We start from the raw sequence: 144,179 nt of genomic DNA, 5'->3' as shown, positions 1-144,179 counted from the left end.
ACGTTTCTGCAATGGAAGGCTGGCTATCGACTTTATTGGTAGGAGATTGCATACATGCTAAATGAAAATATATGCAGTTTGTCCTTTTATTTTTCACATATAATTATTTGAAGAAGTAGTACATGATTTTTTGCTAGCATGGGTGTGGGCGTAGCTGTACATAGTGTATGATTTTGGTAGTTTATCTCTTATTAAGATGGTTTTAATTCAGTTGATTAAAGTATAAGTAATGAGAATGATGGAACATTTTCCATTACCTTATTTATTGAGGTTTAAATTCTAGAAGAATGATATAAGAAATGGGGCTGTGATTGTGCTTTGGACAAAATATGGTAGAAATTAAATTTTATTTTTGGATTTGATTGTGTCTGAGTTTTTCTTATTAATGTTTCAGATTACATCCTAGGATCCATCATCACGACGAGAGAGAAAGATAAATATAATTCGAAACGTTGTTAACAAAAACTCATACACAATTGAATCTAGAAATAAAAATTGTATTAAAAATGAATTGTAGAACTCTGATAGTGATAATATGGTAGAATAGATAACTCAGAGTCTTTGACCCACAACCAAAAGGAATATTAATGTGCACTCATATATCAAATAGCAAAATTAACTAATGAATGATATACAATCTTCCATGAAAGAATGATTTTTTTGTCTGCAAAACAATGCCATGCAATATGATGTAATCGGTGTTTGAATTAGGCTATTATTGTGTTTCATAGAACAGGGTACCTATTTGAAGAACTACTCAAAGAAGTTTATCTAGAATGGCTGTGCTTAATATATGATTTTGATAGATTGTGTGTTATGAAAATATATTTTAATCAAAAGATTGTACTTTTACTTGGTTGACCATAATTGATGAGACATATGTTTCTAAATTATACTATTTACCAAAGTTCAAATTTCAAAGTTATAAGGAATTGTGGATGTGGACTTCCTAGCGCCTTAGAACAATAGGTAAACGGGAAGATCTCTCTTGCTAATGAAGGAGCCTTGCCCTCACAAACATCCTTTATGTTGTACAATAGCCAAATCTTCTCTTTCTTCTACCCATCTTCATAGCAGTAGGATGGAGAACAATCCAATTATGTCCCCCACCCTGTCCAATTCTGTCCTAGATGACTTTGGTGAAATCAATACCCCTCAGTCTTTAGTTCTCAACTAAATAGATATGATATTTGCACTCCTATATTAAACAGTGAAGTGAACTCCCAAATATAGAAACATCTTCCCTAACAGAAAGATTCTTATCTACAGAACAAAGACATGCAATATGGTGTAGTTTGTAGTTAGTGTTTGACTTAGACCATTATAATGTTTCATAGAAATGGGTATCTATTTCAGGAATAAAAACATATGCAATTTTTCATAAAATGGTGTACTAATTTATTAGTTTAGGCTCTTTGCAGGTTTAGTAATGCAATTTGGTGTACATGGTATTTTGTTTAAGCCATGTTTGAGTCACTGAAATTTGCTTTCTTTGCAGCTGAGGGACTTGGTATTAAGAAGGCGGTACCTCCATATTTGCAACCTCATCTCAGCCCCCAAGACTTGGTGACTGGTGTGAGCTTTGCATCTGCAGGGACTGGATACGACAACCTCACTGCATCTATTTTGGTAGCACACTACAAATTCTCTGAGTGTGCATTTAATAAAAAGGTTTAACCAATAGTCTATCATGCAAGACTGAGAATATTATGCTAATCAATGGTATTTAAATGTTGATCAGAATGTTATACCCATCTGGAAAGAAATGGAGTATTTCAAGGAGTACCAATTACTTTTGAGAAAAACGTTTGGAGAACAAAGAGCATCAAACGTTATAAACAAAGCCCTATATCTCATCAGTATAGGATCCAATGATTTTATAGAGAACTACTTACAATTACCCATCCGGGGGTTACAATTCAGTCTTCCAGAGTATGTGGACTTTCTCCTTGACATAGCAAACAGCTTCATCGAGGTATGCAAATTGGAATATCAGTTTCATGGTAATGAATAACATGTCATATAAGTCTTTGGATGAAAATTGTGCATTTTGTTTTGATGTTTTGGATCATATTTTTATGATTTTTCATTAAAAGAGCCATTTGAAATATCAAGCAAAAAAACTCAAAAAATTTACATACAATTTGCAAACAAATTATTACCATAAATCATTTAAATGCCATTAAAGACTTGTTTACTGATAAAGTTTGATTAGTCAGGAACTTTATCATCTTGGCGCTAGGAGGATAATGGTGTCTGGCCTTCCGCCCATAGGTTGCTTGCCTTTGTTAAGAACCATGAATGTATTTGGGCTTGGCCAATGTATGGAGGATTACAATGATATTTCTATTCAATATAATGCAAAACTCCAAACCACCATTGAAAATCTGAGCCATAAGCTTTCAGGGCTAGTAATTGTGTATGGTGATGTCTACAAGCTTATTTATGAAGCTATATACAATCCTACTAAATATGGTAAAAGGACTCTTCTTCTCTTCTTCTTGTTTTCCTCTTTTATGGCTCTTTTGTAATTGGGTATTACAATTTTGCACTTATTTCTGATGTATATTACTTATGTGGGCGTAAAGGATTTGAGGAAGTAGCCAGAGCTTGCTGTGGAACGGGAACAATCGAATTGGGATATCTGTGCAACGAATTGATACCGTCTTGCATGGATGCATCCACCTTTGTGTTTTGGGACTCCGTTCATCCAACTGAAACTTTATATAAGATTGTTGCAAATGATCTACTCAGTAACCTCATTCCAAGGCTCCTTTAGTTACACAATGGAATGCTTTTTCTTGGTTACTGGTGGAGGATATGTTAGTTGGGTAGACATGGGTGGTGCTTCCAACCAGTTTGAGCTGTAAATTGACATGATTGTTAGAGAATGATGAAAGGGAAATGATTTTTTTAATAGTTCTAGATTGTTAGCCATTTGTTTTTAGATGTATTTAGATGTACATATAATAAGTATATTGGACTATTGTGTATTTCATGTAAGAGACAGAATACTACAAATGTGATTGATATTTTACTCTACCCTTCAGCATTTGAACTTGTAACAAGCAAGACATACTGTTAAACCTTTTATTTCTTTTGAAGAAAATTAATAAAGATCCTTTAACTCAATTCATATAATTAATTTATTAGTACAGGTTATTTAGAGTAATTAAGTAGTAGAATATTATTTTTATAAATAAATAACAATTATTCTTATATTTTCTTAAAAATTGTGATTCCCTTGTATTAATATATATTAGATTTTTATCAATAACAAGTCAGTATCAAATTTATACTATATTATCAAAAGAGTGAACACATAAGTTTCTATATTATCAAAAGAATAAACAAAAATTTTTAGAGCGCTGAATAATTCTAGGCCAACTATCACATAGACTAAATACAACAAAATAGCTAAATTTTCTATTGACATAACATCCTAATTAACACCATTCCATGAAAATCAAAACCAACATAAATCTAATAGATATTTCTGAATGAGATTAGAAAAATAGCAAACCCCCAAAAAGCCTTTGATCCCACAATGTTCAATTACAATATAGAAGTATGCCAAGAGAAATAAGAAAAAAAAAAGGAAGAGACGTCAATGCTTGTTTGTATATTATATAGGATATGGTACATGTATATCAATAGATTAAATGACAATAATTTTTCATTTATTCATCTTATGAAAGCACCTTTCAATAAATTGAGCATATATCTACTAGTAGTTCTTTTACTATGGTCAATTTGAATCCATCAAAAGTGACCCAAAACTCTAATTAATTGGATTATTTCTAGTCGAACTCATCAAACTCTAAATACACTAGCATAACGAACATGTACCATGCCCGCCATATCTAAGTGTCATAAGGGAATTCTCAATTGAAAGCTTACTTCCTATTATAATAGTGGTAGTCAATGATCTACATTGTAATGTCCCCACTAATTAGGGTAAGATTACCTGCAAAACCAATGTTAGAATTTATAAATAATCGATTAATTTTTGTTATTCTACCATCTAACCTAACCCAACCTTAAAGACGTCTTCACATCAGGAATCGTAACCCTCTTGAGGATCCTTAGACCTCTAGTTACTTCTTCATTTTCTATAAAGCGCTCCCTTTAAGATCCTTCTTGGGAGAGGCATTATCTATCTAGGGGCCCTTGGCACATATGCATATGTTAACATCTACAAAATAGTTTGGCCTTATAACCATGTTAAGGTCACTATCTTCCTAATCAGACTCTCTTGATCTTAATCTAATAAGACCACTCTTTTCCCACAAGACTCTCTTGACCTTAAAAAATAACCAATTTTTCTTTATACAATATATATATATATATATATATATATATATATATATATATATATATATATATATATATATATATATATATATATATATATATATATATATATATATATATATATAGTATAAAAATAAAATTTATTGCCTTATTTATAAACATCATACATGAAATAGCCTTCCATAAAACTAAGTACATGGCTTTAGCACTGATACCTTCGAATTAACTTGATTTAGGGGTTTGATCTGATCGTAGGATCTTAATTGGTGACATGACAATTATTCTTGCCCAACTTTCTCGAAGTTTGTTTGGGGGGTTCCCTTCTTGAATATGGTGATGGTCTTGACTTGTTTGTGGGGTATGTTGACTTGGATGCTTCATTGGTGGAGTGGCATGGTTTGTACCTTCTAATCCTTGATTCCTTTTTGCCCCCTCTCGTCATCCTTATTATGCTTAAATATATGCTTGGGGTCCCACAAGTGACATGACTCATGGTACCTGTTGTTTATAAAGGCATTATGTATTCAATTTGTTTATGTTATTTAATTATTTATATTTTGTTTTTATTAGTTTATGAATTTATATATTATCATCATAATGTTGTTTAGTAAGATATGCCCTTCTTTTTTTTTAATTGAAAAAATACAAATTTATTAATAATTTTATAAGCTTTTATAATAATGGAATGACATTATGATTATAAGTAAGGTTAATGTTATGTAACAAATATTATAATCTCATCATACAAGTAAAAGCTTGTCTTCATTCTTGATTAATAAATGGCATGAATTGATTTGATGAATAATTATTTACAAAGATTTGGTAATGAGATCTTATGGTTTATTTAATACATAACTTAACCAAGGCTTATTTCAATCCTTTCGTCTCAAATTTGCTTGTCCTCAAGCGACTTAATCACTTGTTTATTTTTCCATGTAGCATCTATCTCGGGTAGGTTCTTCCACTTTATTAGGAATTCGATAATAGTCTTATTCCTCATTTTTTTCTCACGGGTGTCTAGAATAATTTCAGGTATTAGAGTGAGTTGACCTTCATCATCCAAGGGGGGTAATTCTTCACATGGAGTTACTCTTTGTCCTAAAACTTTTTTGAGGCAAGAAACATGGAATACATTATGTATATTACTATTTTGGGGAAGTTCAAGCTCATAGGCTACTTCACCAATCTTCCTTAATACTTTATATGGTCTATAGAATCGTGGCTTTAGTTTCTCGGTACTATTTTTCTTGATTGATGTTTGTTTGCATGGTTTAAATCATAAGAATACTAAATCTCCAACTATAAAGGCCCCTTCATTACGTTTCTTATCTGCATACATTTTTTATTAATTTTGTGCCTTATATAAGTTTTGTTTTAAGGTTTTGATGATGTCCATACTTTGTTTTGCAAAATCTTGTGCACTTGGTACTAAAATTTCTTGTGTTATTAGGTTCCCAAAAGATGTAGTTTCATATGCATAGAGTGCCTTAAATCAGCTCATTCATATTGATATATGGTGAGTAGTATTATAGCAAAATTCTCGTAAATGCAACCACTTAACCCAAGCATGTTGGTGTCTTATAACATAGTTCCTAAGATATCCTTCTAACCACTTATTGACAATCTATGTTTGTCCATTAGTTTGAGGATGATAACTTTTACTCGGCATCAGGGTTTTTCCTACTAGACAGAAGAGTTCTTACTTGCTTGTGCCCTCTATTCAAGATCTACCTCTATATGCTTGACTGCTAGAGTACTATGTAATTTGTTAGTTACCTCCATTAAGGTTCTTTTTAATCTCTTTACTTTTTTATTTTTCTCAATCAGTTTTGTTAGAGATGAGATCAAGTCAGTTTGATCATCGTCACTTGTTAGGCTAGCAAGGGAAAGCGAAGTAGATGAACTAGATGGTTTAGTTTCATCTTCCTTTTGCTTCTTCTCTACTACCTCTTTAATTTTTCTCTCTTATTTCTCTTTCTCTTCCTTCTATTTTCTTGCCTTCTCTTTCTTTTTTTCATCCTCTATTATTTTCTTCTATTCTTCCTCTACTTTCCTTTTCATTTCTTCTTCAAGCAATTTATTTTTAGCTTCTTCAATTTTTCTCTTTTCTACCTCTAATTGCCTATTTTCCTCTTTAATTAGTTTCAATTGATATTGAATAATCTTAGCTTGAGATTCAAGTTGTTCGAAACTCTCAAAAGGGTTAGTGTCATCAATGTTAATAGTAACATTGGTCTGGTCAATCTGCATAGTGTCACCACTTACTGACACTTCCAAATTTGTAGGTGCTAGTGAAGGTGTTGCCTTTGACTTTGTCATCATCTAATTGATAGTTGTAGTTGTTTCAATCCTTATTTTATCCTTCTCGCCCACCATAAATAGAAATGGTCCCACCTTGTTCCCGAAGTAGGTTGCTAGATTGTTCAACAATTTCTTAACTTCTTCCTCATCATCTGTCTTGCATATGGTCCTTATCATAGACTTCTGAAGTTCTATATCCTCTTCCCAAGCTAGTGCTTTCTTCTCTATAACTTTTTCATAGACTTTTTGATTTACTATGCCTTCAAATTCCTTAAGTTTCAGATTGTTAGTGATTATATAGAGATATCAATCTAATCTTTCTCAATATCATTATATAAATCATAGAATTTGTTCATCTGAACAAAGTTCCCTTCATTTGCAATGGCTGGGTTGATCTTTTCAATCTTTGGTTTCCAAGGTTGCCTTGTTTTACCTACTATCTATTTAGAAATAGTAACTTTCTCTGCCTATTTTTCTTCATGTTCTTCTTCTTCTTTGCTAGATTCAACAATTGTAAACAATGACTTTTGTCTTTTTCCTAGTCTAGTAGCCTGTTGCTTGACTCTTTTAGTCTTGGTAGTCACAACTTCCACTAATCTTTCTAATTTTCTCTTCGACTCACTTGGTTGTTCAACCAATACTATAGCATATGGAATGCTCTATTCTAAAGATGTTTCTGCAATAGACACTGATAATGATTGCACATACATTATACCTTGTTTCATTATTTGCCTAACTGCCTGTGACTCACTTTCTATCATATCGACCTTAGTTAGAGATTTCTTCATTACTGTCTCAATCTTCTCGTGAGATGCTTTCTCTAAGGATGCTTGATGAGTTGACTGGATAATTTCTTCATATGTCCTGAATCTGTAGTTAGCTTGGTCCTTCCCGGAGTTCAACAATAGATTAATATATCCAATTGCTACATCATCACTTAACTCATAACCTAAGGGATCAAGGAATGTTTCCCAAGGTTCTACTGCATGAATATGAGTTAAATATGTATCAACCATAACACATATATCATTTTTGAATATTTCTACAATTGCAGGTGAAATGTTGAATCTTTGTTTTATCCCATTCTGAAATATTTTCATGATCAATTTTTCGCTATCCAAGATTTTGTCTACTAGATGTCTTCTACATACATTTGTAATCTTTTCCATGGTACATCTCTCACTACTCATAATATATGTGATTGATAAGTATGGAAATCTCTTAAGTACATGAAAGAATATATGATTGATGAATGACTAAAATCTAAACACACCATTCTTGGTCCTCTTGATTTTCTCTAAGTTTTCAAGGAGTTGTACTCTCAGAATTTTACTTAGGTTAACTTGTTCCTTCTCAACACAAATCTTATAAGTTGCATAGATGAATCCTGCTAATAATTCATCAATCTTAGAACTTGCGCATATAGAATAGGCAATGATTTTTCTTAGAAATATTACATCATCTTGTTTAATGGTGTTGATCACCATGGTCTTACCACTATAAACTGCTTTAGTGTAGCTCTCAACCTTCTTCTTAACTAGTTTCTTTCCTATAGGTACATTGCCTTGTTTGCTAAGACTAGTTACCTCATGAATAAGGTCAGTTGAAATGTCAATTTCATTGTCTTCCATCTACAATTTTCCATTGTAAATTCTACTTAGTATGATCTGAGTCCATTCTTCGGTGTCCAATTCTCGGTAGAAGTGATATTTGAAAAGGTCTAGTTATTTCAAAGGTTCAAATCCAGGCTTTATTGACATATCATGGTTAAAGACAACTTCCATATCTTTGTTCATAAACTCACTCTCAATAGTTTCAAACTTGCTATTAAGATAACTTCCTACATCTTCCAAATACACTATGTTGTTCAGAGTAATAGAAAATGTTGAATTAGGGTTTCCTTCTATGGGTTTCACAAAAACAACCTTCAATTTTGGTCTCTCCTCATTCTCAACATTATGAACTACTGACATATCCATGATTCTATCAAATATAAACTTTATCAAAGAAATTATGTGGAGAAACGATAAAATGCCTCTTTATCGAAATAGGGTTTAGTTTGAAATCACTTTGTCAAGTCACTTTTGAGTGCTCTATGCTTCTGATGTGATCGCAATGAAGTGGTAATCAAGTTTGTACTCCATTTTATTCATTCAATTAGAACCTACATTAATTGTGTAATTTGCAAATATAAAAATTTGTCAATTACATTTTGAAATCAAGTATTTGCTTGAGATCTTTGTTTGATCTTCAAATGCTATCTGAAGTTTACCATGGCTTCCTTGCATCATGACAATGCTCGAAGAATCTTTACTCCATGAAATTATCTATAAAAACATAGTTTTCATCTTCTGTTATAGAATTAACTTTCTTTGTAATAATAGTAACTCTTAATTCATTCGTAACAAGTTTCAATAAGCTCCAAATTTCAAGTGAGCTTAGCTATTGTCTAAACTTATCTCGATACACCTTTTCCCAACTTTACTACCCATAGTTCAATCTATAAATGAAGTTTCAAATTTTGGTGTTGTGAACAAGCTTAATTCAACTTAGTTGAATCAAACTCGATTATTGACTTCGATCTTCATGTCTCATCCTCTTCTAACTTTTCTTTTGAGATGTCTAATCCTTTTATGAATCCCTCATTGAGTTCTTCTCAAAGTTCACTAACTACATGTCTTTGTTCCTCATTGTCTTTCTTAGTTTTGGAGTTCTTTTCATGATTCCTTTTGTCATTCCCAACATTTCTTCCATTGTTCCTTTTGTTTCCAAAGTTTCTTCCATTGTTCCTTCTATCTCTAAAGTTTTTGTCCATTCTGCAATACTTTGTTGTATGTCCAAATTTGTTGCATAACTGACATACTAGAGTTTTGCTTCTAGGATTTTGTTGATCAATAGGTGCATGACAATCCTGAGCTATGTGTCCAAAGTTGTTACACTTATAACACACAATCTGTCTTCTTTCTTCATAAGGTCTTCCTTCTCTTGATGTCCTTTCATTAGACCTTCTTCTATCTGCAGGGTTTCATATTTCCAAACATTCTAATTTCTAATATTCCTTCTATCATTATCATATTTAGGTTTCCTACAATCAATTTCTTTATGACCCATACCATGACAATTATGACAATAAAAATCCATGACATGATTAAATGACTTATTTGTACAATCTCTTTTCATATGACCTATTTCATTACATGAAAAACACTTACCTTTAAATTCATGCCTAGTTTCTTTAGGAGATTCCACTTGCTTAGGTTCTTCCAATTTCATAGTTTCCTTGTCTTCTCCAAATTCTTTAGGTTTATCAGAAGATTGATTGGATTCAATCTTATCATTAGATTTATCTTTCTCTTTTGGATCTGATCTATTTTTAGGTTTCTTTGTAGACATGTTAAATAGATAACCAAGACTAGTCTTATCATAGATAGGTCTTTGTATTGACATTGAATCATCAAGCTTTTCTCTTCTAGAATAAATCTTTTCAAGTTGTTACTTGCACTGAGTTAGTTAACCTTTCACAATAGTGTTATACTTATGAAGTTCTTCATGATCTTCTTTCAATGTTTCAAACTTAGATGTCTTCTTCACCAAACTCGCTCTAAGATCTATATTTTTAGTCTTCAAATCAGGTTCAACTTTTCTAGGATCATTCTTTAAAGTCAACTTTAGATTGGTAATCTTCAATTCATGTTTCAAGATCTTGTACTCTGTCTTCAGTTTTGAATGATCATCATTAGTAGTTTCAGATTCAGTAGATTTAGGCTTGGATTTGAGATGTTCAATATTGTCCTTCAATTGTCCAATATATACTTTGGAGTCTTCATATTTATCTTTCAGCTTATCTCTTTCATCATTAAGGAGATCAATTTGTTTAAGTGCTTCTTCAAGGTTCTTCATCAAGTTTTCCATATCCATAGGGATCTTACTCAAGTTGTTTAGCCTCTTCTGAGTAACTAGGCTCTAATACCAATTGTTAGGAATAAGAATTACTAAGAGAGGGGGTGAACCAGTAATTTACAATTTTTAGTCGCCAACTAGATATTATTTATTACTTTGAACCATACATAAGAAAGTAAACAAGTAAATATTGAACAGTAACAGTAACCATTCACAAAGATAACTCACAATGCCATATTTTGTTAACTAGGGAAACCATGGCCAAAGGAAAACCCCAGTGGGGATGATACCCACTAGATAATATACTGATATATATGTTCCTTGTTAGAGGATGGACCCTGTTAGGAGTCAATGAAAAAATTCAATATAGAGAGTCCTTGTTAGGAGACTTTGAATCCCTATTAGAAGATTCCAACCCTATTAGGAGTTGTAGTATAGTAGATGCAAGAAGAGCTCACTGCCCAAATAGGTAATTAGTCATTTAGTATATAGTGTTGTAAATTCTTTCTTGACTAATCTCTAACCTCAGCTAGACCTTGGATCATAAAATTAGGTTCTCAAAACTTTGCATATCATTTATCACAATACAATTGCTCACTACAACATACTTGAATTGCAAGATGTCCTTTGCATAAATACCATGCCTTTTCACAGATTGTTGCTAGGTCAGCTAAGACCATAATATACTTTTCCAACTTAGAGTAAACATCTAGGATGTTGGCCCTAATTGGTTAAGTAATTATTTTATAAACAAATAAAATAATTTCTTTACCTTAATTTTGTTGTTCTTTTCATTGGTAAAACATGAGTATCTCTTTTCCGTATAGATTGTACTGATGTCTGAGGTTACACAAACCATCATTAACATGTATAATATCTCTATCTAACTTCGTTAGTCACAATATGACATCAGTAACAAGTTACATACAAAACAATAACTGGTGTAAACTAATTTCATACTTAGACAATTTTCTAAGTACCAAAGGCTAAGTATCTGAGGTTTTCTATAAGCATGTACATCATGTGTTGCCATAAATGACAAAAATTACATATCTTCATTAGCCAATTATCAACATCTCTATCACTTATAATATTTTGAGGGAGACCATGGAGTCAAAAAATTATTTAAAGAATAATTTAGTTACTTGGTGTGCCTTGTATTATATTGAGATGGCAAAAAAAAGTGTATATTTTGTAATTCTATCTACGACCACAAATATGTTGTCTTTTCCTTGGACCTTTGGAAGTCCTATTATGAAATCCATTGATAGACTTTCCTATTTTTGGTTTGGGAAGGGTAACGGGTGTAGTAATCCTACAAGGTGTTGCAATTCCACCTTATTTCGTTGACAAGTTATGCATTCTTGTACATATTTTGGTACATCTTTTTTTAACTCTTTCCAAGAGTATTTCCCTCTAATATGTTTATATGTTTTATGGTATCCTTGATGACCTGTTGATGGGTTGTCATGAGACTCTTTTACTATTTTTCCTTTATTTTTTTAATCTGAAGTTAATTATATTCTTCCTTTGTAGAGGATTATATCATCTTAGACTTCGAAATCTTCAATATTTAATTTTTTGTCTAATATTTCTTGTGTTTGGAGATTCTTAGCATATTCTTCTTTAATGTCTACCTTCCAATCCTTGGAGATGCTTGTAATATTATTAATATGGGATCTCCTCAAGAGAGCATTTGGAACCTCATTATTGACTCCTTTAACATATTTTATATCAAAATCGTAAGCTTGGATTCGGCTAACCCACTTTTGTTGTCGATCATTGAGATGCTTTTCATTTAAGAAGAATTTTAAGTTGTTGTGATTGGTTTTAACAATTAATCTTCCAAAAACTAAGTACTGACAAAAAATTTCTAAGGCATGCATGATGGCTAACATCTCGTTATCATATATTGAGTAATGTTTTTATTCTTTAGTGAGCTTATAGCTTTCAAAGGCTATTGGATGTCTTTCTTGCATGAGTATTTCTTTGATTCCTTCTCCTAATGCATTACACATTAGTTCAAAAGGTTTATTGAAATCTGGAATAGCTAGAACAAGACATCTACACATAGTTTTTTTGAGTTCTTCAAAAGCTTGTTCGGATATATTATTCCATGAGAGCACTCCTTTCTTTGTTAAATCCGTGAGGGGAGATGCAATTTTAGAAAACCCTTTTACAAATCATCTATAGTAACTACATAAACCAATGGAACCCCTAAGCTGGGTTAGGGTTTTTGTTCTTGGCCACCCCTTGATAGCTTTGATTTTTTCCTCGTCTACACTTACTCCTCTTGCACTAATTTTTTGTCCCAAGTATACAATCACTTCTTATCCGAACTCACATTTTGAAATTTTGGCATATAATCACTCTATTTCCAAAATTTTCAAAACCTCCTTAATATGTAACAAATTTTATTCCCATGTCTTACTATAAATAAGTATATCATCAAAGAATATGAGTAGAAATTTCCTCAGTTTTTTTCGAAAGATGTGGTTCATACAAGATTGGAAGGTTCTTGGTGTATTGGTGAGGCCAAATGGAAGGACTAGAAATTCAAAATGGTCATAGTGGCACCTGAATGTAGCCTTCAAAATTTCTTCCTTCCTCATTCTTATATGGTGGTATCCTGACCTCAAGTCAATTATTGAGAAGTAGCATGCTTTGTGCAATTCATCCATTAATTCATCCATCCTTGGTATGTGATACCTGTTCTTTATGGTTTTCTTATTTAAGGCTTTGTAGTTGATGGTCTTCGCTTTCTTCTTTAGCAACGGGATTGGATCATTTTTTGGAAGAGGAAATGGAATGCATTGTGTTTGGAAAATCCACATGTCTGATACTTCTATGAGGAATGAACTAATCTACTATAGTAGAGGGATTGCTTTCAACATATTCTACTAGAGCCATAGAATTGTAGGGGCTCGCAATAAAAAGACAAGTTAGATATCGTACCCACTCGTGGTCCCTATATTGTAAAGGATATTCTAATGGGAATTTGAACTAACATTGAATCCAAGATGGCTCAATCATTTATCAAAGCGAAAAGTGAACCTTTCCTTGTTTCTGGTATACTAGTTTGTGGTATCATCTTTCTTTTTTACTAATACTACGGAAGAAGCAAAGGGGCTACTGCTAGGTTGGATATGGCCCATTTCCAATAATTTTTGAATTGTCAAGTTTCTATTTCTTCTTTGAATTTCCTAGGGTGTCGATATGGAGTTTTTATCACCAGTTTTGCCCCTTCTTCTTGTTCTATAGTGTTCAAACCCTCTTTTCGAGGTGAGCCCTCAAGGAATTTCATCAAAAACCCTTTTGTACCTTTTCAGTAGTGGTTTGATATCTATATGAATATTTTGTCCTTGTAGTTTAGATTTATCCATTATCATACATTGTGCAACCCATTCTCCTTGGTCATGGCTAAGTATTTTGTCCATTTTCTTACAAGAGACTATCTTTAGGGAAGAATCTGGTAACCCTTTGAGTGTAACTTCCTTCCCTTCATGTTTGAAGCATATTTTTGAATTAAGACTATCCTTTATGAATCGCCCTAAGGAGTTTATCCATGGCATTCCTAGGACAATATCATTTTGGATATTCATTACATAGAAATTCCTTTTCAAAGTGTGTCCTCCTAGGTTGATTTCCAACTGGGGTACTATAATAGTATAATGGTCTATTGAACCATTTTCAAATGCTACTTTGAATTCCTTAAATTCCTTATTTTTTAGCTTCCTTATTGTTACTAGATGTCTGCCAATGAAGTCATGTGTAGCTCCACTAAGGCAATTAATTTATGTCCCTTAAGTAAACCCTTTATTCGGGTAGTTCTATTCTCATTCTCTTGTGTGATAACAGCTATAAATCCATGTTCATGATCCTCTTTTTTTGCCCTTTTTCTAGGTAGATTTTCTTTAATTGATTCTTCTAAATTATTTATTTTCCCTATTTTGCATTGATGGTTGTGACTCCATAGTGACTTACATTTAAAGCATAGATTCTTTTAATACAATTCTTCTCTTTTTGAACAATGGTGTTCTATGCTTCATGGTTCTTTACATATGTAACAAGGTCTGCCTTGGTTCTCTCGAGGTCTTTCATTTTGGTGAGATGTTTTATACTAGATTATTTAGACATTTCTTTAGGTGTATTATTCTTGACTTTTTTATCTTTTCTAATGGCTTCTAAGTTCTAGGGTTCAAGAGGTTTTAATGAACTCTTAATAGGGTCCTTGAGTCCTTCCATAAACATGTGGGTGAGCCTTTTATGAGGAAGGTCAAGAATCAAGACAGATAATTCTAGGAATTTGTGTTAATATTCTCCATTGTTCCTAGTTGTTTTAGGTGGGTTAATTCTTGAAAGTACCATTCAAAGTCTTTATAATCAAATCAATTAATGAGTCTTTGTGTGCATTTATTACATGTAATTTTTTTGTGCCCTAGTGTTATGTGGCCATAATGCCACCAGTCATGAGTTGAACCTCTTAAATGGAGTATGGTGAACTTGATGGCATTTGTTTCTTTCATAGGGCTAAAAGATAAATATGTATCTAATTTATGAACTCGTGATTGAACAATTTTTCCCTCCAATCCATCAAAGCATGGTAGTAATATCCTTTTAATCTCTATTTTGTGGTCTTTATCGATAGTGATTTCCTTCTTCTTCCTAATAGTTTTCTTTCATAGTATTCTTTAAAAGGGATACTATTCTTAATTTGTGGATCCAATTTGATGTATATTTGTGCAATTTCCTCCAAACTGGATGGGTCTGGTTCCTCTTCTTCTGTCATTTGTTCCCTTGTTGGAAGGAATGATGGAAGTGTATCGCAAAAAGATGAGTCTTTTGTTGAGGGTACATTTTTTGATTGATTAGAATAGGTCTCTCTTCCTGAACTAGGATTAGTCTATTTATTATTGCCTAGTTTTTGTATAGCTTCAAGAATCATTTTATGTGTGTTTTTGAATCTCTAATTTGTTTGCTCCATGAAACTTCTTATTGTGTGTGCTAGTTATTTGGCCATTTTCTCGGTCTATTGGTTGTTCATATGTAACAATAATCATAGGATGGCAAGATTATGCTCTGATACCACTGTAATGTCCTTGCTAATTAGGCTAAGATTACCTACAAAATTGATGTTAGAATTTGTAAATAATAGATTAATTCTTGTTATTCTACCCTCTAACCTAACCCAATTTTAAAGATGTCTCCAAATCAGGAATCAGTAACCCTCCCAAAGATCCTTAGACCTCTGGTGACTTCTTTGTCTTCTATGAAGTGATCCCTTTGAGATCCTTTCTAGAAGAGGCATTCTCTATCTAGGGCCCTTGAAACATATGCATATGTTAACATCTACGAAATATTCTGGCCTTATGATTGTGTCAAGGTCACTCTCTTCCTAATGGTTCTCTCTTGATCTTAATCTAATAAGACCACTCTTTTCCCAGAAAACTCTCTTGACCTTAATAAATAACCAATTTTCCTTAAAACAACATATATATATATATATATATATATATATATATAGCTTAAAAATGAAATATCTCGCCTTATTTATAAACATCATACATGAAATAGCCTTTTATAAAACTAAGTGCATGGCTTTAGCATTGATACCTTGGAATTAACTTGATTTGCAGGCTCGATCTGACTATGGGATCTTAATTGGTGATGTGGCAACTATTCTTGCCTAAGTTTCTCAAAGTTTGTTTGGCAGTTTTCCCTTCTTGAATCTAGTGATGGGCTTGACTTGTTTGTGGGGCCTATTGACTTGGATGCTCAATTAGTGGAATGGCATGGTTTGTACCTTTTGATCCTTGATTCCTTTATGCCCCCTCTCATCATCCTTACTATGCTTAAATATATGATCAGGGTGCCATGAGTGACATGACTCATGGTGCCCGCCTATTTATAAAGGCATTACGTATTCAATTTTTTTATGCTATTTGATGATTTATACATTTTTTATTTTATTTTATTAATTTATATATTATCATCATAATGTTGTTTAGTAAATATGCCATGATTTATTAATAAATTTATAAGCTTTTATGATAATGGGATGACATTATGATTATAAGCAAGGTTAATGTTATGTAACAAATATTATAGTTTCATCATACAAGCAAAAGATCATCTTAATTCTTGATTAATAAATGGTATGAATTGATTTGATGAATAAATATTTACCAAGATTTGGTAATGAGATATTATGGTTTATTTAATACATAACTTAACCAAGGCTCATTTCATACTATCTATTACATTGAAATGATTTAATATAAAAAAATTGTTATAAATTAGTACTCAACATAAGTATGACATGATAATTAATAATTACTACAATTTATAGAAACTAGTTATCAATTAGTTGTTAGTTGTTGAGGTGTCTTAGGTTGTATAGGCATATGAAGTCATTGAATGTAATAATAAAGTGTTGTTGATGAATGACAAATTTTATAGGTTTTAGTTTTTAACTTTATTTTCCATTTTTCAATATGGTGCCACTGAAGGTTGTGTTTGCCTCTTTGATTAACTTTAATTTAACTTTTTCCCTCTTCATAATTGTGTTTACAATGACCAAATAATGTAAACCATGTTCACCAAGCATTGATATTTGTACCATTCTTGTATTGTGGATAAGAATTCTAGGAGGTTAACTTGGTTAATACAAAGGTTTTTATCTTTCAATTATGAGGTATTCAATTTTTCAAAAGTCTATTTATAAATTTATATATTTTTTTCTTTTGATGAATATTTATATCATGTAAAGGTGGAACTATGTTTATATGGCATGGTATTTATTATTGGTTCATTGCTTGAATTTTGAATGATAATATAACAAATTTCCAATAAAAATGTGATATTTATTTCTTTTTATATAATGTGAAAAAAATTTGTTTTTTTCTAAATTATTTAAAAGAAGCACAAAATTTACAAAATATGTCATGGAGAGAATTCATTAGAGAAGGGAAATGTCAAAGTGGACCAATGTTGATATTGCAACATCATATAATAAAATTTCTAAGTTGCACTAATAAGGGGGTGCTGAAAATTATTTTTCAATACAGGCAATTGACTAATAAAATTAAATATAGATGATTGAATAATAAAATTAATAATGTAATTAATTATCATATTATCTCTTTAATTAATAGAATTATTAGTTAGTTATCTTGTAGTTGCACATTATATAAATATTTAATGTTAACGATTTCTTAAAAATGAAGTTCTCTATATGACTGAAAAAATGTATAAATTTGAACATTTGATTTTCTCTTATTAAAAATAAAAAAATTTAAAATACAGGGCCAATGGCAATAGGTAATGGAGGGTCATTTCTCTACTGTCAGCTCAGATTTTTCAAAGTTTGAGGACTTTCTATAACCCCTCCTGATATTTCTTAACTTTTTGCATTTACCAAAAAATTTTAGGGGCCAAAGATTTTCTCCTCTAGCTCTTTCCTCAACATGCCCTTCTTGAGTTGGGATTGTAATATTTTTTTATATTAATACAAGTTTAGTTGTTAGGTCATTTGCACCATTATCTATATTATAATATGCAAAATGATATAATAAGAATCTTATAAATCTAAACCCCAACACATGAATCAAATTAGTGGTATCTTGTTCAAAGATATTGTTTAAGACCATGCACAAAGGCTTTTTAATTTATAAACCAATGCTCTTAGCATGTCATAATATATTCCTTTAGTTGTTTTATGCAAATATCTTTCTTCACAAGTCTCATCTAGAAATCATGGATATAGATTTTGTAATGCCCTGCTAGGGAACCCAAAAGAAATTAACCTGAAGTTTCACTAAGTTTGTCAAATATTTTTTATTTAATTTTTATAAAAATTAAATAACAATAGATAGAATATAGTGGAAGCAATAAAAAAAAGAGATAAAATATAGCATAAGCATTAATTGACATACATAAAACCATCAAAACAAATCACATCTCTTAGGGTTTCGTGACATTGAATCACATTTAAGTTTAATTAATCCTAAATCCAATATGTAACAAATCCACATCAAAGAATAACTACAAGAACAATTCCAATTAAATAATATACAACCACAGGATGCCACTTGGCATAATCAGAATGCACAATCATCCACTATACAAGTCATAGCACTAATAGATTTGGGAGTGTTTTGCAACGTCAATTTGCATTTGGCTTTTTTTTTTCCTTATAGCCCGACGACGTCGCAATTGCGACGTCGTCGGGCTATAAGGAAAAAAAAAAAAAAGGCGCATTGCTCATTATCTACTGCCGCCGAATCGAGCTCTGCTGCCGCCGAGAATTATCACTGCCTCTAAATCGCCAAATCGAGCACCCAAGGTATGGAAAAGTTTCTGCTGATTCTTTCTCCTCCTTTTTCCTTTTTATATGCTCTGGAAACAAACTCAGCAGGGACACTAGAGAGATATTATCATAATGGCCCGAATTCACTTTTCGCAAAGCCAAAATTCTTTCTTTAACATACTCGCTTACCTTGTCGCAGAGCTCCATGCCTATCATCAGGGTCGATGGGAAAAAGGGTGAAAGCTGCACCAGAAGCCCACCAAAGCTGCAGCCAATATTTGCAAACCGAATTTTCTTTTCTTGACCAGTTTAGGCAGAACATGCGTTCGTTGGTTTCAAATCCTTAGAGTTTGACACTTCGTGTTCTTCTTGAGCTTCGCCATTAGGGTTAGGCGCTGGAGATTTGTTGTCTTGGAGATTTTTTTCGGAGAAATATGAAGGGAAATGGTCGGCATAATCGAATTGAGCCGGACAGAGAGGTACAGGAAAGTGTGAATCACTGAGAGGATTTCTGTGAGCTCGCGCTCTATAAAAATGCTTCCTTGGATGCTTCACGGACGCGCAATGCTCTCTAGCATGCGACATTGCTCAAATTCGAGGGTTTTTCTTCACATTTCTTGATGAGATTGGAGAGAAGCTCTATGGTGAAGAATGGTTGTTGCAGAACCTCCTGGATGAATGGCTGCCGTAACACGCCTCCTGTTGTCTTGTCATATTTCTTCAAAATCTTTGCAACCCCTATGTAGTCATGGTCTCGCTCAACGGACAAATTTGACAAAACGGGGGCTTTGAATTTGAGAAAGGGGGAAAATTAAGGACATAGTCCATTATTAACCTTACATACCTATGATAAACACATTCGAAAACCTTTTGTCTTTTCAGGAACCCCATATACATCTGATAAACACATTCGAAAGCATTTCATCTCTTTTGGAACTATTGGAATACTTTCAACAACATTAGTGATACTAGATGATGCTCCAATAGGTCCAAGGCAGATGTTGCAATGACTAATACAAAATGATGGTGTTGCAATATTTAATGTAGAGAGTCCGTTTGAACTTGATACTGGTATTGTGTTTTCTATGGAACAAATGAGAAGCAATTATTAGAAAATAAATAAAATATAAACTGTTCAAATGCAGGAAAAAATTAAATGAAAATTTATTGCTTGTTAGATATACTTTCAGATGTAAAATGGAGGTTTTTTAGTGTGTTGATATTTAAAAAATCACATTGAGTATTATTGTCGGCATGTTATCATTGTCTGTTTATTATGATTAGTATTATTTTTCTATCTTCTTTGTGTCATCAATCAACAATATTTTTCTTTCATGTCATTTTAAGTTAGTATTTAATGCTGAAACAATACAATTATGTACAAGGTCTTGAAGGATTGGAGAACAATGGAGTCTATTCGAACAATGTGTGAGAAGGTATATTTGAATTATTATATATTAATGTATTTGATTTAGAGCTCTACTAGAATTGATGTTTTGTTTTTAGATTATAGGCTTGTAATTGAGCTATTAACAGTTTACAATACAGTTACAATTGGATTGAAAAAATGAATTACAAAACTGTCACATAAAATTAGATTTAAAATTTGATACATGCCCAAAAATCTTGAGGAAGATGTACCTTTAATTGTCAAAGCCAAAGGTTCTAGAGATCTTGATGAAATTTGACAATCATCATTTGATTTTAAATGATTTGAAGATTTTCCTTCAGAAAATGACTGGAACTGCTCCACATGCTCTAATATCTTACGAGCTGCCACTCCAGATTGTTGCGACACTAGAAGTTCATATGACAACAAAACCCCCTGCTTCTCTGTTTCCATTGGTTTCTTGATAACTACAATCAAAAGAAAGAAAGAAAACACTTCTGTTATAATCTATGATATCAAGTAATGTGTACATGGATTTATAGAAACTTATAGCAATATAAGCATATTCGGTACTTCTCAAAAGAACTATTTAACTATGTTACAAAGAAGACGTGCATACATGTTTCCTATAAGATTTCACTTTATGACCTCTCACCCATGTATTTAGCCTAAATGTATTAAATATAATAAATAAATAATTTATTTGATTGAATTGTTAAGTAGCTGATTGAAATGCACCGAAATTACCCAATGGGAAGTCAGAGCTTGTCCTTTGTCGGTTCATCCTCAACGGCATATAAGAGCGTCTCCCACTTTTTAACAGCTGAGATGCAAATTGTATCATGTCAACAACCAATATTTTATCTCAAATAGCCAGAATCAAAGGCAATCATGGAGGGGAAAATGTTGTGTTGCCCACCTGTCGTCCACCTGTAATTGGAAACTGTATGGGCGACCACTTAGATTCTGTAGTACTTACAAGCACAATAAAAATATTCATGGAATAAAGGACACTATAAATTTTTAGCAATTTTAGAAGTAAAATAGGTATTCATATGGAGGAGATATTTCTTACATATTTAGTATTCATTCTTTTATAAATATGAACAGTACATTTAGTGGTGATTGCATTTAGAAGATGTTTACAGAAAAGAACATTAGATCTTGCTAACCTCTTTAAAGTGAGAGCTACCATCATCTATATCCCTTCTTGCCCTCTTCCTCATGTGATCTTGCTCTGCATTTTGCATGTTATTTGCTTCCTCTTCAACCTCTTTAAAAGTGCGCTTCCTAGAGATATATGAGTTGAACCATTTCAGTGCATACTCTCTAAGAAGACAACTCTTTTCATTATCTCCTTTGCAACTGCCATTACCCTCTTTGAAATTCTTAACAGAGTTATTTCCTGATTTTGTTCTTTGTGCAATGTCATGCTACAGTAAATGTTTCTTCTTTGTTTGAAATCTAAATTTTATGTAGAATGAATGTATGTTTCCAAGTTTCCTCTTCTATTTCACAAAGATCATAGCTTTTCCACTGTGGGTCTGAACTTTTTAGTTGCAAATTGCTCGTCTAGATAAGCTTCGTCAGGAAAAAATAATCAAACAACAGATATCCGCTGTTAAATTTTGTGGTTTCTAATTTGAACTGCCTTTTCTAATCCAGGTGATATGGCCTTTAGGAATACAATTTTGCAGCATCTATCCAGCCAAAATTAAGCATTTTTACAGAAACAATTATTGGCGAATAATTGTATTATGATTTATTCGTGGTTTTCACAGTCTGTTCAATTTTCGTCCTGTAAAATAATCACTCGTCAGCGATTGGAAAAATTGGCTTTCAAAAAAGTCATTAAATAGAATGCCAATCGAATCTTAGTCTTGAAATAATGTAGCTTAGAAATAACGGCCGACATTTGAAGACTTAAACTTTTATTACTCTTAAATACAAAACCTTCATTTAAAATCTAAGTTTCCCTCTTTGTTTTCATCTCTCTTTTATTAATTTCGCCAATCAATTTTTTCAATCCTGAAGTTCATATATTTTCACTTTTATTTTTATTTTTATTTTTAGAGTTATTATTATTTTTAGTAATTTTATTATTCTAACTATTTATCAATAATAATAATATATATATTTTCTATTAAGACAGTTTAATAAATATCTACATCATGAGTTCAGAGTTTCGAAAAGAAAAAGAAAAAAAAAAGGACTTTTCACACCCCCTTGAATATATACAATTACAAAATTAGGGGGTGACGGTATCAGTTATTTTTAACTAGCTATACTTAGACTACAATCCATTTTCATTACAAATATTAGCAAATTTATAATCTGAAAATTCACTATTGAAATTGACCCCATCCATCCTTGACGTTGGACACCTCTGCGTGAGCCACTTGATCAGCTTCACTTTGTCTATTATCTTGATTGGGCATTGTATTCCAACCATCATGCTACACTAGTCCCTGCTCTTCATGATTATGGACTAAACCTCCACCAGATTGCTGATCAGCTCCCCAACCAGATTGAACAACATCAACCTGATCCTCCTCTTGATTATACATATTTTCCCAACCTGTTTGAGGAAGCTCAGTTTGAGGGACATCTTGCAACTGACATTCACTAATTTATTTGTTCAATTCGTCCATTTCTATTGGAGCCAAGAAGGATTGGAATCCTGAAACAGAGTTTGCAGCTTGAACTTGATCTTTCTTTATCATTAAGCACCCTTCACAGATTAGCCTCATAAAGTCTGATCTTTTGATTTGAAGAACCAATGATACTTGTGACATAATATTAAAATGGGTGAGTTTAAAATTAAACTCAGTAAGCTTACTCCTCTCGGCTTGAAAGATTTCTTTATTCCTATCCTTCCATAGAATCCATAACACCTCAATAGTTAGAACAAACCAAAAACTATTGAATTTAGAATCAAATCTATCCACATATCCAGCAAGGATCTCTGACTAGGAAAAACTATTAATACAGTTCTACTTACATGGAGACCCCAAAAAAATAGACCATATCTTACGTGCATATAAACATTCAAAAAATAGGTACTCAAAAGACTCATGAACATTACAAATATTACAACACATAGGAGCAAGACCAATTGATGAAAGGACTTTCCCAAGAGCTAACTTCTTAAATAAGAGCAACCACTTGAAACAAAGTTTTTTTTTGGCTCTGCTTTACTTTTCGACATGTATTCAAAGAAAAAAGACCAAATAGAAAAAGGCTTAATTTTCCCCCAACACTGAGACACCCTGGCTATGAGAGAGGAGTCATTTTTCATACAGAGATAAACATTTTTGGTAGTACTTTCTGACAACAGATTACCATTAATCCATTTAATCTTCTTTAAGGATCCATTAGCATCTAACAATTCTTTTGGCTTACAACTAAGCATTGCTTTCTTAATAAGGGTATATGTCTTTTTCTGCAAGTCAGGAATGTTAAATCTGTATTTGATATCCTCCCACTCCATTAGCTGCCCACCATCCATAATGTCCTGTATCAACGAGATCCCCTTTAAGTTCCAAGCCTTGGCTAAACAACTCTGTGTTAAAGCCAAAGGTTTACCATTATAGGAAAGCCCCCACCAAATAGATCTATCTTTGACCAGATAGTGTGGAGGACCTCCTACTGCTCCAATTTGCAATATCCTCCTCTTCACATGCATAAAACAGAAATGAAAATGTTATAATCTATCATAACAATGGTCTTTATGTAATGCGTATACTACCATAGTCCATACACAATTTTGAAAGACTACAATCAAAATCCAGACTCATATAATTGTGATCTCTCTAGCACTATGATGTCGTTTAATATGTCTTGCTAACACTTGTAAATTTTGTTCCTTTTGCCATGTCATATAATATGTCTTTCCTTGTAGCTTATATGTTTTGAAATTGTTGTTAGGCCTTGTAGCTTGTATGATTTGATTGCTGGAGAGCTTCTACAGCTAAGCAAGAAGGTCGTTGCACGAGTTATAAAGCCACACACTCATGTATGAAAATTGCATATTTTTTAATCTAATGTATATTTTAACTAGACTTTTAGCTTATATGTTTTGAAATTGTTGTTAGGCCTTGTAGCTTGTATGATTTGATTGCTGGAGAGTTTCTACAGCTAAGCAAGAAGATCATTGCACGAGTTATATAGCCGCACACTTGGGTATGAAAATTGCATATTTTTTAGTGGCTTAATGTTGTAAGGTCTCTTGAAATAAGACCTTCAGGCGGTTGGTCAAAGTTTTACAAATAATCTTATCCAGAAATTTTCCTAGAGCAATTGATTGAATGTTATAAAAGGTGATTGGATTAAATGTCTTAGGAATAAAGTCAAAGAAAGTATTTTTTAAAATATTAAAGTATTTAGCTAGGTCTAAGAAGATTTGTGTACTTTTGACAGTTTTGCTTAGTTTGTGAAAGTTGTAGACCGAAGTTTTCATAGCCCGATTTTTGCTTCTGCAAAGAACGATCATGTCAGATAATATAAGTGAAGAACAAAACAGGGAGACAATCGCTAGATTGTGGTCTAACTTGAAAAGAAAAGGTGATGGAAAATGTTATTGTCCTTGCAAAATTTGTAAGGGCTTAAATCGTAGAAGACTGCTAATCAAAACAGCTAAGAGACATTGCAGGGAGAATGGTCACATTGAAGGGGGGCATGACTATCATCCACTGGTAATTCGTTCATTATATCATTTTAACAATTTATATACATATGAAATCACTTGATGATGAGCTGATGATCATGGTTTATTTATGTTAATCAATTTTATATAGGTTGATCTCCCCAGGGAAGTACATGATATGAACCACAACAATTCGAAGAATATAGTTTTTGAAGTGGAGGAACATGGAGGTGCAAATATCCAAGGTGAAGACAATGATCCCATGGAAGATGACGATCATGAGCTAGAAAACACAATTGAAGATGATGGTATAAATACATTGATCCATGACACATTTAGTCCAAGTGTATCTGATGATGATGATGATGATAGCCTCAATGTACCTCTACTTGAGAAGGCATACGAGCCCCTATATAAAGACTCCCAAACAACTCTTCTCTCTGTTGTATTGTTGTTGTTGAACTTGAAGGTTATGAGTGGTTTATCCAACATAACTATGTCACGTATGTTAAGGTATGTCATATATGTCTTTATAGTTAACAAAGGGTGAATAATGTACCACTAATATTGTTTATATTAACAACTTATATTTTTTCCTGTAGATTGATAGGCGAGTTTCTGTTACCATCATCAAATATTCTACCTCGCTCATATCGAGAATTATCTACTATTATGAAAGATATTGGAATGGAGTATCAAGCAATACATGCTTGTCCCAATGATCATATTATATATTATAAAGAACATGAATTTGCAACACAATGCCCTGTATGTCATACGAGTAGATATCGAACAGATTGACTAACAAAAAAGGTGCCTCAAAAGGTTCTTCGTTACATCCCCATTATTCCACGGATGCGACAATTATTCAGGTGTAGTAGCTTTGCTCAATTTATGGATTATCATGCACACAATAGAAGTCGAGATGACATTATTCGAATCCCTGCGGATGGTTCGGCATTTATGCACATAGAGGAAAAGTGGCAACACTTCAAAGAAGAACCTCGTAATCTCAGGCTTTCATTGGCAGTGGATGGTGTCAATCCATTTGGAGAGATGAGATCTGTTTACTCGGTGTGGCCTATTTTTGTTATCAACAATAACATTCCTCTGTGGATGTCAATAAAGAGGGAGCACATTATGTTGGCAATGATTGTTCCAAGTATCTTATCATTTGATAGTTATTAATTTACATGTACTTACAAATCTTGCAGTAAAACGGTCACAATAATTATGTAATGTTACTGTTCATTCAAGTAGGTAAATATCAAGTTAAAGATATGAATGTATATATTGAGCCTCTTATCGACGATTTGGTGGAGTTATGGAACGGTGTCACTATGTATGACGTGTCTAGACCAATAGGACAAAGACAATTTCAATTCCATGCAATACTTGCATGGACAATGCATGATGCCCCAGGGCTAACACATTTTTGCGGTATGTTATAGTGAATTCAAGTTGCGCATGATAATTCATTAATGTATAAAAATCAACATATTTAATAATCCAATTATATCATTATCTTGTAGGTCTTCAAACAAAGGGAAAATTTGCATGTCCAATTTGTGGTCCAAAAATGAAATCTCGTCATTCAAAAAGTTTAAGAAAGCAGGTGTTTGATGAGTGTAGACACTTCCTCCATAGGAATCATAAGTATCAAAGTACGGAAAAACATCTTTTCAATGGGAAAGAAGAGACTACATCAAAGCCACGAAGAATGACACCTCGCCTATGGAAGTTGGAATATAATAGAATTAATCGTCGAGGTAATGTCATTCCACCTAATAGTTTATGTTTGTAATTTATATATTTCTATTGTGATTTTTGTTTACTAATTGTGTAATTGATGATCGTGAAGGTCGTCAAGGCAGTACTGACAACCTTCCAAAGGGACTAAAAAGCTATCTTAGACAATTTAGCAGGTTGCCCTACTACGAGCAGTTACAAATTGTGCATTTGTTTGATTCTATGCATATTGGAAAGAATATAATAGAGACAGTGTGGAAAATATTGGATGGAAGGCGTGACAAAGAAAAAATTGTCAAAATTTGTAATGACATTCATGAATCCAATCATGCATTGAAGAATTTCATTCACTCAAATAGCAACAGAGATCAGATTAATATAAGTGCCCTTCCTTGGTTATTAACGGAGCAACAAAGTGATGCCATAAAAGAAGTCATATGAAAAATTCGATTTCCCACAGGATTTGCTGCGAACATAAACAATCTCATATCAAAAAAAAGTGAATTTGGGCCAGGGCTCAAAACGCATGATTGGCATACTTTCATCAAGGTAAGTTATGTTCTTCTGTATTTACAATATATTCATAAACTACATGTATTGTTCGTTATGTTATGTTAGAAAACAATGAAATGATTGGTTTATAATTACTGCAGTACGTGCTTCCTCTATCTCTCCCAGAGCCCTTCAACAATAACATCAAACAAGTGATATACGATCTTGGAAAATACATGAGGTAAGCAGTAATATCTGTTTAATTTGTTGTATATATTTATTATATTCGTGATTTTTTTTTTCTTGCTATGTAATCTATTGTATATTATTTTGTAAAGTCTCGTATCTATATATTTTTTGTGACTTGAATCTCTTAATGTAGGTGGTTGTCATCTAAAGAAATCCATAAAGAAGATATAAACTATTGGAAGAGAAGAATTCCTCATTTACTGTGTGAAATGCAAAAGTGTCTACCTCCAACTTTTTTCAATGCACAGGAACACTACCTCATACACCTAGTTGAGGAGATTGAATTGTGTGGACCTGTACACAGTAGGTCAATGTGGATGGTTGAGAGGCACTTGAAATCTTTGAAGGCTTTGGTTCGACAAAGAGCACATCCTGAGGGTTCTATGGTAGAGGGATATATGGTATACCAGACTATGGTGTACATTACTGAATATCTTCCTAAGTTTGCATCAAATATCCGTGTAGATCGGATTTGGGATCTCGAGCCTTTTAAAAAATTAGAAGGGGAGTACTTGATTGGGAAAGGTACATTAAGGAAAGTGAAAGGTGCTCGAGAGTGGGATGCACTACATTTGTATATTGCAAACAATCTTTGATTGGATGACGGTATGGATTGAACGATGTCAACATTCTGGTCGGACATTAACATGGGAAGGTGTATCTTCATTGGTTAAAGAAGCTCATTGTAATGGAGATTCCAATGTTACGCAAAGGGAAATAGATTTAGCATGTGGTTTAAGATATTTCTAGGTACGTACAAATTTATTAATCACCCGTATGTTTATCAACTCATGATACAATAATTTTGACATGTTTCACATATTATTGCAGGTTAAACACCACAAGGCTATGTTCTGTAATGGTCAAAAATTTTGCGTCAAAGTGTTGGATGACACGAAGAAAACTTGTGATTCAGGAATAACTGCAGTCTTTCAAGTGACTAATATTTCATCTAGAAATGACTTACATCCTCGAGAGTCTGAAAATCGATACTATGGCATTTTGGATGATATACTAGACTGTGATTTTAGTTCCTTCAAATTAGTACTCTTCATTGTCAAATGGTATAGGCTACGACTTAATCCAAATGATCCTGATAGAACTGTTATTGAACATGATAATGGATTTACAATGGTTAATACAAGGTCATTTGAGCTAGTTGGGGATGAGCCCTATGTTCTTCCAAGCCAATGTGAGCAGGTATTTTACTCAGAGGTTCCACATAAACCAGGTTGGTCATTTGTTGTTAGACATGAACCGAGAGGAAGGCCAATAAAGTATAATGCGATGGAAGAAGAAGATATCAAAGAAGTAGAAGATGATGTAGATGTTGCTACTGATGATGATGATGAAGATGAAGATGATGTTGATGTTGATGATGATGATGTTGATGATGACGACGACAACGACGATGATGATGATGGTGAGGATGATGATGATGACGAGGAGGATGATGATGATGACGAGGAGGATGATGATGATGACAAGGAGGATGATGATGATGATGATGACGACGACGAGGATGATGATGATGAAATTTAGAGGTATGCTAATAGAAATAGAATAGAATATTGCTAATCTAAATTAACTATTAATATAAATTAATTATATAAAACTATTTAAAACACATATTGATGCGTGAATGTATTGAGCCTTATTTTCTTTCAGGTCAAAAGCATTTGTAAGTGTTTAGTTTAGAAAAGGGAATTCATTAAATATCTATAAAAGGGAGTTGTAACTAGAATAATATCTATAATGTGAGCCTGATTTAAGTGTTATATTGTGTACCTTTTAATGTTTTTAATTTTTATGTGATGCTTATGATGGATGTGATTATGATTATGATGTGATTATACTCATGATAATTGAATTACATTTGCAGGAAACTGAACCCCTTTCAGGAGCATCCTGCATAGTCTCATGGATCGACAGGTATAAGTCAATACTCCTTATAGACAGTCTTCATTTAATACACTTATCAATAGTAAGATTGATGTCTTCTAAGATCTCTCCCATTTGCAAGTAGCAACGAATAGGTATTTGTCAGAAGTGTCTTCCTCAAGTGAGGGAAATATAGGAATAGAAGAGGAAAGCGAGACATGCAGTTTATCTAGAACAGGGAGATTAACTAGAGCTCAAAGGACTAGAAGGAAATTCAATAAACGCATGAAATTTTTCCTTGCTCAAGGGGGATCATGTTCTTATGATGATGAGACGGAAGGTGACATCGACGTGCCCTTGAGGTACCAACATCTATAGAAACATTGGGTACCCAAGGAACTTCCTCCAATAAACACTGATTTTTGTGTTAACAAGAGGATATATCGCATAGCACCATCATCATTACATGGTTTGGGCCTATTTTCTATGGACGGCATAAAGGTGTCTTACAACAAAGTTTTTGAATTAATGGAGTATGTTGGACCATGTTATGATTACAAAAGTTGGATGCATATTGTTCAATATAAAAAAAGTATGCATAGGTATGCCCTCTCGGCAAATTATATACAGCAGCAAGACAATAATCAAAGTAAAAGTGTGGCTATATACATTGATGGAAGGCCAAAAGCAACAGGGAATATTGTGGATTTTATAAATAGTACACGACCCGAGTCAACTATAAAGCAACCCAATTGCATATTTGAGGCGCGCGAGGGAAATCGTGTATTCATCTGTGCGATAAAATCAATACGTGCAGGGGAAGAGCTTCTTATTGATTACAATTTGAACCGCATAGATACAAACGAGGCTACTATCATGGGGGTGGTACATACTATTAAACCAACTTCTAATCAATGATTCCAACATACCATTTAGTCAATAAATTTTTGGCTAACATTTTTATACTTGATCTTTGACACAGGGGCACAATATGGAGCAACCGCCTGGAGGGGATGCTAGCAATGTTCCCGGCTCATCTACACATGAGCAGGTAAAACTCATTGTAATTGTGCAAACTAGATAGAAGCAAAATGTTATTTTTTTAATGTTGTTTTCTTCATTGTTTTGGAGTAATTTTGATAATACTAATACTATTGTTGTCACAGAGGGCCTGTGGTTGGAGGGAGGGAAAGGAACCTGCACTCCCTCAGCAATCCACCCCTGAGGAGGACCCATTTTATATTGATTTAGCAGAGACCGATGACCCGATCGGTTCGATTAAAAAGTTGCTAAAGAAAATTGACAGAGAAATTATACGTTTGGCAACCATTAAGCCTACTACTCAGGAAATAAAAAATAGGGCATCTGAATTGTTGCACACCTCTGAAACTTTAAAAGTAAGTATTAATGAAATTTTTAATTATAACAAGAGTTCAATAATAGTTTTTATGTTATGCTCTTTTATACCATTAATTAAAATATGGATGTGTTGTCTTTACAGATTTTTTTGTGTGATTTTGAGCCCCATTCCCATGATGAGGGTGCTGCAGGTGGTTCAGGTAGATCGCATGTTCCATTCCCCACTTGTGTTTTCCATTGAATATAGATAGAAATTATCATAATCATTGACAATACATGCAATTAAGACTGAATTTATGCACGCGTTCTATATTTATGCATGCTCTAACAATTTTATTCTTTAGCTTCAGATCCTATGATGACACCGCCTCCATCCAGGACAACCACAAATCTCTTTCTGACTGCTGAGTCGACAACACGCAGTTTACAGGCATTGACTGTTGCACCATCTACTGGTAGACAAATCCCTCTTTTTATCTCTTTTGTCATGCACATGGTGTCAATGTATAATAAAGGAACAATTGATTTGCAATATCTTTCATTTTTACATTTAAAATATTCAAAATGTAGCAAATGAAATGATTTATCCCAAACAGAAACAAAATGAAATGACTTATCCCAAATAGAAACACAAATGAAATGGCATTCCCTAACAGAAACACAAATGAGAAGTTGTGCCTGGTTTGCAAATAGCAGAATGTAATCATAAAGGAGAAACTGATATGTTTGAAAGCTTAAAATAAAAAAAAGCTTTAGAACTTAGAAACAAAATAGTCAACAAAATGTTCTGTTGATATTAGGCATTAAATGCCAAGGTGAAAGGTAGGATGTATTACAGAATCTGCAGAACAGATTAGAGTTGAATTTGGGACCCATAATTTATTTTCTCTTTGAAGATTTAGCCTCTTTAATAGGTTAGCTAAAAAATCTGTCATGTGCGCAATCTCACAAGTATGCTGCAAAATAGCACAATCTCTAGCAGAAGGGTACAAAGATGAGGTAAAGTTAAACAATGGCAAGAGACAACACCTTTGCCGCAAAATATATGAAATGAAGTCCCTTTCAAAGTCACTAATGTTGTCCAACACTTGCTATTAAAATATATTAAAAAACAAAATGGTGAGTTTGATTACTTACAGCTAGAAATACAGAATTGAGCAATGCCACAAATGTGGGCACCAATCAACAGAGACAGAAACAAACAGTGAAATACCTTTACAAATTTGATTCCATTCTTTTCATTTGAGATTAGGGTAAGCATAATTGTTGTTTTTTTTATAATTTTCTTTAATTTATTTTTAATTTATAACGTGTCTAGATGTAATTTGAAATAATAGATTTAGTCATTTAATGATGAAGAACCAAAGGGATCAGAGCTTTAAACTATCTTTGTATCGCTATCCACTTTATCGGTATGTACAAGGATACTTTCAGCATTTTAGGATATGGGCAACCCTTAATGCCCAACGAGCAAGGAGATGGTTGAATTGATGTCTCTTTTGAATTGACTTGATTAGTTAGTTGATGTTGATTGTTGGAACAACTAATAATAAAAGAGAGTGATCCTTGCAGATGTAGATAAAGTAAAAAACCCATTTCTCTTTGCAATAAATATCTCAAAATTTCTCTTTGCAATAATTTATCTGAAACAGGTTAATTTATCTGAACTTATGAAACTTATGAAACTTTTTGCAATAGGAGTTGTAGCATCATTCCCTGGATGTTCCTATGTTCCTAGCACGGGAACGGTGAAGGATGTCATATTGATCGTCAGCGACAATGAAGGCATTCCATTAAAAGTAGCCAAAGTTCCAGGTACTTTAAAGTTATTATTCTATAGTGATATAATAGAAATTTAGTTTTTGATCACTCTTCATCGACTAATGATCCCATGATTGTTTTGTAGGGAATGATGTTTTTTGGAAAAAACTTGGTGATGAGTGTTTGCGAATATTCGGGCCCACCGTGCGTACCTGGTAGAACATCATATCCTAACTAAAACCCCAAACCACTATTTTGATTTCATATCATTGCTAGAATAGTTTTCTTTTTCATCCATTTCTTGAACTATATTAAAGGTAGCTTCACTTCAGTTATGAGTCTAACATGTTTTTTTTTTACTTAAAAGGTGGAATCAACAAGACAAAAAATTGAAGGATGATCTTCTAGAGAGCATGACCCAACTCTTTGGACCTCGTGCATTCGAGAGAAACAAGCTCCTTGAAAAAGATGGTTTATGTTTGAAGTATATTAGGGACCAGTACAGAAAAAATTTACGAGATAACCCTAGGTACGAGCGTCCGCCCTATGTTCCTGAGGCTGAGTGGCAGGCTCTGATTTTGGATGGAAAGTATAAAGCTGACAATAAAAATACAATTACACCAGTAGAGAGTACACCGCCAAGGTATGTGATACTGTTGAGAATGTAATTATGTACTAATTAACCTCTATATTTATATTATCTAACATATTTCAAACTTTTCATAGATTTCCTGACACATCAAAGGCAACAAAGGCAAGACTAGAAAAGCATGGGACACACAAGCTCGGCTCTGGTGGTTTTTTGAAACTTCAAGCACGAGTTGTAAGTATTCTTGATCCTCAACTTTTGCAACTTTTGTATTTCCTTTTGATATTTTAACTACCCTCCATTGGTTGATGAAACAATGAAAGTAAAATTCACCATACCACGCAAAAATGCAGGGCTCAAAGTTCAAGAGATGCCTCACAGAAGAGGATAAGAGAATTGGCTTCCAACAAGGCTATAGAGCCGTGGCTGAACGGCTACGATCTGAAATTAATGTGGAAGGTTTTAATAATGATGCATCTGAGCCACAGGTAAATAAGCTAAATGAAATTTATTTCAAATTGAATACTTTACCAATTAGTCTATTTGATGTTAAGCAAGCAATGATAACAATGCGTAGGATGTTGGAATGCAGCCTAACGATCCTTCTACACAATCTGTGAATGTTGAAGGTTCGCATGATGTGCATCCCAGTGGTAGAGGTATACATTTGCTATTAAATTTTTTATATGTAATTGCAATTGGTGTTTGGATTAATGTAACATTTTGTATAGCAGCTGTAGAGGATCGAGGCGTCGATGTTCATGAGCGTGTTGACGTTGAGTCCAGACAAAATGATGTGGTCAGATCAGGTAAAGAGCGCCACAGTTATGTTATTTAAAATAATTAAATACTTGTAACAATTATAATAAATTATTTTTAATTTAACTCTTTTATTTGTTATTGCAGAGGACCCCCCTTTGCAACAGCATATGAATTTGAGATCATCAAGAACAGAGAAAAGAATTGATGAGGGGGGAATTGATGATGACACTGATGCTCCTCTTAGAGCTTACATAGAAAAAAGAAATAGAAAGAAAAAAAAGAAATGATTGTCATCTACATAGCTTAATTGATAATGATTGAATTTCATGTCTCAATGAATTTAATTATGTGCTAATTGAATGTTCATGAATTATGTGTTAATGCAAAATATTGATGAATGTTGTGTGTTTATGAATCTAATGTGTTAATGAATTTTATCATGTGATATTGATTGAATGTTTGTTAGGTGATAAAGTGGTGACTCTGTGCTCCCTTATTGCCTCTGTTTGAGTAGTCTCTTTGTTTTTAAAATAATAGCATTGACATCTTCCTATGAGACCAAAGCCTCAACATCTTAAAAATATTGAAGAGAGTTTTTGTTGGAGCAAAAGAGGCTACATCTCCTCTTGAACTTGCAAGAGTCAATTGTGGCGATGAGTTTGGACTAGGTGGACTAGGTCCATACTATCTAGGACTTTTGGACCTTGTCTAGGATGTAGGCTCACTTTATCTATGTTGTTGAATCATGGAATAAGTGGCATTGGATGACAAGGCAAAGGAAACTAGGTGGGTTGACAACCTTAGTCACAGATCATGGTCCCAACAGACATCACAAAACCCAAGAGTCCAAGAACTACTAAAATGCCAAGCTTCTAGAATTAATCTGGGTGATTAGTAAGCTACATTTCATCTTACTCTCCCCTATTTCGTCAATTGGTTTCCTATATTTTCTCTAACAGTTTACTTGTAGACATGTATGTAAAACTTAGAAGCCTGCATATATGATTAAATTTGTGGGGAGCTATTTTTAATTCTTTCCTAAATCTCAAAATGAATTATTGTAAAATTTTGTTTTGAAAACAATTTGTATATCTCTCAACTCCTTTTATCAAAAATGTTAATCTTTTGTTTCTATATTCTCTTGTACTCTACAAGAGAATAGTAGAGAGCTTCCTTAGAAGCCTTGGGTAAAACAGTTGATGATGCTATCTTGGTGCCTATTGTTTTACAGGCACTACCATTCAGATACAAGGTGTTTGTGACAACATTGAATCTCAGGAAACATATTCCCAGTTTTGAGGAACTAGTAAATCTCCTCCAAAAGGAAGAGTCTATAAGCCAAGATTGTGGTGAGGATGAAGAAGCCTATGAAGCAATTCGGTGGACTTCCCAACATCATTTGCAGAATCAGCTACATATCTTGATGAAGATTGGAGAATAGTTAGAATCCTTTTTCAAAAAGATTGCTGAGTTGAGAGCTTCACAAGCTTTGTTTAAAACAATTAACGATGCTATCTTAAGACCTACTGTTTCATGGGCACTGCCATCCAGATACAAGGTGTTTGTATGTCCCCTTTTTGGTATATATGAGACACTACTGAAAATATACAATTCCTACTTAAATAATTGTTTTATTGATCCAATTTTAATTAACAAGTAGTAAATAATGCAAATGATTCAAATATACAAAGGCATACACAATTATGATCAGAATGAAATGTCTTCCTGGTAAGTCCAAATGCAAATGCTGAATTTCTATACAGTATAGAATGTAGCATACAAATAAGCGAAGGCTGTGCCAAATATAACAATGTAAAAATATGCTCAATAACCTGAAGGGCTGTCTCTGATCTCTCTATTTAATCCATGTTGCAAATACACATTGGTATGGTGTTCATGGACAGAGGTAGGCTGTCTCTGGTATATCTTTGAATGGCTTATGCACTGATTCTCTGGATTGTGAAGCTGTCTCTTATATGGAAAATATGGTTTATGCTTCTCTAATGGATGTTGTCTCTGATATATAGTTAAATAACTTGTACCAGTGTTTGTGGTAGTAACCTTCTATGCTCCTAAGTCGAGCACTTTTCGCAAGGGAATATATAAGTTATCAAACGCCAATTCTTCACTGCCTCTTGGAGAGCTGATTGACCTGTATATATATGTGCATTAAACTATGAAATTGTGCAGGTGGAAAGATGCCACCCTTCATAACAACTGCTAATTATATTGTTACCCAATAATCATTCATGATTATTCAGTGAACTAATCATGAGTGATTATTGCTAACAATTGCCAGCCGATTATGCTATTAATCATGAATCACTAATTGCCAGGTGGATAATACTATCAGCGTATGTTATTGTACTATGGTAAACTTATAAGGCCGATATATGAATCGAAAGTGATGGCCGATCATATTTTTCTTTAGTCTAATGATGTATGGTGATTCATTAGTCTTATGATCTATGGTTATTGTTGTATTAGATCTGATGATTTTCCTTTTTTCAGAGATATGTGCATACTTATATGATACTTAATGAAATGTGGATTGGAATGCAATAATGTGACAATGATAACATGATGTGGATGATGCATGATAATGATGCATTTACATCTAGATGGATGTGTCTATATATGGTGTGGGTGTCATGAATATATGTATGCATGTGATGGAACATCATAAATAGATGCATTTATGTGGATGACAATGTATGTATCATGAGTGGATGCATATCTATGGATGGCAATGCATATGAAGTTCGATGCATATCATGATGATTATCACATAATGGTTGCTACCAGTAATCAAGTCATTGGTCCATCATGCAGCTCACTAGCGTCGACGATATAGACAAGTGATTATCCGAAGTTCACTTGTACATAGCATCAAGGTTAAGTGTCTCCATGGTGGATGGGTGCCTTGTTGATCAATTCTAACTATTATGCGAAGATGCAGATAATGTACGAGACAAGGTATGCTTCTGATCAAAGAATACATTCTTACAATATAAAAAAATACATTGTACGAGACAAGATAATGTACGAGACAAGGTATATGATCAAAGAATACATTCTTACAATATAAAAAATTACTTGTTTATATTGTAAGAATGTATTCTTTGATCATATCATTTATCAACATTCAATTTTTTGGATTTGTGGTTAGATGAGTTCAATTTTTTAATGGCTTTGGTAGGCAGAAAGAGAACTTTTGGTTTAGATTTTTGTTTAAACATCTTAGTGTAATATGCTTGTTTAAAAATTTCTTATTTTTCATAAACAAAATGTCACAGTTTAGAAAGTGTATTTAATTATTTTATTTATGTTGCAATAAATTATGGATAGTAATTTAAAGGTCAAGTAATTTTTTTAAAATTATTAGTTTCGAGCCAATATTTTTTTTTTTGGTTTAACTTCCACATTCGTCGCAATTGCGACGGGGTTGCCGTCGCATGTACAGCAACCCCGTCGCAATTGCTAGGGATTCCGTCGCTATTGCGACGGCAACCCCAAACATTGCGACGGGGTTGCTATACATGCGACGGCAACCCCGTCGCAATTGGAGTCGCAATTGCGACGGCTGTGGAAGTTAAACCAAAAATATATGGTTGCATAGTGACGGATGGGCGTCGCAAATGCGACCAAAACCCTGTCGCAATGTCAACAGAAAGAAGAGGAACTGTGACGGGGTTGGTGTGACAATAAGGTGGTTGCAGAGCGACAGATTGGCGTCGCAAATGCGACGGCAAGGGTAGACGTCGTAAATTGTGACTAAATAACTACGACGTCTATGTCTGTCGCAGTCGCGACACATTTCTGTCGTAATTGTGACACATAGCTGTCGCAAATTGGTGTCGAATCTATTAGTGTAGGGTATGAAAGGATAAAATAATATACATTATCAATAATATACATCTCATAAGATCTTTGATATTCAAGTACAATACAACAGAGAATAATCATCCAACAGAAATAAAAGATCAAAAAGAAAGGTAATACAAAACAGCGAACTCCAGTAACAACATCAAACTGTCGAATCTCAATGGTAAAAGAAAAAAGCACTATAATCTGACCTTGTGAAACCTAAATGGACCACTCCGACCATACTAAGGAGATAAACTCAAGTCCCAAACAAATATCCAAAACACTAGTTAAAACCAACACCTAGGTTCAAGGAATCACCTGAAAGAAAACTATCTGAAAGGGTACCAAGACACAAGCATCAACTAGTCCCAGAGGCAACAAAGACACATAGGAAATCTACTATGCAAGTAGGCAAGTGTCATTGCATGATCCAACTCTAAGGTCACCTTGGCAGCCACTATGGACTTTGGACCCCCTAGTGTCTCTATGCAGCATCAATATCCTTTCGTATAGACAAGGCATACTAACAAGTCAACTCTAAGGTTTCCCTGACAGTCTTTTAGAACTTTGGACACCCTAGTGACTTTATTTGGCACCTTATCTCATTAATTTATTTTAACCCATTTTAATGAAATATTATCACCTATTAAAATAACCTACAATGGGTTACCTGGCAACCTCTTTAGGGCCTCGACCTCCATTGCAAGCCACTTCTGAACATGACATACAGATAACCTACCCTAAGCTTAGTAAAGCAGTAGGTCACATATGATCATAAACCACACATCAGTTGCTAAACAAGCAACTGGAAAGATATAGAAAACATTACGATCATAACCACATATTTCACCAATACGGTCATCCTAATAAGACTGATCCAAAGTCAAGTACACATAAACCAAACCATGACATAACATGACATCACCAAAAACAAATCACATAATCACCTCAAACCTATACAAGCAACTAGGAAGCAATCCAAAGATAACTGATCGAAGAGTCAAAGGTTATATCAAATAAATCATACTACTCACCTTAGTTCACATAAGAACACTAGCAAGCAATAACAACCAACAGATCAAACTCATCATAGAACACACATGACACATCACTATGGTCAAGTATAAAAGATTGTATACAAAACATCATCATGACATCACAGAGCAAACCCCCCAACCTCTAGTAAACATCATGAATGGTCAAAGTACTAAGTCAACCCTGAAAATCAAATATCAGTAAACCACACAATGCATACAACACATGCAATAGTAACTTTTCATAATTCATTAGGTTTTGGAAAACACACAAGTTAATTTTTTACGATAAGTTTCCAAGTTCTCATTTTTAGTTTCAAAACATAAAGATTCAATAACAACCAAGGTTTTAGTTTTCTTATCCAAGTGTTATTGTTTATAGAGTTTTCAATTTCAATCAAGGTTTATGTTTTTCATTTTCTCAAAGTATTGATAATGTTTTTTATTCCAAACAGAGTTTTAGTTTCCATTTCTCTAGATGTCAGATTTACTAAGGTTTCTAAGTTCACAAGAAACTCAAAAGATTCTACAATCTGTAAAAAGGTCATTTAAAAATAAACCCCATTATCAAATTCACTTTCCAATATGTTTTAATAAGTTCAATTTAAATATTATTAAAACTCACAACAATCAATTAATTTATTAATGATAGTAATTATTGATTTATTAATAATCTATATTAATCATTAATAAAGTAATTACTATATTATTAATAAAATACCAATTTTATAACATTTTTTTGAATAAAATAATAACCAGAAAACTCAAATAAGTGAAGACAATAAAAGAATCTTAGAATAAATAAATAAATAATAAGTAAAATAAGTAAAAAATACAACTCATGGGTATAGAAAAATTAACAAATACAAGAATAGAGGCACAAGATAATGCAACCAAAAAGATCACAATGAAAACAAAGGGGAGGTGTGATATATGAGAGAGGAAAGTATTTAGAAAATGAGGTCTCAACCTTGCACTTATTTTTAAGCTACTATTTACATTGTAACATTACATTTGAGCATATCAATTTAAAAATTTATATAATGTTATAGATTGGTTAAATAAGCATGTGATTGTAAGATCATGTCTATATTTGAAGATATTAAATTTTAATTTGAAAGTATCAAAGTCAATTTTGAAATCCTATGAGGCATTTTTGGACTAAAAGTGGGATATAATGAATTAGTTTCTAATAGAGCACTTCATCAGCGTTTAATGATGCCTAAAAGAATTTGTCAATCAAACACTTATATCATAATTTATGGTCTCCATAAGTTTGATATATTAAAATGGGAAATAAAAATACATTTTACAAACATAAATGAGTTGTGCAAGGGAGTTATATGTGTTGGTGTGAGCTTTGAAACACTATAGGACATCTTGAATGAGAGATGAGTGCCACATTTTGGGTAGTTTTAGCTCATGATTTCGTTTTATAGTTTGATGGTTTCATGTAGTGTATTTTAAATTTTAAAAAATTAACTCTTATACTTTCCCCCTAATTGTGCTTCCACATCCTACTTTTTAGCTTCACCTATTACACCTTACCTATTAATTTGCCTCCATCAAGCCCTTAAGTTAAAAAGGTTTATAATAATGTGTTTCTTATATGAAAATGTATCTTAAAACCTCAATTACACATTTCAAGTTATATTTTTTTAACTTAATATATGTATTTGCATTTGAAAAGCCTACCTTTATGCATTTGGGACTTAGAATTTACAAATAGAAAAGTGGTTTGCTGACATGTAATGTTGAATAAAAACCCCCACTTTGTTGCATTAAAAATTGTATCATGATAATATATTTATATGTATTTTAATAAAATAATATGTAAATAGACTTGAAATCCTTGCCTTTGAATTTAAAATATTAGAAAATATATTCAAAACTTGTGAGAATGATGTGAAATTTGGAAATGGGGTGCTAAACCCATTTTAAGTATAAATGACATTTTTATTTCATGCAATTATCAATGAAAATATCACTTTTAAAGGATTTTTAATAAAGACATATAGTTGAGACAAAGAAACCCATCTACAATATGTTTAAAACCTTATTAACTTCAACTAGCTATGTTTGAGGCCGAGGATAACTCAAAATGAGTGGAATTTCAAGGGTTATAATCCTAGGGAATAATCAAGATTAAAAACTAAACAAAAATAATAAGAAAAATGAAGAAAAACCTTAAAGGTTGTCCAAAATCAAGCACTCACAATCAGAGAAGAAAAAATTATTCTGACATGCAATAAGGTTATTACCTTGATAGAAACCATAAGAAATAATGCACTGATAATGTTATCAAAAGAGAAACTCAAGGATGACAAATTGTATTTATGATGCTTTACAAATACATCATGTTGGTTCCCAAAACTGTAGATTGGAATCCTACGAGCCTTGCCAACTCGATGCTAAAATATCCAATTAGTTAAAGGCCAATGTGATGGGACTAACTGATGCAATCCAAGTTCCTTGCACTTCCTGCTCTGCAAGGCCAAGGCAGGTGCACCCAATCCTGAATAGATGACTTAAGTCCAAGATGATTATAGTAGATCGATTTGAATTCAGATGAAAGTTTCCCAAATGGAAAGAATTATGGAAAACTTTAAACTTTACACAAAAATTGTGAAAATGTTGAAATTACATTAATTTCATAACTTTCAATGATAACTTTAGAATATAAATGCTTCAAACTTGTAGATTTTGGATTGAAAAAAAAATGATTAAATAAATATGAGAGTATTTGAAATAAATTAATGAATGAATTTTTTTTGATGATGTCCATGAAACCAGAGCAGTCTAAAGGACCGAAGAGAAACCTCTCTAGATAATTTATGAATTCCTTTTGATTTCTAATCTTTTGGTATGTATCTTAACCAAAAAACCAGTAGTCTTCTTTTTCTGAAATGAGGATTAGTTATGAATTGCTAAAAAAAAATGAGTATATTTATTTTCAAAGGAAATATGTGAAATAATTGCCTACATATAGATTATGAATCATGAGCAATATAAAAACCAGTGCCAAAAATTGAAAGGGCAATATAGTCATTATTACAAGTTTATAACGTACAACTTTATAACTTTGATGCATTTCAACTATAAGCAATATAAAGAACATGCCTTGAGCTATTTTCTTTTTAGGGAAAGAAGCTCATTTGCTAACTTTTGTACTATAGTATCCATCTCCATGATGAAAGAAAATGAATTAGAAGAAAGATACCTTTATTCAAACCAACTTGATTTGATTCTTATCTTCCCAACAAGAATAATATCATCTTCAATTTTCATTGTCAATTTTTGTGCAACTACAAAGTGGTTGGGGATGCTCAACTTAACATAAAACTAACTTCAAGAATTTGAGCATTGACAAACACTTTAAATTTGTAGTTGTAGGTTGATCAACAACTGAAATTCTTCATGTTAATTTGTTGAAATGAGAAACAAATCCATGCATAGGAACGTGAGAATTTTATTCAACTAAGTATGTTGGCCAAAAAATGCATGAGCATCTTCAGGAGGCTTGATTCTTTCTCCAAACTTGTCTGTGAGAGTAACCCAACATGTGATAGTTCACAATGGTAAATGGTAAAACCAATTCGTATCCATGCCTTGGAGAGTTTCCACAAACAACCTTATGAGTAACCCAACTTGTGATAGTACGCAATGGTAAATGGTAAAACCAATTCCCAGCCATGCCTTGGAGAGTTTCGACAAAAAACCTTACACATATGTCCTCATGTTCAACAACATGAACATCTCACGCAAAGTAAAAAGAAGCAACATGCTCATCTGGATGTTGTTGTTTTTCATTGAAGAACTTTGGGAAATTCTTTTGTGAGCCATTAGGAAGAACGTGTAGAGGTAGAACCAAAAAAAATACCAAGGACCATAGCACGCGGTGGTAAATGGTAAAACCAATTTGCAGCCATGCCTTGAAGAGTTCCCACAAGAAACCTTACACATATGTCCTCATGTTCAACAACGTGAACATCTCATGCAAAGTAAAAAGAAGCAACATGTTCATCTGGATGTTTTTGTCCGTCATTGAAGAACTTTGGGAAATTCTTTTGCAAGCCATTAGGAAGAACGTGTAGAGTTAGAACCAAATAAAATAAACCAAAAAAATTTCACCAAGGAGCTTGGGCAATTTACGTGTCCTTAGTAAATTCTTGTAAACTCAAAAGAAGTCAAAATTACAATGAAAAGGACACAAGTATACTTCAAAAGAAAGTGTGAGGCTTTCAATTACGTGTCACATCCTCTACAGAGTCACCAAAAATTATTGGCTAAATATTTTGTAAGTCATTGTGACTACAAATCACAAAATTGTGACTTAAGGTAATGTCTCATGAGATTCATCTCTCCTCTTAGCAATAGAGCATGCTCCCTTCTTTCTATAGGTGGCTTCAACATGAACTTATTTGAAATTACAAAAAAGTGGTTTTCTTAATTAATTCCTTTTTTTCATAAATGATATCATACAACTACAACTTTCCAAAAAAAAATGAAAAGTACCTTATTGATACAATTGTACCAATGACCTTGGAATTGATGTAAGAACAATACCAAGGGAAATGATTTACTATTTATATTTTGTGAAACAAATACAGGAACCCAAACTCTCATGTGCTTGTCTCGAATGAGGATTCAAGTAGAATAATCAATAAGGGGCACAGTCTCATATTGAATACTCTCAAATCTAATTAAAATACCTAGAATTGAAGCCCAAAGTCTTCAATTCTAAGTCATTATAGCCGTTAACAACTCTAAAAAATTGTCCTCCTATAGCACAAAGCCTTTAAAAGTTCAAATTGGTTTTGAATAAAATAGGCATCTCAAAGTCTACACAATTACATTCAAATCCATCTTAATAAAATTTCCAAAACTCATAATCAATATCAAAAAATGTTGTTACATAACACCTTGAATCAACACAAAGTTTGAAAGAAAGTTGTCCCTTTTATTGAAAGCACTTCAGGTTCATATCTAAGCTTGAAGTCTTTAAGTTCATATACAAATTGACAAAATTTTCCTATCTTTCCAAAAGATTACTATAGGAGAAGAGTGGAGAGAAAAGTTGAGAAAGAAGGGCATAACCCTTAACCACCTTGACTTATTGTCTAACTAATTAACTGCGACTTATTCAATGTTACAAGACTTAAAACACTTGCAAGATGATTATATAAAATAATTTTACACATGATATTATCACATGCAATTACATCTTATTTTTACATTACATGTAATATGTCAAATATAAATTACAAATACATGATAAAATTATTCTAAGTGCATGACAAGGCACCTATTCATTCTTTATGTGTTTTTATGTTGTTATAGGATGCTCTAAGTTTGAAGTATTTGAATTTGGTCAAAATATCTTAAATTGGAATATGAATATGCATCCCTAATTATTTTGTTGAGTGTTCGTTGACCATTTTTGTCTTGAAATCTTTCTATGCTTGTGATCATTTTTTCACCTCTATATAGGCTCCATTATGTGGTCATTCTTGTATGATGCCCCCCTTTCTTTTTTGCAAATCTGGAGTTATGTATACTAGATATGATTGGATTAATTTTAGGATGACAAACAAGGTGAGTGGATTTGACCCTACAAAAATGGTCATTTATCTAGTGGAAAAAAACAAAAATGGGCTTTTCAAAAGGGATTGCATATGTGAACAACAAGCTTTATGAATGGAAGAATGTTTGAAAGATGAGTGGTATGATGTCTACTTATAATAGAGGTTTAAATTTCTAGTATAAATGAATTGGAAAAAAATAACCATCATGAAGTTTAACTCATGTGGCAATGGTAGATTAAGTAAGGATAGGGAACATGCAATGCATAAAAGTGGGTTTTTAAGATGCATTTGCATGGTCTGACAATAGACTTGCCTCTCCTTGTATACTCCAATCATAGAATGGTGTTTTTAATCCCAATTGCATATGCAAGAAAGATGAGGTACTTGCATATGAAACTTAGAGAAATTAGACGAAAATTAGAAAAAGACAACACATAAACTAAAACATGTGTAATTCTGAAAATGAAATGAATGATTTGCAACCATCAACAAGACAAATAAATATACTGAAAATTTCCTAACATAAGCATAAGAAAAATTACCCCTCTTTACCAAAAACAAGATAAAAAGTCTACACAAATCCTTGAGAAAAGCATGAGCAAATCCAAGAGAATTTTGGATTTAGAAAAGATTGCAACAAGAGGATAATATAGACTTTGAATCTTCACTCAATCCTCTTGAAATGAATGCAATTTGGAGTCAAGATTCATTATTTGTCAAGTATTGAATGATAGAGGAATAAAATGCACAAGAATACAAACTATATGGACCAAATCAAATGCATGTGCAATGACAACAAAAATCCATGCCTAGGGCATCAAATAAAACTTGAAATGAATGAGGAACAAGTTGGAAGTGAAGTCTCTTACCCTAGAATACTGTCTTGATGCAAAACATTGGGAATGTTTGAAAAAATAGGTCTTAATGGGCCAATTTTTGCCAAAATGTGCCCTAGGATAGCTTGTTTTTTATGTTTTGCATCTGTAAAACAATGTGCGTATATACAAAAAATTATCATCTAGAAGTAGAGAGGTAAAACACATTAATGGATTAGCCAAAATCATGTTTTTTGATCTTTAAAACATATGCATTCACCTCCTAAATCATTGCCCAACATAAATGCTTATGTAAGATGCGTAATAATAGGTTTCTTAATGGCAAAAACATGAGCTTTTGGCATTGAAATCATTGCCCAGCTCCAAAAGACAAAAATACAAGCCTTAGACAAGAAATGATGAGCTTTTAGAACTCAAAAACATATGTAGATGACCTCCAAGTCTCAAACACATGTTATAATGCTTACTAACGGGCTTTCTAGAGTTGAAATCACATGTTTTTAATCTAAAATTGCCACCCATGTGCTTTGATAGGCAAAAAACATAATAAAGTGTTGTTGAGAGTTTAAAACATATGCTTTTGGACTCAAAATCGCCACCTATCTCTTTAAGTCATTGAAGACGATTTTTTCATATGCAAATGTATGTGATTTTAAATTGGAACTACCCACTATAAAGTCTTCAGGTTAAAAAGATCCATAATAATAGGTTTCTTATATGCAAACACATCTTAAAACCCCACTTGCAGATGTTAAGTTATATGTTTATACATATATTTTTAACTTGATATATGTATTTGCACTCAAAAAGCCCACCTTTGTGCATTTGGAACTTAGAAATTATTGAGAGTGGAGTTCTAAAAGTGATTTGCATTATGGCATGTAATGTTAAATAAAAAACCTCACTTTATTGCATTAATAAGTGTCTCATGATAATATATTTATATATAACTATAGTTTTAACTGAATTATATACATATGGGTTGGAAAACCCACCTTTGCATTTAAAACATTACAAACTATATTCACAACTTCTCAAAATTATGTAAAATTTGAAAATTGGTATATTAACCCACTTTATATATAAATGACATTTTTTCATGCAATTATCAATTAAAAGCCCACCTTTAAAATATTTTTAATAAAGATGTGCAATCAAACCTAAAAAGCTCACCTACAACATACTTAAAACCTTAATAACTTGAGCTAGACAACTCTCTTTGAGGCCTAAGGTAACTCAAAATGAACGATATTTCAAGGGCAAAAATAAAATTAAAGACTAAACTTGAAAATAAGAAAAGTGAAGAAAAGATTTGAAGGTTGCCAAAAATCAAACACTTGCAATCAAAGAAGAAAAAATCACCCTGAAAAGCAATAAGGTGGTTAACTTTATGAAAACCCTAAAAAAGAATGCATTGATAATGCTATCAAAAGAACAATTCAAGGATGACAATTTTCATTTATGACACCTTATCAATGCATCAAAAACATAGAGGATACAAGATGTAGATGTCATGTTGACCTACAGATTGGCTTATTGGGATATAGACTTCCACACCTACAATTGATCTAAACATACATTTGGATTGGAAGAATTTTGTATTTAATTTTCTTATATGTTTCATATGGTCATTTCCTTTTTTTCTTAATGGTACAATTTTGAGTACCCTCTCTATATGTAATCACATATTACAAATTGGGATTGGGGATTTTGGAGGCTAAAAGCCTTAATGAAACCTGGAAATTGGCTATAATTATGTTTGTGGGATCTTATGGATGAAAGGATTTCTCTTATATTGTAAAGTATTAATGCTCTTGGCATAAATGATGGATGGACTATATTGATCTTATCTTTGTAATTTATTTAATGGATATAATTCTATTGTTGGATGATTTTCTTTTGTTCTTTTCATTTGAGGATCAATATTAATTCTATATAATGACTTCAAAGACAATAAGCTGAAAATTTATTTTAGAGGTTGTAAATAGATAGACGAATAGATGAATAGATAAATAGGCAGGCGGTTAGGTAGGAAGACAGGTAGGTAGACAGCTAGTAGTGGACATTTTTTCATGCAATTATCAATTAAAAGTCCACCTTTAAAAGATTTTTAATAAAGATGTGCAATCAAACCTAAAAGGCTCACCTACAATATACTTAAAACCTTAATAACTTGAGGTAGACAACTCTTTTTGAGGCCTAAGATAGCTCAAAATGAACGAAATTTCAAGTGCAAAAACAAAATTAAAGACTAAACATGAAAAATAAGAAAAATGAAGAAAAGATTTGAAGGTTGTGAAAAACCAAACACTTGCAATCAGAGAAGATAAAATCATCCTAAAAAGAAATAAGGTGGTTAACTTGATGAAAACCCTTAAAAAGAATGCACCAATAATGTTATCAAAAGAACAATTCAATGATGACAAATTGCATTTATGACACCTTATCAATGCATCAAAAACATAGAAGATACAAGATGAATATGTCATATTGACCTACAGATGGCCTTATTGGGATATATACTTTTACACCTACAATTGATCTGAACATATATCTGGATTGGAAGAATTTTGTATTTAATTTTCTTATATGTTTCATATGGTCATTTCCTTTTATTCTAAATGGTACAAGTTTGAGTGCACTCTCTATATGTAATCACATATTACAAATTGGGATTGGGGATTTTGGAGGCCAAAAGCTTTAATGAAACCTAGAAATTGGCTATAATTATATTCACGAGGTCTTATGGATGAAAGGATTTCTCTTATATTGTAGAGTATTAATGCTCTTAGCACTTGGCATAAATGTTGGATGGAATATATTGATCTTATCTTTGTAATTTATTTAATGGATCTAACTCTATTGTTGGATGACTGTCTTTTGTTCTTTTCATTTGAGGATCAATATTAATTCTATATAATGACTTCAAAGACAATAAGCTGAAAATTTATTTAGAGGTTGTAGATAGACAAATAGATGAATAGATGAATAGATAGATAGATAGGCATGCGGTCAGGTAGGCGAGCGAGCAGGTAGACAACTAGTAGTGGACATTTTTTCATGCAATTATCAATTAAAAGTCCACCTTTAAAAGATTTTTAATAAAGTTGTGCAATCAAACCTAAAAAGCTCACCTACAACATACTTTAAAACCTTAATAACTTGAGCTAGACAACTCTTTTTGAGGCCTAAGATAGCTCAAAATGAAGAAAATTTCAAGGGCAAAGACAAAATTAAAGACTAGACATGAAAATAAGAAAAATGAAGAAAAGATTTGAAGGTTGACAAAAATCAAACACTTGCAATCAAAGAAGAAAAAATCATCCTGAAAAGCAATAAGGTGGTTAACTTGATGAAAACCCTAAAAAAGAATGCACTAATAATGCTATCAAAAGAACAATTCAAGGATGACAATTTTCATTTATGACACCTTATCAATGCATCAAAACATAGAGGATACAAGATGCAGATGTCATGTTGACCTATAAATTGGCTTATTGGGATATAGACTTTCACACCTACAATTGATTTGAACATATATTTGGATTGGAAGAATTTTGTATTTAATTTTCTTAAATGTTTCATATGGTCATTTCATTTTTTTCTTAATAGTACAAGTTTGAGTACCCTCTCTATATGTAATCACGTATTACAAATTGGGATTAGGGATTTTGGAGGCCAAAAGCCTTAATGAAACTTGGAAATTGGCTATAATTATGTTCATGGGGTCTTATGGATGTAAGGATTTCTCTTATATTGTAGAGTATTAATGCTCTTAGCACTTGGCATAAATGTTGGATGGACTATATTGATCTTATCTTGTAATTTATTTAATGGATCTAATTCTATTGTTGGATGATTGTCTTTTGTTCTTTTCATTTAAGGATCGATATTAATTCTATATAATGACTTCAAAGACAATAAGCTAAAAAATTATTTTAGAGGTTGTAGATAGATAGAAAGATAGACGAATAGATAGATAGATAGGCAGGTAGTTAGGTAGGCGGGCAGGCAGGAGACAGCTAGTAGTGGACATTTTTTCATGCAATTATCAATCAAAGCCCACCTTTAAAAGATTTTTAATAAAGATGTGCAATCAAACCTAAAAAGCTCACCTACAACATACTTAAAACCTTAATAACTTGAGCTAGACAACTCTTGTTGAGGCCTAAGATAGCTCAAAATGAACGAAATTTCAAGGGCAAAAACAAAATTAAAGACTAGCCATGAAAATAAGAAAAACGAAGAAAAGATTTGAAGGTTGCCAAAAATCAAACACTGGTAATCAAAGAAGAAAAAATCATCCTGAAAAGCAATAAGGTGGTTAACTTGACGAAAACCCTAAAAACGAATGCACTGATAATGCTATCAAAAGAACAACTTAAGGATGACAATTGCATTTATGACACCTTATCAATGCATAAAAAACATAGAGGATACAAGATGCAGATGTCATGTTGACCTACAGACGAGCTTATTGGGATATAGACTTTCAAACCTACAATTGATCTGAACATATATTTGGATTGGAAGAATTTTGTATTTAATTTTCTTATATGTTTCATATGGTCATTTCCTTTTTTTCTTAATGGTACAAGTTTGAGTACCCTCTCTATATGTAATCACATATTACAAATTGGGATTGGGGATTTTGGAGGCCAAAAGCCTTAATGAAACCTGAAAATTGGCTATAATCATGTTAATGGGGTCTTACGGATGAAAGGATTTCTCTTATATTGTAGAGTATTAATGCTCTTAGCACTTGGCATAAATGTTGGATGGGCTATATTGATCTTATCTTTGTAATTTATTTAATGGATCTAATTCTATTGTTGGATGATGTCTTTTGTTATTTTCATTTGAGGATAAATATTAATTCTATATAAAGACTTCAAAGACAATAAGCTGAAAATTTATTTTAGAGGTTGTAGATAGATAGACAGATAGATGAATAGATAGATAGGTAGGTAGGTGGTCAAGTAGGTGAGCAGGTAGGCAAACAACTAGTAGTGGACATCATTAATAAATCATTAATAACATTTTTCACAAAATAATGTGTACCCCTCACTAGGTTGGTATCTCAATATTTGGATTATTGGACTAGGAGATAGAAAATCCCCTCCTTTGTGACACTGTGTTGTTACAGATGGGAGTGGAAATAATGTATGTTTCTTCTTTAAAAATGTTTGATGAGGGAGAGCTTCATTTAAGGTGGAATGAATTTAAAAATTGAAATTACATATGCAAGGAAGTCCATATCTATGGTTGTATCCATATGTATATGTGGGCATATACAAGAGGCATTAAATGCAAGTATATCTGCAAATATATATGCATGTGCATGAGCACACGCACACATGAACATATGCATGTATTTAATTACTAACGTTGTGTAATGCAACAAATGATGGTGAAACAGGATGATGTGATTACTAATTTTATCAACATTAATTCCAATTCTTGATGATTCAAGTTTGTAATTGCTTTGGTTAGTAAGCATACACAATATTTAGAATTCACTTTGAATGGCTTACTAACAATGATTTTAGTTAAAGAGAGGCATGATGTAAGTAGGAATGTGGACAAGAGTCGAACGGATGATCTATTATGATGACTAGTAGGGATCTTCAACATGAGAACCAACACATCGAGAAGTTCATACCATAGCACCGATACAAGAACTATGCTTGGCCTCAAGAAGGCTTCTCTAAGGTAGACCTAGATTTTGAAACTCCACAAATCAATGTGGAAGATGTATCTTGTATCTTGTTACGTCCCATATTTTTTTTAAATTTAAAATGTTCTATATAGCTATTGGGATTTCATGTGAATTGTAAATGGCTGGTTAAACTGGTTATTTGCTATGATTTCACGTAAATTAGAAATGGTTGGTTAAATTAGTTATTTGTTATGATTTCATGTGAATTTGAAATGGTTAATATGGTTATTTGTTATGATTATTTTAATTGCATTTGAATGATTTTGAAGAGTGGTTTCACCATGTTATTCCTCCTTGCAAGTGTGCAACAAAAGAGGGATAGCATTGGCAAAGAGTTTATAGAGCACGAGCACAAACCTGCCACCGAGTTGTTAGGTATTCATCTAAACCACTTTGGCCAGGGAGAAGCAAACTATTACAAACTAAGTAGTACTAGGTATCCATCATGAGTTGACTAGGTCTTCTAATCTAAAAGATATATATAAGACAATAAGTGAAATAAAATTGCTATCTTTATTTTTAAACCTAGGTGTGTTTTGCACCATAGGATGTCGGATATGACATAGTATAAATAATATCCATTGTACTATATTGGTACGTATTACATTATATATGTATATATATGTATACGAATATTTTAATATAACTATATGTGTATAAATAACACATACCAATGCACTTAAATAATGTGAGTATTGTTTATAATAGTATGGGTGAAATTCAATTCCCATATCAATATAATTTAACTCAAAGTCTATCAACCTCTTATGATTCCTTTTAAATATATCATCCTTTACATTTATTCATAATTTGCCAAGATTGTAAACACATGTCATGCCAGCTTGTATTCTTCATGCACGTAAACCCTTTTGCTTGTTTGTTCCTGTGATAACCGAGCTTTCCTCTATATATTTTGCAATCACAGTTGCTCAAGGGTGTGCTCACACAGTTCATCAATTATCGTTGCCAAATTTGCAGTGGTTCGATCTGAAATACACATTTATAACTATTTCCCTGCTAGCTTATACAAGACAATAATATCCGCTTAGAGTATCATTAGAGTTTGTTGCTTGGGCAACAAAAGCAAGCGATTCATACTTTTAAGCCCTCTTACTAGGCCATTTTCCTAAATTGTTCATGTTATTTCCATGTTACCAGATAATAGGCTACAACTCATAATTTTCTCATGATGGTCTAGTAAGACCCTATATGTAAGTACGACTGAACTAGAGTAGGATTGTTATACAAATCATGCAAGTAGTTTGTGGGCGTATAACGAGTGTTTGGTTTACAATAATTTCTTTGCTAAAGCTTATGTATCACCTTGAGAAGAATATTTTGAACATGTTGTGTGCTTCCAACATACAGTGACATTGATTTCATAAGTCTTTAAGATCGGGAAAGCCTATCCTTGGTTGAAAAGTATCTTGTTACATGGAAATCGTAACTCTTCCTTTCCCTCTTTTTAGAAATTTCTTTAATACAAAAGATAATATTTTGCATCATTAATAAAATATAATGTAAGTTGGAAAGTTACACCAAAGATCATCAAGGAGAGCCAAGTATGGTTGAGATGAGTGGTGGTCTATATGAATTGTACAAGATGGTTAACTTGCAAAAAATAGGAAGAAATGTCAGAATTATGATAAATTATAAACTGGAAATAGTAATCTAGTCAATTCATGGTGGAAATTGGATATTGGTAATGTCTGTCAAGTCAAACAATGGGTGATCGTGCACATGGTGTCTTTTACAAATCTTTGGTCAAGGTAGGTTTAGTGGCGAATGATGCTACTATGATCACCAAAGTAACTAATAGTCAAATGGATAGTCTATTAGGAGGTTTTCACAGTCTAGCCAACTATGTAGTTGACAACTCTAAACACTAGGATGCTCAAGTGTCAAGACGAGATGGTGTACATGTGCCTCATCCTATCCATGGTTGGGAGGCTTATGGAGGTCATGCCTCTGACAATGTTTTACCTCTCCTCTGAATGCCAAGACTTACACAGAACAAATCGAATTCTACTTCACCTGACATTGTGTGATCGGAACCTTCCTAGTATTTCATCATTCTCCTTCCATTTGCATTGTATTTCAGTTTCAGCTCTGTATATCTTAATGCAGTTATTTTTCTGAATAAATGGAATGATGGTTAAAGTATCGCAGCTAGAATTTGTTTAATTATCATGTGTAATATATTTCAGCTGATCTAATTGATCAATTCTTCAAAGTTTATCAAAGATTGGTCAATCATCAGCTGGGAGTTAAGACTTTAACATGAGAATGAAATTAAATAGTTATTTTCGTCATTCATCTTTCATGAGGACGGGTAGCTAGTTTGTTTTGATTTGTTAAAGATTTTTTTTTTAAATTAAGGCTTTGAAAATTTTAACTATTAAACGTCTTGTAATGAAATAATAAATAGATATTGATAACTAGAAGCTGGACTGCACGCAGCAGGTATAAACTTGGTAATATTAAGTATTCTGATCTCTTAGAGGATCTAGGCAAGACTGGAGATTCTCTTCCCTCCATTCTTTACTAAGAGTACCCATAGTGAATGTAGGTGTAGCAATTAACATTTTTAATAATAGAAATTTTAAGTCCTCGGCCTATTATCGAGCCAAAAAGAATCATCTGATTCAAAAACCAAAATTGCCCCAAAACAATATTAATATGTGGAGGAAAAGGAATAACCATGCTTATTTGCTGAGAATAGAATATCTAGATATTGGGAGCTAAAACTACAGTTACAATTTTTCTTTATTATATTAAAAATATAAGTAATGCACACAGGTCATAAATTAAACCAGTTTCTCAAGTCCAAAGATCATAAAACCAGCACTCAAAATTAATAGACGCTTACCATCAGCCGTTAGGGGATAAGAAAAGTGCTGCGTGGATTCTATTAACACAACGATATTGAGATAATACCAAAGAAACAGAGCTTCTCGCCATGGCCAATACCTTTCTAATTCACATTTTAGAAGACAAGTTGAAATGCACATGAAAAATATGTGAGTTATCCATCAATACAACCTCTCCTCCTTCAATGTAGAAAAAAGCTTTATGGTGAAGTGCCTTGACAAATTCTACAGGACAATTAAATCCGCAGTTAGGAGACATAATTGCTTCTTCAGATAAGGTATTGAACTTTTACTGCCAAAATTTCCAAATTTCTAACACTTAGCAAATTCATGTGGATAAAATTACAAGATTTTGTTAAACATATGCCGTTGACTATTAAATAAACGTGATTCTATAGGTACAGTATTGAAATTGGCTCGCAGCTACCAAGAATCTCCAACTAGAGATACCTATGCAAGGAGGATTGGTTACAGCCTTTAGCCTGAAATATCATCATCCGTTCACAATCAATAAAGTGGTGTCTGTCTAGCTTAGCTCCATGTATTGGTTTCTTTCAACCAATACAAAAAGATTTGGCCAGGTAAGAAGAGAACTAAAAATGTATCTTCGTCAATGGACTAGTACCTAAATGATGGATGAATCATGAATGTAACCCAACCATAAGTCACTTACAAAAGTTCAAGAGGCGATTGAGGGACTGTTGTCACATCTTGGTAGATTCATTCACTTAAGATTAATTGAATGAATCCCATGAGCAATTTCTCTCTCTCTAGGGTCACCATCCTCCAAAGTAACCCCCCTCGGATCTTCTGTTACCAAGAGCGGAAGCACACCATTCGTACTCCAGTGGTGTGCAACATGATCTCTGGAAGTGGCTCCAAGCGTAATTGCAAATATTGCATCAAAACCTCCGGCACCAGGAACTCCAGCCAAAAGCACACCTTCCATTTTCATCGTACTGTCTAGCATACGGGTCTGTGATTCAGGTTCAATCTGTCATAGAAAGTTCAAACAAAACACGAACTTTAAGATGAATATATTTATAGATTATGCGGATGCAATATAACAAAAGCTACATTATCTTTCCCTTAATAAGAATTATATATAATGATGAATAACTATGCTTAAGAGTTTAGGAATCTTCAGTCTTTTATGAGTTCTATCTAATTTACAATGAGCTAAAACACATGATGCAGAAAAAAATGTACATTAGAAATCTCCAGTAAATGACATCCTACGACTTATGAGAAGGTAAGATAAGTTGTCCATACACGAGATCAAAAAGATAGTTAAAAGAGATTGCTTCAAAAGGTGACTTCTATCTTTGCGGTAAATGAAACAGAAAATGGAACTTACTGGAACTCCTGCAGCTTCTCCAATGTGCCTCAAAAGATTTCTAACCTCCAGCATAGCTTGCCGTGCTCCCAACAAAGCTTTGATAGTTGCATGATGACCAAAATCAGCCTTATGATGATCCATCCACTACATAGTACTCATTATTAGCATAGCTGAAAACTTTTGTACGTACATGTTTAATAGAATAACTACCCTTGTCAAACATGAACAATGGTTACAGGGAAAAAAGAAAACCAGAAAGAAAATAGCATGAATAATCAGATTGTACCAAGATAAATTTCTTTAAATTCACAGCTTCACAGCTATCTCCATTTCTTCCCTTTTTAGTATTATATTTTAAATCAGAAGGCAACGTAACAAATGTTATGATATCTCACTCAAAATCACTGTTATTGGAGCAAACTATATTGATTGTGATTTCAATAGGTCTGTCCGAGTGTATTGTAGTTAGCATTCACCATATTGAACTTTCTAACCGGTACAAGTATATTTAAAAATAATGCACAAGTATTTACACAGTATCCATCACCCGTCTAATAAATGAGTAGTAATATCTGCTATTTTTACTAAATTGAATTCTGACAGATCGGATTTTACATCTTCAAGTGGTTGTTAATGTTAACTTCATATGGTGAGAATTGTGATTAAAAATCATGCCCAACATATTTCAAAGGTAAAGGTATATCAATATATTAATGAATGTTGTGTAATAAGAGAGGATTAGCAGAGTAACGTTCTGTTTTGACAACTGACAAAGCTTTGGACAATCTCCATAAAAGATTTGATTGGCATAGAGCATGTCCCTGAAGGCTTGTTTGTGTCACAAAGAATATAAAGCTTGCAAGTCGCATACCCTCTACATTATATGTTTTTGGCACGAGAAGCATATAGTTAAGATGAGAGTAGTAGCTCACATGGTTAAAGATAATTGCAGACCACAGACAAGCACACTCAAAACCCATTCTAGGAAAAAAAAAAATCCTAAATAAAGCACAGGTTTTAAATATATAATCATGTACCCACTTCCAGTCATCTTTAGTTTTTATGAAACATCCCAAAATAATATGTAATATTTTAGCAGACATTTGCAGCACCAATTACTTTACCTCTATAGGACTTGGGATGAATAAGCTTCATCTTTTGGAGTATGAATCATGGATAGAAAACCCTGTCATGTAAAGGCAAACAGATAACATTTTTGACAGTTGTGTTGATATTTGGGCTGACAGCACAAGTTTATTTTTGGTTGAACATGAGTTATCTAGTTTGCTTTAGAGGATATTGTTGAAATGTTTATGGAGTATGGCTGTGCTCTGTGTTGATCCACAACTCATAATAATTCCCAGAGCATGTGTTGGAGGCCAACTGACAAGGTGTTATATAATTGAGCCGGCCTAATTTAGGTTGTCAAAGTGTTGCATATGATTTCTTAGATCCACAGAGTGCCGACAGAGTGATAACCACCTTGAATGGCTCACTATGTTCTGTGTGTCATGGATCAGTTATTTTAAGGCTGGCCTAAGTCATAATACAAGTTTCTTCTTTATGTCCTGTTGATGTCGATCTAGTTAGTGGTTTTTTAAGTACAGTGGAGGATATATAAAGAAGGATGATTCATTTTGACAAGTTAATGTGTGTGTGTGGAATAAGAGAGATCAGATCAATTAAGAATGAAATGTTCAAAGTCAGTTTGACAGGATAATTGAGCTACAAAGGGACTGCAACATCAGCATATGATACATGCTCCTTCTACAGAAGCTCATGCTTTTATTCTAATTGAAATCTTAATGTATCTGTTCTGAGATGATATCACTGTATCTTGTTCAACAAATCATCCCTGGGAGCAGTGAGCTTCCTTAGGTTGTAAGAATTAAAATTAATATTGCAGACTTTATTTCATATAGTGTAAGTTAACTCTCTTACGATAATAGATAAGCTTATATTATTAGTTAATGGTTATCTATTTGTAATTTATTGTAAGTAATAGAATGTTTCTAATATTAGTTAGTCTGTAGTTTTCTATTAGCTTTCTTTAGCTTCTTTTAGTTAGACTAAAATGTTTCTATTTTTTACGATCATTTCCTAAGAGAACAATGTTCAATTCTTTTGTATATATTGATCTCTCAGTCTCTGTTAATAACAAGCAAGTATTTTATTAATTACTTCGTAACATGTTTCTAATCTTAGTCTGTAGTTTTTTGTTAGCTTTCTTTAGCTTTCTTTTAGTTAGACTAGAATGTTTCTATTCTTTACGATCATTTCCTAAGAGAACATTATTCAATTCTTTTGTATATATTGATCTCTCGATCTCTGTTGAAAACAAGCAAGTATTTTATTAATTACTTAGTAATACGGTATTCGAGCGAATACTTTAATTTTTTTCAAAAAAATTATAATTTCTTTTGTAGTTATTTGCCTTAATTTTTTGAAATTGTTTTTGAGATTTTCTCTACAACTTGTCTAGGGTTTCCGTTTTTTTTGAGAAATTCATCTATTCAAACCTAAGTTTTGGCTAGGGTTTTTTGGAGACAAGGTCTGCAAAATCGCGTTTATTTCTAAGCTCAGAGTTGGAAAATTTTCTTTTGCAACTCATGATCTCTATCACTAGAAAACGCGACTTTTTTGTCTACAAATTGCATGTATATAACTCGTGTCTAAAGCAGCTCGCGACTGGAAATCATTGAATCTAACCAGGAAAAGGGTCATTTTACTTACCTTCACTACCCCTTTGTATTCAACCTCTGTAGAGGAGAGAGAAATTGCCTGTTGCTTCTTACTAGTAGTCAGTGAACCAATCTTGGCGGTGGGTGAAATGACAAGAGGCACCTAAATCAATGTACAAGGCAGAGGATTTCACATGATCTGCTGGTCTTTTAACCATGAAGGTGTAAAAGGTAGATTTTGTTTGCTCGGTGTGCTCTGCACTGTTTGCTTTGGACTGTGAACCAGATTCCTTAGATTGGGCAGCTAAGTGTTTCTGACATTCAACCATCATGTGACCAAACTTGTGGCAATAGCTGCATTGAATGTTCTTCTTCCGAGAGTCTTTTGAAGTTGGAGCAAATGACTTTTGCTGAGAAGACTATTGAGACTTGCCTTTATCCTTCTAAAAGGATTTAGCAGCAAAGGCTTTCTTTGTGGAGATGAAGTTGGGACTACTACCAAACTGTTGTTTCCACTGATCTTGTTGAAGCAAAAATGTGCAAAGATCTATGAACTTTTAATCAACACTAGAAGACCTAATGTTAAGAGTCTCGATAAAATGCTCGTAGGACTTGGGTAAACTCCAGAGAGTAATAACCACAATGTCCTCTTCCTCCATCTTGCGACAAATGGCAAGCAACTGGTCACGGATTTTCTGAATCCTATTCAAGTGAGCCTGAAGTGATATTCGCTCATCCATGATAATTGAAAACAGAGTGTTCTTCAAAAAGAAAGCTCTGCTATTGTCAAAAGTCTCATGAATATTCTTGAGATATGACAGCTAGATCGAATCTAAGAGAGCTGATTACCAGCTAGGGATAATTTGAGAAGCATCACCGCCTCCCAATTATTCAAATCTCATGCATCCTGATCACTATCAAGGGCAGTCGGATGCTATGTAACACCCAGAACAATCTTATTAGTATTCTGATATTCAAAAATTGCTATTATCTATTGCTTCCAAGTCCCATAATATTGGCCATTGAATTTGGAATCTCTTGAGAAAAATATTAGTCAGAGATGCCATAGCACATTTTTCAATGAAAAAGTGTAAAAATTTGAGAAAGCACATTCTTTGAGGCAAAAAAATAGAAGACGCAAAAAAGTTGAAGGGGTACCCAGAAGAGAGCTCAAAAAACCCAAAAATATTATGTTGTCGGTTTCTAGAGCCGCAGGCTTGAAAATTGAAGCAAAAAAATCGAGGCACCCAGAAAAATCTGAAAATAACCCATTTGAGCTCTTGAAAAACCCAGCAAAAATCTATAATTGAAAAAAAAATTGAGCCCAAAAATTAGAGTTTTTGAACAAAACCCTAGTTAGCAGCCATGGAGGGTCGGATTGGTAGGAAAAATGGCGATTTCAAAGAAAATAAGGCTGATTTTACACAAAGAGAAAGTTGCATGCAAAGACGACTATGGAGGTTAGAGGATGAACTCAAAACATGACACGATCTTCTAGTCACAGGTGTGTGAAAGTGGCAAAAACGACTGCGAAAGAAAACGTCACAAAAAACTCCAAATAGTCACGCAAGATGAATTGCACAAACTTGAGCAAGAAAAACAACCTTTTTTCCTTGGGTAGATTTAGTGATTTCCGATCACAAGCTACTTCAGACACGAGTTATATACACATGATTTGTAGACAAAAAAGTCACAATTTTCCAATGACAGAGATCACGAGTTGGAGAAGAATTTTTTCCAGTTCTGCACTTTAAAAAAAAATCAATTTTGCAACCCTTGTCTCCAAAAAACCCTAGCCGAAACTCAAGTTTGAACAAACGAATTTCTCAAAAAAAAGGGAAACCCTAGACAAGTTGTAGAGAAAATCTCAAAAATAATTTTGAGAAATTAAGGCAAATAACTTACGAACAAAATTAAATTTTCAAATAAAAATTATAATATTTGCTCTGATACCATATTACGAAGTAATTGGTAAAATACTTGCTTGTTATTAACAAAGACCGAGAGGTCAATATATACAAAAGAATTGATCGATGTTTCCTTAAGAAAAGATTGTAAAGAATAGAAACATTCTATTCTAGCTAAAAGAAAGCTAACAGAAAGCTACAGACTAACTAATATTAGAAACATTCTAATATTTACAATAGATTAGAAATAGATAACCATTAACTAATAATAGAAACTTATCTGTTATCGTAATACCCACAGAGAGTGAGTTGCTTGCCATGGGTCGCAAGGTGGAGGAAGAGGACATTGTGGTTATCACTCTCCGGAGATTACCCAAGTCCTACAAGCATTTTATTGAGACTCTCAACATCATGTCTTTTGATGTTTCTCTAAAGTTCACAGATCTTTGCACACTTCTCTTTTAGCAAGATCGGTGGAAACAAAAGTTCGATAGCAATTCCAGCTCCACCTCCACAGAGCAGGCCTTTTCTATTGAATTCTTTCAGAAGGATAAAAGCAAAACTCAGAAAAAGTCCTCTGCTCCAACTTCAAAAGGCTCCCTGAAGAACATTCAATGCAACAATTGCCACAAGTTTGGTCACATGAAGGTTGAATGTTGAAAACAGCTGCCCAATCTAAGCAATCAGGTTTGCAGCCCAAAGCAAATAGTGCAGAACACACTCAATAGATAGAATCTTCCTTTTACGCCTTCATAGTTAAAAGACCAGCTGATCATGTCAAGTCGTCTACCTGGTACATTGATTCAGGTGCCTCTCATCATTTCACCCACCGCCGACACTAGTTCACTAACTAACAGCCTTACTCTGTAATAACCCCAACTGGCTATATCCTTACCAAGCATCAATTACCTTTGTTAATCAACAGTCTAACATTTTGTCAAACATTTGGCAGTTTTTATTGTTATTGTTACAAATTTGATAATCTAAATTTTTGAAATCACACTAGAGAATGCAATTGGGCACTTACAATTTCAAATCAATTTAATACTAAGTTTGTATGAATGCCAACATTTATTCATAATTATGCCATACAAATTGTGCCCTTATATAATTTTTAAAAACAAAGGATTTGCTCCAGTTTTAATTCATTATCAACAATGTTTCAAACATGCTATAGCAGCAATAATATATTAAAATGCCAAGAACCTAGAAATATAGATTAGCGTTGCCTTTTAATTTGCAGTCCAATGTGAATCTACAACAGCCCCAATAATATATATTGCAGGCCTTCCAAGGATAAATGTAGTGCTCAAAATGTCAAACCACTGCCTTGAGGAATATCAACATCCCTTTACCATGCACAATGACTCTCCAAAATTAATCATAGGTCTTCCAACGTTTCCAGCAGCCAATGAATTCTCTTCCAAATCAAACAAATCCCTTAGCATTAAATGGCTTCTCAGATACAATGTAAGAAAGTAGAGAAGCTTCAACCAATGCAACATGTAACAATCACTATACTTCAACAATGATTCAAAATAACTCTTAAGACTAATTCACAATACCTCGGCTATGAATTACCAAGCAACTCAAAACAAAATCTCAAATTTGAATATACAATACTTCAGCTATACATCCAATGGAACAACTCAGAATTCAAACCCTTATACTTCAGCAAGGGCACAAAAAAATCAAAACTCAGAAAAAACCACAGGCATCAAAAGCAAATAAAACATCCAAGCATGCTTTTCTCAACAAATGGGCTTGTATTTATAACCTCTAGATGCCCTTTTTGTTGCCAAAATGTAACTTCACTCAAGAAGCTTCACCACACAACATTAATTAGAAGCTTCTATTAGATTCTTTCACTTGAATTAGCTAATTAATAAATGGCTCTTTCCAACGATAACTCAACTCTCAACTTAAGTGAAATTATAAAGTTAAATTATAACTTTATAATAAGCCATTTAATAAATTAATAATAATTTGGCCATTAAAAATATAATAACTCCCAAAATACTCATCATTTAAATATGTCGTTTGAAATAGGAGTTATACCTATTATTTGTCCATGTGACCAAATGCACTTTCCAAAAATAGGAAGGGTCCATCTCAATCAACATCCAACTTATCACAAATAGTAAGTACGGAAAACTAAGCCTAAACAAAGTTCAATCTGAGCCAAATGAAGACCAACCTGTAGCTCACTGAATTATGGCGAAGACAGAACCCTCCCAAGCCAAGCCACTGCCTCAAAAGACCCTCTATCCACAATAATTAGCCTACGAGGATCACAATAATAGGCTAATCCCTAAAGCTCCAATGCTGGCAAAAATGGGGACATTACATACTCAAATTCTGTTATTTTTTGTGGCGAAGAAGAGTACATCATTGTCAGCAAAGGCAACATTCAAATTCAGTCTACTGGGAGGAATCTCATTTTCCTCAAGGTGTACTACGTTCTAGGGATGGAACTAAATCTACTCTTAGTCAGTCAGTTGCTACAACATTCTCCACATTTGGATGTCACCTTCAATTCACATCAGTGTACCATCACTGATAGAGAGACTCGATCTATTGTTGCAAAGGGTCTTAAAGATCATGGTCTTTTCTGACTTACTGATTCTCGAGACTTAGCTATGGCTGCTTGATGGTCTTCTGTTAGCACACTTTGACATCAGTGGTATGGGCACTTAAATGTGCATTCTCTCTCTCAACTTGCTCAAGAAGAGCTTGTCCCCAGATTGCTAGAGATTCTCACACAGCAATATGGTGCTTGTGATGCATGCCAGACTGGGAAGCAACATTGCACACCTTTAACTAGTGGCAATTTATGGCGAGCTTCTCAAGTACTTTAGCTTGTTCATGCTGATATTTGTGGCCCTATGGTCACTCATGTTCTTGGGTCCAGGTATTTTCTATTGTTCATTAATGATTTCAATAGAAAAATGTTGGTATATTTTCTTAAAAAGAAATCATATGCATTTCTTGTATTTCAAAAATTTAAACCTTTAGTTGTAAAAGAGTCTGGGGAATCTATAATTACTCTTAGAGAGGAGGCGGGGGGCGAATTTTGTTCTAATGCATTCTCTAGCTTCTTGGATAAGCATGGCATGAAATGCCACTTAACCACACCCCACACACCATAACAGAACAGTGTAGTTGAATGTCGAAACAAAACAATCATCGAGATGGCTCGCTCCATGCTTAAACAAAGACATGTTCTGAAGAAGTTTTGGGCAGAAGTAGTTAACACTATAGTTTATCTTTTGAACGGATCACCCATAGTGGTGGTCAAAGGTAAGATTGTGGAAGAGGCCTGGTCAGGTCGCAAGCCCAGAATCAATCACCTGAAAGTTTTTGGCTCCCTTGCTTTTGTTTGGATCCCTAATGCGTCCCGCACCAAGTTGGATGCCAAGAGTCAGAAACTCATACTTGTTGGATACAATAGTCTTCACAAAGCCTACCGCTTGATTGACACTAAGACATATCGTCTCTTGTACACTCGTGATGTAGTCTTTGATGAGCAGCGGGGACCATTTATGCTTGTTTCTCCTATTTCTGATCTAGCAGACCAACCTATGAAAGCTCATGATTTGGGAGTCAGATTCTATTATGTCCACCTGATGGGAGGGCTCCAGTAGCTCCTGCAGCTCCAGTTATACCAGCGATCCCTATACAGACACCTCCAGCTTCTCCTACAAAATCACCCAAATTTATAGATGCTTCACTTCAGTTTGATCCAGATTCTTCAGATGGGGAACTTGATCATAGAGCATCTCCTAATACTAATGTTGGTCATTCTCCTCTCCGGCCTAAGTGGTAGGCTAAGACACTTGCTTATCTTCGTAATGATGGGCTCATTAATGGGAGAAATGCTCGGAAAAAGAGAAAACCTACAGAGTTTGTAAACTTTGCTCTTATAGCTAACATTTACGATGTGTTTGAACCTCAAACATATTTTGAGGCTAAAGGAATTCTAGAGTGGGATAGGTCATGACATCTGAACACTAGAGCTTATTGAAGAATAACACTTGGGTCCTTTCTAATCTTCCACCAGGGAAGAAACCCATTGGCTGCAAATGGGTTTACAAAATCAAATACAAATCTTATGGTACTTTGGATAAGTACAAAGCTCATTTAGTTTCAAAGGGTTTTTCTCAGCATCAAGGTATTGATTATGAGGAGACCATTTCCCCTACTTCAAAGATGAGCACAATCAAATTAGTCCTAGCCATGATAGCACTGTTTGACTAGAAGGTCCATCAAATGGACGTCAAGCGTACTTTTCTAAATGGTTATCCCCACGAAGAGTTGTACATAACGCAACATCCTGGTTTCATGTTTGCCGGTAAAGAACATCAAGTTCTCAGATTAGTGAAAGCTCTCTATGGCTTGAAGCAAGCCCCTCGAGCATTGTACATGAAAATTGATAAGTACCTCAGTGATCAAGGCTTCCAAAGGAGTTCTTTAGACTCAAATTTGTACATAAGACTATTGATAGCGACATCATCCTTCTGGTTATTTATGTGGATGATTTGATCATCACTGATAGTTCGGCATCTTTGATTCAAGGAATCAAATAAAATTTATGTCAGTCTTTTGCTATGACTGACCTTGGTATATTCAACTCTCAGTCCAAATATACCAGGGCTTTATTAGACAAATTCCATATGCAAGATTGCAAACTTGCATCTACACCTATCGAGAAAGTTCTCATGTTATCAGCCAAGTCTAATTCTACTCCCATTGATGATACTACATACAAGAAACTAGTAGGGAACCTCATCTACCTCTCTGCTACTAGGCTTGATATCAGCTTCGCAGTCAACTATATCTCACATTTTATAACAACTCAGGTTGATCATTGGCTGGCAGCAAAGCGTGTGCTTTGTTATGTGAAGGTCACTACAAATTTTGGACTTATTTACTTTCGAAGTTCTAATCCTAGACTCAGTGGGTTCACAGATTTAGATTGGGCAGACTTTGTTGACGATAAAGAGTCAACTTTTGTATACGTGTTCAATTTGGGATTTGGTACCGTCACATGGACCAATAAGAAACAGTAGGAAGTTTCTCTCTCCTCTACAAAGGCTGAATACAAAGGAACAGTCCAGGCATTTTGTGAAGTTGTTTAGCTTCGTCGGATGCTTGGGGATATGCAAATGTCACCAACAGGACCTACCACTTTGTTGATAACAAAGGTGTTATCAAATTAGCATAGAATCCAATCTTCCATGAATGAACCAAGTGCTGGTTGGAGACAGGACAATAGACTTGCAGTATGTCGTACCATGGATCAAACTACAAACATTCTCACCAAGCCTCTTGGTCCTGATAAGTTTGTTAAATTCAAAGGACAGCTCGATGTTGTGGATAGATTAAGCATTAAGGGAGGATATTACAATAATAGATAAGCTTCTATTATTAGTTCATGGTTGTATTTGTAATCTATTGTAAATATTAAAAAGTTTCTAATATTCGTTAGTTTGTAGTTTTATGTTAGCTTTCTTTAGCTTTCTTTTAGCTTAAATAGAATGATTATATTCTTTACGATCGTTTCCTAAGGAAATATGGTTCAATTCTTTTGTTTATATTGACCTCTTGATCTCTGTTAATAACAAGTATTTTACCAATTACTTCGTAATAAACTCTCACTGTGGTTTTTTTATAACTGGGTTTTCCATGTAAAACTCCTCATGTTCCTATGTTTATTATTGTGGTGCAGGCTTTTGTCTATTGTTCTTCATTCAGCTATACTTTAAAGCTTAATTTGGAAATGAAATAGTTAATGTTTTATTACATGCCAATTCACCCCCTATTCTCAACATTCCAGTGTGTTCAATGCACTGTCCCTATATGCAACGGCTAATTGCTTTGAACCACAATACAGAATGTTGTATGCAGACCAGATATTGCACAACTTGTTCATCTTGGAAATCGATTAGAACTTTAAGCCTGTGCCATGTTTGAGCTTGGGTGCATTGATAAGTCTTATATGTTACTCTGTTTTGAGCATTACTAGTGTCCGCAATCAAATAAACTCTATTAAGGTCTCAGACATATACCTTAAAACCAGATATTGCATGCAGACCAGATGTTGGACAGACAGATATTGCAGACCAGACATAAGCCTCAGTACAGAATGTTGTATGCAGACCAGATATTGCACATTTCATTCATCTTGGAAACGGATTAGAACCTTGAACCTGTGCCATGTCTAAGCTAGGGTGCATTGAGAAACTTTATATGTTCCTCTTTTTTAAAGCATTACTAGTGCTTGCACTTAAATCAAACTCTATTAAGGTCTCAGACATAAACCCCCTCGCCCCATGTGACACAACCAAAAAACATTACAAAATGTCTTTAGTGGTTCTTTCAAAGATTTAGATTTCTTATACAAATTTATTCATCCTATTTTATGACATATCTCCTTTTGGCCTTATAAAGTCTCAATAGTCACCATGATCTGAGTGAAACTTTGCACAAGATTTTGTGTATGATTTTGTTGCTAACAGTATGGTTGTGCACATTGGGTTTAGAAAGTCTTGAAGTTGGTTAAACCAATGAAGACATGTTGGAACGGTATGATGTGTTGGGAACAAAGTCTCAGCCATTACAGTTTTATCTAAAAATGATTTTTACTTCCTGAGAAGTTAAATGGTTCCAGACAAACTAATCAAGCCATCATAATATTAATGGGAAAATTCCATGACACATCTTGTTGATCTGCATATGCTATGAATTAGGAAGAAAATGATGTGTAAGTGGTTGGTATCTGGTTGATCATATTGTTAATTGCAGAGTTCAAATCCTGCAAATTTTTAATTTGTTTAATTGTGACTCTTTAACTTTTCATATGTTGGGAATGTTCCTTCAAGAGGAAAAAAGAAACTAAGCATATTTAGGAAAAGAACACATTCATCGTATTTATATAAATGTAGATCATAAGGCATGGTATGAAAACTTTATATGCACCTTTTCAGCTAAACTTTTGCTACAGTTCTCTATAACCATTTTATAATTCTCTGGCTGCTCTTCAGCTATATGCTTTAAGAAAAGTAGCTCTCTCTCCAAGGACATATTTGACTCTGCTAATTTTTTCCATATTACTTCAGAATTTTGTGGATCTCTCTTCCTCCATGATTGAACTGCACCTACCATAGATGGTGTGCAAGATCCACCATATCCTGGTTCCCCCAATAGCTGCATAAATAGTTACCACATTTACATTTAGAACTTAAAATGGAAAAGGAAAAGATACTGAATATCAATACCTATTCTTCTTTTTCAAATGTATTTCCTTTATGTTGGACAATTTCTACATCAATGTATTGTGATTGGAGGAATTTCTAGTCTCTACATGCAACAGCTTGCCTGAAAATACTTCCGAATATGTGGATAAAGGCTCAAAAAAACTCACCAAGGCCATAAATGGAGGTAAGGCGTACTCGACCCTCTCATTATCCCATGTGCATTTTAGTATCTCAGTAATAGCCTCCAAAAATGATTTACTTTGCCTGCTAACCTGCATTTGTCGAAACAAAAAAATAAACTGCTACAATTGCAAACAAAGTTTGGAATAGTTAGAGTTACACATAATATAGGTTTTAACTCCATGTATATTAAAAGGATTCAGAGGCAAGTTTTACACCATATTAAACTTTATACCTATCAATTAGTTATAAAACAAAAACAGTCCTCAACTAGAAACAGGAATAGCAGTGCCATTGAAGCAAAGATTGAAAGATGTACACAAGCAACAGTTTTAAACTTTTAGTTAGCATTAAAATAAAAATGAGTAAAACAGATATAAAGAGTTGAAACTATCATAAACTTCTTTACATTAAATTGCCTTGAATCTAGGCTGTCAAATTGGAGATGGGTACCGGCCCTACAGATACAGTGATATGAATATGCTGGGACAGCATGTCTTTTTTTGGGGGGAGTGCAGGTGGGCAGGGTGGAGGCAGTCATTGGGTACATTATAAGTACATCGGTACAAATCTCTCTCTCTCTCTCTCTCTCTCTCTCTCTCTCTATCTATCTATATATATATATATATTCATTTAAATTCTATTCTAGTGTTTAACAATATAGTATATTTTGATATTGCTGTCAGGATTCAACTGCGCAGTTTTTAAGTCAAACTTATTGACTAATGGGTCAATGAGTTTGACTCGAAAACTGCACAGTTAATCCTCATAGCAATATAACAATATACTACATTGTCAAATAAAAAAAGGGCAGTGTATGCTATACATATAGAACTTGAAATGCCAGTTAAAAAATGATGTTTCAGTATAACATACCAAATTGAAATAATTGAGCATAACAAAATTGCAACATGAACTAGAACCATTGAACATTCAACATAGTAACATAGTCATACCCAATAGTAACATTCAAAAATCAAAATTCAAATAGAAATTCAAGCACCTATCCCAGCAGTGAAGTGGTTGCAGAATGGCAGAGGTGGGGGTACTCGGATACTCCAAGTACCCAATGTGGGGATGTCCTAGGGACGGGTACTTTGAGGTTTTGGTGTGTGCGTGTGTGGGAGGGAGGGTGCAAGTCCCCAGGTTTCATTGAAAATTTCTAAAGAGTATGAGCATATGATCAACAAAAGTCAACAGGCTGTATTGACATTGATGATGTCTAGAGCCTATTTTAGGCACTATGTCAAACATGAGATTCAAAGGGGCTCATGGTGTTAAAATAGGGCAGATTTCATATAAGCATGTAACCAATCTTTTATCCTTACTGCAAAAACTGCAAAGTATGGTAGAATCTCGCTAGAGATTATATAGGGACTCCAGAGCTCACTAAAGACACATGAATGATCAATTATACCTGAATATTTGTTAACAAGTTGAGACTCGTTTATTTTTAAAAGAAATTCAAAAGGGATTTTTTAAGATCTAGGAGGCATTGATTTTAAATAACTTTTGGATTATGGGGAGCATCCATTTAGTGCAGAATATGTCACCAAACACAATGATCTGGGCAGAGTCAACCAAGACTCACAGCATAAAAGTGAAGGGGACTCCAAAAGCTGGCAGAACTACAGGAATCAGCTATCAGCAGCAAATCATAGGAACATTCCAACAAAAATGTTCATGGATCCAATGATTGATCAGTGCACAAAAATAATCCAAAGTTCCAAATACAAAAATGTGAGAGATGAGCCTCAAAATAAGTTAAAAACAGAAAAGGGATGAGCATCAACCCTTCAAGTGCAAAACCAGCTAATAACTTCAAAACCAAACAAGTTAACAAAATCTCGGAAACAAAATAAAAAATAATAACTCTTTTGATTTTATTGATGATTGAGAGAAAGGAATAGCAAAAGAAATGAAAGAAAACTCCGAAATTTCAAATCTGTTATCCTCAAACACAAAATTCAAAAAAATGACAAAGCCCCATAGATAAAAATTTCAATTTCTGATTCAAAATTCAAACATTTAAAAAATTGAGAATAGCCTACTTAGAAAATAAAAACAATATGAGATATTAACAATATCAGATTTCCACAATCTATTAGTAATGTTTTTAGTTTCTGGATTCGATTGTGTCAAGTTTTTAGCATCAACGTTTTGGATCACACTCTATGATCCATCATCAAGATAAGAGAGAAGGAAAGAAAAGAAAGAAAGATATGTAGACTCGCCTAATCTGAGAGGAATTAAAAGACGGGAAGAGAGAATAATCATGCAATACAAGGCAAAGAAGGGAAAAAGAAAGGAATAAAGAATCAACTAAAAAGAAACCACAGAAAGAACAATTATGCAATACAAGGCAAAGTAGGGAAAAAGAAAGGAATAAAAAATCAAGTAAAAAGAAACCACAATAAACAACCTAATGCCCACAATATACACAGAAAAATCAAGTGCCCAATAATAGGCAAATAAACACTAAATTCAATAAAAACCAACAAAATACCAGACCTAGAAACTATAACAAAGCAAAAATATATATGCATAAAAAAGAAAAGAGCAATAAATAAAGACAAATACAAAAAGGGACATACATCTATAAAAAGAGGAATAATGTAAAAGAGGAAATGTAAATAAATATAAGTAAATATAAATATAAAACCAAAGGTGGAAAAAATGAGAATCACTCCAAATCAACAATAATACAAACATAAACAGGAATAAAAACAAAAAAAGAATAAACAACCTATATAAATAAACAATAAAGTATATATATATATATATATATATATATATATATATATATACACACACTAAGAACAAAAAAACTAAGAAATATAGATGAAAAAATGCAAAAAGAATTATATATATTACTAATATCGAGTTCTTACAAATGCACAAAAAATACGAAATATAAAACACTAAGTACTAATAGATTAAAATAAACAAACCAAACACAAATAAATTACATAAAAGAAAAGAAAAAGAAAAGAAAAAAGGAGACAAAAAGACAAAAAATAAAGAACAAAGCCAACCATATATATATATATATATATATATTCACATACACACACACATATATATGGATTTGTGTGTGTGTATATATACACACACACACATATCATGGAGACTAAAAACAAGAAAAATGAGGTAAAAATAAACGAATGCACTACATGCAGAAAATAGATGCAAAAGAGAAAAAGAACACAAGAACTATATATACCACCAATATATATAGTTCAAAGACAATGGTAAAATAAAACAAATTTGAAACACAGACCGTGTCATAAATGTAAGAGAGATAAAGCTAAACAGATGAATACCACAAAGCCATCAAAACACAAACAAGTCAAACGGAAAAGAAAAAGGAAACGATAACGAGCACTAAGAAGGAAAAAATGCAAAAAGCAAGGAAGAGAAAGGAGGAGGGGAGGGGATGGGAGGGGAAAGAGGCAAGCCAATCCAATGGAGTGGCACTAGAAGAGAGGGGGTGGGGTGGGGAGCACACACAACTCACAGGAGGGGAAGAAAGAATCTCCAAAAGGAGGTTCAATGGGACACCAACACGGGAACACCAAAAGAGGAAAGAGGAATTACAGAGGGAGACCATCAAAAGACTACCAAGACAAACCAATAAGAAGGGGAGGGATCACAATGGGGAAGCCGGAAGGGAAGAAACAAAGGCCAAGGAAAAATGAGATATGTAGGAGAAACTCAATCTCTGCACGAAATTTGATCAAAAGGCAGAACTCCAAGTCTGCAAACAAGGCAGAGAGAACCCAAAAATTCTCCTTTTGAAGCATCAGAACCAAGGAAAACAGGTAAAAAGAAAAACTCCTGGAAATGGAATGGTTTCAACTGATCAACCTATGGGGATAGACCTCACACTTAGACAGGCATTGAATCAATTCAGACCCAAAACAGCCCAATGAAAGTGATTGAGGAACACTATAGATGTTGGAACTAGGAACTCTAATACACCCAAATCAATACCAGTATTATTGCAATACCAGTCTCATCTTCAATATTGTCCATTTCTTCCTATTTTTATTGTCCTATTGGGAAAGAAACCTTTAAATAGCATCTGATCTAAGGAATTGAAAATAACCATAGTTCTTTTATTAATCTTTTATATTATTGCTCACTGTCCAGTAAAAGTTCGATGTACTTCAACATCAGTTTTGAGTCCCTACATTTTCAACTACCATTCATATCATCTCTGTCTTTCTACTGACCATCCTAAATTCATTTCCTTGACAATTTTGATCCTATGTTCATGTCATAGTTAATTGTCATTCTAATAACAAAAACCCTGGTTAAGTGTATCCCCAGTATTATTACTTACTAGTTTGGCCAAGCTTCTTTGTCATGAAGCTTTTCAAACAATTGCAGTTCACATAAACAAAAGCAGCAAACAGTCTTGCAAAGGAAGCACATATATCCCATAACATCATGTATCCATTAGACAAAGAGAGTAGATATAAAAGGAAAACCTGAGCTGGAGAAAGAATATCCGGAGAAAATCTAACATAGCGCTGACTCCCATACACAGCAGCACTAACATCAAATCCACTGCCAATCTTTCCTTGGGCTACGCAGTGAGCTGTCTGAGACACAGCATGTACCAAATCAAAATCAGCATCTGTCATCTTCTCTGCATAGTTTCCACAAGATTTTGTAGGGAGATTAACAACCCCCAGGTAATGAAGGATGCCTGCAACCACAGCCGTTGTCATAGCAGCTGATGAACCTAGCCCAGTTTTTGCAAGTTCTGGTGAACATGCAACTTTAGATGAGGAATGTAAATTGTCTGTATCACTCATGTTGACATTTATTGATGAAAAGGCAGGAAGCGAAGATAGTGTCTCTGAAGATAAGGGTAACCCACGAGCATCAATCTGTAAAATACACCAGAGAATGATATTACCAACTGTACACATTCTTCATACAAAAAATAAGTGCACTGAAATACTAATTGCAAGGTTTTTTGTTTCATGGAAACAATCATCAATGGTAAAAAGTCAAAAGCATATAACATTTGCAATGCAGTTTAATTACAAATAACGTTGTTTTGGACAGATGAAGAAATGATCTCAATTTCATATCATAATGATAAAATGCCAACATGTTGGATCTCTTCGTATGTCATTGAGAACCGCATCTACATTGCAGAAAGAAGAGGCAGTGAAATTCTATTATACTATTTAAAGGAGTGCACATTGCAATCTGCAACCAATGTTATCCCATATCTTAGTCTAATTCCCCATCCCTTGCTCTTATGCCTGCAATATCAATGCTAATTGTGATATTCCACAGAAACCAGTTCATCATTACCAATCGCTCTCTACTACACACAAGTCTATTGCATGTCTCCAATGACGAATCTTTCTAGTGATTCCTCATGTCCACTTTGTGTCTATCAAATCATCCATACAAGGGTATTTAAAAGCATCCCACGAGCTAGAGTTCTGTCACCAGCATACAAGGTCCAACCCTAAAACAATAACTATCTTTTATATCTTGCTACATGTCCGCAGTCCTTCAATCTATGACGCGCATGCTAGTTGACTTCAAATATCAACCACCTATCCATCATGATCTATAATCCCCATCCCTTGTCTCTCTTTAACATTGCTTTGGTGATCTTCTTTCAGGATTCATGAATTCATAACTCTGACAACATTAGTAACTGCATATTACCAATGGCTACGCTGCATGAATTGATGCCAACCTTCCTCTAGTGTGTAATGACCCAAGGATAATTTTGACAGAGTTTCCAGTGCAATATCTGCTGTAGTTTCTCTTGTCATTTTGGTTTTGAGTTATTGTGATTGAATATTCATTAAAAATATATATTAAAATGCAAGTGCAATTCCGTTTGACAACAAAGATGAACAGCATATATCTTCACAATAAAATACTGTTATAAAGAACACTGAGCAGATATAAAGCTTCTAAATATAATGGAGGTTACAGATATGCTGTAACGATTCTCCCTTTTGCTCATCTGCATTGCATACCTCTTGATGTGGACTTGGCAGTGTGCCTGTGGTTGTGGCCTTTGATGATTCAGATATGGATCATCTTTGCGGAGCTTTCACCTTGACTGGAAACTTCATTCTTGCAATGTAAGACCTTGAGTGCTTATTTTGTGTTCTATATATATATTGTGACCATTTTGGGCCAGTAATGTGTTGGATTTCTTCTTGGATATCTGAATTATGTTGTTGCATTGGACTGTGCGCTTTCTTTCTTGTGCCTAGTAATGAGAACTCAATGATCCTACTTTCGATTATGATTATGGTTTACCGTATGGGGTAAATAGTTTAATGGATACAAACAATAGACAAGAACATGTAACACACCCGTACTCCTTTTATTATTTGCATCTATGCCGAAGAGATTACATAGTGCTTCCAATGATGATTACAACCATGATCCAAAGTCCGTTTCGGACAGTGTACATATACCATTCCGAAGGGGTGACTCAACCATCGCACCCATTCGGAAATAATTAATTCTACTCGTCGGCTATATAATAATTACCGACTACATGCTAATCTACCCGCTGGCTATTTTATAACTTTACCAACAACATCATCCCCCCAAAAGAGAAAAGTCGTCTCCGGATGACAATTACAAAATATCCACCCGTGCCGCTTTCTCTGCTTCCAACTCTTGGGTACGCTGAGCCAAGTGTCAGTGTACTACCTTCAACTAGATGATGAGCTCCTCCCGAGCTCTCTATACATCCACCAAGACAGCTTCACGTCCAACACCTACTCCAAGTGCCTCAAAGCGTATCACCCCTCTCGAAAGTCTTGCTCTATTGTTCTCTCCACCTCTAGTACACAGACACTCCATACCTGTAGCAGCTCCAGGTCTCATCAACTGGTCATACTTCCCACGACTGATAACTGAAGAGACTGGAGGTCTAGGGGACATCACCCCCAGGGGCGTCGAGGGGCAACGCCCCCGTAGGGTCCTGCTGCCAAGACCAAATCAGCACCCTCAAACTCACACAAAAGTCCATGGAACACACCATTTTTTGTGATTTTCTTATGATCCCACTCTTTTTGGCAACTGCTTATGTTTTACTACTTGTTTATGGTTTTCGCTTCCCTTAGGCATCATGCGTTATTCATTTTGAACATTTTTTATTTGTCATTTTTTTTTTTTGCTCCTTCCTCTATTTCTTTCTGTTGTACGGCTACATCTTCCTTTTCTCTTTGATCACTCAGAAAATGTCTGCAAAACCCAACCCAAAATCGACCTCTGCCTCATGCTTGTACGGCAGCAATGCAGATGCAGTGCTGTGTTTGAAGCAGTCCAAAATTGCTACTCCGTACCGTACCACCTGCCCATACCACGATAATGTCCTTCATCTCCTGTTCTATGTGACAGTACAATGTTTGAAGCAATATAAAATTGCATAAATCCTCTGTAATCGTGATCGTAGAACTTTTTTGATGCCCGCCCAATGTATTATGGTGTCTGTACAACACCTTCAAAATGTATTATGTTTGTCGTACGGTGATGGGGTGTCAAGAATGCATCGTACGAAATGTGCTTGAGTATGGCCAAGGCTCTCTCCTCTAATACCCGTACAGGCTTTGGTAACGCGATGAGTGTTCAAATCATGCAATCCCCTCCTAGGTGTACAGTGATGTGTTGTTTCCCTTCCTTCTAGCCATATGGGCTTCTTTTCCACCTCCACAACTGTCAGTCGTATGGTCCTTGCGCCTAGTTTCTCCTCTTCACTGTACACCGTACGGTCTTCAACATGCTATACGGTTTGCATTATGGTTCCCTTTCACCGTACACCGTACGGTCTCTTTACTCACCAGAAAAAACTCAACTTCTTACCGTCCTACGTCATACGGCCCACAGACTTAACTATTGTTTCTCTATTATAGCCGTACAATGGTTTCATCGATGCATCCAATGCTTGTAATTACCGTATGGTGTCCATCATATGATATAAAATTGTCGTATGGTGATTACATCCTCTACCTCTCCTTTATTTACTGTACGGTGTCTGCCAGATGATCTTACACTACCATACGGTGAAGGCATTGGTAGCTTATATGATGTCGTACAGTCACTGTACGGTGTTTTAATGACTTTTTTTTTTCAACTTTTTGTTTTTTTTCTCTTTACTACTACTCCTCATTATTCGTCAACGGGGGAACAGTTCGCACATGATATATTTTTAACTTGGAACTGTTCACTGTTTTTGGAATTTTTTGCCCGTCCAATGTCCATAGCTTTATTGCTCTGTTATCACCTACTTCTCGGATTTGGTATGACCCAACCCATTTGACTTTAAATTTTCCCAATTTGATTTCGTTCCGTCTGCCATACTTCAACACCAACTGTCCCGGTTGAAACTTGTTTAGCTTTAGGTGTTTATCATGCCATGCTTTGCGCCTGTTCTGTGTCACCTCCATGGCCCATTGTGCCTACAATCGTCGCTCATCAAGTTTATTTAAGTTACATGATCTTTCCCTCAGGTTTTCCATATTGCCCAGTTTTCTCTTGAAACTTGGTACCATGAATTCCGTCGGCTGCCACTCCTTGTTGTCAATAACTATATTCTTGATTTTAGAACCTTCACTCCGTACTGCTGAAACTTTTATTAAATCCTTCTTCTTTGTTTCCTGTGTAGACCGTATGATGTGTTTTCCTTGCTGTCGACACCTTTCTACTATATTCGTGGTTCAATGTAACAATTTCTTTCTACGCAGTCTATTTATTGTGTACCGTACGGTGGAATCTTTCCTTTTTCTGAGTTCATACTGTATGTTCTTCCCTTTAGCTTCAATCCTAACCGCCTTTCCTTCTTCCGCTTCTCTGTATTCCTTCGGACATTCATTTCCCTCTTCTTTCTCACCTTGGTCGACCTTAAATATTACAACTCGGAAAGAGCTTGTAATCCTCCATCTACTAATGGAAAAGGCCATTCACCAAATCCAAATCATCGTCCATCGATCCACCTTCCAACCGTAGGACTCCTTCCTCATTGGCTTCCAATCGCTGCTTTCCCTCATCCTCTTCTTTGGAATCAGATGATACCGCTTCTTTGCCCACCATTTGTGTGTGTAAATCAATAATGAATCATTGTCCCCTACTTTCCATTGATAGTGTACTCTGCTTCCAGTCATGCTTAACCCTTGCTTGTACAAGCCATCCCTAGCCCAAAATGGCGTCGTATCCTCTCCTCTTCAACAGGATGACGATGAAGTCGAGTAGGAACGGTTGTGTTCCAATAGTCACTGGTTGTGTCATCAGGACCCCGAGAGGTTTAATGCTATGTTGGTCTGCCGTTAATAATTGGAACGTAGGGGGCCACAACGTCGGCTGTCCCAACTTCTTCCAAGTATCTTCTGGTAGGACGTTTACTCTTGAACCTTCGTTCACAATTGTGTTTGAAAGGACTGTTCCTAATACCCATCTCAATGATCGTCGGATGTCATCCGAATGTGAGGGCTAACAGCATTGAGTTTGCTACACTTGCTCCGCTCTCCTTTTCCCTTCCATGTTCTCCTAGTATTTTAGCAGTCGGAGCGATGTTTGTAAGTGTCGATCGAAGTTGAGGCATTGTGAGGATCAGATCATTTAATTTGACTAGTATTTCAATTTGTAATATCTGCCTTATGATGTTTTGTTCTGCGCAGTTCCTCGTTGAGGTACTGGTAGTGTCCTTCAATTGTGATTTCTCTGCCTATGTTGTTTTCTCAATTTTCACCCGCGCTTCTTCCAATCTCTTCTTTTCTTCCGTTGGGTCGGGATACAATTTTGCTTGTTTACGAGCGATCGCCAAGACTTCTTCGTCCGTGCCGATGCTAATCAAATTCACTTCTTATTTCGGGCACTTGGCATCTTCATGATCTCCAGGACCGCACCATCTGCATAACAACTTTGGTGCGTTCTTTGATGTACAGTTCCGTGCAAAGTGGCCCCACAAATTGCATGATCGGCATTGAACCATCGAGTGGCCGTTCACATCATACTGAATTCGGCTACAGCCCCCATTATCATTGTTGGTATTGTTGTTTTGCCCTCTTCTATTATTTTTGTACCCACCCGAAGCAGCATCGTCATCACTAGTGTTTCCGCTCCCTCCCGACGTGGAGGTCTCCTGTGTCAGGAGCACTTGTTGATGCCCTCTTGTTTTCATATTGAAGGGGCATTCTTTTGTGGAATGTCCCATAATCTAACAGATATCACAGAATTGGTTTTTTAGACAGGACCCCTTCGTGTGACCTTCTATCTTGCATTCTGTGCACCATAGCTCGTTTCCCTTCATCTCTTTCTGCATATTCTTAAATTCTTTCATCATTCTGATCATATCCTTCTGGAGAGTGCGGACCTTCTTACTGTCCTTTTCGTCACCACTGCTATCTCCTTCCGAAAACAAGTCGTCTGAGTCAGATGAGTTACTTTTCTTCTTCTTTTTCGTTTTTTGTTCACTCTCTAAGTCCACCACCCGATTGTACGCTTCGGTGTATGATGATGGCGGCATAATCTTCATTTTCTTCCTTCACTCCAGGCGTAGTCCTTCAATAAACCATCACTTTTTCAAGCCACCTATCAGCTTAATTTCCATTTTATTTATTAATTCTTTTAGTTTTCTGGCATATACACAAACTGTTTCATTTTTCCCTTGCTTTGTGGTGTAGATTTCTGCTACGATCTCATTGTCATCTTGCAGCAATTGAAACTCGGTGATAAACTCCCTTTTAACTCCTACCCATGTAGTTAATTTTTGGAGATCGGCGTCAGCAAACCAATCAATTGCTACACCCCTCAGGGTTGCAGGGAATTGTCAGTTACACCATTCGCCGTCCAAATTGTTTCGCATGTCTTACAGTGTCTAATTGGATCGGTTGTTCCATCACTATTAAACTTTAACAATTTTTCCTTTGGTCTTGCCATTACTATTTGAGGTACTTGTTGTGTACCCGCATTGTTCTACACACCTGCGTTGTTCTGCACACCCACATTGTTCTGAACACCCGCGTTGTTCTGCACACCTGCGCTGTTCTGAACACTCGCGCTATATTGAACACCCACATTGTTTTGTACACCTACATTGTTCTATACACCCGCACTATTCTGAACACCCGCACTATTTTGGACAGTCGTCTTATTTCCCACAGTCGTGTTATTTAGTGAAAAAGGGTCTTTGTTATGCGAAGTTGTCTGTTCCAAAAGTGTATCGCGGACGAAGAGTTCACTCCACGCTCATGCTCCCTCTGTCATGCGAGTTAATTCCCTTCCGTCTAGATTCTCTTCCCTCGGCGTATACAGGTTAAGAAATTCCTCCCTTGTTTCTTCCACCAAATCCAACCACTGTCGAGTCTCTTCCAACAATTCCTCGATGCTTCGGTGTCTGTCGGCAATCTGTTGAAACCTTCGTCTACGATCAGCCTGTTGTGCCAAAATTTAATTCCCTTGCGCAGTGCGTATTTCATCTTTTTCCTTTAGCTTATTCTTATTTTTGTCAAGTTGATTCGGCATTACTCTTCATTCCTCTGCCTTTGTTCCATGTCCATGGGGCAACGGTGCCAAATGTTTACCGTATAGGGTAAATAGTTTAATGCATACAGACAATGGACAAGAACATGTAACACAGCAGTACTGCTTTTATTATTCGCATATATGCCAAAGAGATTACATAGTGCTTCCAACGATGATTACAATCATGATCCAAAGTCCATTTCGGACGGTGTACATATACCATTCCGAAGGGGTGACTCAACCATCGTGCCCATTCGGAAATGATTAATTCTACTCGTCGGCTACATAATAATTACCGACTACATGCTAATCTACCCATCGGCTATTTTATAACTTTACCGACAACAATTATGAGTTTATTGTGGTGTGATATTCCACCTATTTTGGATGGCAATGGCAACATTGGAAAAAAATGTTTGAAGTTAGAATGTTGTTATGTTTTGGAATATCAATGTTATTATGGAAATGTATTGTGAATCCGATTAGTTATTAAATGAAGTAAAGTTGTGTTATATGAAATTAAAATGCTACTCAATGTAGTAAAAGATATATGTTAGATTTAGTGGATTATTATGATGATAATGTTATCAAGTTGACCCTGCTCAGGGAATATTTATATCAATATGCTCTTTGTTGCGGTTGATATCATTATTTACTGCGATTAGTTGAATGAAATTATTTTATTGTGCTTTAATTGATAATTAGATGTGAATGGGATGATATCGTGTCATTTGAATATATGAGAATGCATACAATGTTTGAACTTGCTTCTAATGATTATGGATTTTTCAACTAATTACACGTATCTGCATGAGCAGGTACACTTGATGTGTGAATATTTTAGTGATTGTAGGTACATGTCATAAGCTCCACTTGGCCCCACAAGTCTGAGTGTGTCAGTATCCCTAATGCAGTTACATGAGATGGAACACTAACCGAAAATGTAACCTATGTAATGTCCCCTATTTTTAGCAGTTGGCAAGTAGTTGTGAGATTTTCACACCATCGCCCCAAAATTTTGGGTACCCCCTTTTTTTCGGTCGCCTTGGCAAATTGTTTGGAGTTGTCCAAAGTTTTCGATTTGAAAATTTTATACCTTGGACACTTTCTGGCCATGAGGGATTTGATGTGATTTGATTTTTTCACCCGGTGCGAAATTTGATTTTCCGGAACATGTAATTTTATCCGTAGGCCAAGCAAATTCAAAAACATCTTTTTCGATGGTTAGAACAATATTCGGCAAGATAAATTTGCAAAATTTTAGACTTAGATGAATTTTTGAAAATTTGAAATAATTGTATAAGCTTGAACATTTTCAAAATGAATTTGTTAGATTTAGTCATTTCGGAAAATTTTGATTTTTTCGGTGAAAAAAAGGAAATTTTTTATAGTGAAATTAAAATTGGAAAATCGATTTTAAATGCTAGAAAAGTGATTTATTTTGGTTAAAAAAATAAAATTGCATTGCAAAATTGAAAGTGGATTAAATTGCAAAATCTCACTAAATTGGGTGAAATAGTGCCTAGAAGATTTTTAAATATTGAAAGAGGTTGGTAAATTGGAATTGAAAATGAGTTTTAGCTTGCTAAATTCGATTTTGATGATATTTTAATTGCCAGTTAAATGAAAATTTGGCATCTCCTAGGCTTTCCTTGTTTTATTTTGTAATTTTTTATCACAACCGACAATTAAATGGGTTAATTTCACTGAGTTAAGTAATTTTAGCATGGCATTTAAATCTGGGCAATTAATAAAGAGCTAATTTAATTTTTGCTTTCCTCTAAGGCAAGTCGGCCAGCTTGGAGGAACAAGGAAATTTTGGTATAAGAGGAGTTCCCCCTCTCTCATTTCCTCATTCCATCTTCCTCCTCATGTGTTAAGCAATTTTTCTCTAAAAGGGCAACTTGCAAATTTGGGTGATTTTCTTGGGCAGATTTTCCCTTGCTTGACATTTTTTTTCTTCTTCCATTGTGGGCGAATTTCTGCCCTAGGTCATTTTGGAGCATATCTAAATTTTCTCTAACTTGGGTGATTTTTTGGAGGTCTGATTTTCTTGCTAAAGGCTGCGAATTTCTGCCCTAGACTTCGGCAATTTTCTTGGTAAAGGAGATACATGATCCAAGGTCTGATTTTTGGCAAATGTGGGCAATTTCAAGAAGGTCAAAATTCTGATTTTTGCTAGGGCATCATTATTTGCAAGAAGGCTTGAAATTTCCGAGATCTGATTCAAATTTGAAGAGGGCCCGATAATCGGTAAAGACAAAATTAAGGTAAAATTCTATTCATCTTAGAGGTGAAGATTGGTCTAAAGGCGGATTCCACTCCTTGTTCTTGCTCGGTTCATTTCCCTTATATTCTTCTTGCATTCACCATCCATCACTTCACCATTTCATTGATAGGTTGAAGTTTGGAGAGATAAGTGTAGATTTCATGATAGGGCACTTGGCAAGGCAGAAATAAGCTAGACCACCATAGGTTGAAGTTGGGAGATATAAGTGTAGTCCATTCTAAGGTAATGAAGAGGCAGAAATAAGTGGTAGTCCCACCGCTAAGTTGAAGGTTGGAGATTGATAAGCATAGAGATAGGACTTGGCGAGGCAGAAATAAGTTAGATTTCATCGATAGAAAGAAGGTTGGAGATCGATAAGTGTGGTCCATATCATTTAGAACGAAGGGGCAAAAATAAGTGTTTAGGATGGTAGATGTAAGTGCAAGCAAAAACCCAAAAGAAACAAACACCAAAAAAGACAATACATGATGCCTAAGACCACCTTCTCAAAAGTGAGGTGAATAAGTGATACTAATATTAGTACAATGAATATGATATAATTGAAAGACAGATTGAAGGAAGGATAATCCTCCATGGCAAAGAAGATCTACAAGAGCGGAATTGTACACATGGCAGCCTTCCCTCCTACCTTGCCTTGTCCGGAATTCATAATGGAGTGTGCATCCCAATTTGATATTGTTACCAAGTCCATCATTTTTGATGAAGGGATGAGAGTGTTGGCCAACATTGGCGGACAACTGGTCGAAGAAGCATTTAATATCCCCCAGTACAAAAGCATGACAGTGGTAATGATGGATCAGGCAGCCAAGTCATTTCAGGATAATCGAGAGGCTTTCTTCATTCACCTAAAGCAAAATTGGTTACACAAAGGCAAAAAGGGAATTACCAGATCATCGAGGCTCACCATGTCAAATTTCAAATCAAAGTATGGCGATCTCATTGTTCTTCTCATCTGGATCATGGGCTTAGCTCAAGGTATGCAATTTGAGAACTGGATGTATTATTTTATTGATAGAATTGAAAATGGAAAAGAAGATTTGATTGGGCTAGGATTATAAGCAATAATTTAGAATTGCAACTTAGGACCGTACAAAATCAAAAGCAATTCTATATAGGGTCCTATCTTTTCTATCTGATTGCAAGATTATATGAAAACCCTGGACTTAAGGCCTTAGGAGTAATTGGCAATAGGTCGAGGCAATGTTTGGTGCACGAGTGCTATCCACAGCTTCATTTGTACAACACCAAAGATTATAAGATGTTTTGTGACGCCTTTTCCATGAAAATGGTAAGGATATTGCAAGGGACACCTGCTAAGAGGCCCCCATTAGAAGCAAAAGAAAAAGTTAAGAAGTATGGGAGGTGGTTCATCCAATTTCCGCAATTCACATATATTAGAGTAGCAGGAAGCACAGTATGTCCCAAGAGACTTCCAAGGTACCCACTCAACAAGGTAGTTTTGATGGAATTGGTTAGACAACTTGAGCATTATGACAAAATGATGAAACTTAAGTTGCCCCAATCCTGTCACCTTTGCAGCTGCGGAGAAAGAGTTTGAATAGTATCATCTAGGATGGTATAGAGCAAGACAAGGATTCGAACATACATTTAAACATATTCCTACTATAGAAGATTCTTGGGCCAATGCCCAGGATGACTCTCATGTGAGAAAGCTAGCTTTCTCAAGGTTGTCAATGAGCATGATGAGGGCAATCAGATGGAGAGGTCTTGATATTCCCGATCAACTAGAAGATGATGAAAATGTGCTAAGAGAAGATTATGATACAGTGGATGGAATGGAGTTGAATCCAATGGATTAGGATGATCATCAAGATCCTTCCTTGAAGGCAGTTACAAGGACAGTTGATCTGCACACCAAGTCGTGGTACAATGGGAAGTTGAGGAAATTACAAAATCAGAGGGCACACCTTACTTATGAGAAGATGAAACCAAAGGAAGGTCCAGCAGAGTCAGTCAGACAGAAATGTAGGGGCAGTAGCCAGCAGCAAAGAATAGTTAAGAGCAAGAAGAGAGGTTTGGAGGTTGAGAAAAGTAAAGAACATCGGGAACCTCCAGCAAAGAAATCGAATGCAGCGCCATCAAGAGAGAGCATAATTGAGGCTAGAAGCCAAGAAGATAATACAAGTGGACAAGGGGCCGCGGTAGAGGTGAGCTCTGATTCAGAATCAAGTGGTTACAGTGACAGCACCGAGTACTCCTCTCGGAGAACCAACATGGAGAAGATGTGACAGTCAATAGTGAGGAAGAGGAAAAGCCAATTGATATTGAGGAAATAAGCCAGGTGCCCAAGGCCATTGGTGATGCTTTGCTAATCGAACCAAATCCAGATTTGGGGAGATGCATTGCACCACTGTGGTTAAGGAAAATGTTATGCCAAGAGGCAAGGTAGTGATTGTCTGAACAATTGAAGATATCCAAGGATTAGTAGAAAAGGGTGATAGCGAGAACCAAAAACAAATTGCAAAAACGGTGGCAAAGGTAATCAAGAGCGACATTGACGGTCGCCGAAAAATTCAGATTGCTATACCAACGATTAACAAGGCATTGGATGAGATTGTAGCTCAGGAGTATGAGATAGTTGAACATAACTTGGGAAGGATCACGGATGACATGGAATGTGAGGAGATCCAAGAAGGAATGGTTTTAATCAAAGAAAGGTTGAGGAAGGAAAACGAGAAGATTGTGAAGTTGGAGACCGAAAACAGGTATTGGAGAGATTGCCAGCCTATCCAACAATTGCATCAAGCAGCCCTTCCACAAGACAGCGGGAGCAACACAAAAGAGATATCAGCTCAACTGTGTGAAGTCAAAGATTGGATCCATGATACAATCCAAGATGGGCGAAATTTCTTGCCTTCCTTTGTCTCGACACTCAGGTCATTAGTGGCTATCAGAGACAAATTCAGAACATTTGAAGGGGAGTGGAAGGATTTCCTTCTAGTCAAAGACTTAGCCATTCCCAAGCTACAGGCATTCATTGGGCTACCAGAGAAATATTTGGAAAAAGCCAAGTTGATAGATGAAGGAGGATTGAGTGCGATGGAGTCTTGGTTTGTTGCCTTGACTATCAGATTGAGAATGCTTGAAGAAATACAGAATGAGATTGCACAGCACAGCCCAGGCGTTGATACTTCCATTTCAACCATGATGAGCGATGTTGAGGCTGCGCTTGATTTTGAAGATATCAAAGAGGAGAACGTCAATGAGATAGAATTTGGATCAAGATTGGATGAGTTGGGGAAGGTTGCCATCAAGAAGAACCATTTGGGCAACCTTGCCTCCCTCAATGCCTTAATCGGATACGCGAAAGAATATGAGAAGGATCATGAAAAAACACTATAAGCAATGAGCAACGTGATGAATTCAACTAAGCTCAAGATGAAGCATACACTTTGCCCTCCCATGAAGGAAGTCAACAACATGTTAGCCAAGTTTATCACTTTGGCTAAAAGGATGAAGGAAAAGGGTAGAACTATATTAGAAGATCATTTGATGTAAGGCCAAGTGGCAATTTCTCCTTCTTCTTGGGTAGGACAGGTATCTGATTTTGATTGGCTACCACTTTGGTGCCTTCTCATTGGTTGCCACTTTTTTTTGTTTTCATTGGTCCATTGATAAGGTGGCACTTTCTCATTGGTTGATGGGGTGGCAACCCTAATTAGGGTTTCTAGGATCCAATCTGGATCGTTGGTTTTGCCTCTTAATCTCTAGCGTTGGTTGCAATTTTGGTCTCTATATAAGGCCATTTGCTCTCACTTGTAAAGGGTTGAAGAAAATTGTTGCTAAGATAATACCTAACTGGCAGATTCGACGCCTACATTCCATCGTTTCCAGACACGAAATGTACTGGAAGCAGATGCGATTAAAATACCATCTAGATTCATACCTGATTCATATTTTCCTTCTCTGAATAGTTTTAATGGATTTCCCTGTGAATCCCGTCGAATCCAATTGCTATCAAAAATTTCCAAAACAAATCTAAGATATCTACACGAATTCGGGAAAGATTTTTCGATTTTGTGGTTTGTTGTGATTTTGGAAAGATTTTTCTATTTATTAACCTTTAAAAAAAACCTTCTATTTCATACACGGGATTTGCAAAAATAAATAGATGGCAATGCTTCCTATTGGACACCACGATTTGCAGATGTTTTTGGAGGAGGACAAACGACTGGCAGGAATTAGTTTGCAGAGGAAAAACGACGGACTGCAGTAGGAGGCAATAGGCGACAGGTGAGGCGAGGTACAGGCGAGGCACTGAAATGCAACCTGAAACTTCAAATCTTTCCTGAATCACACGCAGTTTCTGAAAAATTCCTCCTCTCTATTCGTGAATCGTAAAAATTGAAAATCGAACATTGGACTATAGTTTATTGTTTATCATATTTATTAAATTGAAATTTTCAATTATTCAATAGTTTCCAATATTAAATTTTTTATTAAATTTCCCTAGTTTCTTATAATGATTTGTTTATTAAATTTCACTACTTATTTTCTCTATATTTGATAATTCTTTCTTATATAGAATGAATATTGATTATTATTAATATTAATATTTTATTTTCATTTTGAAGTGTACAAATCTTTATTTTATATCTAGTAATTTTATGGTGTTAATTAATGTATTTTAATATTATGATGTCTTTATATAGTAAAAATTAAGTTAATAAAAAATTGTATTATTAAATTAATACAATATTATCAATTAATTTGTATTCACATATTAGAATTTAACAATGTTAAGTTTATAATATCTAGGAATATAGATTTTTTCTAATATTTAGTAAATTTTTGGTAAAATAAAAAATATATAATGAAACTAGTATATTGTACAATGTATTTTAATGTGTTAATTAAAAAATATAGATATAAAATAATTAGTAATAGAACTAGTAGTATTAAATAAATAATAATAAAGTAAATTTTCTATTAAAATGACTTATAAATTTATATTTATAATCATGTTAATTATTATTTTTTTATAGTTGATCAAATATTTGACCTTTATCATTTAATAATTATTAATTGCTTTTTGAATTTTTCGTTGACAGGATAATGGCAACTAATGTTAGCTCTCCCACCTTCAAGACTGATCCAAATTCACCTCTATGGAAATATGTCCAAATGATAGAACAAGTAAAAGGGGATGGAACATTTGTTTGGATATACAATTTTTGTAATGTGAGGTACAAAAGTTCATATAGTCATGTGAAAGCCCATCTTTGTGCAATTCCACAACAGGGAATCAGAGCATGTCCAGGAGAGAATGGTAATGGATTACCACCTCAACAAATAGCAGGATATATTAGAGAGCAAGAAGAAGCAAATGCAAGAGTTTCTCGTGGCACAAACCATCCTTTAAAGAAAGGGAAGAAATCAAGTACACATCCTCCATCTCACAGTGACTTTCCTGATGTTGTAGTAGAGAGTCACCCATTTTTGGGTAGAATTGAAGAACCTAATAATGTAAAGAGAAGCAAGGTGCCATTAGAGAGTGCATTTAAGAATGACGCTAGGGAGATTGCAAATCAAAGTGTTGCAAGATGTTTATATGCAAATGGTTTGTCATTTAACGTTGTACAATCACAATATTGGCAAGATATGTTGAGAAAAGTAAACGAGGCTCCAAAAGGGTACATTGGGCCAAGATATGAGAAGGTGCATAGCACCTTATTAGCAAATGAGGTAAAAAGCATTGATATTGCATTGGCTCCTATTAGGAATTCATGGAAACAAACAAGGGTGTCAATTATTTCTAATGGGTGGAAGGATGCCAAAAATCAGCCTCTAATCAATGTGATTGCGGTGTGCCCTAAAGGGGCAATGTTTCTTAAAGTTGTAGATTGCGAAAGGCAAGTGAAGGATGCACAATTTATTGCTAACATCCTTATACAATGCATTCAAGATGTGGGCCCTCAGAATGTTGTCCAAGTAATAACGAACAATGCAAAGAATTGTAAAGCTGTTGGCACGTTGATTGAGACACGATTTGAACACATATTTTGGACACCTTGTGCAGTGCAATCTCTCAATCTTATGCTACAAAAGTTGGGTAGGAAAATAAATTGGATCAAAGAAATCTATGCAGAAGCTGAAGAGATCCAAATGTTCATTACAAACCATCACATGTCACAAGCCATTTTTAGATCCATTTTCGCAGTTGGAGTTGCTAAAGGTAATTGAAATTCTTTAGTTCTTAACTTTTAAATTTAGTATTTCACAATAATAATTATGAATTTAGTTCTTAAAGTTGAGCACATCTTCATATTTTGAACTTTATTTTTTTGTCACTATGGAGGCAATCTAGTACTGAAAGGGCTACAAATGTAAAAGGAATGATCTTGGATGACACTTGGTGGGAACGAGTGGAATATCTTCTTAGTTTCATTGAGCCCATCATGAGTATGATCCGTTATACTAACATGGATCATCCATGTTTAGGAGAGGTATACGATGGAATTGACTCAATGCTTGAAAACATGAAACATGTCATCAATGAAAAGGAGCAAGATCCTGAAGAAACTTTCTTCAAAGAGGTGTAGACAATTTGTGTTGAGAGGTGGAATAAAATGACCACCCCTCTTCATCTTCTTGCATTTGCATTGACTCCCAAATTTTATAGTGATGAAATTCTTTCTATGCCTTCAAGGGTACCACCATATAGAGATGCAGAAGTTAGTGAGGGGTGCAAGAAAGCACTTACAAAACTCTTCCCCGATCATGAAATGGAGAATATAGTTACAAGTGAGTTTGCTGATTTTGTGGCTTCCAATGGTCAAAGTGCTTCTGCTCTTCGTGACAAGTATACAAAGGATCCTCATGCTTGGTGGTATCTTAATGGTCATACGTCACCACACCTCCAAACTCTTGCAATCAAACTTTTATCACAAGTAAGTTTTTTGTTTTCAATTTTCCATTTTTATTGCACTCAAGTTATATTGTTTACTATTTGTAAAAATAACAAAAATTATCAACTTTAAATTTGAATGATATTTTTTATGTCCCTCACTTTGTTAATATAGGTTGCTAGTTCCTCCTCATTTGAGTGAAATTGGAGTACATACTCCTTTATTCACTTAGTGAAACGCAATTGATTGGCTGCAAGTAAGGCAGAAGAACTAGTTTATGTGCATTCCAACTTGTGCCTTCTTACTCATAGTCAAAATGAGTATAAGGAAAGGGGGCATAAAGTTTTGGGATGTAGATCCAAAGCGAACTGATTTGGATTTTTCAGCTGCCACACAATCTTTACCGGATGTGCAGCCAGGCAGCCACCGTCCTAGTGCAAGTAGCAGTGGGGTTGCATGTGATTCTAATCTACTTACATCAACTAATGTCACTGATGATGTTGATGTTGATGATCTTATATGATGCCTATATCATCGATGCATAATTAGTAGCTACTAAGTGTGTTATTTTAATTCTGCATTTGAACCAATGAACAATGAATTGAATAATTTGTGTTATTTTAATGTTGCAATTGAACCAATGAATAGTGAATTGAATAATCTATCATAAATTAAAGTTTTGACAAATTGATAGCAAACCAATACTACTGTATTTTGGGTTTTTAATATTAATGGAAGTTCTGAGTTTGTTTAGCATGTATGATCTGTGATATTCTAAATTTAATCTTGTTTTTACTTTTAACTTTTAAGCCTGCAAATATTTATATAGTTATGATTTTTAATGTTCTTCTTTACGAACGTACCCAAACTCCTCCCAAAAAATGGTCGTACCAATGTATCGTATCAACGTTATCGTATCCATGCTCGTACCCGTACTGGCAACTTAGGATGATACCAAAATCGCTTCTCTTTATCATTGTTGTGACTTGCACGGTGATTAAGAACATTTGGTGTTATTGCATGGTTTCTACTTCCAATAGTTAGAGTTAGATTTCCTTTGAAGTTGTTAAAGTAGATTTCATTTCAAGAAGTTGTTAAGAGTAAGAGAAGATGGATAGTTGCATGGTGATATTAGTGGATGCTTGATAGGGATCTATAACTAGGCCACTAGCATCCTAACGGCTTGTTAGGAAGCCTTGCATGGTAAACTAGTCCTTTACCCTTGAATCATTGCATCTATGGAGGTATACCCGCTGGTTAGCTTACATCAAGTTCGATCCCCATCCATTTGCTATTCTTTCCATTCATAAGGGTAAGAGTAAAATAGCAAGTAGTTGAGTAATCGGAATTCATTCTAAGAAAGTTAGGAAGGTAAAAGTCATTAGAGCATCACTGCCCCATCGTCGCGACCCTCAACATTATCTGGCACCACACCCTCCATCATCACCACCATCAACGTTATCTAGCACTCATATATTTTACAAACCCATCATCATCATCCCAAAACCCAAGTCGTCCTTGAATGAACAACATAAGGCCACCTACATGATTACCACCAAATCACATCGATATAACTGAGTTAGTATCCACAGGTGTAAGGAGCACTGGAGTTTTTCTAATGTCTTCATGAGTATTAAATTTTCAACAGAGAAATTGAGTGTTTGATATCCCATAACAAGTGTTCAATTGCTATATGTTATGTAGTGGTACAAAACTGACATCAACAGTAGTCAATGAAGCCAAACCATCATTGTGATCCTCGTGATCTGACACGATGTTTAGAGGCCAATGATGGCGATTTCCATTGCTAGGAGGCACCTAGGTGCTATATTCAGTCAGTGATGATATTGGCACTTACAATGGTGTTGGGTGTCTAGTGGAGGTATTAATTCATTCATATGGAATATAATCCTATGACTTAAAAGCAATGCTTTTGATGCTTTTGAATGAAAGGTGTGTTGAAGAAGTTTTTGAAGTGAAAAGTGTCTCATGAAGCTCTTAGCTTGGGAATAATTTATTATTAATTCAAAGTTATTAAATGAAAGCTTCTAAATTAAAAAGTGTATTGATGAAGGCTCTTTAGTGAAAAGTGTATTAGAGAAGCTACTTGCTTTGGTGTCTTGAAGAAGACATCTTTTATTATAAAAGCAATGCTTTGTGAGAAAGCAATTCATTTTATGATGTTTATGTTTGATAAAATTGGGTGATGAGGGTTTGAGAATATTCTTCAAGCTAAGAAGAAATGTCTTTGATTTTGTAGGCACTTTGAGTTGGGTTTGCATACCAGTGAATTGTGTTTGAATGATGATGATGTATATCATTCAATTGCCTCATCTGCTGGGAGAAATCTGCACATTATCAAGGTCTGATTGGATGTCTTTTCTGCATGGGTTTTGATACAAATTACCTTTCAGGTTTGGGAATTGTACAGATTTCTAGGCAGCTATATTACTGATAATTCATACTGTGTTCAAAGCTAGCATTACATAATGCATCTTACATCTGAGAGTTGAAGATAGATCAAGGGTTTCGAAGGGAATTTGTGCAAGAGATTGACTTCATATTGCTGCTATCTGTTTAGTATATGGATGGCAAACAGGACTGGGTTATAATTCTGCAATTAATGGCCTTGTTTAATGATTGTATGACTGTCACGTTGGGTGGCATTTGGATTTGTTGAGGCAATGATGGAATTGCATCCTAGCTGCGTTGGGACTTGGAGGTTCTGTTTTCATTCCAAGAGCTGCATTTGAACTGGAGGTTCAAAATTTACTGATTTGTGGCACATGGTTCATGCTAGCAGCCGTGTCAACTTCTAACTGTTGAAGATTGTTTAGAATCTTTCAACACCAAGCTTGGAGCATTGTCAGGTTCCTTTCTAGAAATTATAAATAGATTTCGTATGTTGTCACCATAGATGTGTTTTGATTAGTTGTGGAGGACTAAGAATGCACTCCAAGTGTTTGATGTAATGTCATAACTAAGCTGCTCTTACTTAGTTAATTAGCAGTTAACTAGTTTGCATGCCAAGTGTTTGTAGAAATGTCTACTGGCTGTAGATGCAGATTTTACATGTAGAAATCATATGTATGCATTTGAATGGTAAAAAATAATTGCAATTGTACTTCAGTTCTTTTGCTTGGATGTCTAATAACCATTTGCAAGTGTCTAAACCAAATCTGAAACCACTATAAGCAAGCAAAAGAAACCTAAAAATAAATAGTAGCAATATAAAGGTTTCATGCAAAGTGTTTGACAAAATGTCAAACATCCACAATTGAAGCAATTTGGTATTTGTTACAGTTAGAATCAGCAGAGGTTCTTTACAACCTAGCCATAACTATCATTCCTAATTAGGAGGATTTCCTTAATTATTGGTGTTTACACCTCCAGTAACTATTTTGGTATGTCCAATATACATATTGCATATCTGTGAAAGACATGCAATGATTGTTTGTGCATAGTTAGTCACTTGTGAGTTATCGCTATTACATGCTTATATTAATGGTATTAGTGATTTTAAAGGTCAAATGTGCCCTGTATCTATTTGATTCAAAGTAAATTGCATGATTTTAGCTTGAGGTCATTTTGTGGTTTATTGGGTATTTGGATTTTAAATTGATTTTAGTATTATTTTATTTCACTGTAGAAGTGAATTATATTGTGGAAATAAAGTTCATTTTTCAACACTTGGCCTATTTCCTTCATTGTGCTCTTCAAAGCCATAGTAGTGATTTTGGATTGATGAGTTTGAGAGGCTTCTTGGGTGGATTTTTATGACAAAAGGCTCCTTGAATTTTCTTGTTTTGTGCTGTTCCATTTTCATGCCCTCATTTTTGGTATGTGGAATTAACTTTTCATTTGAAGTTCTAGCAAATTGAGAGGTAGGGAATTCAATTTCTCTTTCTTTCATCTATAATATTGTTTGAAACTTGTTGAGAATAATTTGTATAATCAAATATAACATACTTTATTTTGAAAACAAATTCATTTTTTTGTTTAAAATATCTCAATTTTAGACTTGAAAACCTGGTTTCATGTAACAAAATTCTGTACTTTATTTTGAAAACAAATTCATTTTTTAGTTTAAAATATCTCAATTTTAGACTTGAAAACCCGATTTCATGAAACGAAATGCTGCCCAGTTGTGTAGAATGAATGATTGGTAAATTTTATTTTGGAATTGTTTTATTGCAAATATTTCCTCAAATAGGTCTCTTTTTGTTTTTAATTCCAGGAATATTTTGTGTTTGAGGTCCATCAATGTTGGATGGCCTCTTGGAGTGATTTTTGCTTAAAATTGGAATGTGATGAAACGTGGATTTTGATTGTTTGCATTTGTGATTCTATTGTGGACCAATGATATCATATATGAGAATTTTGAAATGGAATCAAATCAGCTCCATCTCTAGGCATTATGGCCAATGGAGTACATAATTATGTGTAAAAATGACATTTTAATTGAGTAAATTCGATATAATTGAGATGTCTTGCATTTGGATTTGGCATAAGCCTAAGTCTAGGTAGTAGGGTGAGTTTAGGGCCCGGCCCAAAGTGTTGTGCAAGCAATCATGTTAAGGAATATCTCAATTGAGTGATAACCTAAGCTAGGATGGAATAGAACATTAAGCAGTTCACATGCATGCCTTGAGCTTTAGTACAAGGCTAAAGATAACTTATAAAGGCATTATCACACATGGAGAACTAGTACTTGTCCATAGATACATGCCCACTCTTGTCGCACTGCTTCTTGCATGACCGACATTCTCTTAAGTATGAGAAAATGGTCTTTCTATTAGTGTGTCCTCATGAGCACACAAGATGAAACTCCCTACATTTAGCACTCTAGTATCTAGGTCTTGGTTAATTGAGTTGCACCATGTAGATGTATTGCTGCTTGAGGATTTTGATTGCCTTGTAACATATGTTGTATGGCAATTATGATGTTGCTCTTGTTGGAGCCTCATTGTCGTTATAATTGCCAATCAAGGATGCATCCTCATTCTTAAACATTGCTTATTGATGCTAAGGCACCTTACATGCTTGATTATTTCTATGTGATGATAGTGATGCATTGTAGATGGTGTTCTTATCTTGATATTGCTTTATGTATGTTTCTTGATTGAGTAGTTTATGTTGAAGGTATGTTGCATGTTGAGTGTTGAGTGTTGCTTTGGTGTAAGCCTATAACTTCCCCTAGTATGCTTGTACAACAGTTTGGGTCATGTGACAATCTCCAAGAGCATGGCGGGGTGTACCTAAGGGTTCCAAATGGTCGAGTGGCATTAAACCACCATGAGGGACTTGTGGACTTGGATTCATGACTTGGTTTCAAGAGTAGATCTCTCATTCTCTTCTTACTTGCAATCCTTGTTCTTCATTTCATGCAACAATGTAACCAATGTAAATGATTCAAAAGCTTTGTATATTTGTAATCGTGTTGTTGGACACTCCATGAGGAGCTGATGGAATTGGATATTATTGATATGTATTTGTATTTGGTTTGATGTGCCAATGTTGGTATTGAGCTTGTCCTCCTTGTTAGCTATCTTTATAAGCACATGTATCTTGATTTCCGTCATAGGAACACTTGGTTTGGTGCTTAAAATGAGCATTATTTTTGTCTTGCAATGCCTTGAGGGTGTCGTATTCCCTCTTTTTATTGTCATGTGAGTTCAGTTTAGTTCAAGTGAATATAGGTAGGGTTTTCGAACAATAAGGATGTTAAATGTGCTAGGATTGAATTAGGGAAGTTTTGGGTGAATAGAACTTGTTTAGGATCCACTATAACTTGCCCATAGTTGTAGGAGACACCTAGTGACCTTGGGCACTCTTTGCACACTTTTCTCCCAAATGTTTTAGCTGATTTCTACCAATCCGAGTGTAAAATTTGTATTTTGACTTTTACATTGTGTTGAGGGTGTCCTAGAGGTCCTGTAGTGAAGTGAAGAATCTCACCACTCAAGACGTGTATGAATCAAGGATGACAATGAAGTCTATCAGTTTGGAGGATGTCATCACAAAAATCAGACACTTGTGTAGTGCACGTTCATTCAAGACACTTGTGTGGTGCACGTTCATCAAAGACACTTGTGTCGTGCACATCCGTGTGCAGTTTGCATCCATCTAGGACAGTTGTGCAATTCACATCCATCAAGGACATTTGCACAATTTGCATTCATCCATAACACTTGCGCGTTTTGCATTCATACACAACATGTGTGTCCATTTTTCGTATCATTGTCCACTGTGGGCACCCTAGTCTTGCAGTTCATTCTAGAGAGGATTTCAAGAGCTCAAAGCATCCATTTGACTCCATTCCAAATATGTTGTGAAGCTAGTTGAGTCATGAAACCCTTGGAGGATCCTTGAGAACCAAAATTTCAGGGAGGGCCTTGGGTGACTACAAGTACATCATGTACCATGTCTATTGTGTCAAAGACCTTTCCCCTTTCTTCGTTGAACTTTGTTGGCTTTTAGTCTTCTGTTTGTGCAATGTTGCTTGGCAACTGCTTGACCTAATAGTGAGATTTAAGTTTTGGAACTGCATACATTTTAATGTGTTTAAATTTAATGTTTCAAAAACTAAAAAGCATCCCATGCTTTTTATGTCCACTTAGCTCCCATCCATGAGGTTTCCTCGCTGAGGCATTACAACTACAAAGTACAAAGATACATTAATTTCTGACCTATAATATGATGTAAACTTTATATACATAGACCAAAGGAAGTCACATCCCAATCTTCTTTCTTCTCTTCAGCAGCATTCACATATTGCCCAATCCTCATATCAAACGTCATGTGTAAACACATATCCAGTAAGCACATGAGTTTGGGGATAATGAGTGTGCAGCCTTCTCTGTTTTAATGCAGCTTAATAGAAGGTATTTTTTTTAACTCAGGAAAATACCCATGTCCAGCAATAACCTCTATTGGCGTGCAAGAATAATGTCCAGAACTTCAGTATAGCTTCTCTGATATATTCACCGAGCATGCTAGCAATGGTCTTCATGCATGCATGGCATCCCACACGGGGTCGACTAACACAGGTAGAAGTCCCATGCACCAGCAATACAAAGATAGCACTGAGAAATTAATCATTTTATCAAAAGTACTCAGCACTGAGATCTCATGCTCCTATAAGATACTCAGATGTTTAGAACACCTTTCCTTATTTTCCCAGCAGTGATAAAATGGAAATCAATTCATTTATCTTATAGAAAGCCACACCCAACATTAAATAGTTTGCTTATTATCTCCTCCAGTCATGGTGTCTGAAAATGTGTCTCCAAGTGAAAAGATAAATCTTACAGAACTTAGACATTGGTATTGGAATAAGACTTCACCAATTCCTTTAACACTCAGTCATGATCAAGCAAGAGATCTTTGTGATCTCTCCTCCAACTAGCCAGGACAGATAGTTTCAGTGACACAGTCATTTGATTCTTGATGTTAGCAATTGCATAACAGAAGAATAGTCCAGAAAAAGCAGTATAATGTGATTACCCTTTCTGGTCATGGGAATTCTCCTTCTCAGCATTGCTGTCAGCAATATCCATAGTAGCCATTTGATTCTCTATTAAATATAAGTAGAACAATATTACTAAAACTTTTGTGTGCATTTGAATGTGTAATGATTAACAGTGTCTTGTGTTTCCCTTCGCATATTCTATCATCTTGTTTTCCACTAAGATAGCATTGTCCTCCAGACCTCATGGGATCCAGATTAGCTGATCCTACAACATGCACTTATAAAAAATACAATCCACATAAACGGAACAAAAAATGTTTCATAATCGTATATATAGAATCCAAACAGAAAGAAGTTTCCATCAAATGAAGCAGATTTTTTATCATGTGAAAGCTAAGAAAAACATACTTGTTTTCGATATGAATAAAAGTCGTTACTGCCTAAAATAGTAATATCAAACCCTGCATCATCATATTTTTAACATTCAGGTTAAAAAATCTCAGATAACGCCATTGATTTGATCACTTCATTAAAACAAAAACTAAAAGAATGAAACAATACAACTGGATGGTATGGTATTTCAGTCTGCATATCATACAGGGTGACAAAAATGTTTCAGTGTCCAAAAGTGTAATAGTGAACGCAAAAAGGAACACCTTTTAAGAGAAGTTTAAGAAGTGTGTCCTGCTTGCCATTATCATTGTCAAAGTTTGCTTTTGCAGCAGCCACAGAAAACTGCACTGCTTGTTCCACAAACGGATTGCCATTTCCACTGCAGATCCCAAAGATAATTATCATTTCCCCATTAAAAGTCTAAATTTTTAAATATTGTTATTTGCAAGAAACACCTTAATTAGGTTGTCTGCTCCAAAATGAAATAACACTGAATCTAAAATTTCAATAATAGACAAGTAAAATGAGGAAGCAAAAAAAGTTGTAGAATAAAATATGAGCTGAAGAGATAATGACAGATTAGTGAAAAATTGATAAGAGAAGAAAAAATAAAAATAATTCGTCACCAAATATTAAGGACCAATTTTATATGCATCATTTAACCATCTGTCAACCTCCAGATGCACATGGAACATGTAACACTGCAAAAGATGTAGTAGCTATACCTCAGAGATGAGACATTCTGCAGGCTAAGAGTTTTGAGGGATAGCTTGTAAAGACCTTCCTTTGATAGTTGAGGAGATGATAATTTTACATCTGTCCATTGCTGCAAAATAACAATGAATGAAATACTTGAGCCTCATAAAAAGTAGAGCATCAGTTGCAGATTTATAGTTAAAAAACAAAGGGATAAGAATAGAAAATTAGTTTAATTGTACACTCTGAATATACTTTAAAAATGTTTTACCTATTCTAGGATGAGACTATAATGAAAAAAAATTTTACAGGCAAAGTTGGATTCATTGCAATTAATATTTTTGAACTGGATGCATCCTCAGTCATAATGGTGGTTCTCTGGTCAAACAGTTGGTCTTTTCTTCTGTGAAGTGCGATTTTAATAATACTTCACAGCTCGAGCCACTAAAATCAAACCTCAGTCATGAAACTATTGAAGAAATGAAGCAATGCATGAGAACACATGCGTCAGAACAGGTGTTTTTCTTCAAGTTTGATTCTGCAAGGAATATAGTTTTCAGAATGCAAGAAACCTTAATCTGAGGAATGCAAGAAAAGATAAAAACTAAATACAAGACGATTTAGTGACATTATCATCATAAATAATTGTTTGTCTCCTTATTCTATCAATAAACAAGTCAAACAGTGGGCTTCCATGATTGGTAGGAATACAATTGTGCAAAGCCACAACTCACAGTATTAAGGCAGTAATAAGAGCAATGTTCCAAACTAATGAGAAATGCACGACGCAAAAGGATCAAAGATCTGATGTGATTGTTTCATAAGGCAGTAGAAAGGAACATGGACGAGGAAACTATAATCATCAACAGAATGAAATGTACATTATATTTGTAGAACCAACATATTGATAAGTAGGAGATATTTTCCACAGCAAGTCAAATTGTGATATTACTATCAGGATTTAACTATGTAGTTTTTGAGTCAAACCCATTGACCCATGTCTCATGAGTAGCAGTTTTGAGATGGGTTCCTATAAACCACCACTACTCATGAAACACGGGTCAATGGGTTTGACTCAAAAACTACACAATTAAATCCTTATAGCAATATCACAAGAACCAACATAGCAAAAAGATAGACCACTATACAAAGCATGCAGTTTTCAATGACTACAATTTAATGAATTGTGGCTGAGTTCCAAACAAACAAGGAAACCACATTTAATGCACATTAGATGTTATGGTAAATCAACGTTGTTGTAGTTGTATAAAAAAGAGGAGATGAAAATTCCTTAAATAGATTTACAAAGACGATGTTTTTAAAAGAAGCAATCGTGAACTAAAGAAGGAAATAGAAACTACCTAATAAACTAAAGACTGACTAAGATGATCATTAAAGAAAAATTATACTATTCTAATACCCTCCCTTAATGTTTATCATCCAACTGATGTATTTTGGTCACAAATTCTGCAAAACATTATGTTAATACTAAGACCCTACCTGGTTCTACAAAATGTAAATGACCATGAAGCCAAAATCTGTCCAAAAAAGAACAAAGAAGGGTAGAACGGAGAAGGATGCCCCCTTCTTCAAAAAGCTTTGCAAAAAGATACAAGAACCTCCCACCTACTCTACCACTGAGATGAATGTTCCACTAACCTTCCCAGAACAAGCAAAACATCTGACTAGAAATCATCAAAAAACATCCAACCTGATGTCGAATAACAGAGTTGCTCTTCCCTGGAGACGGAAACAAATGCTAAGAACAACTGGTACAATTTTGAGGAAAAATTGGCAAACCCTCCCCAAACTTTGTAGATGAACAAGATTCCCCACAATAGATTACAAAAAGGCCCAATTTTTTTAAAGAGAAATTTTGGAAAAATCAAACACGATCTTTGAGGTGAAAAAAATCAAAACCAAACAATAGAATTCCAAACAACAATAGACATACAAAGCATCATATGGTAAAACCCAATAGATAGTTTTTGAGGAAAAATTTATAAACTCCCAAAGAAATCCCATGCAACTTTGCAAATTATAGAATCAAAATTTTTTTGAAGGAAATACAGTGTTACACCAGTGCAGGGGTGCGACATTGCGGAGGGACGTTGGGACGAGTTTCGAGTGTGGGGGGCCTCAATTTGGAGATGGCGGAAGCGCAGCGGCAAGGGTGCAGAGGGTGCAAAGGGTTGAGGGGGGGGGGGAGGTGGCATAGTGTACACAAATGACTTGAAATGCTAATTATGAAAGCATACTTCAATATAACATACCAAATATAGTTTAACAATGAATATAGAAAATTGAAATGTGATTCACGAACCATAAGTTCAAACATCAAACTTCAAACTTCATAACCAATGACCATTGAACTTAGTAACATACTCATGATAAGTTGTAATAGTAAAGTTTTAAATTAACTATTAACTGACAAAGATGAAAGATTCAAAATTCATTGTTCAAATTATAAATATGATATATCATAAAGATCAAGATGCTCATGACTACAACGAGCAAAGTAGCATGAAACAGTGAAATGAAATAATGTATAATGGCCACATCAAAGTGAGTACAATCTACAAAATGTCAATAATAAGAAGGTAAGAGTGGGAGCTCTCTAATCATCCCCTAAACCGAAGTTCTCATCACTAGAACTACTAGACTCCTCACGGGTAAGATAATATAAAAAAACTTAAACAAAATTGACTTTTCAACATGGGCATTGGATGCACCCCACACGTCCCCTGAAAGTACTTCGCGCACACCCGCGCACCTATTGGGTGCATCGAATGATGCGGCCGTGGTGCAATGTTGCTTCAACAGCGGTGGGGGAGTGTGGGTGCACGACACACCTGCACCCGGGACATACGCACACCCAATATGCCAAGGTTTTACCTCGAGTGCATGGGGAAATATTATGATAACCCCTCAAATAATTTTTTAAGGGAAAAATTTGTGAAAACCCATCAAATAATTTTTTAAGGGAAATATTTTTGAAAACCCATCAATAATATTTAAAGGGAAAAAATTGTGAAAACCCATCAAAATTATTTTTGGGGGAAAATTATAAAAACCCATCAAAATATTTTTGAAGGGAAAAACTTATGAAATTTTTGAGGGAAAATTTATGAAAAACCATCAAAAAATTTGAAGGGCAAAAAGTATTAAAACCCATCAAAGAAACCTTCATGCAACAGAATACGAGGCTTCGTATAGTAAGACAACACATGCAAGTGACAAAGTGCACATGCAAGCAAAATGAAGTACATGCAACAAACATACAAGTACATGCAACCCTCAAAAATCAAAGACTTTTTCTGAATCAAGAAATCGAACGATCAAAATTATAATTTTTTTAATTGTCATCTTAAATACCTCCATGATTTTTATCCCAAAAAAATCAAAAAACTAGAAAAACAATTACAAATCAAAAGAGGTTTAATTTGTCAAATTTTATGAAATCACATCAACCCACTCTGATACCATGTTATGGTTAATCAATTTTGTAGTTGCAGTATTAAATAGAGAAGAAAAATCCTTATATAGATTTATAAAGACAATGTTTCTAAAAGAAAGAATCATGAACTAAAGACGGAAAAAGAAACTACCTAATAAACTACAAACTAACTAAAATGACAATTCAAAAAACATTATAATGTTCTAATATTAGAGTCTAAAAATGCTGTAATCAATCTATCAGTAAACCCAGCAGTATTGCAGGCACTTTAGAAGCATTTGATTGTGAAAACTGTGTTCAGTATCTCCATGTTCCACAGATGTACATTCATCCAATTCACCAACTATATTTGTACCAGCATTGTAGGCTGAGGAAAAACCATTTGTAAAATGATATAAATTTGCTATAGAAGAATAACTTTCTATTTCAGCAAGATGTACATTAAGAATTAAGGATTAAAGTTTCCCCTAGGCAAATTATATAGTACAATTTCTTAAAATAGGTTGTACCACATTAAGCAAAAGATGACCGGGACATACAACAAGAGAAGTTAAAGATGGAGGCCACATAACAGATCATTTGCCTCCTAAATACCCTAGGAGAGAAAAATTGGACGGTTAAAAATATGCTGGCAAAATTGTACAGTGAAGGAAGATGCAAAGTAGCCAACAAGTCATATGGATCTTTTTGGATGATGTATGACAACTTCAAATAAAGGCCATGTGATGTCAAAAGAAATTGCAGGTGGTCGTACAGCAATAAAGGAGGTTGATATATTCCTTAAAACATCAATTGAATTTTCAATTTTCTGTCATCTAGTCAACATGTAAGGGCTGAGTTGTACACAGAAATTTAGAAAAAAAAACTCATCTACTGAAATTTGTACACTTAATTACTGATTCTCTACTGAAATGGCCAGATGTTGTTTCTGATGCCTCTGGATGCTTGGGTGTGTTAGGATGCTGCACGGATTCTCTCTGAAAGCGCATCCTAGGACTGTGGGTTCTTGGTGGATTCACTGCAGCGCATCTAGCAAGAATCCACAGGTCCAGGATGTGCTTCCTAGGAGAATCCAAGCCCATCTAGAAAGCACCCACAGCCAAAACGTGTTTTAGATGTCAATTTTAGCATGTATTTAATTGATGATAATGAGAATGTGGATTTTTTTGAGAATCCTTATGATTCTGAATGACTGAATTTGATTAGTGAATTTGAAGTTGAACTATCAATGGTGAAGCATCATGCTATAGAATGGTTTATTTTTGTATATTTCTTGCATTTCTTTGCATACATAAATTTTCGTACATATATACAATATACTATCAATAGATTTTTTGATCTTTAGCACACCATGAACATAGATTTTGGTACATATATATTATTATTATTATTATTATAATATATGGACGCATCCAAAATCCCCAAAACAAAAATTCCATGCACCAGCACCCCGCACCCACATCAGCATCAATAACTTAGTTTGTACAATAAAGAGATAGAGTATGGAAGAAAGAATAACTTCAGTAAATTGGTGAGTTTTCTCTGTATGCATGGGGAATAAATGAACTATGGAGGGTCATATGGTGCGAAATGTCAACATTTGTAATTAATATTTTAGTTGTCTTCATTTGCCCTTTTATATATGGTATAGAGTGGAAAAAAAAGGACCTTTGTAATTTAAGTTTTTATTATTTAAAATTTCCACCAGTGTAGAAAAAATAAAGTTTTTTATTATTCTGACTTCTCTCATGTGGGGCCCACCAATTATTTTATCCATCTACTTCATTATCTTTGTTGTCTAATCTACTGTATGGTTTTGTTGTCCTCAATTTTGTCAACACAAAATTGAACAAACCTATGCAACTTTCTCATGGATTTATAGGTGTATCCTCTGAGTTTTGGGTGCTCTCAATGGTGTATTATAAAGGAAAAGCATCATCCTTGAATTGTCCTAAATTTCAAGCTGTTTCATACACCCTTATTGAAGGTTTCCATCAAGCATTTCAACATCTTTCATGTCATGAAAGTTTTTTCTTCTCTAATTACATGGAATTGATTTTTGGTGACATTCAATTCATTTTTTTTTCTCGGTTTTGTGTTCAGTTTTTTAGTTTTCTTTTTGCCCTAGGATTGTGGTATTTTCAATTCTGCTCATTTTGAGCTATTGTAGGCATTATTCAGAGTTGGCTATCAAAAGTCATTGAAGAATCAAACATTCAGCATGTAGGGCCTAATAATACAATGTTGTAATTAAAGATAGTTAGTTTGGGGATGGGTAATTGTTAGCGAGGGGATGTGTCAGTTAAGATAGTTTGAGAGTGGGTAGTTGTTAGCGAGGGGATGTGTCAGTTGGTCTTCCTAACCAAACGACCTCGATTTAAGAACTTGGGAATATGAATGATGTACTTGTTGTTTTTTGTAATCAATAAAATATATGATTTCCCTCACCAATTGTGTTACGTACAATAATTGCATTAAATGTTCTTTTGATTCCAAAATAATTAAATGTGTATCCTTGTATGTTCTCTTGGTCTGGTTGATGTCCATTCTACATTTTGGTGTCATTGCCTAAGTTCAATCCTGGAGGTCATATATTAATAGAATGGAGTAATGGGTAGACCATTCCTTCCACAAATACAAATAACAAACAGTAATGGAGAAGAGGAGAAAATCACATGGGAGGATTAAGTAACACGAGATCTAGTGGTAGCCTAGGATGACGTGCAAAGGGAAGCCCAGGAGAGAGTAGTTCCAGAGAGTACGGAACAAGACAAACTTTTGGTACCACCAGTAGTGTACAACCTTCTTGGACAGATTCCTCAATTGCTAGCAAGAAACTTAGTACACGTGAAGGAAGAAAGAGCAGAAGCACAAGGAGAAAAGAGAAGGCAACAAGTGCTCCAGCAATTCACTGAAAGAAGCACATGGGAACTTCGAGAAACAGAAAACACAAGGAGGAAAAGCAGACAGTAAAATAATTCATAATCCATGCCCCTGCTTCAAAACAAGGACCCAAGGCAAGTGGGAGAAGAAGAAATTGAGGGGGAAGCTGTCTTACGGAGACTCATACGAAAAATGTTGTCACTTAAGAGAACTTGTAAATCAATCCTAGGAGCCAAATCAACTCAAAGAGAATCTAATTGAAATACAATAAAGGGCATTGCCAATTTGGCAATCTCAAAAGGAAGGGGAAGGAGAGCAGGGTGGACAAACCTCGAGACCCTGACACGTAGAGAACATTGTTGTACACAAGAACAAGGTTCTAGTCACAGAGAGGAGGAATTGAGGGGGAAGGAGAAGCCTCTAGAACACACACTCAAGAAACCCTCTTGACAAGACGGAAAACAGTCTAGAGAAGAGGGAAAACACACCCAATAGGAGGGAAAAAAATCACGGCAAGAGGGAAAAGGATGCCCATAAAAACAAAAACTTTCAAGGTTCACAGGAGACGGGATGGATGTAATATCCCGATCACCGCAACTACTCTTAAAATTGTCACGTCCGAAGTTTTTGTGGTAGTACAGATAGGCGAAGATGGTGTACGAATGCTAGGCATCGTAGTACAGGCAAAGGGGTGGTTGTACGATACAGGTCAGACAATGTAGTGTGGGGCAACAAGTGTCATATGGTGATGGTAGAGGGTGGTACGAGGTGCAGCTACAGTCGTACGATGACCCAAGAGGCCATATGGTGAATGACCAAGGTGGTTGTACAGTGGATGGAAGGAGATGTGGGAAGCCATATGGTAGGTGGAGACACCAAAATGAGAAGGCCGTATAGTGGTAGTAAGGAAGGCCATACAGTAGGAGGGTGGAGGCTGTACAAAATGAGGTACTGAGCTTGCAGACGACAGAATGTATGGAAAATGCAAGAGAAACACAGAATACCTGATTTGTTCAACACAAGAGACTTGATCAAATTAAACATAATGGCTTCTCCAATTTGCAATATGATAGTGCTTTGATTTGCCAGATCCAAGCGAAGTTTACAGGTGACATAATAGGGTGAGGATTGAATCCCACCGAAATCGAAATAGCCTAGTTGGGAAGATCTTTCACTTCCGAAATGGTGAACAACAAAGAATCCCAACTGGAATTCAAGGTACAAAGAAATAATCCAAAATGCATACCTAAAGACTGCCTACAAGACGTGCTTAAATACCCGTCGGAAAAACTTTACGAGGGTGTACAAAGATAGCCGACGGCAACACAAACTACAGAAACCAAACAAAAATGGGTCCGAGATATATTAAATCAATCGGCCCATTAACAATAGTTTCATAAATGATTTATTTTATAATGGGAACATTACAATCCTCCTATGCCAAATTTTGCTTGTCCTCAAGCAAATGCAATGTTGGGTGCTGGAGAATGTGCTCTCCCTCCCACGTTGCGTCGTCCAAGGGAAAGTGCTTCTAACGCACCAAATATTCTTTCATCGTGCAGTTCCACAACGTCTTCTGACGTACTTCAATGATATCGATTGGTTCCAAAATGACTTTTCCTTCTTCATTGAGTGGTGGAAGGTTTGTAGCTACCATGACATTCTACCCCACAGCCTTCTTCAAACATGAAACATGAAAGACGTTATGAATACGACTTCTCTCCAAAAGTTCTAGCTCATAAGCGACTTCACCAATGCAACAAACTATGCAATAGGGGCTATAAAATTGTGGCTTCAAATTTTCTTTTCCCTTTTCCTTTAATGAGAATTGTTAGTATAGTTGAGCCTGAGATAAACCAAGTCCCCTACTTCGAAACTCCTCTCCATTCGGTGTCTGTCAGCGTACATCTTTTGTTGATTCTGTGCCCGTTGTAAGTTTTCTTTCAAGTATCGTAGGATGTCTTGTCCCTCTTGAAGCCAGTCCCTCACCCTTGATGCATGACTATCTCCCAGCACTGTGTTGATAAAGGAGAGGGATTTGTACCATACAGAGCTTTGAATGGTGCCATCCCGATAGACATGTGATACATGGTATTGTAACAATATTCTCCTAGGTGTATCCATTTGACTCACGCTCGTTGTTGTACCGAAACATAGTTTCGAAGGTAACCTTCGAGCCACTTGTTCACAATCTCCATTTGTTCGTCTATCTAAGGGTGCTAACTAGTACTTGGTGACAATTCTACCCTTGCCAATCAAAACAGTTTTGTCTAGAAGATACTGATGAATCACCCATCCTGATCACTAACAGTGTTTCGGGGTAACTCGTGCAAATGAAAGAGTTTTCTAAAAAACAGATCGACAACTTGTGCGGCCTGAAAATCTAAGGGGATGGTGAAGAAATGTGCATACTTTGTCAATCTGTCAACCACCATGAAAATACAGTCCTTTCCATTCACCTTGGGAAGTCCTGTTATGAAATTCATACAGATACTTTCCCACTTATGTTCTAGAATTGGCAGAGGTTGCAGTAACCCGGCAGGTAGAGTATCTTTGGATTTGTTCTGCTAGTAGACCACACACTCTCTTACATACTGCAATACGTCTCCTTTAAGTCCTTTCCATGAAAACCTCTCCCGAAGACTTCTGTAAGTTTTGAGGAAGCCTGGGTATCTTGCCAAGGGTGAGTAGTGTACTTCCTTCAAGATTTTCTACTTCAATTTGGATTCCGGCACTAAAAATATTCGATTCTTATAGTAGATGATGTCATCCACCACTTTGTACTGATCATCCTTGGTGTTGTCATCCATTAGTTCACAGGCAAATATGTTTTTTGGAATATTCTACCAACAAATGTGCCTTCCAGTCAACTGAAATCTGGCTTAGTGAGCAAATGGCAGGTTTCTTGGACAAGGCATCTGCAACCACATTGTTCTTTCCTTTCACATATTCAATGTCAAAATCAAAAGCCTAAACCTTGGTTACCCATTTTTGTTCCCTCTTGTTCAAATCTCGTTGCTCCAAAAAATATCTCAAACTATTGTGATCTGTATGGACGACAAACTTGGCACCCACCAGATACTATTGAAACTTGGTTAGTGCATGTATGATGGCCAACATTTCTTTGTTGTAGATGGAATATAAGTGTTCCATTTTTGTAACTTCTTGCTCTCATAAACTATGGAGTGTCTATCTTGCATCAGTATCGCGCCAATGCCTTCTCGGGATGCATCGCCAGAATGAACGGTCAAGTGAAATCAAATAATGCAAGTACGGGACAGACCTCATTGCCTCTTTCAGCTTATCAAAAGTGAGTTGTGCCTTTTCATTCCACTGGAAAGACCCCTTTTCAGATCCATTAAGGGTGCACTGAGCTGAGAGAATCCTTTAACGAACCTCTGAAAATACTGCACAATCCGAAAAACCCTCACAAATTTGTGAGTGATTTGGGGGAGGCCAATTGAGGATAGCCTAAATTTTCTCCGGATGAACTTGAACTACATATTTACTGACAACATGCCCCAGGTACAATATTTCTGTAATACCATATTCACACTTGGATTGCTTGGCAAACAAAGACTGCTCCTTCATGATCCTTAGGACTTCATCTAGATGCTTTAGGTGCTCCTCCCATGTCCTGCTATAAATAAGATCATCAAAGAATACCAATAAGTACTTACGTAATTGTTTGTTGAAGATGTGATTCATGCATGATTGGAATGCAGCAGGTGCATTTGTTAATCCGAATGGCATGACCAAGAACTCATAATGCCCGTAGTGACAACGAAAGGCCATCTTTTCCACGTCTTCCTCCCTCATACGGATCTGATGGTATTCGGAGCGAAGATCTATTTTGGAAAAATAGACAGCACCATGCAATTCATCCAACAACTCATCTATCCTTGGAATGAGATATCTATTCTTTTCTTTTTTTTTGTTCAACGCAGGGTAGTCCAAACACATGCGCATCGTCTCGTCCTTTTTGACCAATACCACTGATGATGCTAAAGGGCTAGAACTGGGACAGATCCATCCTTTCTCTAGCAGTTCCTAAATCGTCTTTTCAATCTCATCTTTGAATTTCTTGGGATGACGATATGGTGTTGTTATGACCGGCTTGGCTTCTGCTTCCAACTCAATAGTATATTCAAACCCTCGATGAAGTGGTATGCCAGGAGGAATGTCTATAAAGACTTTATCATGTTTACTCAAAATATTCTAGAGATCATCATCCTGGGGAGGTGTTCGTTGCCCTTTTATAGGTTATGCCAAGATAAAACAATGTGCAGCCCAAGCAACGTCATTACGCCGAAAAATTGCCTCTATCCGATGTGCAAAAACTTTCTTCGAACCCTCATTTTGCCATTCTGCGAAGAACAACCTTCTTCCCATTGACAACAAAAGTGAAATCCATCCATTTGAAGCTCTAAGTGTATTCATCAAGTGTCTCCATCCACTGTATGCCCAAAATAACCTCCATGTCATCAAGGTCCACTATGAAGAAATTCTCAATCACCGTGTGATTTGCCAATGTGATACTTAGTTGAGGAACAAGGTGTGTGCAAGGCAGAAGAGCCCCTTCGGAAACCTTGACCTAAAATCCTATGTGCATCTCCCCAAGTAGACCTCTTCGTTTCACCAAAGATGAGTTTATAAAGTTCAGAGTGGCTCTGCTATCATCACCATAACCCTTTGTCCTTGAAGGGTTCCCCGTACACGAAACACAGTGCACCTTAGGCTACCGGCCAGGGCGATAGTTCCTCCACGCCGTACCAATGCTGCAATTCTTTCCGTACAATTCAAACTAGCCATGTTGGTGTCATCATGATGTTGGTTGTCTTCGAAGGGTGTTTCTTCCTGTTCATCCTCATCATCAGACACAACCTCAATGTAGTGGATCTTTCCTTTTCCGAGGCATCTATGCCCAGGTTCCCATGGTCCTTTGCAGTCAAAACATAGTTTCTTCCTCCGAAGCTCATATTTGATAGCTTCGTCCAACGCCGGCTTCTTGGGCGGAGGTTTATTATCTTTATCACTTGGAAACACCGGCGGTTTGGAATGTGACTAACTTTGCGAGGATGATGCTAATGATGTTGCCATACTCTGTGCCTTCTTAATAGCCTCCGACAGGGTGGCAGGATTGAACCCCGTTACCCAATCTTTCAATGGTTTTGTCAGTTCGTCCATGAAGAGTACTACCTATCTTCTTTCAAAAATGTCCATGACCAATACAGAGTTTATGAAATTTCGTAATGTACTGGTCGACCGATCCAGTTTGTCTCAACTATGCCAAACCTTTATAATTGAGTTCCGGATCTTTACCATCAAATCGATCTATTAATCTCTCAGTGAATTCCACATAAGTATTTATTTGATCATGCCCCAGTGTGATGGTGTCATGATACCACCATTCATGCGCAACTCCCTCCAAGTGCAATGCCACAAATTTAATTGCTTCTTCTTCTAGCATGGGATTAAACTGGAAGTAAGTATCGACCTTCATTACCTATGCTTGTGCAGATATGGATCCAGATCCATCAAATGGAGCCAAATTTACTTTGCTCAACTTCCTTCTAAGATCATCATTAAAATATCCTCTGTTTCCACCTCCCCAATATCTCATTCTCAGATCTGCATAATCTTTGTACGATATATTTTTCTCAAAATTCACATTCTTCCAATCTTCCCTCAGAAGTTCTTGCATTTCTTCAAAGGTTGGTTATTTCCCTCTGTGTGGTGGAAAAGATGGCATGGAAGGTCGAGAGCGTGCTGGATGAGGGTTTTCTTTACCTAATACCGAGTTCGCGCTGTGTCCATCACCAAATATTTTGTTGTCTACCAACTTCTTGAGAGTTTCTTCCATGAGTCGTTCAGTATCATTGATCTGTGCCTGATTCCTCGCAAGCTCCCTCAGTAGTGCCACGAGTTTCACAACTGTAGGTTCTAGTTCGGCAACCATTCTATCAATGGAATGGGTTCTTCTCCTCTTTCGGCTATAAACTCTCATCACTATCCACAGGCTAGCAAGATCGAAGCTCTGATACCACTATAATATCCCAATCATTGCAACTACTCTTAAAATTGTCATGTCGAAAAATTTTGTGGCGGTACAAACAGCTGAAGTTGGCGTACGGATGCTAGGCGTCATAGTACAGGCAAAGGGTGGTCATATGGTACAAGTCATACGACCTAGTGTGGAGCAACAAGTGGTATCATACAGTGATGGCAGAGGGTGGTACAGGGTGCAACTATGGTCGTACGGTGACCCAAGAGGCCATATGGTGAATGACCAAGGTGGTCAGATGGTGGATGAAAGGAGATGTGGGAAGCCATACGATAGGTGTAGACACTAAAATGAGGTCGTACAGTGGTAGTAAGGGAGGCTGAACAGTAGGAGGGTGGAGGTTGTACAAAATGAGGTACTGAGTTTGCAGACGACAGACTGTATGGAAAATGCAAGAGAAACACAGAATACCTTATTCATTCAACACAAGGGATTTGATCAGATTAAATATAATGACTTCTCCAATTTGCAATATGATAGTGCTCTGATTTGCTAGATCCGAGCGAAGTGTTACAGGCGACAAAATAGGGTGAGGGTTGAATCCCACCGAAACCGAAATAGCCAAGTAGGGAAGATCTTTCACTTCCGAAATGATCCCAACTGGAATTTGCAGTACAAAGAAATAATCCAAAATGCATACCTAAAGACTACCTACAAGCCGTGCTTAAATACTTGTCGGAAAAACTTTCCGAGGGTGTACAAAGATAGCCAACGGCGACACAAACTACAGAAACAAAACAAAAATGGGTTTGAGATATATTAAATCAATCGGCCCATTAACAATAGTTTGATAAATGATTTATTTTATAATGGGATTATTACAATGGAAGACCCTACAAGGCATTGCAAAACTTGCATAACTATATGGCAGGCGAATGGAGGAAATGACATGAATGAGTGGGTAAAGGCATTTCCTACCACCCTACGAGGAATGGCTATTAATTAGTACACAGACTTGGAGGTTGGGAATAAGGTTACATGGAGTGACCTACGTACCTCTAGCTATAACCTTCCCACTTCCATCAAAATGAGACCCTCAAATCTAAGTGTTAGCTCACAAGGGTCACGACAATGAGCTAACATACCCACTCCTGAAACCTATTAAATTGGGGACATCGCAATATTCAAAAAAATACCAAGGAAAACAATATACAAGATCTACATCCCAAAAGTCAATATAACTTGGCCCACATCAACGGAGGATTTCTTTCATTCATGTGAACTTCTAGAATAAGATGTAAGTCCCTCTTATGGTGCTATATTTCAATAGACCAACCTTTGAGTGGTTCAACTGTCTATAAAAATAAAATCTGAAAATAACCAAAACAATACACTTGGGATAAACTCAAGAATATAATGTATAAGAGATTCTCACACTTAACAACACCTAAGAAGCCTTCAGACAATAGTTAGAATCAGGAGCCAACATAAAAGATTATATTGAAATAATAGAACACATGATAAATAGGTCAACTAATCTTTTAAAGTAGTCTCAAAAGCTTAGGTATATTATGAGTTGTTGCAACCGCACCATGAATTTATATTTTAGGTAATTTAATGTTAAGCTTGATTATTAATTAATAATCAACAAAAAAATTGTCCATTTGTTGGCTAATTTTGGAAAAAAATTATGAGTGCTTTTATTAATTCCAAAATAGAGCTATAAGGTCAACTCCTCTAAGATATAATTTTTAATTCATTAGTGTGAAAAGGAAATTGTTTTTCCAAAAAAATCTTATCATTTATTATAAAACAAGCATAAGGATCTTTCAAGGCTTATCCCTAACTTAGCCCCAATTTAACATGGATCAGATATGTGCCAAGAGGTATCCAAAGGAATCAAGGTGCCAAAGTTGGTACATTGGGTGTATTAGATAGCTCTCAACACATATCACATCCTTGTTGAGGACCAAATAAGCAACCTTCTTTAAAAACTTCTCCTTTTACTTGTCTATTAAAAGTAACATATTCATAAGAGATTAAGCTGCAATAATACCCTTGCAACCACCAACATAGACACCCCAAAAGCCCAAGTTGATGTGGGATGTAAAATCTGCCTCTTGGCACCAACTATAATATTGGCAACTGAAGCGCACCTTTTATAACAGTGATTTTCTCCATCACCCAAAAATCTCTAGCCCTCCTCCTTTATCCTTTCTAAATGCAGAATAAGATAGCAACAATTTCTATTCTTTGAAAAAACTAGATGGCAACTTGTTGATTTAAGAGATTTGTGGAATATTTGGTTCTGGAATAAGAAAACACCTCCGCTAGCAACAACTCAGCAGGTTTCATTTACATGGCTACAACATTAAATCATTTTCCAAATTTGGAATGGAAAATGTGCCAATTAAATTAGCAACACTTTGAGTAGGCTGTACGAGAGGTCTAGAAAACATGGTTTGGTTCTCAAAAATGAGTTATGTAATTTGATGATTATCTAAAGCAAATTGTGTGAAATCATCACACAGTCAAAAAGAAATAAGGAACTAATCAATGTTAAACCAGACAACTTGAAATCAATAAATAAGGTTTAAACTTGGAGAATTGAATATCAGAATACATACCATAACTGATGATATCTTATCCACTCTTCCCTACATGACTCATGTACTCATTTTCTGACACAAGTTCCATCCCAAACAACTTCAGATTTGATACAGAAGAACATTATAGCGCATGAGACTTCAAAGAAGTTTTATGCTCCTCTAGGAAGATAGTCTATTTCCAAATGATGCCATCAATAGTTACAGCACTAACTGGCTTTCTCCAAAGAATAAATGGATGTATATGCCTCACAACATTAGATAACCTTGACAATTTTATTAGGATGAGAGAGTAAATTTATTTATAGCCAAAATGAGACCAAATATCCTACGCTAGCACTTGTACCAACGTGTTTCAAATTTACATTTTTGTATGATGAGTTGTTATACATAAAAGGGCTTGTATGAAACTGAAATTTACAAAACATTAGAGAAAGTATTGTGATAAAACATCCCAAATTTTACTATGCTCTAAAATCAGATTTTGAAAACTGTGTTATAGAATGTCAGGCATAGTCCTTTTGCTCTCTTCTCACATCATCTTTTGACTTATTTCAGCTAAAGTCAGCTACTTGAAAGATTTTTTGTCTGTTCTTGTTCATTGTATTGTTGTGAAAAGTCCAAATTTAAAATCCTCACAGGCAATATTTATTATGTGATAAAATGGTAAAACAAAAGAACCCAGTCCAGTGAACTAATTATAAGTCCTGTTTGTTTAAGCCTAAAATTTATATTTCTTTAAAGACATCAAGATGTGATATGTAAGGATAGTTGAACAAGGGTAAAAAATAATTACCCAAGCCCAGCTCCCTGCATCTATGCTATCATGCAGTGGCTTCACAATTGCATAGAAACGTGCTGTGGTAGTTAGGACAATCCCTGGATTTGGTTTTTCAAGAATGAGGTAAGCACCTGTTATTAGAACTTTACCAGGAGCTGATGCAACACTGCAAAGGATGAAATTCAACATACATTTTCACCAGTAGTGGCACTAAATAAGCTTTCCTCAGAAATTTACAAAACAAATGGCAGTAAAGAGAATAATGAACCACAAGCTGCACTGGTACTATTAAACATTTATATCTGAACACTTACACAGCCATGGATTTCTGTCTTCCCAACTTTCTTGTCACTTCAGATTGATCCTGGCACTTTATTTAGCCTCTTCTCTGAAGGGCACAAGCATGTATAATTAAAGACAATCTACAAGCTAACTAAGGTCATTAAAAGTTAACAATTTACAATTTCAGAAAATAAACAAAAGGGAAGTACTCTTAACAAAATCTCATCAACCATTAGGAGCTTCAGAATGTTATTCTCAATCAGAAAATAATTCTACTATATTGATGCATCATAAACAAAAGGAAAAAAATAACTTATCTTTACAAAAGTGTATTGTTTGTATAACAAATAAGTTAAATTTTAATTCTTCACTTTGCAGCCAACAATGGAAGTTTTCCAAGACACAGTCAGAAAAAAAGCTTATTTAGTGACAAATTAATTATATTTGTTTGAGGTTTGATTTCAAGAGGAAACTGAGATTTCGTATTCTATCAACACCATGTGAATCAAACAAAGGACTATTAGTTTTGCACATGTTTGTGAAGTTAATATAATTAGGCAGGAGTCCAATGGGAGGAGTTTGGGCTCTATTTTTGTGGAGCGGGTACCTCCATGGTAATTTTTTGAAGGTTGCTAAAGATTTAATAAAAATCATTTCCTATAAAATAGGAGCTCCAACTTTTTAGCCCTCTTTTCAGCAAGTGAAAATAGGGTGGGGCTAGATTTAACCCCACCAACTTAGGAGTGCCTTTTGCCACATGTCAACAATATATTAATTATTTTAAGTTCAGTATGATAGTAATAAAATAACGACATCATAAATTTAAATTCTTCAAGTGATATTCATGGGACCATTAGCTTCCTTAAATTTAGAAGCTAAAATTTTAGAGATGAAAGAAATTGAGAAAATTCATGGGACCGTTCACCTTTAAATATTCCTAAAAACTCTTAGCAACCAGCTGCTCTATTTTTAAGGAAGCCCCCATCCATGAGACCCCAGCCTTAGAATATTATAATATTTATTTAATAGTCATCTTAGTTAGTCTTTAGTTTATTAGGTAGTTTCTATTCCCATCTTTTGTTCACGATTGTTTCTTTTAGAAATATCGTCTTTGTAAATCTATATGAGGGTGATGCAAGGAGGGGATGATAGGGAAGGAATAAGGTGGAATAAACTCAACTTAAACCTACTAACACTCCTCTACTCAAATTACACACGAAAGCTATACACAAAAATTAGATAAACTACAGAGAACACGAGGCTAGATGCAACATATCCATAGGTGTAATTTTTTAACTTCACATATCAAGAAACCACAACATGCCCAGCTATGAGGCCTTCCGGGTTGTGGCCTTATACAAATAAAATTATGAAACCAAAGTCCAAGCTCACATCTCTATCTTCTTTTCTGTAAGAATGATACTTTCCTACATCTAATCAAGCTTCTTATATAGCCAGCTAAGCCACAAGTTGGCTACTCAAGCATTTTATTACATTTTAGGTCTAGTCTAGGAAGACTAAACCTAAACCCAAGCAAAGGACAACATAAGCTCGCGGGCACTTAAGGATAGGTCCATACAGGAGTTAGGACTCAGATCCCAACTATGCAAGGTGCTACATCATCATAGGAAACTGCGCCAAATGAAACAACATGCCTTACTAATTGAAATCAACAAGAAAACAAAAACCACAAAGAGGATCAAGTTTCGAAGAATGTGAAACATTAGAACTCGCGCACTTAGGACAAGGATTAGAAATAAGTCCTCAACATAATTGCAACTGCACACAACAAGAAACTAAGAGCAGCAACGACTACTTTGCAAACAGCAAACTGGTACAAAAAAAGAAATGTTTTTGGTTGATGTAAGATTGCTCAAAGACCCAAGATGCTCCTGCATCAGACACCTAGGGTTACTAAAGAACTAGTGTCCACATCAAGCATTACTGATATTCTGACCTAAATCATAAAGATCCAACTCAGCTTGCGTAATGCATGAACTGTCTTCAACTAGTTTGTTTTTCCACTGAACTAGATATTCCATGTAATCTTCTCCTCTAGTGCTTTTGCTTATTCTTCCCTTCAGTGCTATATGTCCTCTTCTTAGAATAACCCAGAGTGTTCTTCAATTCATCATCTGATTTATTAAAAGATATTTGCAATGTTGAATATAGGTAAAATATCCATATCCTTGGGCAATTCAACTTCAAAAGCATTTCCACTATCAAACTTCTTTAGAATCTTAAGGACCAAACTTCTTCATTCTCAGCTTGTTGTACGTACGAACTGGAAATATGTTCTTTAAATTAATCATGACCTCATCTCCAACTTCAAAAGATTTGTCTCTTCCTTTTATCTGCTCTCTTTTTGTATCCCAAATTACTGTCCTCCAAATTCATTTTGACTTCCTCATACAAAGTCTTCATGAAATCTGCAGATTCCTCAGCTTCAAGACTTCTTTTTGTCTCAAGGTTCAAATCCCTCAACTCAATAATTTCCTTAGGATTCATTCCAGTAACAATCTCAAAAGGTGTCTTCTTAGTGCTCCTATTCGCAGAATTATTATATGTGAACTCTGCTTGTGCCAAAATCAAATCCCAACTAGCAAGCTTAACTCCAAACAAGCACCTCAACAAGTTACCCAAACTTATGTTCACAGCTTTAGTTTACCCATCAGTTAGCAGATGCAATGTAGAACTTGTTAAAGTTGTAGCTTCAGTCAGATTGATTCAATCTGATATAATTAATGTTAATGGTAATCATCATTTCCTATGTATACTTATTATTGTATAACATACATACATACATACATACATACATACATACATACATACATACATATATATATATATATTGTTAAACATACTATTATTATTCATGTTAATATAATATCATTTAAATGATGATTACACCATGGAGACATGTCTCTTCGTGAGACATCTCTCCTCTTATATTTTATGAGATCCAAATCTGCATTTGGATACCATCAATATCAATAGCCATGATTCTACATTTGTAGAAACAATCAGTGTTACTCAACAGAACTAAACTTCAACTCTGTATTCAACTTCTTCCAAAGTGTTCTCCAGAAATAACAAGTAAACTTAGTATCTCTGTTTGAAACAATAGTCTTAGACAAACCATGCAATCTTAACACTTCCTTAAATAACAATTTAGCCACCTGTACTACATCAAATGTTTTCTTACAAGGTATGAAATGAGTCATCTTTGAAAATCTGTCAACTACTACCAAAATAGAATCATTCTCTCTAAGTTCTAGGAAAACCAAGAACAAAGTCCATACTAATATCTTCCCAGAGCTTATTAGGAACATGCAATGATGAATAGAATCCCAAATTCTGACTAGTTCATTATGTTGTTTGACAAATTCTGGAACCTCTAACCATCTTTTGCACATCCTTATAAATCTACAACCAAAAGTACCTATCCAAAATCAACTTCACTGTCTTATCAATCCCAAAATGTCCAGCAAGTCCACCACTATGTTTCTTTTTCATGATATTCTCTCTCATAGATCCTCTAGGTATACGTAACTGAATTCATTTGAACAACATATCTTCCTGAATGAAATAATGAGTCCACTTATCTCTCACTATCTGATCTTTACAAGTTTTCCAAGGTTCTACAAAATCAACATCAATTTCATAGAAATACTTCAAATCACTAAAACCAAGTACCTCAACTCTCATTTCTGTCAGCAAATTCCTTCTGCTCAAAGCATCGGCAGCCTTGCTTGACTGTCCACTCTTATGTTTCAATGAAAAAGAAAAGTTTTACAAAAATTCAACCCACTTCATGTGTCTCTGATTCGACTTATTCTGTCTTCCCAAATACTGCAAAGCTTTATGGTCAGTATACAACACAAAATGTCTAGGCATCAAATAACAATTGAATCTAAAAAGATTGATAAAAGTAAAAGCCGGCCTAAAATATAACTCTAAATAACAGCACAAACAGGGTAAAACAGAACATAAAATAGAAAGGAAAAGCTGAGGGAAAATTTATATTGATCTAACCTCTATTCAATCAATCCAGAAATGTACAACCACACTGTTTGCAATGAAACAGCTTCAAATTGATAGCTGGAGGATAGAATCTTCTAGAGTTCTAGAAAATTCTAAGACTAGAATGTCCCTTTCCTTGAACAGCTTCTGGTTGTTTCTTTTCCTGGAAAATACCTTCTGGAATATTATCTCTGTAGAAAATTCATATCACCTTCTAGACAATCTAATTCCTCAAAAAGAGGCTCTGAAACCAATTGATATGAGCACAGTCACAAGCAAAGAAAACAACAGGTCTCAGCCACAACTGTCCAAGTTGTACTCTTTATTATATTAGGTATTTGGAGAGTGTAACAATACACAGTGAATTGTCTAATAGAAGAAAGAGAAAAAGGATCTTCTAAAGGAAGATAGACAGAGGGTTACTGGTTAAGTGTAAATAACAATATTATACAATTAGATTACTGCAGTAGCCCATGTGGCTCTGTCTCGATCAAGTTACAGGACTAATTGCATTAAGGCAATGTGGATGTCATAGCAGGAGCCCAGGTGCTTTATAGTTGGGTCTATGTTTAATATTAGTTTGAGAATGTTTACCTAAGAGGAAGCATCTGACGGAGCAATATATCATAAACTTAGTTTTTTCCATCATAAAATGCTTTTGAGCTCTTCAATCATGGTATCTAAGATGCAGATTATCCATTAAGGAATTTTTTGAATTATTTTTTGAAAACAAAAGCATTCACTGAAGTTCTATGTCGAGAAGTTTTAACTTTACTATATCCAAAAATACAGAATTGAAATTAGATCCTACAATAACTGTAACCGAAGATTTTGAGAATAAATGCACTGGACCATATGGTCTGATCCAAATCATCGATCAAAATCCAATCGCGTGAGTCTTTAGACTGTGAAAGCTTAAAATTTACAAAATAAGAATTACCAGCTGCCCGCAAAAAATTGGGCAGGCACTTCCATGATCAAGTATTAAAGCTCGTACAATAGACTCTTTAGCCTTCAATTTTATTTCTTTTGCGAAATATGAAACAAAATCACGAATATTTTTTTTTTTAACAATATGAAATAAAAACACGAATACAGTGTTATTTGGGAAAAAGCGAAGCAGCGTCATAAAACAGAAATCTACTTATAGGCCGAAAAATTCGGAACTCGGCAAACAATGCATTATTTCGTGTCGCCCAATGTTTCTGGATTTGATTGATGATGAAAAATGTACACACGCTCAAATCCACAAACATTGAGCAACATTTGCATAGATTGCATGTGTCTCCGATTACCAATACTATTTCCTGTTCATCTAAATGAAGTTTAATTATTTAACCAGAGCACTATATCGTCCCCAAGTAAGTAAAATAAATTTACAGACTCACCTCTAAATCTGCATTGCAATGCAAAAATCCTTCGGCGGAGGTTTACTTACTGAAACGAATCCGATCAGAATGAACAGAGTCTATATGGACTAATATAGATTCTGCCCCTGCTTTCACTTATGCTGATCATCCCGATATAAATATATTGATCGTTATTAACATTTATTTATTTATTTATTTTAAAAGACCGAAAACATGCTACAATTTCACATTAAGGAAATTATATCACAGAAGAAAGAAAAACATGCATACAAAATCAAGTGGCTTTTCAAACTAATCCCCGGGCACGTGCAAATGAATAAATCCGTCGTCGCCACGTGTTGAAGATTACGCACAATAGACAATATGCTGCCTTTTGTATTTTGTGTTTCACCAAACTCGATCACTAATCTCGAGTTAAATCAAGATTGATTTATCCTTAGAACGTGATGGATGGGTTAGGGAGAACAACACGGCAACATCTATACAGCCACGAAAATGCACTTCCATAGGAAGAAGAGGACTTAATTTTTTTTAAAGTTCGAAATAGCAATGTAAAGGAAGTGCATTTTCATGGCTGTATAGCCACGATCGCGTGTAAGGCGGATTAATCTCATGGCGAGTAAGGCGGGAATTGGTGCGGATCAACTCGTTTTTGGGGGATTTTGAGCAGTTGGGTCGATTTTTCGAGAAGAAGTTTTTTTCAGAGCTCGTAGTGGTGGCTATTATTAGTCTCTGCCTTATATAATGCAGCGATCTAATGTTTTAGGTAGCCTAACGGCATTAATTTATGTCAAAAACAAATATCATAATCTAAAGTTTATTTAATGTAATTTAAATGTTATTAAAGATATAGAAATTAAAAATATGAATATTTATTTAAATTGTTTTATTTGAATATTATTTTTATAATTAAATTAAATTTTTTAATTTGTTTTACATTATACTTTAAATTCAATATTAAATCAAAATTTAATTGAAATCTTGAATATTATTTATATTTAAAAAATCATTGTAATCTTAAATTCTAATTAAATTATCATCATAATTTATTCATAATCATAATCTTAATAAACAATAAATTCAAATATAATTATATAACAATGGTATTCATAACTGAATTGTAATTATGACATATTTTTAATAAACTACATAAAATATAAAATGCTTGAGAATAAATTGTTCATTTTTTTAAAGAATTGATATTTTTTCTTATATTAAGGTAATGAATTAGAGAGAAAATGGTACGTATTTTTATTTTTTTTAAATTAAATAAAAATTTATTAAAAATTTGGAATAATTTTTTATTTTAAAATATTTTTCTAAATATGCATGATTGTTGGTGACAAAAGGTTTCTTAGAGTATTTCTTTCATTTATTGATCAAAATGAAAATCAAGAAAAATTATTGCGAATCTTACTCCAACTAGAAGTATTTGACCTCCAATCTTTGACATTGTTTTGGATAACCTATTTGCCCACATCCCTCAGTGTTGACACCATTGCAAAAATTGCATGCTCATTACAATCATTCCTCGCAACACAAAATCATTGGAAGATGCAAGGCAAGTTCACGAATGTCTTTTCTGCCCTTACCAAACTGGAATGTTGTTTGTAGGGTATGCAAAAATTGATTTCGCAAAATGTTTTGAAGCTCTCAACCAAATGTAAGGGGCAGTTGTAAATTTAGGTCTATCAAACATTTGTCAGCGTATTGCTTTGTCATGTCAATATGGGAGCTTTTGAACTGTACTTTCTAACACTCACAAAGCAAGGCAGGGACTCCAATACAACCAGAGCTCTTGTTTATTTTTAAATGAGCAGGGCAGGTTTCGATGGGTAAAGACAAAAGAGGGCAGGTTTTGACAGGTGAAAGTGCAAAGGGCAGCTTTCGGTAGGTAAAGAAAAAGGGCTCGACATTCAACAGACAACAAGGCGGAACAGACAAGTTTTTGAGAATGCATATAAGCACAGGAAAGGAGATAGGTCAAGTCCACAGGGAGTAACATACGACAAAGTAGGAGAAGCAAAATTCTATTATTACTTTATCAAATATCGAGATTAGAGGTTGGACTCTGCAAACTATCTTTGCTTTCTTTTCTTTCCTACTATATTTGTTTATGAACGAGTTAGAACCCAAAAACTGCATTCATCTTTTCTCTCACAACAAACAAGCACCACACATAAACACAAACACAGAGAGATTCTACATCTAGGTTAACAATGCAAAATATTGTGAGATTAAGAATAGGAGGCCCTACATCGAATATTCAGGATTAGGACAGGTAGCAGTATGGGAACCTAAACCAGTATTTGAACACTCTTAGGACGGCATAATGGTCACTCTGAAATCCTCAAATGCAATCACAACCAAGGGCTCTTAGAGATTGTCAATACATCTTGCCTAAAAAGCAGCAAGAAGAGCATCACAACATAAACACCAAATTCATTTTCATTGATGAAAAACAATACCTAGGGATTCTTAAGTAGAGATAGATCAGAAAGAAGAAAAGATAGCTGCAGAAGACGAAACTTATCATGATTTTACCAAGGACAGCTAAAAACTTCCTAATAACCAACACAAAGGATCAAGCAAAAGATGTTTCACCAATACAAGAGGAATCTCAGGTGACAAGAATTACTACAATAAAAGATGGAGTTGATAAAGGAACCTGTGAGGGGAGTTTTCTACAAGAACCTTACAGCCCCACCTCCTCTCCTCTACTTTTGTCTTTGGAAATATATGTAAATGACCTTATGGACATGAAAAGAAGGGTAGAAGACTTGAAGGAGAAAGGACAACAAGATAGAGAAAGGTTACAGGAGGTCACAACAACCAGCTGGGAACTTGAAAGAGAAAATAAATGGTTGAAAAAGCAGGTCTTAAATCTTCAAGACGACATCGAGAGAGGGCAGCAAGAGATCATAACTATCAAACGGGCTTTGAACAAAGGAAAAGTGACAATAGAAAATAACTTGGACAAAATAAATAAATCAAATACCACCACAAAAATGGAGGAAGTTCAAGCAACATTAGCAAGCATGGTGCTAAGAGAAAATGAATCAAAAGAACAAATAAAAGAAGCAAAATCATGGGCACAAGTGGTCAAGGAACCATCCATGGAACAAAAGGAAGTCATTTAAGATAAGTCAGCAGACAAATCAGAGAGGAGAAATAAATACAAGAAAGGGTTGTAAACATCATTATCAAAGGCTTAAAAGACTATGGGGAATGTGAGAAAATAGAGATTTTGACACATGACTTCCTTAGGGACAAATTGAAATGGACAGGTAAAATCTGGCAAGCAAACAGAATTAGGAGAAGTATGGGAATGGGAGAAAATAGACATGTGAGAATTACTTTTAGCAGCATAGAAGATAAGAGTGCAATCTTGATGAACTGGGGATTACTCAAAGACACCCAAATATACTCAGACGAGGATTTAATCATTAACCAACAAGAGGAAAGGAGGAGAGAATGGAGAAAGTAAATCCAGCAAGGGTTGTCGGCAAATGGGCTTGGATGAAAAATGGTAAAGCACAAATTGTCGACAAATCAGTGAATCAGAAATAGGAACTTAGGGCCCCCACGAGAGTATCTAAACATGATGAGTTGGAATTGTAGAGGATATCCATGGAGAAGAGGACTGAGGTTCAGGCCCATCGTAGAGGGACATGACATTATTTGTCTCATAGAAACACATGAACATGATGGATGTGGGATTCCAAATTTTGAAGGGTACAATAAAATCGTTGTGTGGAATGAAGAAACAAAGACAAGTAAAGGTCATGGAGGGATTACTATCTTGATAAAAGATATGTGGAGCAAAATCATAAAATTGGAGAAAGAGGATCCAAATAAACAATTTATATGGCTGAAGATTGAAGATGATGAGGAGATCACATCGCTAGTAGCATGTTATTTTGCACCAAAAAGCTCTAAATTCTACAAAAAGAGACATCTAGACAATGAAGATCCCTTTGTAGATTTAAAGAAAGATGAGCTTCCCTTTAATCAAACTGGTAACACAATCCATCTAGGAGATTTTAATGCTAGTACAACAAGTAATCAGGCTATTTAGTTGGGCAACAATCTAACAGAGGACAGTAACCCCTTGTGGCTAAAAGAAGATGGTGACAATATCAGCAAACGGACTTCACAGGATGAAAAAGGTGGTGTGTCTCACTTTGGGGTTGAACTCTTAGGACTATGCAGCCTACACAAGCTAGTTGTGTGTAATGGTATGAACATGTGGCCTAAATCAAAGAAATTTACTTGCAAAATGCATAACAAACAAAGTGTGGTAGACTATCTAATATGCTCACAATCAATCATCACCAAAGTAGTTGATTTTAGAATTAAACAATGTCTCATAGAACTAAATTTAGACCATATGCCTCTCTATATTAAATACAATATGAAGGTCAAAAGATTGAAAAGTGATCAGGTTATAGATGCAAGCACAAAAGGACATAAAGAGGGAAGGATTCTTATAAACAACGATAATAATAAAATATTTTCCACCGCTCTTGAACAATAGCTCCAAATACATCATGACAGCATGAATATCAAGGAATATAGCAATAAGAAAAGTCACATCAGCAGTAGTTTTCCAATCCCACTCATTATGGAATCACTAAAGGGTTGCAAGAGAACAAGGATAAAGAAGAGCATCTCAAACACTTTCCCAGCTAATCCATGGTATGACGAAGAATGCAAGGCCACAAAAAGGAAATGTAAAGGGAAAATGGAAAACAAAACAATCATAAGAGAGTACAGGCAGCTAATCAAATCCAAAAAAGAAAAATATGTAATTATTCAAAGGAAGGAGCTAATCATGTTGGGAAAGCACAATCCTAAAGATTTTTGGAGGAAGTTACAACAAGCTAGGAAATAGGTTGAAAATAAAATTACAGATTCTCAATGGCTAGAGTATGCAAAGACTCTTTATGAGAGATCGAAGGACTAAGTTTCACTTCCCATAACCATCAATTTAGATGAAAATTTTTCTAATGAAGACATTACTCTAGGGATAAAGAGATTAGCAAGTGGAAAAGCTCAAGATATTGATGAGCTGCAAGCTAAATTTCTAAAGTAAGGGACATATCTATTGACTCCACACATCAGGAATATTTTTAACATGGTCACACAAGGCTACTTTCCCATGAAGTGGACCACTAGTGTTGTCATTCCTCTCCATAAGAGTGGAGATGTAAACAACCCTTCCAACTACTACACCGTCATGATAAACCCACTATTAAGCAAACTCTACAGGAGTATGGTAGAACAGAGAATCAGTGAATGGGAAAAAAAATAAGGGAAAAGAGCTATGGGACATGTGGGTTTTAGACCAAAACACTCCACCATTGATCACTACATTACCCTAAGGTTCCTCATAGAAAAAACGTGGGATAAACAAGGGGACGAAGCTTTTTGCTACTTTGTTGACTTTAAGAAAGCTTTCGACACTGTCCCTAGAGATAAGTTATGAAATAGGATGGAAGAATTAGAGGTCCCAATAGAATATAGAGTTGTTGTTTATAAACTCCACGAATAGGTTAAAACAAAAATCAGAACCAAAGTGGGCATGTCAAACTGCTTTGGCAGTAACATAGGGGCCAAACAGGGATGTCTATTGTCACCTACATTGTTTGGCCTCTATATTGACAAGTTAGAAGAGTGGCTAAACAAAGTGAATGAAGAGGGAATTCAGTTGGTTGATTATGTGATCAGATTGCCTTTATATGTCAATGACCTCATTCTCATTGCTAAAACAGTGCAAGGGTTGAGAGAACATTTGAAGAACCTAGAAACCTTTTGCACGAAGGTAAGGATGGAGGTCAACACTTCTAAGACCAAGATCATGGTCTTCTCCTTGAGGAAGATAAAACAACAATGCACTTTCATATTTAATGACAAAGCACTGGAAATTGTAGAAGACTACAAGTATTTGGGGATAGATTTTTATTACTGGCTCCGTTGGGAAACATGCAGATCAAAAAGGATACAAGGGGGATGGAAGGCATCTTATCTTCTTCAAAATAGGTGTAGGACATCAGAGTTATGGGATTGGAAGACTAAGAAAACCCTCTTTGGGTCGCTGGTGATACTAGTTATTTTATATGGCAGCAAGGTATGGGGGAGTAGCGTATCAAACAATAAGTGGCGACAAATTGAAAGGATTTAGAAAACAAATATTTGGGGATAGATTTTTATTATCGGCTCAGTTGGGAAACATGCAGATCAAAAAGGATACAAGGGGGATGGAAGGCATCTTATCTTCTTCAAAATAGGTGTAGGACATCAGAGTTATGGGATTGGAAGACTAAGAAAACCCTCTTTGGGTCGCTGGTGATACTAGTTATTTTATATGGCAGCAAGGTATGGGGGAGCAACGTATCAAACAATAAGTGGCAAAAAATTGAAAGGATTTAGAAACACTTCATTACAACTAATCTCAGAATCAAATCCACAGTCCCATATGAGATTATTTTAGCAGAGGTGGGCATTTCCTGGTGGAGGCCTTGGCAATTGTTAGATTGTTGAGCTATCTAAAGAAGGTGAGTAAAATGGATGCACATCATTGGCCTAGTAGGGTGGTTGATAGAGAACTGACTCATTGGACGAAGACATGGAAGAAACAAAACGTTAAATGGTTCAATAAGTGGAACATTGACTACCAAGAATGCTCGAAAAACAATTCTGAAATAAAAAAGTGGATGGCAGGAAAATTTAGATTTGTCATATGGGAAAATCAGTTAGGTAGAAAAAAAGTCTATTATGTCAATGAATTTAATCCGACATGCAAACATGATGACAGAGAATATTTAGGAGCAGAGATCAAAGGAAAGGAAAGAATCCTAATCGCTCAATTGAGATATGGTACCCACCATTTGAGATGTGAAACCAATAGATGGAAGGTCCCTAAGGAAGAGTGGGAGGAGAGAATTTGTAGATTTTGCAACGAGGGTGTTGTGGAAACAGAGTGGCACTATCTACAAGATTGTACGACATACAAAGACATTCGCAACCAACACAAAGAAATGTTAAAAGTGAACAACATAAAAGACCTTTTCGAAGGACCAAGACTCCTCAAGGGGGCCATTTTACTTATGCAGATTCACAACAAAAGAGACATGCTAGAGAAATCACATCAGACTGACTAGGAGTTCTATACAGGTCCCTTAGGCTTATGGCCTCATGAACGTCATTAAAAATCTTTCATTCATTTCATTCATTCACACATTTTGACTTTGCATATGTGTAGAGTTTAAATCTTGGTTAAGTTTTAATGATTTATTTTTTTGTTATTTTGGTAGGAGAAAAGAGTGAACATGTTTCAATGGTTGTGATAGGAGTAGTTGATTTGATATTCTCACTTCTCAATCTAATATCTATACTAATTGACTTTAATGACAACATTGTACCAATAGTTGTGAATTCAAAGTTGTTAGTCCAATGATGACTACCCATAATTGAATGAAATGTACTCTAATTTATAAAAAAGCAACCAATGATGTGATGTCACATCAGTTGTGTAAGTAAGGGTACCCGTTTTGCATGACCATTGGTCTCACTTTTTATTTGGGTTGTTTTGGATAGATTGGCAAAAAGCATGTGGATATGGCATCATAGTTGATGATCTAGACTTGAAACCTTAGTAACAAGTATTGAACTTGTCAAGTAAGCTACAGTGAAAAATTGCAAGTGATTTAAAATTTCCACATATGATTTTGACAAGTGCAAAGATAGAATTTTGATAGGCATAAAGTTAGGAATAGTTATACTTTTAGAGATTGGTAAGCATCTAAGGGTCAAAAGTGGTCCTTTCAAAGTGTGTCGTCTGGTGTCCACTCGAAAACATCAATACTTGTGAGAAAATATATCATTACTCATCCAAAAATGTTCTAATGGTAGAGCACAATTGACCAATTACCAACCAAAAAGCTCAAAAAATGATTGACTATTGATACATGTTTTATCATTTTAAGCTCTCCTTTAAGTGTGAAGAGAGGTCATTGGAACGCATCTGATTATAGATGCTCTTCCCCTATACGTCTCGTAGAATTTGATGAATTATTTATATGTCAAATAGAAGTAAATGGAGTAGTAGTTCCATCAAAATTTTACTAATAAGTGTGCTTAAATTGGAGTCATTTCTTATGATTGATTTGTCATAATATTTAATGTAGGTTTTATAAATAGAGTAGTAGTTTGGTGGAAATTTTGTTAACTAATATACATATTTTTAGGAAAGCATATGTAAAATATGTATTGAAGCATAAATTTTATGTTGATGCGAATTAAAATTTAATTCTAAACCTAATTGAAACCTAACTCTAACCTAATCATGTTTGATCTTGGACCTTAATTTCAAAGTTAATCAATATCTATCCAAAAAGAACCTTAAACAGAATTAAATTCTATCCAAATTGATTATAACCTTATGCTAATAATTTTAAAATTCAGAACCCCAATTTTAGCTCCAATTTTATTCCAATGTTTACACTTCTTTACTAAACTTATAACTCTAACCCTAATCATAACCTTTAACCATGTCTCTACAATTGATATTTAAATTTGTAATCTTAGTTATGATATCAACTATTATACTAACATTAATGCTAAGTATAAATATAGATTGGATTGGCATTAATTGTAACTTTAACCCTAGTCATAAGCTTATAAAAACTTGCACTAGTTGTAATTATAACCTTAACCATAAGATAAAATGGATTCACTTATTTGAAAATTAAGATTATTACATTCAACGATGCATGTACAAGGTAAATACAATATTGACTATTCTACATTATCATCTCCAAGTTCATCATGTAATGGGATGGTTAAGTGGTCACATTGTTAGTGGTGTGACCATGACCAAGCTCCAAATGCCACAAACCTTATACAATACTCAAGTCAAGTTTGGACTCAAAAGAGGAGAGGAGTGATAAGGAGATGGGGACAGGAATGGTAGACGAAGAAGCATAGAAAGGAAATATAAGAAGGCAAAAAGCAAAACAAAAACTACTTGGGCGAGTCAAATTACGGAGATATTAATGCCTCAATATGTTACCGAGATGGGGTCCCCAATTGCGACCCCACTAGTTACCAAGTAGGTATGAATGGCTCAACATATTCTCAAGGATTGAGGTACCCCATTTTGACCCCGCTCATTTGTAGTTTCAAGAAAAAGTGATTCCCCAATCAAAAGAAATCTACACTATCATCTTCCATTAATATCGATGATAAACCAAATCGCATTCTAAAACATGATACACTAGCATAATATGGTTTTTGTATTACAACATTTAAAAACTAAGCACAAATAATTGATATTGTGAGCATGTGTACTTGGGAAGAGAAGAATTTTTTATGAGAAGATTGATTGAAGAAAGACAATTTGTGAATGTTATATTATAACTATTATATTATTTTCTCTTGAGTTACTTGCTATGTTGGCATTATTTATGTAAGCTTATCCACACCTTATCCTCCCACCAATTGTTGAATTCTCTCTATTGTCACCTCAATAATTTAGGCTAAGTCTATGTTATGGAATATTGGGGCTATGGAGGAATGAAATCAAAGAAAAATTCTCCTTGGTACCTTGGAACTTGTACCTAATAGGTTTAGGAGATGCAATAGTTTGTAACCTTCACAATAGAAATTTGTTAACAAATTTTATTGAAAATTTTTAATTATACTATATGAAGACTAAGAGGTTTATTACAATTGACTCAAAGACCCTAACACACTAGGACACAACTAAATTCAGGGATGAAACTAGTTCAAAGTTTGGACATGTATGAGTTGTGGAGTGCGATGACAATTTGGATTGAAAAAATACAAAAGTGTGAAGAAATGCTAAATTATTCATCAAGTCAAATTTCATATTTTTAGACATATCAAAGTTGTGAGAGTCTGAGATGTTGAAAATTCCACTTAATAGTTGCACTTAGGCATTAGTAATTGATAAAAGAATATGGGATTAAATGCACACAGAGTTTGTGGGCTTATCATACATCAAAATATCTAACAAGTCTAAAATTGTGATAGACAATCAATTAGAAGGTAGGTGGGCAAGTTAGCAAGTTGTGTTAAGAAGCTACAGGGTTGTCAGTGTTGGAAGACTCGACCAACTCTGAAAGTTCAAGGATATTATAATTTAGACACCATAATGAGAAGAATCTCAGATTTCTTGGACTTTTGGATTCTAGAAACTCCTAAAAGTATAAGGAATTGGAAGATGGACACAAATATGGAAGGTCCCATCCTCAAAGTCTTTGGACTTTTGAAGTTCAAAAACTCTTAGACAACCAATTATTTTGAGAATAAAAAGAACTCACAAACCAAGAACTAACCCTACTAAATCTAAACTACTAAAAAATGGTAAGAATTCTACCACAAAGACCCTAAGTCCTAGAAGAAAAAACTCCCTACTCAAGATGAAACCTTAAAGGACTAAACCCCAAGCTCACAAAAGCCATAAAAAAACCAAGAAATATTGACCTAGTTATAAAGTTGTGAAAATCCTACGAACACAATGAAAAATTGAATGTCAAAGTGCATAATGATCCTACTACTTGGAGATATCACAACCACTATGTACTTGGGCATAAATTCTCGTAAAATAGAAGCTCAAAGACATTGTCTCAAGGCTCAAATAGAAGCGGAGAAGATTGAAGACTGAAAGCACAAAATAAAAATAAAAGATGCAACACATTATTATATAGGTTGGAACCATGAACAACATCAACAAAAAAAATATACAAAGACATAATTTTAGAGTTTCAAACTCTAAAACTCCAAAAATCTAAATGACATGAAAAGATTAGACTTAGCATAGATTATGGAGATTTCAAACATTTTAGAGGACCTAGAAAATTTGACAACACTAAAGCCTAAGCTAAACTTAAAACATATAATAAGAATAGGACTTGGTGTGATACTAAAGATGTTAGACATTTTGGATTCTAAAAAGTTTGAACACTTTAAAGACTTAACAATTTTAAAAGGAAAATATAACCAACCAGACCTAGGGTAATTTAGACTTTGGACTTGTTAAACTATGATAAGTCCAAAAATTCCATGGTGCAGGAGCACCTAAGGATTGCTTGATCAATACAAGTTTTTGGTTTGTGTGTGTGTTCCTCTAGGGTATTTGTTTGTGTTTTACATAAGGTCATGTGGACAACACTAAAGCCTAAGCAAAACTTAAAACATATAATAAGAACATGACTTAGTGTGATACTAAAGATGTTAGACATTTTGGATTCTAAAAATTTTGAACACTTTAAAGACTTAACAGATTTAAAAGGAAAATATAACCAACCAGACCTAGGGTAATTTAGACTTTGGACTTGTTAAACTGTGATAAGTCCAAAAATTCCATGGTGCAGGAGCACCTAAGGATTGCTTGATCAATACAAGTTTTTGGTTTGTGTGTGTGTTCCTCTAGGGTATTTGTTTGTGTTTTACATAAGGTCATGTGGACCATTGTAATAGGGTGTGAATTGAAGAAACCTAGGACACTTGCACGTGCAATTACGGATCAACAAGATGTGAAAGCCCTAATTTGCACAAGCATGATGATGATGTCATCATGAGATCAGTAGGATCTCTATTTTTTTTTTTAACCTTAGTTTGGGTCCTTGGTTAAGTTTTGAAAGCAATATAATTCATTTGGCTAAGTTGGGAAAAAAGTTGCCAAAAAGATGTAAAAGTTACATTGTGTAACTTTGCAACTTTGAAAAGTTGCTTAAGCAACATTGTCAAAAAGTTGCAAATCTATGGAGAAGAGCCCTAAGGGTAAAATAACCACCCTATAAAATTCATGTTGTGACCATGATGCAGGGTTGGAAACCCATTGTATGGATAATAGTTCTAAGCATTAGAGTTTTGAAGTGGTTTCTGAGCATATTTTATGCATTTTCATGACAGTAGTTAGTTAAGGGATTGATCTTGTGACTAGCACACTTGGTCTGATTAGCTTAGATGTTTTTCTAATTTTATGTGGCATTTTTTAGACATTTTTTGTTCATTCACTTTCATTTTGTAAACCTTTTTGTTCTTGCTCTGTTGGTGGTTTTGTCCAAGCAGTTAGCAAAATTGGGGTTCTAACTTACTTTCCCACCACTCAATTCATATGGGTTCTTGGTAATAGTGATTACACTCCATGTACCTCCAATGTATAGAATCTTGGGCCCTCAAATTTATGGAATCTATTTTTAAAGTCTTGCCCTAGGCGAGCCTATGGTGAGTCTGGCTAGGGAAGACCAAAGTGAAATCATCATAACTTGTAGAGGTGGATAGCTAGAGTCATGATTCCACTTGGAGATTGAAGATAGAATTCTTGGCAAGGTGTGGTCAAGAGGGTGTGTTCATACCAACCTAGTTGATAGCCTTACACTTCCCAACTTGTAGAATGGCCAGTTAGAGCCCTAAAATCCCTAAATTCACTCAAATTGAGTTAAGGTATTGTATGAAAGGTGGTTACCGCAAAAATCCTTTAGAGGTTGGCACATGATCCTAGAATCCTAAGAAAAGTTGTAGGGTTACTTTGGAAGGATTGGGAGAAAATTCCTATTTTCTCACTATAGGAAACCTAATTGGGGCTAGTAGCCTTTTAGGTCTATTTGTATTGAAATGAAGAAATCAGATGAGAAGATGAATCTGATGTGACTTCTAACACACGTAGTTGGTTGAGTTGAAGTATTTTATAATACCTCCACACCTCTACAAGGCTTAGTTCAAGATTTTGAGTTCAAGAGCCTTTATGATGCTTTAAGGGCTATAGTAAGTGAAGCAAGAATGCATCAAGTTTTAACTTGATTGATGAATCTTTCTTGGTAGTTGGGTTGGCTAGAGAGACCAGGGGATCCTTAGATAATTAAGGTCCTATATGTGGAAAATGGTGTGGGAAAGACACCCTAAGAGTCTTGCAAAAATACCCAACGCATGAATCAGTGATTGATTCATCCAACCTCCCTATCATTCCAAAAAGTATGGACTTCTAGAAAGTATAGAAAAAATGAATGGGGCATTCAAGAATTTCAGACTTCTCAAATCTCCAAAGAGCCAACAACACTAAAATCACTTAGAGAAAAAGAAGAAGAAAAATGATAGAAGTGAAACCCTAAAAACTTGGAAGCCCCAAAAGGACTAATAGGGGTCACCTAGGGCTATACCTAGCTATCAAGGACACTTGGGAGTGAACACAATTTGATGCTCTGGGAGAGCAAAGGCAACTATATCTAAGGAAAACTAAAGCATTTCAAAAGCCAAAAAAGGGGGGGGTCCTAATTTCAGAAAATGCTTGAAATGGGGCTTGTGTTGTAAAACCACAACAATCTTCTATCATGAATTCTAATGATCCTAAATCTTTTGAATAAGATAGCATTCAACCCCATTGGAAAAATGCTATGAAAGAGGAAAAGATCTTTAATTTATAAGTAAACTTCAGATTTAGGTCATTTGCCTCATTGTAAAAGGTTTGGTTTCATGTAAGTGGTTATACAAAACAATATTAAATACCAATAATGAAATTAATAAGTTTAAAGCTAGACTAATTGGTAGACGCTTTTTCACAAATTGAAGGATTAGATTACAATGATACCTTTGTACATATTTCTAAGATATCTACCATTAAATTTGTGTTTTTTTTGCTTCTAAAATAAATTTTCCTATTCACCAAATGGATGTTAAAAGTGCATTTTAAATTTGGATTTGCATGAAGAAGTCTATATGGCTCAACCACTTGGTTTTGTTAAAGAATGTAGTGAACACTTATTTTGTAAATTTAAAATAACTATTTATAGACTCAAATAAATTTCTAGAGAATGGTATTATAAGATTGATGCTTTCTTTCAAGAAAGAGCCTACAACACAATGATGAATTGTGAACCTCTTATATGGGAGGTCTTAGGTTTGAATCTATTCAAAATTAATTAATAATCATAATAATTAATCACAATAAATAATTATACTTAATCTTGGCTTTGGCCTCTTACTGATCAAAATAAAAAGATTGATGCTTTCTTTCTTTCTCAAAGTTTTTTTAGAAGCGAAAATGATCCTAACTTATATATTAAACATACTCAATATGGTATTACCTTTACTATTATGTATGTAGATTATTTGATTCTTACGTAAAGTTCTAATTCATTAATTTCTAATATTAACTCTTAACTTAATAAAAATCTTAAAATTATTGATTTAGGGATTTTACACTATTTCTTAGGAATACAAACTTTGCAAACCACTAAGGGTGTTTTTCTCTCACAAAGTAAATAAGTTACGATCTTCTAGAAAATTTTAAAATTTATGATGCTACTCATTTTTCCATTCCTTATGAATTAGGAACTAAGTAATTAGTTGACTTCAAAACTCCATTTGTAAGTGCTATTTTATATAGATAACTAGTATTAAATTTGAATTGTCTAACTCTTGTTAGGCATGGTATTGCTTATAGTGTTGGTCTAGCTTCAGGTGTATGTTTAAAACTCGACAAACTCACTTTAAAATTGTTAAAATAATATTAAGATATATTAAAGGCACTATTAATTTAGGTTTTTTTATGATGTGAATTATATATTTTTGTTAGAAGGACTTAATGATTCTGACATAAGTAGAGATCCCCATGATGGGAAATATACTTGTGGTTATTTCTTATTTTTTGGCTTAGGTGTAATTTCTCATAAAAGTTAAAAAGAACATTCAAATTTTATTTCCACTAGTAGAGTTTAATATAAAGGTTGTGTTGGCACAAAAGGTTGTACCCTTGCTTGAGGTATGACCCACAAGCGACCTTGTAAAACATGGAAACAACCTCCAAGTGTGGGACTTGCACTCTAAGGTTGAATCTCCAGAGAAGGTTAGCTTCCTCACTATCAAGGTGCACCTAAACTACAACTTGAGAGGGAAAGCGAGAAGGAGAACATAAATTAAAATGTTGAAAGGGAAAGGGGGGTGGTGCACTGAGATAGAACGTGGTTACAACTCTGCTAATAACTACAAAAATCATCAATGAAAACCCAAACTACACTAATCTTGACTCTATTCTATCTCCGAAGGGGCCACATGCAAGTTTTGAGCTAATTGAAGTGCTGAAAGGGAAGATATTTCATTATGTAGCAACTGCTAGGAAACTTAACACAACATATGAATCAAGAAAAATAGAAAAGAAATACTTAGTACAAGGCAATAAACATGCATAGGTTAATGAATGAAAAGATAGGTAAGAAAGAAAGATTTCATTAATGGAAGGCAAAAATTGCAAGGCATAATGCTACTACAAAAAATATAGAGAGAGAAGAACCCCTGAGAAATATTTACAACTGCCTTTTTAAAGAGTTTAGGCATAACTATAATTTAACTATGGAGATCAAACCCCAACCAAGGTGGGGTTGAGTTATAGAAGAGAGCAAGAACTGAGAATCAGAAGAAAATCTAATTATGGAGTGCAACTAAGTGCTAGAAGTGGCAAGTAGAGAAAATAATGCATCCAACCATAAAAGGGATCAAATCACCATAGATTTGATCATTACATGCATTAAAGAGGCATGGAAGGCATTGGCATCATGGAAACCATGCCCAAGAAGTCATTGGGCATTGAAGAACAAACTCTATTAACGTGCCAAGGTCACAAGAAGCTAATCTGCCTACAAAATACAAGGTTGACCATGGGGGGGAGTCTGATTCACCAAAATTGAATGGTGGTCATTGATGAAGGTCCTCTCTTTGAATCAAGCAACACAAATGTCGCAAAAAATATCCCAATGAAAGATTAAGTTGTCATCATCAATGCAAATCTTCCCCTAGAGATGGATGACCAAGATGCGAGAGAATCTTCCTTAACGAAAAATTAAAATGCAACAGTCAACTAAGATGAACTTTATTTCTAGCAGACAATTGAGATACAACAAGGAGACTCTGACACGAGCCAGATCTAATGGCTCACATGATTCTAAGCTTCAGAGCCTTGTAGAGACTACACAACATGAAGAAATGTTAGAATTGCAATGAGTGGTAGTGTGATGTAATTCTGGGTTGTTGATGTATTTTTCTATTTGACAGATCATACAATGATCTTTTAATCTTTATTGAATCCCCATTGTTGATTTGCACATGTGCATATCGTGCTAACTTAAGCATCAAAGATGGAACCCTCTGCCATGTGGTAGAATTTTAGGTTCTATAGCCTTGAGAAAGCATTGCAATATAAGAAAGTGTTGGAATGGCAATGTGCGATAGCATGACATCAGATGACGCACTGAGCCAACTACCCATGCAAAACCATAGACACAACAAAGATAATGCGAGAAGTGGGACCCTCTACCATATGGTGCAATTCTAGATTTTGAAGCCTCACGAAGACTCTATAGTATGAAGAAATGTTGGAATTTCAACATGCGACAATGTCTTGTGCTTTCAAGGAGATGGGCAAATTGATTGCAAAAACATGAGAGCCATTGGATTTGCGAACTAGAGTCAACCTGACCAAGAACAAACTGAGCCAACTTGGTAATGAAGAAATTGAGCTAACATTAAATGTTAGCCATAAACCTATGTGATGCTGCAAATAATCTAGCCAACTCAAAATCTCTTGGATCAGTTATCAATGCCAGGCTGAATGGAGGTGAATATATACAACATTCTTGACAACTCAATGAGATGCTTGCTTGCAAAGCATAGATCAGTGGACTTAAGCAATCCATTGGGCATGGAATCACCAAAAGAACAAGACATCAATCCATCTATAACTTCACATAAAAATATGCCTCTTCAACCAACGAACTACAAAATTTTCTATATCCAAGAGGGAATAGTTGTGCTTGTGCACTTCTAGGAAAGTAGAAAAACACCTATTCTACTATGTACATCTATTTGCAGTTACAAAAAATCAAAAAAAGCCATTTATTGGCTTGTTGAAGTAGTTTCCCTTCCTTACAAGTTGGTTTCTCCTTTTGTGCATGTGGGAAACTGAAAACATCAACAAGCATAATAAACATGTTTTTGCATGGAATATCTTCTTCCTAATGTTGAAAACAATGAAACCTTCCAACACTAGGGAATTACCTTTTTGAGCAAGATTTTCTTGCTCCTTCTTGTTGTCTTCACCCTCATGCTCTAGGATGAGCATGACTAGGGGCCATGTGCATTTTTGCAGAGCTAGATGCCTTATGGGGCATCCTCTTGATGGCTTGGTCGAAGAAATCAGCCTTGACCGTGTTAATGTGCTCTATAATGGTAGTATCCTGTTGGCTTGGAAATGGCTCCTCCTCTTCTTGTAAAGAAAAAATGTCCACATCTTCATGTTTCTCATGAGCCACTTCCTTGGGAGCTACTAGTATGGTGTGGCTCTCCACTTTTTTTTGTTGCAACTCATGGTCATTTGATGAAGGGGACGGTTGCTTGATGTCCATGGATGAGAAAAAATATCTCTAGCTCATCCCAGACATTCTCCTCATCAGAATCCTCGTGCTCTGTTGCAGTAAAATGCATAGGTTGAGGGAAAACCTCATTCATATTGGCATGTTCTTTCTCAAGGACAAAGCTATCCTTGAATCTCTCTTCTACATTTTTCATATCATGGAGGATTGTCTATTGCAACAATTGATCTTCTTCTTCCTTAGCTTGCAACAGACCTCATTCACTTGTAAGGCTCAAAAGCCAATATTTGTTCTTAAAGAGAATGGATAACATTTTTCTTCTTCTTCTTCCTAAACAAAGGAGGGAAGCTCTTCACATAAGAGGATTGGACCCTCTTCCTTTTATTCCATCTCCACCTCTTTGTCCTCCTCAGAAAGTTGCAATTCCTCCCATGGCATCTTTGTGGGATTTGTCTCACTCTCCCAAAATGACATGTTTGGGCCATCAAGAGTCCATACAACCAATCCACCCTCAAAGAGTGAAATGGTAATGGATATGGAAGGCTCATCGGGCCATATTTTTCACATAGGGAGTGGATAAGTTATAGGAATAGACTCTCGTAATGGAGGGGGCTTCTTAAAGATAGGAATGACAAATCTTGGAGAAGGGATTGCCTCTGCTTCTTGTCTAAAAATGAGCTAACTGGAGCCTCATTTCCTCTTCTCTTGTTACAACAACTTGCCTAGCAAGTCTCTCCTTGAGATGTCTTTGTCTCTCCCTCTCTTCTTCTTATTGGTTAAGACAGGCCTCGTGAGCTTCATTGAAACTATCAAAAGCCTTAGACACCATGCTGCAAACATAAGGATCATTCTCCCACATATCCTTTTCATCCTATAACTCCTTAATCCAAGAAGTCATAAGGAACATAACAAATGAAAAATTCTCACAATCTATATTTGGGTATGGATAAAAATCTTAGAAAGTTCAGCAAACTAAGATCCCAAATCATCATCATGATCTTGAAGCTAAAAAACTTTGAATTGAGGTTTGACTTCATCTTTTTCTCCTACTACTCCTGGAACTCTTCAACTATGATGAACTTGGAGGGGGGAATTTTCACATATTCATGGTCATATATGACATGATGGGTTGGAATAAAATCAAACTCCTGGTTCTTTGGATAATCTTGCTAGTCATAACTAGGCTATGGCTAAGATAGAGGAAGGAAGGGTTGAGGAATAGCCTTTTCATGATATGGGGGAAAGTGGGATGTATCTCTACGAAGGGGATCCATGATAGAGCATCTAAGCAAACATCTTCCTAGAAATTCTTAAGGAACATAAAAAATTGAAATCATACTAGTACTTGGTCTATTGAAAACGAAAGATGCATAGAGTCACCATGGTGTTGAATGACTACCTCCAAAGGCTAATGGCATTGAGAAAAACACCCAATTTCTCAGTGGATGGATCTTCAAAATGGCTAACCAACAGACTTCTAAAGCTAAAATTATTTGTCCCATTGGGTGTGCCAAAAATTGTTGACACAAAATTTTGCACCCTTGCTTGAGATATGACCCACAAGCAACATTGTGTAACAGTGAAACAACCTTCAAGTTTGGGACTTGTGCTCTAAGGTTGAATCTCTAGATAAGGTTGGCTTCCTCACTATCAAGGTGCACCTAAACTACAACTTGAGAGGGAAAGGGAGAATGCAAACATAAATTAAAATGATGAAAGGGAAAGGGGGTGATGCACCAAGATAGAGCATGATTACAACTATGCCCACAACTACACAAGTCATCAATGAAAACCCAAAATACAATAATCTTTACTCTATTCTATCTCTGAAGGGACCACATGTAGGTTTGGAGCTAACTGAAGTGTTGAAAGGGCACAATTATTGATTTCAAAGCCTCACAAAGACTCTGTACTGTGAAGAAATGTTGGAATGCCAACACATAAAAACATCTTGTGCTTTCAAGAAGATGGGAAGATAGATCGCAAAAATATGAGAGTCGTCAGATTTGTGAGCTAGAGTCAACCAGACCAAGAAAAAACTGAGCTAGCTTGACAATGAAGAAACCAAGCCAACATGAAATGTTAGCTTCCAACCTACATGATATGTCAACCCTCTACAAAAAATCTAGCCCGCTGAAAATCTCTTGGATCGGTTATCAATGTCAGGCTAAATGGAGAAAAAAATAGCCAACAGGTTTTACTAATTCCTCTAAAGAATCTTTATGGCTTAGAAGATTTCTTGAAGATTTAGGTTTCCCTCAAGAGCCTACACCATTCTATAATCTTATCTTTCATGCAAGGACAAAGAATATTTCTCTCCATCATTACTTCAGTAGAGAACAAGTTGAAGACAAGAAATTGACTCTTTTATATTTCAAGGGGGAAGTTCAAGTAGTTGATATTTTGACAAGGAGCAATGTTGGTGTGTAAAGTAGACATAAAATTAACACATTATTTTCATACATACAGTGAGATGTTGGATGAAAAAGAAAGGGAGGATTTGAAATAGTTTGTGGCCAAGAAAAACATTAGCATTGAAGAACAAAACAAATAGATCCAAAAAACTCATGTTCTTGATGCTCCAAATTGGGAAGTCGTTGTTGAGATGCCTCCACTTGAACCCCTATTTAATATAGATGATGTTGAATGTAGTAACAATGTTATTCGTGCTTGGGATTAGTCCTTATTTTTGGTTCTACTCAATAGTTATGTTTTATGTTATAGAAACTAGAACATTTTGAATATAGGATATTCATATGTAATCCGTATAGTCATAATGCCGTCAATGTAATTTTGGTTGTTGATAATTATTAATTATATTTTGATACTTGTAGTGTTGTAGAAGGGACTTTGAATTTTTCTTCTATATTTTAGTGACTTTTTTGATAATTAATAGAAAAATTGAGAGGTTTCAATTCAGTTTTAAAATTTTGGGGTTGAAACCCATTGATGTAAACTTCCCAAGTAAATATTATTGGGGCGGAGGGGGTTCAAAAAACTTATTAAATAAGGGATATTCCAAGGATCCCTACAACTAATTTGTCATATTCTTGAAGTGTGAGGACATGTCATATTGTTTTCCTCTTGTATAAGTGTGAAGACATATCATGTTTTTAATTCCTTTTAATAAAAAAATTAGTTTATCCTCCTTAAGAGGATGTTGACACTTAGCAAGCACTTATTATGAATGGTGTCATTTATATATTTGTGAGTTACTTGTGTAACTCCTCTCCTCATCTCTACTTAAGAGATGCTCCTCTCTCATTATTATATACAATTAATGTTATTTTTAAATGAGATACTTGCTCCCTCTCTCTCATTCTTAGGAATTTCCTTGTTCATAATCATTCACAAGGGGTTTTTCTTTGCTTTTACCTTTTCAAAATTTCACATCTCCTTGTTGTCTCTTTGGATGATTTCTGCAACTTATTGTAATTTTCATGGTAAAAAACTGCTCATCATCTAACTCTCTTGGATTTTAATTATTCTCTTTCTCTTTATACCTTCCTTTTAGTAATTAGACAATTTTTTTCTATTTTTCAACATAATTATATACTATGATAAAGTGTGGTCAAAATTTAAGTCTTGACTACACTCAACAATTAATGCATTGCTCTAATAAATAAAGATTATAAATCTCAATTGCAACATAAAACCCATGCCAATAAAGTGTTATCAAGACTTCAATTTCCAACCATAGTACTAATTGTACAAATTTTATAATGTGTAATCAATACTTAAATTTTTAAATACACTTTACACTTCCACTTACAAAATATAGCCAAAATTTCATGTTTTGATTACACATTGTGTTTAGTGCAAGAATTTACCATTGCAATTAGGATTTTTAGTCCTTATTATCTCATGTGCAACCTGAACAAGTAAAGTGTAATTAGAGGTAAAAGGCCCAATTGTAAATGGATTCAAAAAAATTACCCTTAAGATGCAATAAAAACTTTAGGGATGATTACATATATGATTGTACTTTTATTATAAATGCTTTAGTACAATCAAGACTTTTAATCCCAATTGCAACTCAAATTTGTATGCTATTATATGCAGTTGAAACTTTTATTTTTGACAATATAATATCTTTCCCCTACTATATCCTAATGTAACCAAGGCTTTTAGTCATGATTATAATTGAGTACTAGATGTCATTCTCTCTTGTGTAATGTGTCATACAAACTTTAAAATTATGAGTTGGTCTATTTTAAGTCTTTTTTTTTGTCAGAATTTTATTATGTTGTCTCATATTTTATTTGAATAGTCATCCAACCTTAGAAACCCAAAAAATCCACTACTGTGACTTCACTTTAAATGATTTCATTCACACTTTGAGTTTATTTTCTCTTCTTTTTAGAAATAATTTTCCCTAAAGAGCCAACATTACACCAAACAAGAGGATGAGGTTAGAATACATAAATAAAAGGCATACAAGCAACTAAGGGTGTAAGTTGGTGTTCATATACAAGATGCTTTTAGAAAGAATTTAAAGACTCTAAGCATGGTGTTTAAGCATGTAAAGACCAATAATAGAGGATGACGTTATTGAATTATTCTTGTCCTACAATTAGGTTTATTTCATTATGCAATATGTAATTCCATTTTGACATATCACATGCACATTTTTAAAGTGTACATGTATGTGATCACATTGCAAGTCAAATTGGATTAGGAATCTTTGTGTTGAATAACTCAAAATTAATTTGGATTCTCCAACCTTTTCTCACAACCTCTCTTTTATAAATATAGGAGGGGTCATTGTAAATACATCATCTTTTAGAATGCAAATAAAAACTTTTTCAGTTTGTATGTGCACTCTACAAATTTAATTTTGGATGTAAAGAAAATTGTAGGCAATAAAATTAGACACATTTCTTCCAAAGTTTGTACTAGAGCAAGTTGTTAAGTGATGATAAATTTTGTAGTTGATTGTGAGTATTGTGGTTTTTAGTAAAGAGAGGTTAAATCTCAATCTTGTATTCTTTGTGTTGTTTATCGCATTAAAATTTCATTTCATATTTTGAAACTTGTTATTCTAGTGTTTATACTACCTAATATGTTTGATTCTAGCACCACATCCTTAACCTCAAAGTTAACTTGTCGTATTTGAACTTCTTGTATCTTTTGCATTTCTCAGGTTAAGTAGTAATATATGTTGCATATTTTAATCTTATGTGACCTTTTTGTCATTAATGTTGTAGAATGTACCTCAAAGTTTGTTTCAAGGAAAGAATATCTATTTTGAAATAAGAGATTGCAATGAAAGAAGAACACCTATTATGTAGAGAGAGAATATGGTGAATAGAATACTGAATTTATTAGTTCAATGCATATAATCAAGTAGGTTATATTTACTATTTATTCTTTTAGTTAAAATAGATTGGAAGAAGGGGGGACTTCTCTTATAATTATGATAGAATTTGTCTCACATGTTATAGCACAACTATTATTTTGTAATTGATCCCAAAAATTATCGATTGTTGAATTTTCAACAAACAAACATGAATATGGATAATAGTGAATCATGTGTTGTGTTGAGTGCCTAATAAGTCATGCTTACATGAGTTGGGAATTCCTTAAATTAAATCTATAATATAACTTCACAAATTATCTTTAGGTAAGGACTAAACTTGATGAGTCTATGATGTCCTTGCGATTATTATTGTCTTATCCCTTTTTGAGGCAACATTGAATCTTTGTAAAATAAGTATAAATATTATTGTTTGTTATGATTAAATCTTAGAGAAAAATAACAATTACATGCAAATATAACCAATAATAGAAAATAATAGATCACGCAAAAAAGAACACAAGACACCAAGATTTAATGTGGTTCACCCAATCCCTAGGCTACATCCACCAATCAACAAGTCCAATATTATTATGATCTAGTGAGTATAACCTTATTACAATCTATAATCCCTTATAGCTCAATATCGCCACAAGAACCAATTTTTGCATCACTCACACTGAAACAATCCCTAACCCTAAGCCCTTTTATACAAGTATTTTTGTTGCTTTAGGGTTACAATATGTTGGCCATAAATTGGTGAATACTAGCCCAAATTTTAGTGGCAAATTGACCAATAGTACCAATTTTTTTTTTTTATGAAGTATGTACAATACTTCCTTGATCAGTCACCATAAACTAACAATCTCCAACTTGGGGACTAATCAAACTCCACATTAGACAACAATCTTCCACTTGGAGACTGATCTTGTAGCAATACCGCTACCACATGGGGCTACCACTAGATCAAATCACCCTAGACTTTTCTATTCTTTTATACCTGTTTAGTCTAGAAGACCAATTGAAGCTAAAGAAAAATTCAGCGTCTCCCTTGTCACTACCTTTGTAAACATATCTACTGGATTGTCATCTATATGTATTTTATCCAGCTTTAACTATCCATCATCCAAAACTAACTAAATGAAATGGTACCACAACTGTATGTGCTTGGTCTTTGAATGCAGAGCTGAATTCTTTGCAAGATGAATGGCACTTTGACTATCTATAAACAAATAATAATCCCTCTGAGGGTGTCCCAATTCTTCCAAGAATAACTGAAGCCATATCATTTCCTTGGTTGCCTCTATAGCAACAACATACTTTGCCTCTATAGTGGATAAAGCATTAACCTTCTGTAACCTAGAAACCCAGCTCACCTCTGCCCCACCAATAGTAAATACATAACCTGTAGTACTCCACCTGGTATCAATATCTCCTGCCAAATCTGATTCAATATAGCCCTATAAGTCAGTAGTAGAGCCCCCAAAGTTTAAACACTTACTAAATGTTCCTCTCAAATATCTAAGAATCCATTTTACTGCATTCCAATGCTCAATTCTTGGATGACTCGTATACCTGTTAACGACTCCCACTGTATGTGCAATATCTAGCCTTGTACATACCATAGCATACATCAAGCTTCCTACAACTAAAGCACAGGGTACCTTGGACATCTTATCTTCCTCTTCTTGTGTCTTGGGACATATCTCCTTAGTCAACTTCAAATGACCAGGTAAAGGTGTCTTGACAACTTAAGCATTCTCCATAGAGAAATGTTGCAAAACCTTCTCAACGTAATCAACCTGAGATAGCATCAATTTCAAGTTCTTCCTATCTCTACAAATCTTCATACCAAGGATTTTTTTTGCTACCCCCAAATCCTTCATAGCAAATGCATGTGCTAATTGACATTTCAACCCCTTAATATGATCCATGTTAGACCCAACTACAAGCCTATCATCAACATATTAACATAAAATAATGTAATTATCATCATCCAACCTCTTAAAATAAACACAATGATATGAATGACACCTACTATATCCATGCTTATGCATAAAACTATCAAATTTTAGATACCATTGTCGAGTGCTTGCTTAAAGCCATACAAACTTTTCTTCAATTTGCACACTAAGTTCTATGTACCTTTGACTACAAATCCCTATGATTGAGCCATATATATCTCTTCATCCAAATCATCATGAAGGAAGGCTATTTTAACATCAAGCTACTCTAAATGCAAATCTTCAGTAGCCACAATACTTAAAACAATACAAATAGAAGTCATTTTAACAACAGGAGAAAATATCTCATCAAAATCAATACCCTTTTTTCTATGCAAATCCTTTTACAACTAACCTAGATTTAAATATTTTCTTATGTCCATCCTCTTCTTTTAACCTGTAAACCCACTTATTCTGTAAAGCCTTTTTGCATGCATGCAACTTGCATAAATCCCATGTCTTATTTTGTAGCAAAGAGTCCATTTTGTCTTGCATGGCAGACTCCCATTGAATCTTAGTATCCACCTACACAGCTTCATCATAACATTCAGGTTCACCAGCATCCATTAGTAAAATAGAATACAAAGAGGGAGAAAATCTTTCTAGAGGTCTATTTTTCCTTGTTGATTGTCTAAAATTCACTTGTGTGTGTGGTATTTGTTGTTGCGGTTGTTGCACATCATGAGGAATGGCTAGAACACCATCTTTTAAACTATCATCTAGTACTGCATAATCATCTTCTTTCTTCTCATGTTGCTGCAACAAACATCCCTGCTTCTTACAATTTTATGATTTTCAAACTCCCAAAGCCTATAACCAAATTCATTAATGCCATATCCAACAAATACACATTTCTTTGACTTAGCTTCTAGCTTGGTTCTATTTTTAGAATCTATATGAGAAAATGCTTCACAACTAAAGGTTTTGAGAAAAGAATAACTCACCTTCTTACCAGTCCATGCTTCCTTTGGAATACCACAACCCAAAGGAATAAAAGGACCTTTATTAATCAAATATACAACAGTATTGATAGCCTCCACCCACATGTGTGAGGGCAACCTAGCATGCAACCTCATGCTCCTTGCACACTCCATTATAGTCTTATTCATGCGTTCAACCACTCCATTTTCTTGTACAATCCTTGGAATAGTTTTATGTTTATGAATGCCATTAGTGAACCAATAATCTTCAAATTCATGACTGTAATACTCACCACCATTATCAGATTTGAGATATTTTAATTTTTTACCAATCTCATTTTCAACCAAGCATTTCCATTTCTTAAAAGTTTGAAATACATCAGATTTGTATTTAAGGAAATAAACCCAAGCTTTTCTAGTTGCATCATCAATAAATGTAACATAATAATGAGAGCCACCAAGGGAAGATACCTAAGTCGGTCCCCATGCATCAGTATGCACAAGCTCTAGTTTCTTTCTTTTATTTTCCTTTCCAGTCTTCACAAAACTCACTCTCTTTTGCTTTCCATACACACAACTTTCACAAAAATCCATATAACACATTTCAAACCTGGTAAAACATTCTTTAAATGAATTACTTTCATCCCTTTCTCACTCATGTTCCCAAGTCTATTGTACCACAATGTTGTATTAGAATTTACAGTAGTTATTTGTTCTCCCTACTCAATTGCAACAATTGTTCATAAACATTCATTTTTCTCTAAAAATATTAAAGTAGAAGGAACAATATGACTTGTACAAAGATATAAGGTGCCTACTTTCACACCTTTTGCTACTACAAGGGAACCTTTTGAAACCTTCCAATTTTTATCATTAAAAGTAACTACATAACCCTCATTACTGAGTTGCCCTGCTAAAATTAAATTCCTACTTAGCCTTGAAACATGT

General features: G+C 34.7%; 2 protein-coding genes across 6 annotated transcripts in view; one reads left to right on the top strand and one right to left on the bottom strand.

The window, feature by feature from the left end:
- Positions 1–2,919, top strand: part of LOC149534277 (GDSL esterase/lipase At4g26790-like) — a 3,208-nt gene extending 289 nt beyond the window's left edge. The window contains exons 1-5 of the mRNA XM_089804105.1: positions 1–38; positions 1,499–1,629; positions 1,742–1,975; positions 2,220–2,475; positions 2,589–2,919. The exon at positions 1–38 is cut by the window's left edge and continues 289 nt beyond it. Of these exons, the coding sequence (XP_089660231.1) occupies positions 1–38; positions 1,499–1,629; positions 1,742–1,975; positions 2,220–2,475; positions 2,589–2,779 (850 nt within the window). The 3' untranslated portion in view covers positions 2,780–2,919. The remainder of the gene's footprint in view (positions 39–1,498; positions 1,630–1,741; positions 1,976–2,219; positions 2,476–2,588) is intronic.
- A 50,700-nt stretch (positions 2,920–53,619) lies between these two features.
- LOC149534276 (GHMP kinase family protein) lies at positions 53,620–118,024 on the bottom strand. 5 transcript variants are annotated; one of them, XR_016358081.1, is made up of 12 exons: positions 117,641–117,749; positions 112,262–112,335; positions 111,963–112,113; positions 96,246–96,346; positions 95,784–95,899; positions 95,536–95,588; positions 71,468–71,872; positions 66,962–67,066; positions 66,517–66,744; positions 54,969–55,094; positions 54,285–54,605; positions 53,620–53,836 (listed from the first exon to the last, which is right to left on the bottom strand). XR_016358081.1 is itself a non-coding variant. In XM_089807513.1 (11 exons), the coding sequence occupies exons 2-11, from the start codon at positions 112,267–112,269 to the stop codon at positions 54,336–54,338; spliced, it is 1,563 nt and encodes a 520-aa protein (XP_089663639.1). In that variant the 5' UTR covers positions 112,270–112,335; positions 117,893–118,024; the 3' UTR covers positions 53,962–54,335. The 5 variants fall into 5 exon arrangements, 3 of the variants coding, with proteins under 3 accessions (XP_089663639.1, XP_089663637.1, XP_089663638.1); XR_016358080.1 differs by lacking the exon at positions 53,620–53,836 and adding an exon at positions 53,962–54,093; XM_089807513.1 differs by lacking the exons at positions 53,620–53,836; positions 117,641–117,749 and adding an exon at positions 117,893–118,024 and having other exon boundaries at positions 53,962–54,605.
- Positions 118,025–144,179: the final 26,155 nt, after the last annotated feature.

This window comes from Cupressus sempervirens, chromosome 10 (genome assembly GCF_028749045.1).
Source record: "Cupressus sempervirens isolate cs-2001-9-10 chromosome 10, ASM2874904v1, whole genome shotgun sequence".
NCBI lineage: Eukaryota > Viridiplantae > Streptophyta > Pinopsida > Cupressales > Cupressaceae > Cupressus > Cupressus sempervirens.
The sequence above is the reverse complement of the archived record's forward strand: the minus strand, read 5'-3'. Positions and strand labels throughout refer to the sequence as shown.

Coding starts and splice junctions, on each gene's coding strand:
- LOC149534276 (XM_089807513.1), bottom strand. Junction 95,900..96,245: donor CAGAATGTCTCATCTCTGAG/GTATAGCTACTA, acceptor TGGGATCTGCAG/TGGAAATGGCAATCCGTTTG. Junction 71,873..95,535: donor TTTATTCATATCGAAAACAA/GTATGTTTTTCT, acceptor TGTATTTTACAG/ATTGATGCTCGTGGGTTACC.